Below are 143679 nucleotides of genomic sequence, written 5' to 3'. Positions count from 1 at the left end.
ATTGAACTTAACACTTTAGTGTACAAATAAAATTCAGTCTTCCAGGAGACAATGGATTTGATCCCTTGGGACTAGCAGAGGACCCAGAGAACTTGAGGTGGTTCGTGCAAGCCGAGTTAGTGAATGGGCGGTGGGCAATGCTTGGAGTTGCCGGTATGCTGCTACCAGAGGTGTTTACAAGTATTGGTATCATCAACGTACCAAAATGGTATGATGCAGGGAAGTCAGAGTACTTCGCCTCATCATCAACCTTGTTTGTGATCGAGTTCATCTTGTTCCACTATGTCGAGATTAGGAGATGGCAGGACATCAAGAACCCTGGATGTGTTAACCAAGACCCTATTTTCAAGCAATACAGCTTGCCTCCTAATGAATGTGGTTACCCTGGTGGTATATTCAACCCTCTTAACTTTGCACCTACTCTTGAGGCCAAGGAGAAGGAGCTTGCTAATGGTATCGCCTTTTTCCTCTTCTAATGCTTATAGTATGCAACTGTTTTTCATTCTCTTTTCAGTAAGTCGATTTGTGGAACCTAGACCAGTCTAAGATCACTATTTACATCTATACCTCCAAACGTTTTAGCTAAATATGCAGCTGCTTAGCGAAGTAGGACTAGAGTTTGAGGTAATCTGATGGAAATATTTGTCAAAATCGAGCTGATCTTTGTATGTTTCATTTTTGGCAGGGAGGTTGGCTATGTTGGCATTCTTAGGATTCATCGTGCAGCACAATGTGACCGGAAAGGGGCCTTTCGACAACCTTCTGCAGCATCTATCAGACCCATGGCACAACACCATTATCCAGACATTGTATGGTAACTAAGTCCAACTCGACTAGTAGATGGAAAGACCATGTTATCATAGTTCTTTTGTAACAATCAAATCTTTTGTGGACTATATGATATTGAGCTTCTCTGGTAATTATTGAAGGGTTTTCAATGTACAGGACAACTAAAGTTGGCACTTCTGTTTTTACTAATCTTAGCTTTCATAAAATGATTATCTTTACTACTCTTACTCTCAGACTCCTGAGCTACTTTCACTTCAGAATAATCATCTCGCATTGAGCATACCCAGTATCACTCAATTCAAACACGAACTATCTGAAAATATAAATGAATACAAAGATCGGATTTACCACTCCAAACTCTTTGAAAATCAATCATAATTCGACCTGATCCAAACATCTAATAATTCGCCACCCAAAGGTGAATGAAATTGAAAATACCCAAACTGACCCATTTGTCATCATTGTAGATGTGATTACCAGGTTACATCAATTTGTTGTAAGGTTACAAATCTAGTAGTTGCTGAGAGAAGACCAATTTCAATATCTTTTTAAGCAAAAAAATTGTAATGTATTATGTGATTCGGAGTATGTTTTAAGTTACAGTAAACTCTGCAGAGTGCAGAACTCTAATTTACAGGATCGGTCACTAGAAACCTCAGCAAAATTGCCCCAAAATGGGAGGAAAAACCAAAAAATGGGATAAAAAGAGTAAAAAGGCCCTATTCACAGTTGACATACTTCGTATTTTTTTTCAAGAATGTGCTACATGTATCCACCTATACTTTCTATACATAAATACTATACAGCAAGTGTTATGGTAAATCAGACAACCCACCAAATCAGACATCCTCAAATGTATCATCCAGAACATAAGATTTGATTAGTTGAACTTTTATGCTCCCATAATTGACATTCATCACGGATTTAAACTTCTGCTAACATGCACCCTATCCTCTTGGAAGCTATCGTGGATTAGCCAATACCTCAGTCACAAATTAGGCTGCAGCAAAATTAAAACAATTATTAGTTGAAGAGTATCATGTAGACACTAAGCACCTACATGCACAACAGAGACATTTTTAAACACATACAAGTACTAGATTAGAAAAGCGTGTCAGCATCCTGATTTTGCTGGCCTTTATAAAAAATATCTTTTCTGTGACATTGTATTCTCACATTAAGATGTTACCAAGCAATTATGGAGCTATTAACCAATATATAACAGAAAGAAATCATCAAAGAGTAAAACTAAACTTCGTAATATACAAAGGCTCATGCCAGAAAATTTTTCCTTTGCTTATGAAAGGATCAAAATAAACTCCAGGGATAACATCTTTCACAGGCAACCAACACACTTGACAGTAATTTAATTAGCCTAATTCAGGTGAACCATGTAAAATTAAAGAATTTGGATGATAGGGAAGTAGAGGTATCCATTTCCCCTTGTTTGAGAGGAAGGAAAAAAGAGGGGTGAGACAGCAGGATCAGTTCTACTCCCCTTTATATAAACCAGATCCTTCCAAATGTTGAAAAGATTTGGTAGGAAAATGCACTAATGCACGGGTACACATTCCCATGCCTTGCCCTGCCTTCCCTTCCCTTTCCTTACTCATCCCCTCCTTCCCTTCCCTCCCGTTTATTTCCTCTATAATATTTACGCTGTATGTTGATTTCTAGTCCAATTGAAGCTTGGGTTGTCAAGTCCATGAAAGAAATGGATACCTCTATCTGCTGAATTTTCCATCATAAAATAGAATTTTTTTTTTTTAACCATTGAACTTGTGGTAATTGGCAGCTAGAGAAAGATGTACAAGATATAAGGAGTAAGTGTAAGCCAAGACAGACCTAAAACCAAAAGGAGAATGCGAGTCATATGGTGGACAGGTGGCAGTTTAATTCCTGTGGTCTTTGGTGAATAACCAAATAACATGATTTTCACAGAATGGCTATTGGCGAGACAGAATTTCAGATTCTTGTGGCTTGGCAAATTGTTTAAATAGCTGTAACTTGTTCGAAGGAAGAAGGATAAAGAAAGAAAAATTCTGAAGACACACCAGAGCCATATGACAGCATTTGAGCTCCAAGAATATTCTTAAGACCGCATTATCATACACCATTAAAAGCATTAATGAAACTCTTTTAACAGGGAACCTAGAAAAGAATGGCAAAAATCAAGATATCGGACATGGAATTAACCAACAATATCAGATGCTATTGAGAACCAACCTGTGGGTATGAATTTTCATTGAACATAGGAATGGGACATTGCAAAGCAGCAGGAGCCCATGGTTGAGGCCTTGTATCATATATAGACCTAGGCATATCAAATTGACCAGGAATTCGGTAATCCATCGGATTGCCTTGAAAATTGATCCCATTATCTGGCATCACTTTCTTCTCCTCGGGCAGATTTATATTTCCATATGGGGAGTATGGATACTGCTCACCAATTTGAACTCCCATGCATGCATTTGCAGTCAGCTCATTTAAGCTACCACAATCTTGTCTCGCGTTCTCACATTGTCTGGCATTTTCCATTTCTAATTTGGCATCGCCGTAGTATCCAGAGTATCCAGATAGAGAAGCATCACTGGTGCACTTCATATCTCTGAAGAAAACATTGATAATATAGAACAGACATAAGTATATTGAAGAAAAGGCAGAAGAAAGATACTGCTGCTGTTGAAAGAATTAATGATGATATTGATTTTACAGAACAATACATAATGGAAATTTATTTACAAAATCCTGCAAAGTACTGCAGGACTATTTTATACAGTTTGGCAAAAGAAATTTTAAGGTAGTAAAGGAATAGGACTCACCTATGAGATAAAAAGTTTGGGTCTTCAGACAGCAGTAGATGTTGATTGTCATTATTCGAAAGCCATGATAACGGCTGACATTCTTGCATATTACCCATCATCAAAGGAATATGCATCCCATTCGGAAACTGCAATATGAAAAGTAATTGTATGATCTTCCAAAGACAATGAAAGTATGCCAGCCAGTAAAAGAATGATTTCCACCTCAATGGATGTGTAGGTACTTTACCTGGTTACTGCAATCTAGAGACATAAATTGGTGTTTTCCAATATTATCCTGTTAGGTGAAAATTGCATGCATTAGTTACAAATGAAGTTCAGCAGTTGGATTATAGGATAAGTTACGACTTATTGACAAGATTATAAGTTAACCAACAAAAAAATCATTTCCTCTAAAGTCTATAGTAAGGATGTTCTGCAACAATTTTCTAGCACAATGTACATATATACTATTACTGACATTAGGAAACCTTCACCATAACTTCACCCCACCCTCCACCAATTTTTTTGAAAAAGTCAAGGTAATGATAATGCTCCTTCCATCCCAAAGCTATGTTAACGTCTATCATTTAGGGATTTATAGCAATGTTGACGATTTGACATACTACTTTTGACCACTTTATTCTCTCTAATATATCTCTTAAGTTGGAACCACACCCACCCACCATCCGGCCCTACTTCTTCTCCCTCCTTAATCTATGTGCCCTAAAGCAATGTAAACTAGGCTCTAATATGGAACTAGTAGTAGAATTAAGCAATGATGAGGTAAAGTGAATAGAAAAATAAATAAATAAATAAATATTGCAGGTGCAACATATTTGTACCTTGTGTAAGCGGATTTGGTTAAGTGATTCCTTCAAGGAGTCTTCCATCTGCCGTAGATGCTCCACATTGTCAATCTTATCAGGATTACTCCAACAGCTGTTCAATAAAAGTACCGTGGAAAAAAATTATGGACTGAAATTATGCTCAACACACAACACCTTATTAATAGAAAGACAGCATGATACTATCATCCTGGTGTGCATCCAGACATGGTACAATTGAGGTTTACACTTTACAGACTCCCCTATATCATTTCCAAAATAGTAGGCCAAACAATGCATTACATCAAAAAGGATAACATATAAGAATTTCACGCAAGTTCGACACAGCTTCATTTGCCAGTACATTTGAAGAAAAGAAAGGTCTAGCATCAGCATTCACCATTTACATGAAATTACAGAAACTGCCGAGTTTCCTAGATAACAATAGAAACCTAAACAAGATTACTAAATACCTCTGAAAGCTAGAAACATGTAAAAGACACATTACGAATAGCAATCATCATATTAGATCAATTGCACAAGTAGATAAGACACAGAGCCTAATAGCCTATGCATGAAATATAGCAAATGCTTCGTATAATATTGGCAGGTTGAGCTAGAACTTTGAATACCCTTAATATCTCAGCAATAAATAAGAAAGGTAAATTTAAATACTTTCATGTACACTGCAATAAATTTGGAGCATAGTCTACATAAATATGTGAATGTTGCTGCCAGAAAATGCTTAGTCAAAAGCAATATTTGAATAGTTAAAAGTCAAAGGTGCACCTCAATCGCTTATGTGCTTCTGTAATCTGTGCTTGCAATAGCCCCACTTGGTTAGCCAGTTCCTATTCAAATCAGCAAATTAAGCACAAAGAAAGAGCTAGGTCTCATGTAAATCAGTCAAGTGAACGAGCAACCAATCATACCTCAGCCGTTTGACTACTGCAAAGCAAAATATAACATCAGATCCTTTCAAAGTTTGTCCTTTTAATGAAGATACAAAAAAAAACTTATAATTGCATACCTTGAAGCAACAAAGTCTTCTATATTTACATCATGGTCACACTTCTTAAAAGTTTTCTTTAGTGCCTATGTATAAAAGAAAGAGAAATAATCAGAATACATAAATTCAATATAAAAGACAGCTAAACCATTGTAACATGATGAAAGGAAATTCTTACTTCAAGACTCTCCAATTTCCTGTTGCAACAAAAACACAAACATTCAGACACAATTTTCAAATCAAAATCTCAAAACTGGTGATAATAATGCAAAAGTTAATTCAAACCTTTTTGCCCTTTCTTGTGGAGTTAATTGAGCAAACTTGGTGATGACTTGTTCAAGGTTGCTGAAAACGCATACAGGTACAAAACTTCAAATTTTCAAAAATGTAATGATAGACTACGCTTTTGATAATGTTTTAGTAGTTTAAATCAAGTAAGCACTTTTATACACCCTTCACAACTCAAAGTGGCTTCATACCAATTTAAGAGAAACCTTCCTAACATACATAGTTAATAGTTTCCCAAACTCTTATAGTTAACCAACCAACAAGTATTTCTTACTTTCATTTTAATCCTTCCTAATCAAACATGATTAGATACAATCTCACTTTCTCCCCTCTTTGAAATCATAACATTATACGGTTTCAAGTCCTACATACATACATACATACATACATTGATGTAACATTCACAAATAAGAAAAACCAAGCAAATCAATAGTTCTTAACAATAAAATTATACCTACGCTCTCCAAGGAATAATGTTGGCTTCCCTGTGGGAGAGAACATGAGCAAAACAATGTCAATGTCACATAAGATAGCCAACTCCCTAGCTTTCTTAATGATTCCGGTACGCCGTTTCGAATAGGTTACTTGACGGTTGCTACTGCTTTCCAATCTTTTAATCTTTAGTTTAACCCTTCCCATTCTTCAAGATTATTAGCAAATGCTCTCCGGCCAAACAACCGCCAATCACCTTTGCAACTTCTTTTCTTATGCATCCTTAACAACACAAACTTGTCAAAATTAGCACATTATTCATCAACATAAAGTACCACAATATAGCAAACAACCCGAGCTTTAATCCCGGGGTGAGATCAAACCCCGTCTACATTGCATAGGTTAATAATTTGAATTTCGATTATAAACAATAAAGGGTATGTATCAATATCATTATTATGATGATTAAAATGATGAAAAATTGAAAACCCAGATGCAAAAAACAAAGAAAGACAAAAATTGCTTAAGTTAAAAAAAGAAACAAGGAAAAATAGGACATACCATGCAAGATAGATATCCAAAAAAAGAGAAAAACCCAGAAAAAGGGGAAAAGAATGAAAAAATTAGAAATCCAAAAATGGTATTGATAGATAGAAGAATCAAGATGATGAATATGGAAGAAAATTATGAGTGAAGAGAGAGAAAAAGGGAAGTTGGAAAAAAAAGGGGTTGACAGGTAGAGCTGTGATTACGGGGGGATTGAGGCTGGAGAATCGGGCGGTGTTAGAAAGTTCAATGCGTTGGGTTTGCGAGTGAAATAGGGAGATTGGAGATTCACAAGGAGAGGAAGAGAGAGAAACAGATTTGAAATTGTGTTGTTTTTGTTTGTTTGTTTGTTTGCAAATTGCAATTGCAGAGGAGCTAAGCTTTGATTTATGACCCTTTTTTGGTTCATTTCTAGGCACCCATTTCTTGTTCCAATTTCCCCATTTTCCCGGGAAAAACACTCGCTAGTGTAAATGTGTAATGCGTGATTTGTATACTTATCCGCTAGTCCAATTGTATTTATAATTAATTGGATTTAATATCATCTTTATATGCTTTTGGTTTGTCAACTTTATGATTACTGATAATCGACTTTTATAAAGCGTTTACATAATGATCTTTACAACCCACAAAAACTTTAGTGTAAATCCGATTTTCATTAATATATATCAAAGAGTTTTAAGGTAACTTAGCATTAGTTAAAACCATTTTTTTTTTTAATAATGTATGGACGCTTTCTCCATTTAATACATCCTTTTTCTTTTTTTCTTTTTTCTTTTTTTTTAATTTTATACTTTTAGTTGGACTTTTGACACTATATATTTAACTTATGGCACTTTCACCATGAAAAACATAATCATGTAGTTGGATCATTTTATAGAGAATATTATTGTTATAGCTTAGATTTGAAATATATATTGCGTAAATAACGAATTTTCAAGCTCAAATACGTATTGATTTTATACCGTAAAAGAAGTGTATTGTTTGTGATATTTCAATTCCAAATGCATTGCATATATCTATTATTTCTGAAATAAATAAAAATAAGGTGAACTAAACAAGGCTTATATGGTTTGTGATATTTCAATTCCAAATGCATTATATCTATTATTAACAATAATTTTACATTATAAAATCATTATTTTTTTTTTCTCTTGTTATGTTAAAGTTTGAACAAACTTTCATATATAAGAACAATTGACTGCAAAATGATGTTTTCAACTTGTTGAATCTTTTCATCTTATTTGGAATGATATGAATTTTTAGTGTTGGTGTAACATTAAAAATAAAATACGAATCATACAATATTTTTAAAGTGATAACAATTTTAGATAACGATTTGTATGATTTAGTAAGGAATTATTGACGCTTCATTAAGATACAATATTAATTTTTAATTTGCTATTTTTAATTATGAAATGTAACCTTTTTTTTTTTTCAGTTGAAATTTTTCCTTATTTTATTTCATACGATTTTATAAAGTGTTTTGTTATAAAAATTGTATGCATTGATAAGATGAAACCATTTTATTTGACGGTAAAGACTACATAATTTTAAAACTCTCAAAAAAAAAAAAAAAAAGCTGTGACATTGACTCCTTTAATTCCAGCTTAAATCTCACTCATTTTAAGTATTTGAGGGATTAAATCTCACTCATTTTAAGTATTTGAGGGATTAATCTCACTCATTTTAAGTATTGAGTTAAGTAAAGAAAGGTGAAAGAGAGATCACAAGTGTTTAAAAATATCTCGCATTCAAATATATACCACTACAAATGACTCTCGTTGCATATTTATAAGCAAAACAATCCTCCAACGAAGGCCCTGTTCATATTTACTGAATTGAACTGAATAAAGTTGAAATGAATATTTTATTAGAGAAGGAAATTAGGAGGTGAATTAAACTAAACTGAAATAAAATTAAGCTGAAGTGAACAGACCCTAGTTTTCATGTTATAGAGCCTTCCCACTTCTTTACGGAATTCTTCTAGATATACAAGGTTCTAAATATGAATACGTGTCTCACAATTGTGAACAAGCACATTCTAGACCACTCATTTGAAGAACATTTCACATGTCCAATCGGACTACACCAAAGGGAGGGGGGGGGGGGGGGGGGGGAATTGTGTTATGTACATGGTGGTGAACGAGTGATGTTAACTAAATTCACCAAAATTGGCCAAAGAACTATTGTAATGTTGTACCAATGAGGTATTATTGCCGCATTGTCATTGTGGTTCATTCGGACCCAAAAAAATAAAACTAGTGTAGTATTGTGCCAAACTAGTTGGAATTGTACTGTTGCACCTCCTAAAATGAAGTTGGATATTATCATTATAAGAAACTAATTTTCCTAGCTGTTTGCCTATTTTCATTTCTCTCTTTTTAAAACAAATATTTTGGTGTATCTGTCTCATAGTTTGTTTTGATAGTATACCGGATTTTTTGGATCATATAAGTCAACTATCCTTTAAAATCCTAGGTTCGTTTAAGATAAATTCTTTGGTCATAAAAACACAACATTTATCTTTTACCCTTCCTCCACCATTGCTCTTCTCTTGCTCCCCCTCCTCCTCCTCCTCTCATCATTTTTAACATCTCCATTATAATGGGGAGTGAAGGGAGAGATGAGGAAAATCTTACTCAAAATTCTTCGATTATTTATAGTAAGACGAAGAAGAAAGGAGGTTGGAGGGCCGTCAAATATATCTTAGGTAATGCCTATTCATGTTACTTTGTTTTTAAAATCCGATATATTCTTGGATTTTCTCAATTTAATGCACGTACTATTTAACAACATATATGCATTACTCTACTATTACATATTAGAATGTGCTAGGTCCAATTTACACTACAGGTCGGAATGTGGGACCTATCTTCTCTTTGTTGCTATCATGTCAAAATTAGGGCATGTAATGTTAATATAATGTTGTTACTAATATAGTTTTTGTTAAATTTTTGTTTTGCAGCAAATGAAACGTTTGAGAAGCTGGCGTCAATGAGCTTGATCTCAAATATAACAGTATTTTTGCGCACAAAATACAATATAGATGGAATATTATTGGTAAATGTAGTTAATATATGGTCAGGATGTTGCAATTTTTTGACGATGCCTGGTGCTTTGCTTTCTGATGCCTACCTTGGTAGATTCTGGACTTTGCTTATTGGTTCTGTCATTTCTATGCTGGTAAGATTTTTTGCCATTTTCCTCGCATTTTAAATTGACTTTTTCCATTTTTATTACAAAAGAAAATTTTATTTGGTCAAAATTATTATTTTTAATTTTAAAGAAAAAAAAAGGAGGGGGGGAGTTTGAACTGTTCAACACTTGATCCACTAATGAAGTAGTGAAGTACTAGTATTTTTTTTTTTTTTTTTTTGACTAGTAGGTTAGAATTTAGAAATGATTAATTATTTTTTATAATATAATGATAAATAATAACATTAAAATTAGTTAATACAGTAGCTTGGGATAAAATATAATGTATCTAGTAGTATAAATGTATAATCTAATAGAAATGGGATTTAATTTGTATTTAATAATTGAGACGTTCTAATCAACATATAAACGAAAGGAAAACATAAAATAAAGATGATATAATGTCCATTAAACATTGTTGTAGTATACCATGCACACGAATCCGCCAATGCAAATAAGCAATTAATAAAGTAGGTGTACAATACTCCCATGTATAATGGAAATGTTTGCGCGATGCGACATTCTATCATTAATAGAAAGAAATTTCAAATTGTATCTTGAATGGGGGTACTATCAACAAGTAAACTTCTTTGTTATCAAGAAACCAAAGCAATTGTTTGCATTTTTGAGTATGTGTAAATGTTATACACAAGAGTGATTCAATAGTGTATTCATAGTACAAATTACTTTAACATAGTGAAAAGTAACAATGTAGTTTATAATAAATGGATTGATTCTAACCAGCATTTGAAATTACAGGGGATGGGAATCTTGACTCTAGGATCAGGAATATCAAAATTAAGGCCACCACCTTGTACACCACCAGCAGATTGTATCCCACCAACATCTTGGCAACTCGCGATTCTGTTATTAGCTCTAATGATGCTAGCCATAGGAGCCGGGTGCATAAGACCGTGCAACATTGCCTTTGGTGCTGATCAATTTGACATAAGAACAGAAAAAGGAAGGGCCTCATATTCGCGCTTCTACAACTGGTGGTACTTCTCCTTCACACTTTCCCTCTTGGTAGCACTCACCTTAGTAGTCTATGTACAAACCAACATTAGTTGGACTATCGGGTTTGCTATCCCAACCGTGTGCTTTGCATTCTCTAGCTCGATTTTCTTGATTGGTTGCCCTACTTACATATACAAGAAGCCTCAAGGGAGCATCTTTATTGACATGGCTAGAGTGGTTGTTGCAGCCTTTAGAAAAAGGAAGTTGACCCTTGAAGAAAATGATGAATGTCATCAAAATTTTTATGATCCTCCTAGTAGTATTAGTGATGATCGGTTAGAATCAATGGTGCCTAAACTTACTAGAACGAATCGACTAATGTTCTTAGACAAAGCTGCTTTGATTAATCAGCCTGATGAGCTGAATCGTGTAGGACTAGCTAAGAACAATTGGCGCCTTTGCAGTGTCCAACAAGTTGAGCAACTAAAATGCCTAATAGGAATTTTGCCTGTTTGGTTGGCTGGCATTCTGTCTTTTGTGTCAATGGATCAACAGAACACTTTCGGTATCCTTCAAGCACTTCAAATGAATCGAAAGCTTGGGTCACATTTCACCATTCCCCCTGCTTGGATAGGTTTCGCGGCTATGGCTGCTCTTACCCTGTGGATTCTATCATATGAGCGCATTTTTCTACCCTTAGCCAGAGTACTACTGAAGAAGGATGATGTGAGGTTGTCAGTCAAAGTGAGGATCAAGATAGGAATAGTTATGTCAATACTATGTATGGTTATAAGCGCGGTGGTTGAGTCCAAGAGACGTGAGATGGCCTTAAAAAATCACTCTTATGTTTCTCCTCTTAGTGTGGCATATCTAGCACCACAACAGATACTGTCTGGCTTAACTGAGGCCTTTGCCGCGGTTACCATCATGGAGTTCTTCACCACACAGATGCCCGAAAGTACGAGATCATTGGCTGGCTCGATCTTCTTTATTAGCCTGTCCATGGCCAGTTACTTTGCCACGGCTATTGTTAACATCATATACCGGGTTACTCGAAACGGCCAAGGAGTGGCATGGTTGGGTGGACATAATCTTAACCAGAACAGGCTTGACTACTTTTATGGCATTATTGCTTGCGTAGGAGTCATGAACTACTTCTATTTTACCTTCTTTGCTAGCAAATATGTGTTCATTGATAAGAACAACACCAAGACTGTTGAAGCAGCAAATTCGAGTATAGACGCGCATACAAGGGTGGAATGAAGGTTTATTTCAAGGGCAACAATGTTGCATTTTATTGTGTTAGTCTTAGCAACCTTGTCATCCATGATCTTTCTTCTTGTACTTTCATGGTTATATTTGAACAAGATAGTTCTCCATTTTATTATTTGTACTAGCAGACCCGACCTCATTAATTACATTATCAATGAATGTCATGTCATTTGTGGTCGCGAAAATATAATTAGGATGATTAGGCCTTGGCAGATTGTAATCAAGTGTTTTTAGTTTAATTGTCATTAGTGGGAATTCTAGATTTGCTTAGTGTTTTTCAAAAGAGTAATTGTTATTGTTATTAGTTGTACTGAATGGACTTTGAACTACTCCGTAATTGTTAGATGTGACTACTTTTTAAAAGTTATTTTCAGCATTATTCTTACTCCGTCCAATAAAACTAGCAATATCATTTGGAGAGACAGAACAAAGTACCTCCATGGCTCCATAAATTATGATTTTTAATATTTTTCGCAAAACTAAATCAGATGCTAAAATCTATACCTTCAACCACTATTTCATCGAACACTATTCGCCTATAATAGTGAAACTCCGAAAATTACATAAAAAGTTGCCAAGTTGAGCCTTATTACCAAGCACTACAAAATGCAAATAATCACTTCACAACAAGATGTAATGGTGCTATTGTGCTACACTATGGAGATGATAGATTTAACATGAACATTTGCGATTTTTTTTATTATTTTTTTTATTTATTTTTGATTCGCATGAGGCAGAGCCAAGAACTAGAATGAACATAAACATAATAATTACAGAGTATTCTAATTAACTTAAGCCAGCTTTGAAATGAGCAAGTGAAAAAGTTGAACTCTATCGCTTAACAGTCTGCTTGCACAACTATGAACCAAGATTGTTACAGTCAAAGAGTCTCAAAGACTCAAACCTCATCACTTTTTGAACACCCTTTACAACACTTAGAGATCTATTAACAACTACTTCAGATGCTTATAAATTGTACAATTGAAAAAAATTCTCCAACACCGAACCCACTTACAAGTTACAACTGTGAGCATTCATAAACAGAGCTTATACACGTCTATTCTACTTTGTTCAGTCTCAAAGTTGTGATCACCATGTCATGAGTGGAAGAGTTTGCAAGTAAAGTATGTTTGACCAAACTCTTTCACACAAAGCAAAGATCATTCCACGAACAGCTATTCAACTTCGAGACTAGATTCTAATTGGTTGATGATTAGCTCACTGTTACCCTTACTTCAGAAGAGGACCAGCATAGATTCCAGGACGCATTTGGACATTTGGTGCTTCTATCTCCGCAAGCCATGCATATTCCTCCTCTTTGCCATCATCTATAGCTTCTTTTGTAGCTAAAATAACAATAGTAGAAGGTCAGGGGATTGCAAATAACTCAGGCCTGTTCGTTATCGGTTGTTCTTTTTTTTTTTTTTTTTTAAGTAATTATTTGTTTAAGTTTTCTATAAAATCATGATTTCAATCAATTTGACTAATATCTTTATTCTTTATATGACATGTATCATATGACTTTCAAAAACAAAAAAAAAAAAAAAAAAAAAAAATCAAAAAACTGAAAACTATAGCGATACAGTACAAGCCTTGTAGTTTAGAGACAAATTCAACCTTTTTTCTGCAACTTGCCACCACAGATTGTATATAATAATAAGATGGACAAAAGTGAGAAACTTACGAAAACTTGAATATGGATAGTCATGATAATATGTGCATTTTCTGCCTGCATCCTCCAAATATGGAGGTGTGAGAATATCAAGCACGGCACAAGGGGTGACTGCTGTGAAACAATGTAGATTTCCCCCACTTTTGGGATATAGAACTCTGGTCTCACAAGGTGCTGTTAGAACTTTGTCAATCACCAACTTTGCTAACCTCACTGAAAAAACAAGAATCTTAATAAGAAAGAGTTACAATGTTCTTGAGGATAACTTTTATGTGCCATAGCAGTTATGAAAAAATAGAAAAAGAAAAGGGCAAATTAGTTGTTACAAACTTGTACAACCATTGAAAATTAAAGTAATTACAAGAGGTAAAGAGGGTAACACTGTTAACAAGGGTTCCAATGAAAATAATACCCAAAACCAATGCCCCCAGTATCGAAAGGAAAAAATAAACATCCCAACTGCACCCCACTTTAACATTTCCCCTGCAGGGGAAAACAAGAACATGCGTAATCGTCAAAACTCAACCTTCTATTTATACCTCGAAGACATCTGGACACTCTAATGTGAGTGAAGGGCATTCACATTTCTGTCTATTGTCTTTAAGAGAATGAAACCTATAGTAACCTCACACTGGGGAAAAGTTTTCTCATTGCTTAAATTATAATGAAAACACTAACACTTTGTTTGGATAGGAAGAAATGGATGGAAAAGAAGAGAAGGGAAATGGAGGGGGAAAAATTCTCTTGTTTGGGTAAAGGATTGGAGGAAGGAAGGGGAAGGAGAGGGAGGGATCCATTTTCCCTCTCTCTTTAATAAGCATAATCTCTCCAAAATTGGAGTGATTTGGAGGGAAAATGAAGCTCATCACTCCCCTCCCTTTCTTTTCCCTTCCCTTCCTCCATTTCCCCTTCCCTTCCTTTCCCTCCTTTGCTATCCAAACAAAGCATCAGAAGCAACCAGTTGAAAAATCTTGATTGCATCTTCTCATGCTAGGGTCACAATGCTGGTGCTAGAGGAAGAAATCTTCACAGAAAGAAAAGAAAAAGAAAAAAAAAAGGGTGAGATATTGAACTTGAACGAGAGATTATTCCAACTTCAAGAATTTAGTCCGATAGCTCAGATGGTAAATTATGCAAGCCAGCTGATTAAACCTACTGTAATAGGAAATCCACCTATCTAGATACTCTTTCGTCAAATCATTGAAGCTATTAACATTCGCATGCATTACAAAATTGATGTGGGATGTAATAAAATCACAGAAAAAGAAACTAATCTGAGGCTATTATTTGGTGTTATGATTAATTTTCAGTCCCGAAAAAGTGAACTTAGAGTAGAAACTCCTACGACTTTACAAGTCCATAAACAGGCATTTGCTACAAACTCATCTGCATAGACTGCATCATAGCATGGAGATTATACTTCGGAAGATTAAACTGTAAGGTAAATCAACATTCAGGAAAAAGAGGTTGTAAAATCCCTTCAACCTGAGGTGGTCAACAATCGTGCTTTTCAAGAAACAGAGTTCTACTAACAGTATATGGGGGCTGAAGTAATAACATCTTAGCATGATACACCTTAATCTAGGACAGATAAATTCCATTCATAATTTTCAGAATAGCAATAATTAAAATCAAGATATGAAAATATTCTCTTATATTTGCAATATTTAAATTAACTCATAAATACTCCAACCTGCAGATTCTTGGATGGGTTTTTCCCTTATCCCCTTCCCTCCCCAACTCCGAGGAGTCCAAGAGCCTGGCCCACAAAGACTGAATTGTGTTGGCCGTGCAGACGGTGCAGTGTTAGGTCCAGAATTAAATAAATAAATATATAAAACAATTTTTGACTGTACCTTGAGGGTACTCAGAGCCATTGCTCTGAACAACTTGCGGAGGTTCAACCCAGTCATAGGCCTTCACATGCAAGGATCCATACAGAATTTTGCTGAAGACTGTCATTCCAGGATGATCATGCAGAGGAATGACTGCAGATGTGGGAAAACAGAATATGCACATCTGCATAATCATACCTGGATGTCAGCGCTTAGTGGAGACTGGACTGTCAGTACTAACACATTCATGCTAATGCAATGAATCCTGCATAATTAAGTTGAAGCAATACGACATAATGACAACACAAAACTAGTCTGCAATGATTGGTAACTAGTAACATGAATTCAAGACTAAACCTTTAAACAAATGAAGCACCACCTCAAATAATCTACAGTAATAAGTTTTATGCGTTGAACAGATGTAATGAATTACAGGAAAGAAGAGTAAACTAGACGGGTACAATAATTACATGTGAAGTTTAACGCTTTAAAGAGATGAACAAATTAACTATGATTACAACTTAATGTATTTGAACAAATGAACAAATATAATTACATTTGAAGTTTTGTGCATTTGAACTGTGAACTGCAACTTGAATGGAGTTCCAGGTTAAAGATGCATGAATAAGTTAATCACACATGAGTCAGTGAAAGTAATACAGAAAAGGAGATATGGTCTTACTGTAAAGGTGTCAGACTCATGGATATCCAGATATGTTATAGGTTGAGCCCATCTAGGAGCTCGGTTGAATGGGTTCAGCAAAGAAAGACCATATCCTCGGTCATCATCTACATTCTCCTCTTTCAGACCAACATCAGCGGGAGTTACAGTGTCTGCAAAGGAGAATATTATCACAGATCACAATTTTTAAAGCTAGATATCTTGTATTGTCTTCATGCTGCGAAAAAGAAGCCATCTGGCACACAATTAGTTTTACAAACATTTCTATAGCCTATTTGTTCACAAATAGATAGATGAGAAGAAATTTATGTGAGTATAGCTAAACTAATTATTAGCATTGAAATATTAAGAAACATGGCATTCAATCCAGGCCCCATTATGTGGCCTGATTCTAGCTTAATGCTCAGTGTTCTGATATTAAAAAATGGGTCAACCCTGGTGATGTTCACCAAACTTTCCAATAAAACTTTTTGCAAGTGGAAATTTAGATTAATGATAACCTGTCATATTTACACCTTTCTTCAAAAAAAAATTAAAGTTCTATATGAGGCATTATTCTTTTTAGTGACAGAGATTGCAACGATGAATTGCTAGAACAAATAGCATTCTTACAATTGAAGAAGTTAGGCATACATTCTAAGAGATCAATAATACAGGCTGCTTGGCATTTTAGTGAAATTTTGTGCGTTGGAGAGCTACATTTGTCAAGAGACATTAACTTTAAATACAAAGAGCAGAGAGCCTAACGAAAATGCATAGCATATATTCTAAGAGATTTGTAATACATATTGGTTGGTATTTTTAGTGAAATCTTGTGCATTGGAAACCCAGGTTTGCCAAGAGCTGTCAGCATAAAACTGAAGTACCAACAGTACTACAGCAGAGTGGCTAAGAAATGTTGAAAACTGCATAGATTAAATTTGATTTTCCTAAATTTTGCAGTGGTGCATAGTGGTATAGTCGAACTAGACGATAACTTGAAACAAGGATCTCAGCTTTTGAAGTGGCCTTTTCCTTTTCTGTTGAGTGTAAAGTGGCGTTTACTTGAATGATTTCAGTAAGGAAGTGTATACTTACATGTTACATCTTACATCCAATACATCAATCAATTAATTTAAAGACAAAAGAAACATGTAGGTATCAAATCCTTGTGCAAGCCAGCAATCTTCAAACTAAGACAAGTACCAAATGATGATTCTAGGTCCATAACATGTTATTCCACTACATAAACAATTAAACTGTTCTTTTTACAATTCATCTGAGCATCTAAAGAGATCGTAAGTGCAAGAGCAAAAGGGATGCACAAGTTATTTCAGCTGAGAAATGCAAGTGACTCGGTAGTCAGAAGAGAAGTTGAATTTCAGTAGCAGCATAAATGGAAGAAAAGAACCAGTAAATTTTGCATTCACACTTCATTTATTACTTATTAGTTGATGTGAAGCTCTAATGTCAAATATTCATACTTTATAGTACTAGCAACATTCTTTCCTTGATTTCAGGGAAAATCAAAGTAATTTGTTCTTTTGAGGCCAATAAGCATCTCCTTCTATTCTCCAAGATAAGCAACTGCAAGCACTTCTTTGGACAAGTTGCTCGATACAAAATTAATCATAACTAATTTAAGAATTATACTTGTATGATATTCTGCAGTTAAAAACCCAATCAACCTAAGCCAGATCATGGCTTCTGCATAATCTATAATATCTAGGTACCTTTGAATTTGCTTCTATGAAGGGAATTAGGAAAAACAAAGAGGGGAGGAAAGGGAGAAAGCAGAGACTATAAAATATCTTACAGTCAGAGGACTACCCTCAAACGCCCAAAATACTCTCCTTCACATCAAATAATGAGAGACCATATAGCTCTTGATGACTAAAAAACTTGATTTACACTTTCCCTTAAAATTCAGAGTATACGTTTTATTTTTATTTTTTTTAAAAAAAAAAAAAAAAAAAAAGGGATATAGGAATACATATAAACACCAAATGAATTTTCTAAAATAGTATACAGTTGAGAATTCAAGACAAAAACACGTGTGGATCGGTGTTATTGAGGTTTATTTATTCTTAATATTACCTTTTACAGCTTATATGTAACCCTTGGGCTATGTTTATCATTTTCCATATAAAAATAAATATACAGAAAAATGTTGATTTACATCCTATATGGCAATTAGTAACTGCAATGATACAGCTGATTCTAATAGCAAACTTCACTAGTGGTTTGAAAATTGAATCTTTAATTTTGTTCAAAAATTTTAAAGATGAGAAAAATGGCACACCAAAGCATGAGCATTTTCAAACTCATTTTTTCCCATTTAAATTATATAGTAAGCCTATCAATTTTCTAAGATCTTGAAATGATACTCACCCATCAACAAAAAGTATCCCTAATTTAAAAAACAGGAATGAAAGAAATAAAAACTCATCCAAAAAAATCTTGATTATCTAACTCATTCAAGTGTTAGTAATCTTAGTATAGAATAGATTAGATAGACAAAGTAAACTTAAGCATTATTAATACAACAAAAACACTCAAGAGTTAGTATAAAAACTCTCTTGAAAAAAATAGAGAACAGAACTGCCAGAAAAAAATCCAACGCTTGCACACCCACGATTTCAACCCCATCCTTTGTTCCCCACCAGCTTCTGGGTTCTCCTTTTGGCATTTCCCCGCCATTTCCATATCTTCCAACTCCAACAGTCTAATAACCCCTCGAGACTCCAACCTCCTTAAGGTGTCTAATACCCAATTGCTCATAAATCTGGCAATAATCTGCTGGAAACAACACAAGTGCTTCCAGTTCTTATGTCTTTCTTTCACTTCTTCTTTTTATTGATCACAATCAGTTATTATAAATAGCATCAGCAATCTGCCCTTAAGTCCGAGTGGTAAACAATAATAATTCTCTTATACAAAACAAGTTTCTCCAACTTGATGGTTCAATTCTTTTTCCAAAGAAAATTGTGAGCAGACAGCAGAGTGTATTTGAATATTAAACTAATATAGTAGCTTCAGTTTCTTCCAAGTCTGGGGCATGTACATTGGTTTCCAGAAAATTCTCCAAAATGTGAAAATGAGGTGGAAAAAACTTCAAAATGTGAAAATGAGGAAAAGAGTTGCATGGACATGAGCATGGGCATGGGAATCTAACTTTGAGATCCAACAAAATCACTTTCATGATGAGCGTATCCCCTTTATGAGTGATGATAACAAAAAGTAAAGTATCGATTTCAGATCTGGATAGGAAGATATAGAAAGATATAGCTGTATAGCACTTGATTAGTCACTATTCCACTCTATTCCTCAAGTCTCAGTAAAATTGTCCTACCCAATACCCATAGTCTTATTCAAAAAAATGAGTATAAGCCTTCTCACGTGATGGAGACAAAGAGAATAACACCTATATAGTTGCTTTCCAAACACTATAAATACATAATGAAGGAATGCAAAGGATAGAATTGAAGGATTCTTCTCCAATATCTTTATTAATGTACGTCTCTAAAGAACCGTTAGTTCTAGGTGGTGGATTGAACCACCTATCTTTCACATAGAGCAGAAACTTGCAGCTTAGATGTGACATGTTTGAATATCCTCAAATTACACTAAGATGTACAACACCTCCTTATTGGTACAACCATCACTTAAGAAATAAATGCACTATACCGATATTTCCAAAAGCACATGATCACTTAAACATCTGTCACAAAAGAGTTGATATCTAGTCCTTTCCATCCAAAATGCCAATCCATTTTAACTTCAAAGTTGGGAAGAATGGCAAGGAACATAATCTTGAAGGAGAATTTCCTCTTGTAGCAACTTTAATTTTCTTTCACAAACAAGAGCAAATCATACACAAATACACAATAAAATTTTCTTTTATCATACAGTTATCTACCTCCCAATCCCTTCCCTTCCCCTTCCTAATTTTCGGAACGTAAAATAGACTGCAAAAAAGTAACAATTTGTAGCCTTCCATGCTACCCTCATCTCCATTCACAAATCAAGAGACCTTATCACCATGCTGTATGTATTTATTTAACAACATACCATCAAATTTTCCACACATCAACTACAAATTCCTAAATAATCAGCAATAACCACATGCAGAAACGAACATTTCACTGAACATTACATCCAATAAACATCCAATTCTAAAAATAATGAACTATTTCCAACAAACATCCAATTCTTGAAAAATAAAATGAGTTTTATATCCAATAAACATCTAATCCTAAAAAATTCACAACAATAATCAACATACTGCAAACAAAACAGCAGATTCTCACATAATTAGATATACCCACATGCAAAAGCTAGAATTCATCAATAAAACAACCCATAAACATCCAATTCTCAAAAAATCAAAACAAGAATTCAGCATATTACACTACCTCCAATGTAATTATTGAAAAGACTGAAAACCCATTTGCAAAATCAATCTAAAATTGATTTTTGAAACATAAAAAGCAAAAATCAAAATGTAAAAAGAAAGGGAAAATGGAAAAATACCCAGAAGAGAAGAGAGCTTCTGGATGACATGAGAAGAAGGTGGAGGAGGAATTGTAGTCAGAGAAAACGTCTTCTTGCAAAAATCGTAAATTGTTTGAATTTTGGAGGTTTTGTTAGCCATATCCACCCTTGTTTATTGGAGATCCTTAATGAAGAAAATTGTATGAAATGTGTTTATTGTTCTTCTTCCTCTATCATTCTTACAAGTAAAATTAGGAGCTTTTTCTATTCTATTTTTCGACTTTTATTGGCTGAGTTGCGCAAATTCTGTGGGCTCTATTTGTGTTTGGTTGAGTGCAACAGATTTTTTAGCATTAATTTACTCAAAAAATATCAATTTTAGATTTCGACCTGTAAGAACACATTAATTTAACATGACTCGAGTTTGAAATTAAACCCGACTTGACCTCGTTGAATCCAACCCAGACTGTACTTAACGAATCACTACTCACTAGTAAGAGTCAAGAGGAGTTGTAGGCTATTACAAGGCTCAATATATATTGAAGTAGATACCTAATGGCCTACATTTGCTATCTAATCTGTCGTCTTATTAGCTTCTCTGTGTATGTGGTGAATTTTCCATTTGTCAAAGTTGCGGAGAGTACTTAAAATAACATTATGCTCATATGCTGTATTTTACACGTTATCCTAATATTATAGACTGAGGAAAATCACTACACGTTATCCTAATATTATAAACTGAGAAAATCACCATGAGGTTATCTCCCTCGATATGAATACGGCTGATTTCTTATTGCACTGCAATAAGGAGCCCTAGCTTCCAAAAAAAAAAGTTTATTGGTGTAGTACCAAGGTTGAAAGTACGAGAGGAAATGACTTGAGATTGAAAGGCACAGAGAATGATGTCAGTTGTTACAGAGTTCCCTTTTTAGAGCCATTACAGTTGAGTTTAATGGTTCCATGATAAGGGGGGGCTCAATTAGCAAGATTAGGAGGATGTTGAGGTGATGTATGATCATGAAGGGAAAGAGGGGTACCTGTAAGTTGACATGAGTCTACCATTGCCTGTCGGAATTCTCATTCTATTTGGGAAAATGTGGCTTTGTGGTAGACTTTCTCTGGGGTGAAATATACATTATTGAAAATATAGTCATTTAATTTCCTTTTTTCTTAATACTTTAGACGAGAAATATTAAATGAATGCAACAGATTGACATGTGCAATTATCAAATTAGTATATAACAAAATACGGAGTAGTTGAGATTACGAGGTTCAAGTAAAGGTTTAAGGTAAATCTGTAAACTGCAAAGTAATTAATAAGTTCATCTCAATCTTATAATAAGCTATCATGAGTGTGTCTTGTATTGAAGTTTGCTATAGAAAAAATGATTTTGTTTGAGATACTTCATATACTTTCGTACATAATAGTGTTGGCAATAATACACCTAAATATTATCTACCAAATTTAGTATGCGCATATTACACAAACCTAATTTGCAAATTCCAACTAACGAATAATGTATTTTCACGACGTCAAATACACAAAATCAATACATCCACAAATTTAGAGGTGCGATCTTGTCGGACTTTATGATTTTGATGATGACACAACCTAACTTATTTACAAACTAATAAGAGCTTGATTGTTTGAGTGTGTGATCAGTTGCAATTACTAGGAAAATTGAGTGTCTTGCAAGATCCCATGGAACAAGATAGCCAGGAACAAAAACAATCCAAAAGAGAAGAGTTCCCTTCAGGAACTGGTGCTTCAGAAATGAAGACTTGAGAAGAGAAGTTTCCCCTCAGGGAACTGAAGCTTCAGAGTGGAAATTTCACTAGAGAAGAGAAGTTCTTTCCAAAGAACATAAACCTCGGAGTAGAAGGTTCATCAGAAATACATGAAGATTAATTTATTTTTATATTTTAGGATTCATGTAAGTATAAGAAATAGATTACGCTCATAATTAACTATGTGGAATTGGTCTAAAGGATAGAATTGTGCTATGCATGTTTTTAGAAAAGCAGTTGGTGTTTAAAAAATTATCTTTTCATAAAAAGGATTTTATTTCTTTTTAATTTCAAAATATCCAGTTTGCAAAATAAAATATGATTTTAGTTTTTCAAAACTTGTGGCCTACTCCCCATGATTTTTCTCATATCATGGGGTCTTGCACATTAAGGAGTTCATGTCCTTAATTTTAGGACATGTTCTTGTTAGTGGGTTGGAGTAGTGGCATCATGGACAAGCTGTACAAAGAAGTTTTTCCAAAACGAATTTTGGTCTATAAATAGTCAGATGATTTCACTTGGAAAAATTCACCCTTGCTCAAATAGATTTCAGTTTTTGTTTCCTTTAAATTGAATCAAGAGTCCAATTCTACATTAGGGAAAAAGTGTGTTCTATGTTCTTATATTAGAGTTTATTCTTTCGAGTTGTAATTTGGGGAATTGGGAAGTTTGAGTGAACTTCTGTTTAGGAGAAAGAGAAGTGAGAAAGAGAAGATAGGAACTCAAAGTTGGGTGACTTGTTCCTTGGGGCTTTGGGTTCGTTGAGGAACTCAAAGTTAGAGTCTTTAGTTTGTAATAGATCCTTTTGCCTTATTTTAGTGAAGTTCCTTTTCCTAAAATCCTAAGTGGTCGTGGTTTTTCTCCTTTTTTAGGGCTAAGGAGTTTTCCACATAAAATCTCTCTTGCACTTTCAGTTCCTTTAACTTACTTGTTTTTATTTCTACAAAAAGTTTGACAAATCTGTCATACTACAATTCAACCCCCCTTCTTGTAGTATTCATTGAAACAACATATCTCAAAAAGGTAGTCTGAAGTTTCCACATTTGTGCAAACTCTCCACTTTCTTGGTGCAACTGTGCAAACTCTCACTATTTTTTTTAGGTAAGGAGAAAGACTCTAACCGTACCTCAACCCTTATGGAGTTTTGGGTCAGGTAGTATGATGTTTCCACATTGGTGCGAACTCTCCACTTTGTTAGTGCAACTATACAATCTCTTACTATTTTTTTAAGATAAGGAGAAATACTTTGACCGTACCTTAATCCTAACGGTTTTTGGTCCACACTTTGAGAATGAGAGGGAAGGGTAAGAGATCTCCACCCTCAAAATGTCTCTAGTAGTGATTGAATCCCCAACCTCAAGGTTGGAAAATGTAATCCTTATAATTAGACCAAGTTTGGCTTGGTATGCAACCTCTCACTATGATTGGAGAGTTCTTGCCCCAAAGACTCAAAGTAGTATATAAATTTTACTCCATATCCGTTGAAAACCCTCTCCACATGCTTGAAGCAATCTCTCTAATTTTACGGTGAGTTTAACTCACATACTTTTTCTAAACATAAATTTATAAATTAAACATACATAACCAAGGAACCAACTAATCCTGTCAAAAAAAAAAAAGGAACCAACTAATCAATAATCAAATTCCATTTCAATATTTTGATGTTCATTAAATAATTTTATCGAAGCCAAAAAAATCCAATAATTTTCACAACAAAAATGAGACCAAAAAGAGAGGACAAAAGAGCCCAATCCTCTCCACCAAGAAACAGAGGACGCACCACCACCACCTCACCGTCGCGCGCCTCCAAAATATCCCCTCCATCAGCTTCACTCTCCGACCAAACCACCACCGAGCTATTCACTGAGTTCGAAGAACTCCGAGTCACTGAAAATTCCGAGTACAACCCACGAAGCTTCCCGTACAGTGTGAAGCAACAATGCTGGGAAAAGGCAGAGAAAATCAAGGGTCGAGACCCAAGTCGTTGGAGAAGGGACCCACTTGGGAACATCGTCTTCCGTAAGCTTGTTGGTTGCCCTGGTTGCTTGTGCCATGATTACGACCACATTCTTCCTTATTCCAAGGTATGATTTTAAGAACAATTTTTATGAACAATTTCCCTTTCAATTAGTTATTTAGCTTTGTTTGTTGCTCTAATTTGATGGGTTTTCTTGAATTTTTAATCTTTACTATTGTTGGTTGATCTTATTGTATTTGAGATGTTATATATCAATGTACTCTAATTTAGGTATGTGAGGGAATTGATGTGAATTTGATTACTATGTGACTGTTGCTTAACTGCTGTATTTGTGTCTGTGCTCTTGCAATCTTGTTTCATTATCTGAAATCGAAATTGGCTTTGCCCCATTTTCACAAGTGCAAGTTATCTAGCATAATTATGAGTTGGTTGAAGTCCATTGCCTAATTTGCTCAATTTCTGAATGGAATTCAATTGAGTAGAGATTACGTACCAAGGTATTGTATCGAGCAATGACACAACTTACACAAGGTATAGTGTAGGTCTAGGTGTGGTAAAAAGGTCACATTACTTTGTATATGTTTGATTGGCAACAGATGATGGTGCATGAGGTTATTCAAGAAATTTGTGCTAAGAAATACAATTGCTCTGTGTAAATGTTTCACGACTTTCAATTCAAACCTAATTAATGAAGATGTAGAGGCTTTTGAAATTATCGTAACTCTAGATATGGTGAGAGAATTTGCAAATCAAGAAATGCAATATTAGGTGGATATGATTGATTGGTAACATCTCAACTTTTGCCCTACCTTAACAAACTTACGGAGCCGAACCTAGTAGGTGTCAGTCTGAGTGAGTTACATCCAAACTTAGAAGAGTTTGGAGATGGAGATGGATGACAACAAAGATGATGAGTTTGATGATTTAGAAAAAACTGTTAGTGGTATTCCTCATAGTTAGAGTGTTTGACAATCCTAATCATTTTTGTACTTATTATACATTGAAATGGCTAGGTTTAGTGAATAGTTACAATTTAGACATACGAATTATTCACTACACCTATCCCTTCACTGACAACTTTTTATTTGTCTTCTCTTTTATCATTTTGTTTCTACTCATCACCAAGTCATCTCTAAGTTTGGATCTATCCTCATCTGTATTTCATACAAATGATATCATGTTTATCCAATATTGCAATTCTCAATGTTGCTTCTCTCTTATCATCTTTGGGGTCTACAACAATGTCAATAACACTTTCATTGAAAGGGATTGAGTTGGGTGGTTTATCATTGTCTTTGTTCTGTGTGCGAATTCATGAATATAAAATTGAAACATATAAAATTGCCTCTATCCTCAACTTGCACTGCTACACCTTGGTACATAATTTCTTAAAAATCCCATCCATGAAATTTAGCAAATTAGACAATGAACCTTAATTGACTATTAACTGTTGGATAACCCTATTCTTTTGAATTGTTACATGATCCTTCATTTCAATATTCATTTTTGCAAATGACCTTCCATGTCTCCCTCAAAATTCTATCATGTTCATATATCTCTTTAGAATCAACTGGAGAGGAGGGATTGGTTGAATAGACTCTTTAGGCATTTATATGTATCAAAATAATAAATGACACAGCAAACATCTTTACTGCCAGCCCGCTACCCATGATTTTTCTCCAAATACCACTCTGATCCCGTTTTGCCTCTAGCGTCTTTACTCTTTACTATTATCTTTGCTAGTCACAGGTGCATTAGACTTGATAGTAGAAATTTCGACATTTTCTGTAAGCCACTTTGAATCCCACAGTAAAATCTTATTCTGGTTTGCTAGACAATGACTTGACTAAACCCATTCTAGCATTAATGATTATTGTTTGATTTGAAGTTGTATTTTCTCTTTAATAAGATTGGCCTTAAATGTAATCACAATAGGAAAAATGCTACTAGTTCAGGAATAAATAAGGATGTCAAATTCTATAATGTACTGACTATTGAAAGTAAACAGTAGAGAGTAGATTTAGAAAGCCTATGTGTAAGGCTCTAAGCTCCCATATTCGGCCAATTGTACTGGAAAAATGTTTGCGAACACATCCTCCATTGTTGGAGAGATTTGAAAGGAAAATAGGTCACCTTCTCCCTCCCCTCACCAACGTTTCCTTTCCCCTTTTTTCTTCCCTTCCCTTGCACTTCACTATTCTTATCCAAACATAGTGTTAGCATATGACCATTTTTGTCTGTTTGTGTTTTTCTTTCCTTGCCATAGTGCTTTTTGAAAATCAAGTGTGTAGAGGATGGAGAGTAAAATAGTCTTATACATGTCAAATTTTTAACAAAGATCATTGTGAGCTATTGTTACGTGCTCTAACAACACAGACTCACCGAGTTATTTCAAATACAACCCAATTACAAATATTTCTTTTAAATTTCTATCAACTTGGCAGTTATTTTGTTTGCGAAATTATAAGTGTGGCAGGGTTTGCACAGAATTGATTGCACACTTTGTAAAGAGATTCCAGTGACTAAATCCAAGTTTTTAATTTTCAACAATATTGTTCAAGATCGTTGCTTGAAACTTAAATCTTAAAAAGTGCACCTGTGGAATCCCCTTCATTGCACGTGTTAGGGTTCCACTATAGGGAAGAAGGGAGAACATAACCACTTTATAACTATTATAAGCTTGAGGATTTATTCATATCACTAATGGGTTTTAGATGGGACCTCCTTTGATCTTGTAGATGTCCAAACTCTCCTTCTTACGGGTGGTTGGGTTTTCTTGAACCTGTTTTATTTTCTCTAAAATTTTAACAATATCCCTCTCTGATAAGTGTTTGTGCATATGGTGTACCTAATTTAGTGCTGTAGATCAGAATTTTTAGCAAGTTGGCTAGTCTATGTAATTGCAGGTTTATAATCTCTCACTTTGCTTACCTTATCTGGGCCCCTCTTGTCTCTATAATTGATCTTTGTTATCCAGTTGGGAGATATCTTTAGGTATTGGTTTGGCAACAGAGTGCTTTGTTGTGAACCTTCTATAAGCTTAGTTTTATTTTTCATTGTTCGTATTTGATAATGATATTCTTCTTATCAGATGCTTTTATTTTCAGGGGGGAAAAAGTACACTGGAGAATTGTCAGGTTTTACAGGTACTCTAATCTTGTGCATATGAATTATCCTCACATTGATTTTTCTTATTTTTTATTTTCTTCCAACCATGAGTTGCACATAGAGTGTGCATGCATTTGTTTCCCCAACCCCGACCCCCTCTTACAAAGCTACACTTCTTAACATTTTGTGTGATTAGCTGGTTACCCTATGAATTTGATGAGCAATATGTAATTTGAGTACGAAGTTATCTGGGGACTGACCAGACAATCAGACAGAAGATTTGAAAAGGCTAAAATAGTGGGAATGACACCAATGAAGCACAAAGGGGACTTGAAACTATGTTTCTCAGATCTAGTTTTAACCAAGGATACAAGGAACGAAATTCGATACGAAACGTGGGACGGAAACGGAAACGGGAAACGCTACCTTGAGTGAATCGGGAACGTTTGGTGTTTAGTTTAATATATATTTTTAAAATAAAAAAATGAAAAAACAAAGATAAATTGTATTTAAATAAAATTAAAATATTAATAACCATTAATGCATTTCGATCTCAAAATCTGATTACATAAAAACTGAAAAAACAAAGCTAAAAATGCTTAACACATGCTTAACTCTCAAGTCTCAACTCTAACTTACATCATCAAAATATTTTTAGGTTTCAATCTCCATATCTTTGCCTCTTACATGCAAATGTCATAGGTGTGGCATTAGCTTCCTGTAAATCATCTCTCCATCTCATATCCTCAAGTGCAAGTGGTGAACTCTCTATGAATGAATCCTCTGGATTAATATCCCATTTTCTATAAGGGCCTTCTTTATAGCTGCTTGTGAAACGGGAAATTAATCTAACATTACAATGAATAAAAACCAACTTGTCAGCTCGAACGGAATTCAACCGATTTCTCTTTGTATTGTGAATGAACGCATAAGTGCTCCACACCCTCTCCGCAGACGAGCTACTAATGGGCTGTGACAGAACTTTGATTGCAATCTCAGCTAATTCAGGAGTCTCCGCTCCATAAGTGGACCACCAAGAAACAGGAGACATTGTTACCGCATCTATTTTTGCAGCAAGTGACCCAAATATACCTTCTTTGGCTTGGAACTTAGCTAGTTGTTGGCGTAACATTCTTTTTTCTTCTTCAGTTTCCCCTATTTTATCAAATGCTGTTAAAACTCCATCAACAACTTCCTTATCAAAATTCGGTGCTCGCCTAGCCTCCCCTCCCGGAGCCGGAGTTTGCAAATAGTTTGAGTCATAAAAAAAAGGGTTTAATGCAAATCCTAAACAATGCATGGGAATGTTCATTTTTTCCCAACGTGATACCAAGATTTCATTCATTTTGTTCATATCATCTCTATGTTTATTATCTTTCATTACGTCTCCAACATCTCCAATCATACAATCCATTTTTTCATACACCTCTCCCATTTTTTGTCCTTCACCATCAGCAAATTTAATCATCAAGTAAATTGGCTTAGTGATAGCCAGAATATTTTCAACCTCATCCCAAAAGTCTTCGTCCCCTACAGTGGCAGCAATTTCTTTTCCCATTTCTCTTGTTTTCTCATCCCCTGAATTGACCCAATCTTTCCAAGCCCTCATAGCTACTGTAGCAGCTAATGATTCCCTACATTGGGATATTCTTTTCAACAACAAATAATGAGATGCGAACCTTGTTTTTGCTACTTTCAATAACCCAAGTCCAGATTGTGATTTAAAGATAGCATGAGCATGAGTATGATTCAAAAAATACTTCACAATGTTTTTCCCTTTAATGTACGTGTTACTAACCCATGGAAAAGCAGTAGCAATATCCTTACAGATTAGATTAAGTGTATGCACGACACAAGGGGACCAAAAAATGTGCTTGTGTACCTTTTCTATTTCTCTTCCAGCAGCCTTGCAGTTTGCAGCATTGTCAGTTACTACTTGCAGAACATTTGACGGCCCGACTTCTTCTATTGCATCAAGTAAGTAATCTGCTATAGCCTTCCCCGTTTTCTCCACCCCTGTGAAGTCATCCGCATATAGAAACATAGAACCGCGGCTATTGGATGCAACCACGTTGATTAGTGGTTCACGCTTCACATTCGTCCATCCATCGGAAACGATTGAAGTTCCTTGTGTGGTCCAAGTGTCTTTAATTGGGGCCAATTCTTTCTCGACATCTCGCTTAACTTCGTCTAGTAAGGATGTCCTTGCTCTGTCAGCCGATGGAGGCTTGTAGTCCTTTGGAGCATGGATCAAGGCCTTTACCATAGTAGAAAATTCTGGACTTCTTAATACATTGAATGGAATCCCATTAGCACAAAGAAAACGAACAATCGATTTGTCGACATCATTACGCTCAACAATACCAAATGCATCTGCTATAGGAGTGTTACTAGTTCCTGGAAGTTTATTTTTTATACTCGATTTGGATACTGATGGGGAAATACCTGCTTGCTCAGCCTCCTCAACTTTCTTTCGTATGCTTTGAAGCAATTCTCTATTCGCCATCACCACAGTACATCGAGCAATCTCTGCTTTTTTCCCAACACTACCAAAAAAATGTTGATGTATTCTTGTGTATGAGCTGCTGTATGATTTTTTGCAATGCTTGCAAGACCATTTCTTCGTTCCTCCTGCATTTTTCCCTTTCTCTCCTCCCACTATTGGAATAATTTCATCTAATAGAGGTTTTTGCTTATTGTCAGTAGTGGGCACTCCATGATTTGGTTCAGCTTCTGTAGGTTGATTTTCATTTTCCAAATCATCGAACTCTTCTGTTGAAGGTTGATTTTGTGTTTGGTTTCTTTGTGAAGTTTCAGTGGGCTTTCTTTGCTTGGATTTGTTTTTGCCAAAAGGCATTTTTGGGTGCTTGAATTTGTTTTGATTAATGGAGATGTGTTTTGTATTTTTGTATACTGAAACAGAGTAATAGACATTGAATATATAGATGATAGACTTGTAGAGTAGTTGAATGGGCATGTCGTTTGAGCTTCAAGCTTTCTGTAAATTGAAAATTGAAAATTGAAATAATGAATACGTCTCTTCATTACCTCCTTTATTTCCTTTTGATCCTTTTTCCCACTAATATTATAAACTGATATTATAAAATAATACTCCGTATAATACAATACTCCGTATATATAACCACGTATACTTTTTATAGATCAATCGTAGTATGATCAATTCCTTTTTATCGATCATTTATAGTACTCCGTATCGATCAATTCCTTTTTATCGATCAATTCCTTTTTAGACGATCAATTCCTTTTTATACGATTATACATACTTTTTATCGATCAATCGTAGTATGATCAATTCCTTTTTATCGATCATTCATAGTACTCCATATCGATCAATTCCTTTTTATCGATCAATTCCTTTTTATACGATTACATACTTTTTATCGATCAATCGTAGTATGATCAATTCCATTTTACCGATCATTCATAGTATATATAACAATATAACCCTAAAATGTATGTGACATACTATGTATGTTCATATATCCTTTTTGATCGACCACTCATAGTATATACGATCATATGCCTTTTATCGATCTGTCGTAGTATGATCAATTCCTTTTTACCGATCATTCATAGTATATATATCAATATAACCCTAATATGTATGTTCATATATCTTTTTTGATCGACCACTCATAGTATATACGATCATATGCCTTTTATCGATCTGTCGTAGTAATGATCAATTCTTTTTACCGATCATTCATAGTATATATATCAATATAACCCTAATATGTATGTTCATATATACTTTTTGATCGACCACTCATAGTATATACGATCATATACCTTTTATCGATTTGTCGTAGTATGATCAATTTGTTTTTACCGATCATTCATAGTATATATATCAATATAACCCTAAAATGTATGTGACATACTATGTATGTTCATATATCCTTTTTGATCGACCACTCATAGTATATACGATCATATACCTTTTATCGATCTGTCGTAGTATGATCAATTTGTTTTTACCGATCATTCATAGTATATATATCAATATAACCCTAAAATGTATGTTCATATATCCTTTTTGATCGACCACTCATAGTATATACGATCATATACCTTTTATCGATCTGTCGTAGTATGATCAATTTGTTTTTACCGATCATTCATAGTATATATATCAATATAACCCTAAAATGTATGTTCATATATCCTTTTTGATCGACCACTCATAGTATATACGATTATATACCTTTTATCGATCTGTCGTAGTATGATCAATTTCTTTTTACCAAACACTCATAGTATATATATCAATATAACCCTAATATGTATGTGACATACTATGCATGTTCATATATCCTTTTTGATCGACCACTCATACTATATACGATAATATACCTTTTATCGATGTTTCGTAATACGATGAATTCCTTTTTATCGATCATTCATTGTATAACACTATACTTTCTACGATCATATACTTTTTATCGATTAGTCATAGTACGAACTACGATCAATTCTTTTATTTTTAACGATCATTCATAGTATATGATACTATTATGTAGGTGTCATTCTATGTATAGTCATATATCTTTTTGATCAAATGTCGATATTATATATGATCATATCCTTTTTCGATCGATCAATCATAGTATAATTAGTTCATTTTTATCAACCACGCATAGTACGATCATATCCTTTTTATCGATTAGTCATAGTACAATCAATTCTTTTTTATCGATCATTCATAGTTTGATACTATTATATAGGTGTCATTCCATGTGTAGTCATTTATCTTTTTGATCAAATGTTGATAGTATATATGATCATATCCTTTTTCGATCGATCATTCATAGTATGATTAATTAGTTCATTTTAATCACGCATAGTACGATCATATATATCCTTTTTATCGATCATTCATAGTATAATTATTATTTAGTTATAGGTTAGTATTTTAAAATTTTAGTTATTTTTTAAAATTTTTATTTTGATGAGAAGTATTTTAATCATCCTTTGTTATTATTATTTTTGACGAGAATCATCCTTTGTTATAGACCCTCGTATAAATTATGCAAGTAATACACTTAGGAGGGCTGCACCAACACATTTAAAATTTAATTTCTTGTAATCAAAATACAAGTAATACTTTAATACGAAGTACTTTATTCTAGTAACTTGTAAAACCAGTGCACTGATACTAAAAAAAATTCAATATTGGTTGAAAATTTCAATCTTTGCTAGTTTCCCATGTGCAACCAGCCAACCACACCACACACCTTTTAAAAAAATATATATAAATGAAAAATAAATTAATAAAAAATAGATGATGGCCCCCACTCCAATAAAGAGTACTGCAACAGTTGTGCGTTTTGTACTGTAAACCGTCTTCAACCTTTGAACTCCCCGACCAATTCCTTTTCATACCTTCCTTGAATCTGAAAATTTGAAAAATATAACAAAAATCAAAATCAAGCACAGCAGAACACTCGATTTCATCATTCAAATAAAAGCCCTAACTTATTTTGATGAAAAACCTGTGACAAGTGCCTTAATTTTGCAACACTTGAAGAAGAAAAAGGAAACGCCATGACCACCGATCTGAGACGCGAACCGCTGCGATTTGGGACGCGATCGTTCCGCGATTCGGAACGAACGACTCAGGACGGGATTCGCCCTAACGTCCCACGTTCCTCGTATCACTGGTTTTAACTAGAAACTATGTTACTCAGATCTAGTTTTAGGTGTTTGGGTGTAGATTGAGGCGTCTTACATTTTAATAATTAAATTTAATGATTTGAGAACTTGCACAAAGATCTCCTAACTCTGGGTAAAAGTGTAGAGTTAATAAATATTACTAGACCTCAATTAACCTTTCATATTTGGCAATATTACTGAAAGAATTGTTATAATTGCAAATTTGCAATCATCCTTCCCACTTCCATTATAAATTATTCCCTCAGTTCCTAATAGTCTGTTCCGTGTTCATATTTGAGGGACACCCTTTTATGGAAAATGGGGTAAACTAATATGGACAAAGGGAATAGTAAGTTTATTTTAAGTAATATAATTTCAACCATTACTGATTTAGACTATGTGGCCTTTTTTCCCTAACACCCTAAATTAGTACTACCCCCGATTCCGAAAGTTCTTACTGATTTCTGTTTCTTCAGTCTCAGAAAGTTATTACTTCGTAACACTTTCACTTTATCCCAGTTTTGGCAACCCCTTTTACTACTTACCCCTCTTACCCCACAATATTTGCATCTTTCCACTTACTCTCTCTTACTATATCCACCTTTTTTCTCACACCTAGCCACCTTTTACACTTTCTCTCTTACTTAATTCACCTTGTTCTTACACCCATTTACCGCATCATCACTCTCATCGATTGATTTTTGTTTTTGGAAACAGTGGTAGCATATGTGATTGTTATTTTTATAATGTGAACAGAGGGAGTATGTATCCTTCGATCAAGGAACAAAGCCTTTAAATGTTGCCTTTTGTTCTTAACCCTCATCTATGATGTTGAAATTAAGCCTGGACTCTTTGCATTGTGGCCAACTTGCATGGATTCGGAAAGGAATAAATATCAAACGATCATACTTCTTAGTGCTTCCAAGAGCAAGTCACACATAATTTTGGGTGTTAAAATGAGCTGTCAAGCCTGTCATGTCAATATGAGTGTATTAGGCCAAATGAAGAGTTAGAATATAACCAGGAGAGATGCCTAAGATTTTGACATTTTACCAAAGTGTGATAGCAACAACGTTTGGCATTTCCCTTTTATAATATTAGGCTTTGGAGACATAGCCCTTAATCAACTTAATTGGTGCCTTGGTGGCAATAGATTCATTGCAGGCAGGCTATCAATGGTAAGTCCTAGTTTGTTTTGTGTGCTTTTTTGTTAATGTTAATGAAAATTTTAAATGTTGTGGTGGCTGCACATCACGTCACTTTCACTTTGTCATTTCATATTTTCATGCAACCTTCCACAACTTTGTTTTATTGTCTTCCTCATGTTGGAAGTTGAAATGTAACTCTTAAGAATTTTAGTTCTCAGAATCTTCTCATTATCTCGAACCACATTGATCATGTATGTGCTATTCATCATATCAGGCTACTGTTAATCGCTCAAAAGGGAATCGAACTGACATATCCAGAGCAGATCTGATACAAAAGAGTTCCTATTGTCGAGTTTCAGGTATATAGCTATCTGCATTCTGCACTCGCTTTATTAGACGCATAAATCAATCTGGTATTCTGGTCATATTTTGTGGCATTTGTGCATTTCACTTGCATGATCTTAGGTGCTACAAAGTACATTGTAATGAAATGTAATCTGAATCATGAATGTGTTAGTTGTCAATATTTGTGTAGATAGATTTTCTTTTTTCTATCCTAATCCATGCTTTATAAATTGGATTTCTGCTGATCTTTTGTGTAACAGCCCCTGTAGCTTCCTCATTATTGTTACTATTCTGGAACAAATTTGCAGGCCGTGACATGGACCTCCTTGAGTTGTCGGCATTTGGTAATGTTCGTCGAGGAGAAGATTCAGGTGGATGTAGAATTCAGTAACAACACTGAATGATAGCAAATAGGTCCTCATGTTATATGCTCATAAAACATTCTTAGTTCCTCCTAGATGCTCATGGAGTCATAGTTCATCGAGGAGCAGAATCAGGTGTATGTAGAATTCAGTAACAACGCAGAATTGATGTTGTTCTTGCGTTTTATGTTCACAAAACAATCTTAGTTCCACCTTAATGCTCATGGTTTTTGTTAGTTGTTCATTAAGAGATGATCATTACCTAGCATTTAGCAAAAGCTGTCGTAACTTGTATACTCTGATAGATTTTTTCGGATGTCTGATGTATGATGATGCAATTGTTTATAGGTTTAGAATAACACTGTAATTACTGTTAATAATTAGAAAGAAAAAAAAAAAAAGGTTTTACATATATCTGTTTCTACCTCATCTTTTATTCCAATCTTTTAATATAAGTTGTCCCATTAATTTTTCAGTTGAGCAAAATAACCCTTAAACTTTAAAAGTTGTGCAATTAACAACGGTTCGAGTACCCGATAACCAAAATCCCTAAAAGTGATATCCATAACCCGAACCGATAAGTTCGGGTACCCGGACTTTGGGTACCCGTATTTTCGGATTGGTTATCGGGTACCCAATAATATATCCAATAATGATAATTAAACTTAAATATATAGTTATTATGATATAGTTTACCACTAATTAACAACAATACCATATTAATTTGACTAAATTATTATTAATATTACTAATTATTGATATTATAAAGTAATTATGATGTAAAGTAAGAGTTTAGATTTAAAAAAAAAAAAAATTAAGTTGGAAAAAAAGCAAAAAAATGCTTATTGGATCGGATCGGGTAGCCATTAATTTTAATTTGATACCCAATAACCATACTCGATAACAAATTATCGAAACGGGTACCTGAACCGTCATGGTTATCGGATCGGGTACCCTAATTTTCGGAACGGTTACGGATCGATTTTTCGGATTTTCGGTTTTTCGGATAGTTTTACTCAGCCTTACAATTAACCCCTCAACTCTTTTATTTTTGCCCAATTTTTACTAAAATGATGGCGTGACTGGAACTTTTTAGCTTTCACACATACTTACATGACGGAGACTAGGAGAAGCATGATGATATGGAAAGAACCATGAAAATTCAAAAGAAAAACTCAAAAAAGTGATTTAACTTTGACCAGGAAAAACAAAAACTTAGAGTTAACTCTAAAGTATAAATTGAAATTCCAATAAGAGGAAAAAAGTTACATTACTATGAACGAAGTAAAAGATAAGATTAGAAAGGTTGACTTATATGAATGTTCTTTGTTAGGACCTGTTCACATTTATTGAGCTGAGCTGAACTGAACTGAAGTGATTGGAGTTGAACTGAACTGAAATGAGCTGAAATGAATATTTTATGAGAGAGGGAAATTAAAAGCTGAACTGAACTAAATTGAAATTAAGTAAATGTGAACAGGCCCTTAGTGGATTTCTATTGAGAAGTGTTTGACCATCTTTGTTGTATACTTTTTTTTTTATTTTATTTTTTTTATTCTTATTGTTTTTAAGATAAATGTTGACAAAATAGACAAACAACTATAGCAATTACCAATGAGGTCTTCGCTTAATATCTGAGGGAATGTGTTCGATAGGCCAAAGGTTCGAATCCACTCTATCTTGTAATTTGTAACAAGATAATTAAGGAATGGTAGATCATGTATGGATGTAGTTTGGAAGGTGTAGTGTATACTCTAGAAGAGTATTAACTATCACAAGACATATATAGTCATTTAATATCCATGTTGATTTAATAAATGTTTGTTTTATTTATACAGAGTATTGAGAATTTGAAAGTGATCCTTGAAATTGAATTCGACTACATTATTTTTCAATTATGACTCTCTCAACTAAAAATTGTGGGAATTGAAACTTACTAGGATAATCTTTCTTTAGAATGCAAATGATTATAATTTGAATTTATCTTTATGATCTCTTATCAAATTCATTGGTTTCTTTACTGTCTGGAACAATTTTGATCAACTATTGATTATGATAAGCCTTCCCACAAGTGAGATTTAAACTCTAGTGCATAATTAAATAAGATTAATTTCATTATAGGTATCATTATTTAGGTTCTTGTCAAATCTAAAAATGTTAAATTAGATAGGGTAGTTTCATGCCAACTCAACCAAATCTTAACACTTAAACAATTCCAGTCCAAATACAATCAATGTACCCCATTATACTAACAATTAAGGATTTTTAAAGCATAGAAGACGCACTAATAAATATTGCTAAATGCTTTAAAAAGCTGCTTAATCATTACATTAGCAAGTGTGCATTTGGAGTTTGGACACCAACGTGGCTTCTACTTCTAGTATTCTAGTATGCATTAGAAAACTAGAAACCCTAATTTTACCAATGAAGTTAATTGTAAGCTTATTTTCAAAGTCATAAGATCAAATTCTCTTAGGGATCGGATCAGACACGAAGAGATCCTTGTATCTCTCAAGTCTCAACTACATCGTATACATAGTTTCACTCAAATTCACATCATTATTTGATATAAAATATAAATAATTAAATAAAAAAATAAATAAAAACATCAATATTATATTGTTAAGATTTGGAAAAAAATAGAATTAATACTTTTGAAGCTTTGCCTATAACTTACTAAAGTGAGTTGACTTATGGCATTTTTCTAATGTAGATAAACCGAAACATGGTCAAAATATATATTTTTTAAATATTAAATTTATATTTACCTCTATGCTAATTTATAATTTTTTTTTTTAATCTTGCATAACAAGTGTGATAAGTACAATTAAAGAGGGCTTTTAACTTTTTTAGTGGCTAAAACCTTTTTTCACTTTTGATTTTGAAGAGTGGAGCATTTTTCCTCATTTTCATAGGCCATGGATGTGTTAATGCTATCATCTCTTGTGAAAGTTTTTTTATTTGACTAATTGTCAAAATTCACTAATACAATCTCTATATAAGTTACTTGGTGGATATTACATCACTTCTCAGCCTCTAGTTTTTGACTTTATTTTTGGGATCTTTTCCTTACACGGTATCGTTTAAATTTTTCGTGCTTTCCTTTTGGAGGTAAAGGAGGATAATGTTAAAGTTTGATCAATGTAATTGTTGGCCTACCAAAAGGCACAAGCTAAGCATGAAGAGAGCTTAAGGGTGAGTAATAATAAGTTTAGCGCGATTCTATCCTAAAATTATTGTAATATGGACGTGGTCACTTAATGACTTAAGTTCAAATGACTACTAAATGAGACATCATCCTAAGATTGTAATATAGACATATAGTAATAGGAGATGTAACCATCAAGCTTATAGAGTATATATTTCTCTCTTATTCAATTCCTCTTACATGGAACAACGAATACACTTATGAGATTTCAACATGACAAATTTTATATGTAGCTGGCCACACTATGTGGTAGGGGTTACTCAAGTTACTCAGTCAGGAGGATACTTAAGGGGTTCGATCAGGGATTACTCGGTTAGACCGCCATCACTAAGACCATATCAAGTTCATCAATTGTCGAATTCATCAATTGTCAAATAAGGCTAATTTGGCACTTATGAGAACAATATGCCAAGAGGAATTTGTCAATTCTATAAAGTTTTTTTTTTTTTTTAATTAAATCAAAAAGATTCTATAAAGTAATTTATGTCTTCTATTGTTCTTCAATATGGGACAACTTTTGTGGATTTTTCATGTGATCTCAATAACGTTTACTCGCTTAACAGTTTCAATCCTTTAGGGTATTGTTTTTGGGATTATTTTTGGGTATTTATATTATCTTCTACATGCATTCATCCCTTGAGTTTTTGAGTAATTTTTGTATACATTCGGTGTACAGTAATTTACTGTATATTGGGATCACTTTTACAATTTTGACCCGTAACTTTTATTAATAAAGTATAAATAATTCGTAACTTTTATTTATATCATGGTAACTTTTATTTATATTAGAGTAACTTTTATTCATTTTAAGGTAACTTTATAACAAATGTACAATATTTTATTGTACATTCGATTTTTTTAAAAGTTTGTTTGAATTTTGTATGTTTATCATTAGCACAATTTTTAAATTTTTAAAGGGGCAAGTCTACCTCGATTTTTTATACTACCTTCATCCTCAACTGATTTTCTTAAAAATTCAAATTAGCTTTCTTTTTGTTGGAGTGTTGTAATCTTCATAAGATCACTTAGGAATTTTATTTTTAGGCTATGTTCATTTCAAGTTATTTAAGACTTTAAGTTGCTATCAACTTAATTAAGAAATAATTGTCACATCAATTCTTTTTTATTTGTGTTATTTATCGTTGAATATCTTTAATTTTGTGATTTAAAATACTATAAAAAAAAGTTTATATTGGAATATATATTGATACAAAACTAATTAATGAGCTCTCATTTGATAATTTATTATCTTATGCATTAATGCACAAATTAGTTCAAAGTTTGGTCAAATTTACCAAATTAGAAAACTTCAGATGAGTTCATTTGAATTGAACATAGCCTTATGTGAATATGTAGTTGTTTAATTTCTTATGCATGCTGGAGTTACAAATAGTGACATTATTGCAATTTGCAAAGCTAAAAGTAAAATTTAAGGCATGTTCATTTACTGAAATGAAGTGAAATGAGCTGAAGTGAAGTGAAATTAACTGAACTGAACTGAACTGATTGTAGCTGAACTGATTGTAGCTGAACTGAAATGAATTGAGCTGAAATGAATATTTTATGACAGAGGAAATTAGGAGTTGAACTAAACTAAACTGATTGGAGCTGAAGTGAACTGAACTGAAATTAAGCTGAAGTGAACAGGCCCTTAGGGCCTGTTTTCTTCAGCTTAATTTCAATTCAGTTCAGTTCAGTTAGTTCATCAGCTCTAATAATCAGTTCAGTTCCTAATTTCCTTCTCTCATAAACAATTCAGTTCAACTCAATTTAGTTCAGTTCAGTTCAACTTCAATCAGTTCAGTTCAGTGCAGCTCAATTCAGTAAATCAGAACAGACTCATAAACATCATCCAAGCTAAGATGGTACGAAAGATTGGTCTGCTCCGAAAAGCGGAGCTTTTGGTTAATATGAAGTACTGGTACTATATTGAGGATCTATTTGTTTCATCTTATCTTATCCCTACCTTATAAAAAGTATGAGTAAACTCTTATAAATAGTGTCCGTAAAAAAAAAATCTTTTGAATAGTGTTGAGACTATTAAGCCCCTAAAAGCGCTTATTTATGTATTTACTCCTTTTAAAATTATGGCCACACTTTATGAATAGTGTTAAAGACGATTATGTCTCTAAGATGTTTATTTACATATTTTCCCTCATTAATGTTAATTGTTTTATTTTTTAAAAAAAAAACTCTTAATAAGAATAGCTTGTGGACATTTATACCCCTAAAAATATTTGTTTACATATTTTTCCTAATTTACGCTACTATTAACGTCAAGCCGAAAGAACTTTCGGACATAACTAACTATGATGCGCACATTAACCGTCCTAATTATAATAATAATAATAATAATAATAATAATAATAATAATAATTTCACATAAAATAAGTTTACATTAAATAATATCAGATAAAATAAATTTATAAAATACAAAATAAAATGAGTTTAGATAAAGTAATATAAGCTCAAATAATTAATAAATTCAAATTAAATGAAATAAATTTAAATTAAATAATTTTAGACAAAATCAAATGAACTACCATAATGTAAGTTGTAGGATAACAATTAAGAAGAGAAGCTTGACTATTTATTTTAGGGCATTCACGTGACATTTGTCGGCTCGATCATAAAGTCATATGTGGAGTTATGGCATGCAATGAAAATATGAAATAAGGCCTTTTCCATTTGACTTTGTAGGATGATTATTTTAATTAATACTTCTACACCCCGGCACGCATGTTAAAGAACATATTAAACTAGGTAAACGAATAAATTAATTTACAAAATTTTAACACTTATAAGAAGAAAGGGATAAATTGTTATGGTTTAAAATTATAGCTTAATTCATTCATTTACCTAGTTTAATCACCTCGTCAATAAGCGTGATAAAAGGTGTGTTGCAAGTATAAAAAAAAAAAAAACAAAGGAAGTAATACTTATCAAGAAATTTTTGGTAAACAAATTGTGTGCTACATACTTAGGGTATGTTCACTTCAGTTTAGTTTAATTCCGTTCCTAACCTCCTCTCATAAACAATTCAATTCAATTCAGTTCAATAAATCAGAATAGGCCATTAGTATAGAGTTATATTGTAGTTTCTATCACATATATATTTAGGGTGAATCTCACATTCTCCGGGGCCAAGAAACACTAGGGGGTCTAGGGTCACGGGTAATCAATGACGGATCATATTTACGACAGTAGAGATTAACCTTTAAGGGTCTGTTCTCTTCAGCTTATTTTCAGTTCAGTTCAGTTCCTAATTTCCTTCTCTCATAAAATATTCAATTCAGATCAGTTCAGTTCAGTAAATGAGAACAGACCCTTAGATTATTTAAATATAATAACAAATTTGTTTCCTAAATTTAAATATAATAACAGATATGTTTCCTAAAATGTGCATGAAAAGGTGTTACGACGTGGTTAGGTGATCAAAGATTATAATTGAGGTTAAGGGGATCAAATTGTTTAACTTCCTTTCATTTTTGGTCTAAGATAGGTCATTATACATGATTGGGATGTGAGAGGGAAAATTATACATAACACGGCATAAAATGGTAACCTTAAAATTTCACGTGTACGGTCATTCATAATTTTTATTGTAAATCTTAAGTGCAAGTAAATTCCAATAATTATAATTGAGTTTTCTAATTAATTTTACATAATATACTTATACCATATATCAAAATAAATAAAATTCATATAGAGTAAGATAATTATAAAGGTAAAAAGAAAACAAATTTTTTTTCAAAAAAAAGTCTCAAAGTAGATATTTTCTTTGAAAGTTTTTTGAACTTTCTTTCATAATCTTAAGCATTAAGCAAACTTCCAAGCAAAAATGCACAAAAAGAAAGGGAAAAAAAACTGTACATAAATAAAATAATATAATAAAAAAATTTAAAAAAGAAAAGTGAGTGGACATTTGATATATCCATGATAGTGAAAGAGCACATTTTCTATATAAAAAGGTAAATAAAAAGGCAAGAGAAAAAGAAGAAAGGGAAAGAAAGCAAAAGAAAAGCCAAAGCACTTATGAATAAGTTATGTGCTTGGGACCCATTTACACTAATTTTTTTAATACAAGTTGTGGCTTACATTTGCTTATACTTTGAAAAAATATCTGAGTGTTTTTTAGTTGATGAGAAATCTGGGTCACATACCCCCTTAGTTCACCACTATGATTTGGCATATCATATTTTTGCCTCACAGTTTTTCTACTCCTTGATTAGGAATATTCATCATTTTCTTGGTTGAATGAATAATAATCTTAATCTTTTGGCTTCAATGAAGACACAAGGGATGGGAATATGACATTTCATTATTTGATTATTTTAGTCGAGTTAAAGGATGATACTCCGATCTCAAGTATTGGAGTATTTCCGGATTGTATACGCTATCTATCAATTCATGGACTAGATTTGCTCCTAAGGTTTTTCTTAGTTAGCATTCCTATTTTGTAGCTTAATAAATTAGATAAATTAGTGTAAACATGATTACAATACACGTATTAATGTTACAAAGTTTTTTTAAATGATTGTCTTTTCTCTTTTGCATTTCTTTTTGTTTCTATCATTGTCTTCACTATTTTCCTAGAAAATGGGAGTATACCATTGTTGTCTAAATTTTAAGCTTATCCGAAAGTAGTAGAACAAATTTAAATTAAAAGAAAAACTTGAAAAGGCTAACATATAATCAGTTACCTAATTAACTATCAAATCGACGAAATACTCCGTGATCATCATTAGATAACTAACAGTTAGCCTTTTCGCCTGATTTTTAGCAATATTACCCAAGCTCAAACTTTTCTCCAGGAGATGGATATAAGACTGCAAACATGGACCATCAATTATCTTGTTGTCAGATAGCTAACAAAACACAGCAAAAAGGTCTTAAACAGTTATCATCCTATTTGATTTGGCAGCTATCAACAGACTGTTCAACATCTTTCCACAACTGTCACTCATACCCCTCCAGTACTTCCTGCTAGTCATTATTGGCTGCTTAAAATCTCTTTAGATATTCACTAAAAAAATTTTCTTTTCTGGTAACATTATCTTTCTCTGGATAACAATTAATTATATCTAGGCAAAAAAGCTCTGAAATTCATCAAATTTTCAACCTAACACTTGTAAATTGCATAGATATTTTCTGATTTTCTGTCTTCCTAAAAAAAGGATTCAACAATTTTGGCACTAACTTAAATTGCATAAACATGCAGAGTCTGAAGAAGTGGCACTTCAGAAACATCTAAAAAGGGAGTGAAACAAAGGCAATTTTCATTATTGGATAGAATATATTACAACAAGAAGCTAAGTATAGCTAAATGTATCTGTCACACCCACTCTATTTATACCTCAAAACACTTCAAAAAGAGGTTTATGTACAAGATCACAAACAAGAAAAATTTGAGAAAAAGAAGAAAAAAAAAAACTTTGCATAATTCTACAAGATGATGACATGCTTCTGGTTGCTGCTTCTGCTCCAACCCTACCCTAATCAGAAACTTGTTGCCTGCTTCCACTTCCCTGGTTAACGATCACTAATAATCTATAATAGGCTCATCAACTAATATTCTGAGCCATACATGGAGGTGAAGTTTCCGAAAACTCATCCTTTGTTAAGTTTCGGTTTCACCTTCAAGCACTCTCTTGGAAGTTCATTGACCGACATAAAGCTGCAGGGTTAGCCTGTAATGCAGGTGGAGCGTCTATATTGTGTAAATCATCGTCTTTCTTCTTTGACTGTAAGGTATTGAAGAAACCTCCTCCTTTACTTACAGAGTCACCCTTCTTAATCCCAAGAGTACTCCATATAGAACTCTTGGCAGCCTCATCCGGATCATCAATTCTCAATGTCTTTGGTACTAAAACAGTGGGCGTTCCTATGCTCTTTTCATTCTCACTTTGGTTAAGCATTTCTCCATCCCTTGAATGCTTCCCTAGAGTTGGGGAATTAGGGTTGGATCCCGGGCTTTTTTGGCCAGGGGGACATGGAGACACCCAAGGAAAGTTCCAAGGCATTGCACCATTCCAATAAGGAGGAGGGGGGTAAAATGACATAGGGAAAGCTGAAGGGCAAAATGGTGGTACAGGAACTGCCGGATTCCACATGTAAGGCCATTGATAGCAGGGCATTTGATTGGTGAAACCATTTAAGTTTGGCTTGATTTGCCCTTGTTGGCCTGCCGTTGCCTTCTCATCCATTGAACTCGTTGTGGTGACTGTTGATCCACTAGATCGATCATCCCCGCTTTCCTTGCTCCTACAAACAACCTGGTCCATGTTATGGAACCCATTCCTAGGAGTGGCAGTGGTGCCATTCAAGACTTTCTTATCTGCAATGTTAAGCATTGATTCACAAAGGGGATTGTCTGGTCCAAAGGTCAAGACCGTTCCATTGGTTTTCAAGCCCGGGTGATGAACTCCATTTGGAACATCAAGACGAGCTGCTTGAAGAGCCTCAGAAACCGTGATGTGGCAATATCGGGATGCAGAGCTTTTATTCTTTCGTCTTCCTGCTCCTACAGGAACATTCCTCATAGTACCACCAGCAGTCCAGTACCTCTGACAGCTCTTACAAAAGTGTCGAGGTTGGTTGACATTATAGTTATTGTAGTAGCAGAACTTCGTGTCCATGCTATTGCACCTAGGACATGGGAGTATCTTATCCGGTTTCTTCAACGTTTTCTGCTGCGAACTCTTCTGATCATCTGACTCCTTCTCATCCATCTCTTCAGATTCCTTCTCAGAATCTGGTGCTTTCTCATTGTCATTAGTATCTGACATTATTGGTGGATTTGTGGAGTCTTCCTCAGGTGGTGGTGCAGGATCGTCAGACTGTTCGATCTCCATTGCATCTTCAGTGGATTCCTGAAATTCAGAAAGCTCTTCCTGTCAATCATTGTTTTAGTACAAAATACCAACTACTGTATTTACAGTAAACACACTCCCCATCCCCTACAAAAATGATGAAAGAACATTTGTTAAGAGATTTGATTATCAAATCACATGTTGAGAGGATCAATTTTTAGGTGATGCCATCTTACAGTACCTTATTTGGTGACATTAAAAGTTACCTCTTAACAAACAAAAAAAGTAAAAAGTCAACCCCGACTTACAACAAGTTACCGTGAGACCATCTCATATAAGACTTCACTAACTCAGTATGTCAGAAAAGAGATTTGTTAATAGCAAAAATGAAGATGTTCATCAAACTACGCCCTTAATTATTGATGATTCAAGCTGTTTATTGGAACAAATCGTACAAGTATTGTTCTTTTTGCTACTATTCAAGGTGGACTTGTGAATTTCTATGACTAGTAAAAAAAAAATAGCTTTTTAAAAGACCAAAAAAAATGGGGATGAACAATTAATGATTATACACTCCATAATTGAGATGATATAAATCAAGGGGAAACCTAAGTAGGTGAGAAGATATGTAATGTGAAAAGAGAAAAAAGAGTAAAAATTGATGAAAATTTGACAATGTCAAAAGATTCAACCAAACAATAGATTTTTAAAAGCTAACTTTATCACATTAATGAAACTTCTGGAAATTCAAGCATAAATTCCATCTTCGTTACAGAGCAAAGATCCTCCACTTACCCAAAAAAACCATAATAATTCATCAAAATAAATTAAATTAAATTGAATAAAATTCCAATTTATTTTTCCCTGTTTATAGTTTCTTCAAAGGAAAAACAATAATTGAGTGTGCAAATAATACTAAGGTATTAATTAAATTATTACACTTTCCATTTTTTTTTTTTTTTTTTTTTGAAAGAACACTTTCCATTTTATTATTACTAATAGATAGACCAATTTTATTTCTCAATAATAATTGAGGAACTAATAATTTAAAAAAAAAAGGTACTATTGTAAATTAAATTTTCTTTCTCTTTAAAAATTCCTAAATTACTCAATAATTAGTGAAACAAAACCTCAAAAATCAAAATTAAAATTCATTGATTGACTAATTGATTAGTAAAGCCAGTACCAACTACTAAAGAAGCAAGTAAAATCTACCCACTAAACAAATCCAAAAAATGGGTAAAAATCAAAACAAAGAAAAAAACAATCCCAGATCCATTATTAAAAATTTTATAACAAAAATTAACCCCTTCATTATTTTTTATCCTTAATCAAAAACCCGACCACAAAAATCGTAGCCGACCCCATCTTTTCGGAAGAAATTAACTATAATCATAATCAATCAAACATACAATTAAAAATAACAAATTGAAACCAAAATATGTATATAAAAAATATACCTTATCATCAACATCATGAAGGTCAGAATTAGAACTCTCATTAGAATCATAACGAGGTGATTCATCATCTCCAATAACAGGTATAGTTTTCCCAAACAATTTAATCGCTGGATCCATCATTTTTATCTAATTTTTTTTATTTAATTTTCCTCCTAACCAAACACGGCCTTATTCTCTCTCCTAAAAAATCGCGGTTTAGAAGGAAGGAAGGAAGGAAGTCGTTTAGTGAGTAATAGATTGTCGTTTCAGAGGAGGGGGTATTATTATTTTTAGAGAGAGAAAGAGAAGAAAGAGAAAAGAAAGATGGTGGTGCAAACTTGGCATTCTCAGGTTTTGGGTTTTTGATCCGTTTAAAATCAAATTGGATGCCATGTCAGCATCTTTAGTATTTCTCAGCCACATATATTTTTCCTAGTCCCCCACTTACTTTTTTATTTATTTATAACATAAAGTATTTTTTAATATTTATATTAATAATTATATACTCTGTATTTATTTTTATATAAAAAAAATCTTTTATTGTAGCATTAAATAGATGGCCCCTTGAAGTAGACGTGGCACCATCTAATTGGCCCCATCAAGATGAAATTGACCTTTTTGGTTTCAATTTGATTCTTTTTCTTATTTTCATAATTATTTTTCACATGGATTATTTATTTTTATTTTTGTAAGATTTTATGTTTTTGCTTTTTGGATTGGTTGGAAGGTCAGTCTTATATGTGAAGCAAAACCATGGTTAACAACATAGTACGTATACATAAGTTGGGAAATAGTTATAATATAAAGTATTATTAATAATATATGTTACACTAATAATAGATAGTATAAGTGTATAACAAGAGCACATGACAAAAAGATACCCAAAATTAGTAATATTAAATATTATGTACTACATGCTTTCTTTCTGTTTCTTTTTCTGAATTGTCTCTGACTGTTTAGATATTTATTTAAATTGATGGATATGAATAAATTAATCATAAGTTATCTCTTTTTCAGGAAATAAGAGCTATTTTTTATGTTAGTAATGGATATATATCTCACCTAACATTGTTTAGTCTTGAGTAGCATGTTAGCAAACAGGGTGAAAACTATGGGATTGCATTTTTTTTATGGGACTGTATTGATTATATGTTCAGCGATCTTCACGGCGGCCACATATATACATATAAATCTTTTAATTCATTTTCTCTTACCATACTTTATACTTCGTATCTATTTTTATCTAATATCCATTTGTTTTTTCAAAATTTTCATAAATCGAAAGTTTACTGGAGTCAACTTGTGAGAATTAAGGAAATATTTACAAGATAACACTGTTAAAACATGCATTAAAAATGATTTAAGAAGACAAATGAGAGTAACTTTTATAAATGGATGGATCGAATTGGAGTATGATATATGATGGCACTAAACCTTAACATCAAATATTCACTTATATACTCTGTATAATAACTCTCTTTTACTGATATTTATATCTTTCTTACATTCTGTCAAATTTCATAAGCTTTTTAAAAACATGATTTTGCTCAAAAAGAGCAATATAGAAATGTGCAAGAAGGCCCCTTCAAAAAAAAAAAAAAAAAAAAAAAAAAAAAAAAAAAAAAAAAATGTGCAAGAAGGCAACTAGCTACGAACATATTTTTAGAGAAATATTATTGGTTGAAAATAAAAAACTGGTGGAAGAAATTCTTGTGATGATTTATAATTAAAAAAAAAAAAAATGTATGTCATCTTCATGACATACGATTGTCGATTAAAGTTTTAAAAAGAATTTATACAAACTCTAGAGAAACAAAATAAATGCATCTATAGTTCAAAAATACCATAAACATGTACTTCCTCATCTCCATTTTTTTGTTCCATTGTAAATAAAAGGGTTAGATTTCAAAAAGTTAACTATAAATTCTCATTAATCAATAGGAGATAATATACCAAGCAAAGCTTGATGGAATTGGTGGGGAACTCACCTTGTGACTTTGAGGTCACAAGTTCAAGCCCCACCAACTACAAAATGCTTGGGAGTAGGGGGATTCCCTTACTTCCCCCCTCTATTCTCAAGCGATGACCTGCAGAGTTGGGCTGGCTAAACCTGTGAGAGGTGTCGGCTCAGTAGGGTCCATCTTCTTACATTGAAAAAAAAAATTAAAAAATAAGAGATAATATAATCATGTGGGGCTTATTAGATTCATCTAATCATCTCATTATACTTCCTCCATTTTTCTTTTATTGCACCATAAGGACTTTTACACGATTCACTTAATCTTGTTTGACCATTGTGATTTATCTATTAGGAAAAACATAGTCATGTGGGATCTAGTTAGATTCGTCTTGAAACAATTTGGTTCTTTTTCGGTTTAGTTTTATTTTAGTTCGGTTTTTTAACGGATTCGATTCTTATACAGTTTAACATTATTCGGATCGGTTTAATTTCGGGTTTACTAAAATACGGTTCGGGTAGGTTTTTGGTTTTCAATCGGTTCGGTTCTCATTTGGGTCGGTTGGGCAGTTAAACGGCTTCGGTTTGAAATTTGACAATGCTATATTTTATTAATATATATCAAGTTTTATAATTTTTGCACATATAAAAATAAAATTATATACTCCGTACTTTTTAAGACACGTCTTGAAAATCGTAAAAAGTCAAATAGAGCAATAAAATGGGGACATCAGAGAGAGTATATGAAATAAAGAAACTAAGGGTTCGTTTGGCATCATTGTGGTTTTCTGTTTTTTGGTTTTTTGTTTTTTAAAATCATATGATATATGTCACATAATGAATCAAAAAGTAGTCAAACTTATTAAAACCATGATAATTATGAAAACTGACAACAGAAAAGTGGAAACACCTTTTTCTTGTTTCCTGTTTTTGGTTTTTTGTTTTAAAAAAAACTGGAAACTGAAAACAAAAAACAATGTCAAACAAGCCCTAAGTTTGTTATTTTATTTTTTATATACTGCTCAACACTTTCGCAAATTGTGTCTTCACTTCTTCACATAATAGTTTGATACTCGTACTCCATGTATAATATACTCCCTCAATCTGTTTCAATTTGTTTGCTTCATTTTTTATGGAGGAGATCAAGTTGAGCCCGGCACCCCCGTTGGCCTGACCCGATTTTGGGCGGGCAACAGCCTTTTCCAGTCCAAAATCAGGTCGGATCTAGCCCGATCCGATTTTTAAAAAATTTGGGCGGATTTGGAAAATCAATTTTATGCAATTTTTTTTTATTTTTTTTGGCCCGGCCCGAAAAGCCGGTTTCGGCGGGTTTGGGCACACATTTTTCAGCCTGAAGTTTGCCCGACCCGGCCTACCCAATAGATGGGCATATTTTTTGACCTTAGCTTGACCCGGCCCGGCCTACCCATTGATCACCTCTAATTTTTTATATAAGGGCATCCCTAAAAAGATTAATCCATACTATATATGGTTATGGGGACTACAACTTTACTCTCACACAATTAATTTAGGTCCTACTACTTTTATATCACATCAATTTTTAATTTATTTTTTTGAAAACTTTATCTCTCGTCATTTCAATTAAAACTAAAAAAAGTAATATATGGGTATGTGGCAAACAATCAAAGAGAATACAAAACATAAGAAAAGGACTTATACAAGAAGTGGATTGGTAAAACTGGACTATTTGTCAAATAATCTAAGAGCATGTTTGGTTAGTGTATTTTTAAGGATGGAAACGAATCCGGTTAAACCATTACCATTATTAAATGTTTGGTTTAGAGACTCGGTAACAATTACCTTTACCTGAGGGTAAGGGATTCCACTCATTTGTTACAACTCTAAAATCTAAAGTAACAAATACCTTACCCTCTATAAACAAAAATGAATTTCTTTCTATAGTTCAACCTAACAAATGAAAAGGTAATAGTTATATGGTTGCTTTCCCTTTTTTTATTTGTCTCCTTTCCACTTTGTTTCCATTGTTCTAACCAAACACCCCTTAAGTGAATAGGGTTAACTATATATGAAGTTCACCCACCCCGATTTTCCTTTTAAAATTCAATGGTTGTAAATTTGTAATAGACAAAATGGATACAACAATAAATGTCCTCATAAATGACAATGGTTTAATTATTGTTTGAAAAATGTCAATTATATATTTACTTTTTTTTTTTTTTTGAGGCAATTATTATATATTTACTTAGTATTTTAATTTGTGCTTGAAAAAACAAAGGATAATTGTCAGTTTACTAGGATAAATTCAAGTATGTGCCAATAGACAAGGCCTCCTATATACGAAATACGGAGTATATCATTGGATAACTTAGCCAATTAGCCTATCGCCCTATCATAAGATTCATAACAACCCTTTCCAATAGAGTGAAGGAGCCAACTTTACGAAATAATTATCTTATATGCATGTTCCTTTCAACTTATATTTTTTTTTTTTACAAATTCTTATCTTTAATTATTGTACGTAATATTAAGACCAATATTATCTTTGATTTATTACTCCCTCCGTTTCATAATATAATTCCTGTTTTCCTATTTTGGAGATCCAAAATGTTGTTTCTACATCTATTTTTGGTTAGTATGTAAAGACCATTATACCCTCACTTTTTTAACTTTATTCATTGCACTTCTTAATTTACCCTTTAATTTTGCACATGTCATGTACTTTTTTCCATTTTTTCTCTCTTTAACTATTGTCTATGATTGTAGTTTTCACTTTTATTAATGTATTTTATCCACTTTTTCCTCATATTTCTTAAATACCGTGAAAAAACACAAACAGAAATTATATTATAGGACGAGGGAGTACTAAATATCTTTAATTATATATTAATAAAAATTATAAAAGTTATCTATTTGAAAAGTACACATTGAAAAAAGTCTTAACATTAAATCAGACTAGCTAGACTAGAAAAATTAAGATCAAGCCTTAATAAAATAATAATTAACCCTCTTATTTTATGCCAAAATAAGTATTCTAACATGAATTCTGGCCAAAGCCAAAAATACTACCCAAACTCGCCAATATTTATAGGTAATAAAATGATACTATAATGTAGGTTTAAATAAAATTAAAAGGTTAGATAAAATATAAAAACCAAAGAGTAAAAAAAAAAAAAAAAAAAAAAAGTCCTTGCAATAAAAAAAGATGGCCCTTTTACTAAATTTGCCGGATTGCCACCTAAGCATCTAACCTAATTTTAATAGTTAAAAAAACAAAGGCCCTTTTTTTCCTTTTCCTTTCAAAAAGAAACTACTCTTCTATCCTTTTTAATTACATCGTTCACTTTTTCACTATCAAAAGTTCATCAAATTTAAACTACTGCGTATGGCTTTATTTGGAACTACAAGTGAAAAAAATGTACTCAATAGTCAATATGATCTTGTTCAATGTATTTCAATGTGCAATTTTTTTTATTATTTTTTTTTTTTGACAAAAGAGCTATCAAATAAAAGGAAAAACAACAAAAAAAAACTACAACTGTCAACCCAAAAAATTAAAACAGAAAATACTACAATTGACGACGCCGGGCACAACCAGCCAATCAGTGAGCATGATTGACCCACAAACGAGGAACCTTTTGAACCTGGCAAACCAAAAGAGACTGAACTGAAGCCCGCAACTCCTGAATGAGCCACCAAGCAGAGATTTCCATTGAACCAGAAGGAGGAAGAAGAGCAAGGAGGGCAGCACAATCTGTATAAATCCGGATTTTCAAAAAACCTTTACGAATAGCAAACTCCAAACTCCATATACAAGCCTGAAGCTCATATTGCAACGCTGAACTTGCCATAAAGCCCGACAACCACCTCCCATGACCTCAAAAGAATCAAGATCACGGAGTGTAAGTAGAACAATCCCAGGCCCCGTCTATAATCAAACAAGCCGTTGGACAATGTGTAATTTTTAAACATTATATTTTGTAAATTTTATTTCCTATTAATTTCATACAATAGAAATCCAAAATCAAGTAATCATGCATTAATGCGATTCTAATAACAAGGTATGGAGTAAATATTTTTTCCATTTTAAAACATTAACTTACAACAGTTTGGATATGACATTATTAAATTTTGACCATAACTTTTTAAACTAAACATAAAAATCAATTTTTTATTTTTATTTTATTTTTAAGGAGAGTGAACTCATAATTTTATGTAGAGGAGTTTTAATTAAGTACCTTCACCATTATTTCTTACTCCCTCCGTCCCTAAATTACATTCATACTTTTAGCATTTATTCCTCACATAATATAGAGAAGTAGGAAGATGTTTATAAAAACGTATAAGAGGATTCGAACCCCAAACCACTTACAGCAAAATTGACTATTTAGACATCTAAGCTAATTATCAAACATGTTATAAATATAAAAAAGAAATATATATAAATATAAGTATAAACCACATGGTTTAATTTTTATTTAAAAAAACACATATTCATTCAAAGAAAATTAAATCATGAATTACAATGTATATTAATGATCAATTAGTTTCATGTAATAATTTGGGGCATCGTTCGGGCCAAAAAACTAGTTAAGTACTTAAATGGAGTGGTAATACCTCAATAGTTTTTTTTTTTTGTTTTTTTTTTTTTTTTTTTTTTTTTTTTTTTTTTAAAAAAAAAAATTTTTTTTAAAAGAAATATTAAGTGCTACACTACTACACTTCCTTAAATCATAATTTTCTACATATTTTTTTTATAAGATCTTCCTATAGTCCACACTCTTATTATGATTAGACGCTAGCTATCAAATCCATCAATACTTCATATATTGTGCTTTTATTTGTTAAATTTTTGTTATTATTTAACCTCTTAAAATTCTATACCAATCAAAATGTTGCTCTTAAAATGGGTAATTATAATTTCAATATTTATATTTAGCTATTATTGTCAAATACATCTTACTGAATAATTACATCGATTTTTATGAAACTGAAGGAATTTTTAATTAATTTGAGTTGAGTACTCCGGAGTAATTTTAAAGAACATAAGGACGACCTCGGGGTCTAATTAAATTATCTTGGATATTGGGGTATATTTCACAATCACCTTCCACGTGTCCACATCAAAGCCAAGTGTTTAAAATCTAACAAAGAACAAGTCACTGCCAGTGTACATGACATTCCATTGGCACACGTGTCCCTTTTGAAAAAAATACACTAAAAAAATAAATTAATCAATAAATTGTTTACAGTATATTGACAAAGTGTCGCCATAATCTTTATCTCTTTCGGTGTTAAAAAGGGCGCATGACGTGGCAAAATCATCAATATTTTAATAATAAAACATAAATAATGGGGTTATAAATCAAGTATTATCAAGATATTATTAAAATGAAAATAGTAACTCCAAAGTTCAAAAGTGATTTCCACATCAGCACAGTAAAAGATACCACTTTTAATTTAATACTATGATTAATCTAATGAAAAAGATTATATTTATAAGTCATAATAACATAGATTAACATTATGATTATAAGAGAAGGCCGCGTGTATTATTAGAGACCCATTTTATAAGCTTGTTTAGTTGGGTGTATAAAAGGTAAAGTTGACATTGACATATTATTTGCTTTAGGTCAAAATCCCATGAACAGGGTTATTTTAAACTTGGAATTTATGTGAGCCAAGTATTTTTTTCATACTTGTTAGATCTCATTTATGAAAATTTTATTCAGTGGATTGAGATTGGGAAATCTTGCTATATACTTGCGGCTGTTTATGGCTCTTACAAAAGTGAAAAGTATGATCAATAAAGTGTTTTGTTAGCTTATTAGGTATGGTTTTGGGGAGCCATACGTTCTTATTAATTTTTTTTTGTTGAATAAGGCTATCTAGAAATTTGTTTGATGGTGAATTTGACCGTTTGTGTAAAAAAAAAATTATTCACGAAAGAAATTTTGGGTGGATAAAAAAAAAATGCGGATATACATATATTAAACTTGTTCGGATCCTTAAAAGGGTTCGATAAATATCATCCATTGATTAAAAAATCAACGGATGATATAATTTCACCCAAGTAGAGAGATTACAAGTTGATATTCTATATTAACAAAACTTTTTAATAAGGGTTTATTCGTCATTTTTGGTTGTAAGCTAGGGGTATCACTGTAACTTCAACAATAAAGCTTGTAAATGGTAGAATAACTTGGAAACGGAGTTAACTCTTGTGGTTGTCATACAATGGAGAATGAAAAGCTTATCTTCAATGAAGAAGAAGTAAAAGCTCCATTTTAATGGAGAAAGTAATGGAGTGAAACACTTACTTTTTGGGGTTAACCATACCTTTAATTTCTCCATTTTTCTTAGGGTTTTCGTTTAATTTGGCTGCTTAAGGCTGCTTAATGGTAGTGTTAGAGACTACCATCGTCTTGTTGTTTGAGTATGAGGGCGGGTTGGGCTAATGGGCTTATGGGCGTGATGGTGGAAGTTAATGAGGCAAAGGAGAGAGAATGCTTTTGAAGGAAAGTGATGGGTCTTCTTTGGCTTCGGGCCTATTCACTTCACCTTAATTTCAGTTCAATTCAGCTCCAATCAGTTCAGTTCAGCTTAGCTTCTAATTTCCTTCTCTCGTAAAATATTCATTTCAGCTCAGCTCAGTTCAGTTCAGTTCAGCTCCAATCAGTTCAGTTCAGTTCGGCTCAGTTTGGTAAATGTGAACAGACCCTTCGTTCCTCCATTGTCAAAGGTTCCGAATCTTCATCTCTTCATGGCTTCGTCCCTCCATTGTCAAAGGGAGAAGGTGGGTCTACTCTTTGAAGTATTTATAGATGTTATTTGGCGAAGTAATAATGGTAATGTAAGTCAACGTAATCACCAAAGGAAAATTGTAATATTTAAGAATACTTGCTCGTTCTACGTTAGAAATAAGAGGATATAAACACAATTTTGTTAATATAGGATATAAATGGGGGTCGACTCACCCAAATACACTCCTACTTTTCCCTAAAAATCCAACTCTTGTTTTCACATTACCACCAATTTTAAGCCTTTGAAGTCAAAATGTGTGGTTAGGATTCAACTCTACCTCAGTATTTTGTATATGTAAGAAATTTTAATCTTATGCGGCTCTCTATTATTTGTGGAGTGTTCACTAATTAGAAAATGTCATTTCATAATAATTCCTTTTCAAAGTAATATGATCAAAAAAGGGAAAAAAAACATAGTTGTGGAAAGAAAATTATGTAATTGCCCTTAGCTTCTTACTAAAGACTATAAAAAAAAAAATTGTATTATTTGGCTAATAGTTTCTATGAATTCATATAATGGGGCCTAATTATCCATATTTATATTTGTATCTATATCAATAGTAAAATAATACAAAGTACGTAATATAAAATAAGAACTTTTGTTATTATGCTATGACTTTTCCTTCCTACTTTTCATATTACCATATTTTTATTAATCACAGTGTAATTTACTAATCATATGTCTTTTCATTTTTATTACTTCGGGCCTGTTCTGATTGACTGAACTAGCTGAATTTATTGGAGCTGAACTAAATATTTTATAAGAGAAGGAAATTAAGATAAGAACTGAACTGAACTGATTGGAGCTAAACTGAATTGAAAATAAGCTGAAGAGAACAGACCCTTCGTCTAATATCCCAATTTCAAGAACCCCAAATTCATCATATTCCATGCATTGTTTCACACCTTCCATGATTGAGCTCTTTTTTTTTTCCTTTCAAATACTTACTTTCACATGTCCTACACAAAATTTTCAGTAGTTTTTATCTTTTAAGGTTGCATTAACCCTTTTTAAATGTTTGATTTAATTACATTCATTAAGACAAAATGTAAGTTTGATTAGTTTTATCTTATCTTATGATAAGCAGTTAAGCACATATAGATTAGTTTTATGAGTTTATCACAAGTGCATTTTAAGATGCAGTTTGGGCATAATATAGGCCAAAAAACTAGTTAAGGTCATTTATTATGAATGGACATCCGAGGTTATGTGTTCAGTCCAACAGATATAAAAATGTAAGATTGATCTTTCTCATTCGGTATTATCTGGCCCATAACCCAAAATACAGCATGTCTCTGCTGGACTCGGCCCAATTTATACCTTAATGTTCAACAAACTCATCTATCTTTTACCATTTCTCTAAAATTTTCTTCATGTTTTTAGAATTCGCTTTGATCTTTAATGTCTTTTTTCTATCTTGATTGTGCACCTTCGTCATTGCATTATTTTGATAATAAATATTTGTAGATGCATATTTGCAAAACATAATTAACGGTTGTATATTAATAAACTACACATTGAATCATTAAGACGAATTAAATAAAACCCAACAAATACAATTTGGTTTTTGGGCAAAAAATTAGATGGGGTCGAATAATTAGTTAACCTTCAATTATAATTAGATGAATCTATCAAACATGAATCTTTACAGATGCAACAATTCGATACACCTCATTGAAGAATACTGTACAACATGTTGATAGAAAAGAGCTGGTTGAAGAATACTTGATATGCATCAATGATCGTAACTTTGTTAAAAGGAAAGTTCACCTTATTTTTACATAATTCAGATCAGATCAAATAAAAAATAAGTTTAGATATTCTTTATTTTTTTATGTGTGGTTTTTTATATTGCTTAATATTTTCAATTTCGTGATTAAAAAACTTAAGAAATTACATATTGATAAAATACGGGATTAGAATTTTGTTAAAATAGGATTGGAATTTTGGGTCTGTTAATTTTTGGGCCTTAGAAGGAGTTGGGCCTTATATGAAGGTTAGTCATATTATGTGGCCAACTACGTACAACAAAATTTCTAACAAAACCCAACTTGATATATTTTTCTTTATAAATTATAGTATCCATAAGGTTAAACTTTGGTCAAATCAGACAGTCATATCATGTCGATCAAACCAGATTTGTTCGGACCATATGAAATAAGCAAAAATATACTCAATTGAACAAAACCTTAAGGACTATATGGAAAGGGTTATGGTTTAAAAGGCTTCACCACTTAGAAATTTGTTTACATGGCGACATGTCATAGATGGGTCCGAATCCTCTATCCCACTCTTGTGTCCCATTCTAGAGAAAGTATTAATGCAGTGTTGTTATGCATTTGCAAATGCATAACAAATATAAAAATATTAAATAGTACATGGAAGAGAGAAAAAGGAGGAGAGAGATAGGTATATGGGACCACTTTTAAATATATCTCTAAAAGTTTATATAATACCATTAGTTATTTAGTGATACTATATATGCACTTAGTTAGTACCGCCGAATGCATACGTAGTACCACTAAAATATTCAATGGTACTATTTGATCACCCAATGATACTATTGATCACTTAATGGTACTACTCTAAAATCAAAATATACATTACATGCAATTACACTCTTACCCCTCGTAATGCATTTGTTCTTGCATAACGGGACTCCCTTTAAACAAGCTCCCCATTCCATGTCCCATTTCTTTTTATTGGTCCACGTCACTTTACATATCAATATTAATGTTAAAAAAATTTAATAGCAAATTAAATTAAAAATTTTACACACACACACACACACACATATATATATATATGTATGTATTTTTTTTTCCTTTGAAACATACATAATTTATATTCTAGTCCTTATCTATTTTTTTTTCTTTATACAATTACGTTTAATTCAATCTCATCATTTTTTTCATTATAATACCTCTATAACTCTAGAAGAACCCTAATTTTTTTTTGTTTTTAAGTTACCTCAATTCTCTAATTGCATCCATAAATATTAAAGCACTACAATTCACTTTAATGGATACTCCACGAGAAATATTGACGAGCAATTTCGACAATTTACCATACGAGGTATGAATTTTTTTTAATTGAGTTTAATTTTTATTGAATTACGTATCTATGAAATACTATAGCATATTTTTTGTTTGTTTTTGGTCATTAGGGAAGCTATTAGAGTATATTTTGATAATTACTTTTAGTATAAGCCATAACATTGTCAAAATTATATTGTGTATATGCTTAGGTTTTGGATACATACTTTTTTTTTTTTTTGAACCAAAGTATATGACATACTTAGCTTGTAAAATTTGATAATACTTTATTTAATTTTTTATATTTTAAATAGTTGGTTGGCTTGATACTTTGTAACTTTGATCTCATGTGTTGTTGGCATGTTGCAGGATAATGAATCGCATGTTCCATGACTAGAGGGATAGATCTTATGGAAATTATGGCTTAGTTTTTTCGTTTGTGCTCACATCTTTTCATAAACTAAGCTAATCTAGTTCCCAGCTTGCTTTTATTTTTGTGTGTATGTTTTTTGCATTTTTAATTTCCTAAAGGTTTTGAATTTACAATGAACGAAGTTGTATCTTTACTCAATTATGAATTATTATAATAATGATTGATATGCTCGGATTGTTTTATCATGTCTATCAAGGGGTTCTTCTACAGTTATGGAGGTAGTATAAAGAAGAAAAAAAATGATGAGATTCAATTAAACTTAATTGTATAAAGGGAAAAAAAAATAGATAAGGACTAGAATATAAATTATGTAATATTTATTTAATTTAATTTGCTATGAAATTTTTTTAACATTAATATTGATATTTAAAGTGATGTGGACCAATCAAAAAAAATGGGACATGAAATGGGACACAAGAGTGGGATAGAAGATTCGGACCCGTCATAGATTAAGCATGCTTTGACATAGATTTTATCCATATTTAAAAAATAATAGTGAAAGGAAACTTTAAGAATTGTTTGAATCCAATATTTATTTACATTATCTATCTGTTGATAAAATTTTTTTATGTGAGTTTGGACTAGTTATCCTTCATGAAAAAAGAAGAAGGATAAAGAGGAGAAGAAGAATGTCTAACATAATAAGTTAATATAGTATTATACGGTTACACTTATCACCAATTGATTTTAGATGAAACACTATATATTGAACTTAGCTTAAATGGTTTGGACTTTTATTTGGCATGGACTTGTGTTTCACCCTGTGATGATTTATTAGATTATTACAATCAATTACATGCATAACACAACTTCTCTTATCAGCTCTTTTCTATAACTATATGATGATATCTAACCTTCATTTCCCTAAGCTACAAATCCATTTGCCTACGTATTAGCCCTTAACTATTTGAAAAAATACCTTTGTGCTCTGTATTAAACCTCATTTTATAAGTTTACAACATAATACTATAATCTTAAATAATTTATTGTTATTATTTTATCATTTATTACTCCATTTATTCTTTTCATTCTTTATACGGAGTACTTTAAATTTTACGGTCTCAATTCAATGCACATTTTTTACCACGTACGTATACATTAAATACTTGTATAATATGAGTAAAATTCTTAAAAAAAAAAATTTAGCCAATACATGTCATGCTGAATCTAATAAAATCCAAGTTGATCATTGTAGGGAATATTTCAAGCATCCCACACCTGAGCCCCACTGTGATCATACACTTAAGCATGGTGGCGTCCAAAGGGAAGGAAACGAGAGCAAAAGAGTCGCCAACAAGTTTTAGGAACTTGTAAACCATTCAAAGGGTGAAGGTTACACCCCTTAACGATCCATGAGATCGTCAACTCCAATAGGTCTGGAACCATGACTGGTGTTCGGGGATGAGGGTACGAATCCAATCTAAAAGAGAAAGAACTCGCCCTATAAAATAAGCCTCTACTTTATTCTACTCGTATTCATGTGCGCTTTCTGATTAACATGCAATCATTAGGTTAACCCTAAACCTGTTTAACTATGTTGGTTGAATATTAATGCACAAACAAAATTATTATTGACGATCACTTGAATTATAATCATATTATCCCTAAACAAGATTATTAATTATCTTATTAAGCGTGATTACAAGTACAAATTCCCTTTAAACATGCATAAAAGGGGTGATCTAGCAATAACAATAATAAACGTCAAACAACATAATAATCAATCATAAATCATAATTAACAATCATAATCATAACCATAATCATATTAACGCTAAAGCATAATAATAGCAAGATCCTAGGCATGATACTAACAAGATTAATAACAAACCCTAGCATGTCACTAAGTAATAAAGATCAAAGCTTTAGCTCTAACATGATACTAACATGATATTGATATGATATTAGAAAGCATAGGAAGCACCCTAAACATGATACTAGAAAGCAATAATAACATCCTAACATGATGCTAGGAATTAATAAATAATATAAATGCTTTCTACAAGAATAGAGCAATAAGACTACATACTTTGACGCCTCGTGCCTCTTTCTAATAACAAAATACACGCGTTAGTAAACTTCAATAATAAATCAAAGAATGGAATTAAATAAAAAGAAAGAGTTAAAAAGTTTAGACTGGATTTGGGACCAAACCCTCAGAAATTATCAACCTTTCACGTCTAGGGCGAAGGCAACCTCGAACTTGGCTAGGTGTGTGTAACACACCCAATCTCCGTCTACGGAAATACTAGTATAATACATATAATTATACCGTAGAGATAGACTTAGACGTATTACCGCCGCGTGATTACGCAAGGCTACTCAACTTACTAACAAAACCATACTTTGCAGCGGAAACTTCAAAACTCTCCTTTATTAATAATAACTATGAATAGAAACCAATGTTATGAGTACTCAAAAATAGATACAAAGACCAAAATTCCTAATTTAGTGAAACCAAATCCCGGGACTCCAATGCATCAATTTATTCACTCCACCTGAAATAACACTGCTTACCATTACGGTAAACAGGGCGAACCAAAACAAATAAGAAGTATGGGTTAGCAAATATGCTAAGTACGGTAAGTGCAAGATAATTAAATTCAATTTATTTGCAAACATGCTTTTGAAATCAATTCCAATAATTATTCCAATAATTCCAAACTCATGATTCAAAACCAATTCTCAATATTCAAATCCCAATAATCAATAAAACCAATTCCAATTATTTTAAAACCAATTAAACCAATTTAACCAATTCCTCTCCCAAGTGTGCACACCCCCCAAGCTAGTCTCCTTATGTTACAAGGCTATTCTTGAGGAAAGACCCGGTCATACAAAGTCCAAGGCCTTATCAATAAACCAAATCCGCATAGTGGGATTACTAACATGCTTATAAAGCATAAATAATAAATTTAATTCAATGATTAAATAAATCCTCTTTAAATCCAATAATTCCAACCTTTAATAATAACAATTCAAACTCCCTCTTTTTTTTTTTTTTTTTTTTTTTTTTTTTTTTTTTTTTTATAAATCCAACAAGCTTTCAAAACCAATCCTTTTTAAACATGAATAATAAATTAATTAATCAAAACATGTTATAAAAATCAATACTCCAATTTAATTATTAAAACCAATCTTTTAAACATATTTTTATTTCATAAACCATAATTCAAGTCAATTTAATTCAATCACCATAAAATCATTCAAACATGTTCATTCAAATCGATTACTTTCAAGGTATCTAGTCACCTAACGTATCTTGATCCTTGCTTAGCCAAAAACACTTCAAAAGAACTCTCAAGTAGCTTGATAAAAAAACATCCTACTGTAGACACCCATTTGTGTCTCCCCAAAACCAAACCCAGTGATGAATGCCTTGCACGTTGTGTTGTTATCGAATTAGGTGAAAGTGATTCGAGAGCCAAGTGTTGCGGTTTAGTTTTAATTAAATTCTTTTCTCTCTGTTTTTGAAAATGACTTATTTTATTTGAAAACGTCCATTCCAGTTTATTTTGGTCCATGATAAGGGTCCAATAATGGTGTAGATGGATGGGGTTCGAAGAGACCTTTCCAACGATATATTATAAGCCCGATTCCGATGAATATTGAGGAAGTTATGGCCAAAATACTAAACTGGGCCCAGTTATTTATTTTAATACGGCCCAATGATCTAGAGGAGGGCCCAATATTAATTATTATTCCTAAAATTATTAGGATTAATTATAGTTTTCTGGAAGTTTTTAGAAAGTTCCTTTTAGTTCTAATATTGTTAGATTTAATAATTAATTATCTTTAAAAGATTTTTATTTGGAATAAAATATTGTTTTGTTATCTTAAAAGTATGTATTTTATCTTCTGTACGGATTCCGTAGATCAAGTTGATTAAAGATCGGATTCCGCGTGAAGAAAAACGCGCTAATACAGGCTGTCGCCTCGCGACGGACCCTGTCGCCGCGCGACGGACCCTGTCGCCTCGCGACGGACCCTGTCGCCTCGCGACAGACATTGTCGCGACAGAGTTAGTTCCTGGCGACAGCGTGGAGTTTTATTCCTTATCAAATTCTATGTTTTTCCGGATTATTTTCATTATAAATAGCGTCCGAATCTTTGTTTTCAAAATCATCTACAAACAATTCTCTTTCAACTTTCATCAATTTTCATCAACTCTCATCCTCAATTTTCTCTATTCTCTCTAAGCAATATAGCTTTTTCTTTCTCTCTTTCTAAACAACCTTTTTACAAACAATATTCCGCATTCACAAGACTTAGAGTCTCCTAGCCAAGTTCGAAGTTGCCTTCGCCCTAGACGTGTAAGGTTGATAATTTCTGAGGGTTTGGTCCAAATCTAGTCTTAACTTTGTTTAATTTGATTTTAATTTGATTCTTTAATTATTGTTTATTATTTTCATTGAAGTTTACTAACTTGTGTATTTTGTTATTAGAAAGAGGTACGAGGCTTCAAAGTATGTAATCTTATTACTCTCTTTCAATGTAGAAAGCATGCTTGTTATTGTTATATTCCTAGTATCATGTTAGGATGTATTTAATTCCTAGTATCATGTTAGGATGTTATTTAATGCTTCCTAGTATCATGTTAGGATGTTATTTTATGCTTTCTAATATCATGTTAGTACCATGTTAGGTTTGAAGCTTTGATCTTTATTGCTTAGTGACATGCTAGGGTTTGTTATTAATCTTGTTAGTATCATGCCTAGGATCTTGCTATTATATTTAAGCTTTATTATATCATGTTATTATCATCGTTGTTATTGTTTATTGGTTATTATGCTTATGTTGCTTGATATATTTTATTGTTATTGCTTGATCACACCTTTTATGATTGTTAAAGGGAATTTGTACTTGAAATCACGCTTAATAAGATAATTAATAATTTGGTTTAGGCTAATGTGATTTTAACTCAAGTGATCGCCAATAATAGTTTATTTGTGCATTAATTTCAACCAACATAGATAAACAGGGTAGGTTTAATATAATGTTTGTATGTTATTCGAAAAGCGCGCATGAATACGAGTAGAACAAAGAAGAGGCCTATTTTATAGGGCGAGTCCTTTCTTTTGTAGATTGGATTCGTACCCTCATCCCCGGACCCTGTTTGGTTCAAGACCTTATGGAGTAGTTGATGGTCCTTTTGGATTGTCTTTTGGGTTTACAAGTTCCTAAAACTTGTTGGCGACTCTTTTTGCTCTTTGTCTTTCCCTTTGGAACGCCACCGTACTTTAGTGTATGATCACAGTGGGGTTCAAGTTTGGGGTTATCATAGTGCTTAAATATTCCCTACACCTACAAATAAATATAACCTTAATTAATATAAGGTTAACAAATAATCACAACAATAAAATTAAAAACCCCCAACTATATGTACATGAACCTTTTAAATTAATTTTCATAAACATCATTAAAAATCTAATTTATATAATTAAAACTACTCATAATAATTTTTATAAATCCCCCATAATAATAATAATAATAATAATTGAATAAGAGAAGAGAAAGAGAAAAGATAAGAAACCAAGAAAAAGAGAAGAATTGGATTTTCGTTGGAAAGAATAGGCAGAACTTGCAGAGGCTATAACTCCTTCGATATAACTCCTAATTGGGTGATTCTTGAGTCTAACCTCAAGGATTTTTCGAGAGGAACAATCTTCTGTGAAACAGCAATACCCCAAAAACTGACCAGAAGTGCCCGAAAATTGGCTTCAAAGATAAACGGGATGATTTGTGTAAAAAGAGGAGAAGAAAAGAAGAGAATTGGTGTGAAGAATGTGAGAGGTATGGAGGGGTATTTATAGGCTAGCTCATGCAAGAATTATGGTAAGAGAATTTGGGAAGAATTATGGTAAGTAGGGTTTAAGGGATTACTTGGAGAAGTGAGTAAAGATTTAAGGAAAGTTTTGATATTGAAGAGATTGTGTATAATTGAATATGGAAGGTATGATTGTCATGAAAAATATTAAGGAAATTGGAATTACTTGGGGAATAATTAAGAAAAATAGATGGCAAGAAAATATAATGATTGGATACTAAAAAGATGGAGAATTAGATTTAAGGAAAGTAGGAGATTTTAAGGAGATAATTAAAAATACAATTTACCACAAATATTTTTCCCAAAATCTACATGGGATGGCCGAAATTTTTGAGCTTTCCTAAGCTCATATTTTCGGCCCTCCTATTTAGTACTTTAGGAAATTATTTTTCTAGTTTTAAGGAATTAAAATAATTGTGTAAATAATATTTATTGTAATAAATAATTAAATAATAAAATACCAAATATTCACCAAATAATTTAACTAATAAAATCAGATTTTCTCTTAGGAAAATCCGAAATTTATTAGCCAAATAAATGGGATTTTCGGACTTATTAAAATAATAATAAAATATAGCTTTTGCCTTAATTAAAATATCCAAAATATATAAATAATCCGGTTTTTAAAATAGGATAAATGGATAATAAATCTTATCCAAAATAATAATTTGTTTTTAAAATACTTTTGGCGCCAAAATTCAAATATCGTTTTGGCTCCAAGATTTAAATAGTAAGTTAAATTACTAAAATACCCTTTTAAGAAAATAATAATTAATTAATTAATTAGAAAAATACGTATAAACATACGGGGTATTACAGTGTGTCTAGTGCTAATGTATGAGGAATTGTGTTTGTAAAAGGCTAGGCTAGAAAGAGGGAGAGTGAGAATAAGCTTTAACTTAGAGAGAGAGAAGAATTAGAGGATTCTGGTTATTGAAAAACGGAGGTCCAGAGACCCTATTTATAAGAAAATAGTCCGAAATCGATAGAAATCAGAGTTCGAAAAGGAATAAAACACCTCTCCTGTCGCCAGCGACAAGGCTCGTCGCCAGGCGCTGCAGTCAGGCGACGAACCTGTCGTTTGGCGATGCAGGAGGTTTTCAACGCGGAATCCACTTCTTGATAAATTCGAGACGTAAAATTCGTGTTAGGGGTAAAATTGTATTTTCATATAAAACACTTCTTTTATTCCAAATAAAACTCATAAAACATAATTATCAATCCTAATCCTATTAGGATTAAAAGAACCTTCTAGAAGATTCTAGAAGACCATAATCAATCCTAATTAATAATAGGCCCTCCTCTAGATCATTGGGCCGCATATAAGAACCAAACCGGGCCTAGTTTAGCATTTTGGCCATAACTTCCTCATTATTCATCGGAATTAGGCTTATAATATATCGTTGGAAAGCTCTTTTCGAGCCCCATCCAACTACACCATTATTGGACCCTTGTCATGGATTAAACTAAACTGGATGGACTATTTTCATAAAATAAAGCAGGTTTTCGAAAACAGTAAGAAATGTTTTTATAAAAATTAACCACAACATTAGACTTTCCACACTTTCACTTCATTCGATTATAATTCGACGCGAAAGATATTCATCATTGGGTTTGGTTTTGGGGAGACACAAATGGGTGTCTACAATCATAAAAGTCAAAATGCAAGGAATTAAAAAGATCGAAGGAGGTTTTTTTTTTTTTATTTTTTTTTTATTTTTTTATTTTTAGAGTGAGTACGTAGATTTTAAAGATCGGGACAAGAAGAGCCACAGTATATACTTTGTGGATTACCGCTAATCCCTGATATGATCATGATTAATTAAATCTAATATCCACAAATATATAGTATGTGATGATCCAAATTAATTAAGCGTGCCATAGATAGAGGTGATGAAGGGTGTGGACAACTTAATTGCTTGCTTTGCTAACATCCATCATCATCATCATGCTCTTGTCACCTTCCACTTTTATACCTTTTTACATCTTGCCTGCTCCATCACCATCTTCACCCATGATCATCATTGTCTTTTTTTTTTTTTTAATTAAGACCATTAAATCTAATTTATAATAATCTTTTTTTTTATTGACTTAACACCCATCTTTGACCTTTTTAGTGCTTAACATATGATATAGACAATGCCCAAAAAAGCTAGATTTGGCATAAGATTATATAACAATATGACATAACTGATGAAAAATAATAAATAGTATAATTAATGTTTGTGATATTTTTTAAGACAATCTTTTTATTTGACTTTTTTGATATTGATTGCTTACCCCAACCTCACATACACATACACACTACACGTACACTACACCTTCCTTTTATCCCTTTTGAAGAATGTATATAAATTGCACCACTTTGCCTTAAAAAATGACCAAACCCAAAAGCTAAACTGCTTGCTTAGCTTACTCTTACAATATGGCATTGCCTAAAACTCTTCTTAGCTTGCTTGTGTTTGTTGTTCTAGGATTGTCTAGCATCATTGGCTGCTCGAATGCTGTCCCTATTACAAGTAAGATTTATTCATTTATTCGCGATACTTATTGCTAATTATGTTGCTTATCTTTGTGTTTTTCAAGGTGGTTGTTTATTGTTAATGATAAACCATTAATTATTATTCATGTAATTTTGTAGGAACAAAGAGTCTAATGCATGAAAGTTTTGCAAGTATCCAAGCTTCAATGAACTCTCATCTGGTTAGTTTCCTTTCTTTGTATCATTAAGCTAGGCATAATTAGTTGGATTATTCAAATTTCAAGATCCAAATTACAATACTTTTGTTGATAATCTAGATTTATTATATATTGTCTGTTTCACGTTAGGGCTTGTTCATCATCGTTGTTTTTTTCAAAATAAACATGACTAATATAAATTTAGTGTCATGATACATCTTATATTATATTGTTTCAAAATGAGAAATAGGCAATAATAATGAACAAGCCATTAGTTTGAATTAAAAACAAGAAACTAAACTTGACATATGTGATCACAAATTTAAAATCTAGTGTGTTTAAAGATGTTACTCTTCCAAATCATACAGAATGGTGTAGAGGCAATGCCAAAGAAAACTTTCATGGAACGACGAAAGCTAGCCGATTTCGAGCTCGAAGACTATCCAGGTTCAGGAGCAAACAATCGCCACACACCAAGGCCTCAGTTTAAAGAGTGTGCTGATTGTTAGAGAGATGCATCCCCTTAAAGGCCAAAGGCAAAGTGAGAAGAATCTAATTAAGGGAATATTATTAATAATTTGTACTATGCGATCTATATTAAGAGAATATTGTACTTGGTAGTGAATTTTGTTACCACTAGTATTATGTATGGTATGATCTTAGATCGATACTAGCTAGTATATATGTGTATATATATTTATATAAGTGATATTAGGGAAAAATCAGCATATTTAATTAATAATTGCTGGTTATTGAGTCTAGAATAAATCTGTAATAGCTAGAGTACGTACTCATTGTTATCAGGTTAATGTATGTTAATTTGGTATGAGAAGTTATGTTCAATTCAATATGGATGTTCTTACAAAATTTAATCTCGTCTTTCGATTAGTTGCTAAACTACATATACTTCTTGATTTGTAAGATCTTCACCATACAACTGGTTATTTCTACATTGCACTGTACAAACACATGGTCAAAGAAATAACATTGCTTATACTAATCGGTTGTACATAAAAAATTACTCTTGAGATAATTATGATCTTTAATAGAAATTTACTTAATTATTCATTTTAAGGATCGATTTTATAGATGTAAAAGCAAACTTAATCTCATTCTTCATATTTCAAACCTAAATTATATGCATCCCATTGTTAATTGGGCATCATTTTTAAGGATTTGAGTTACATATATCAACATAATGTCCAATCGTCGATAATTAGCTAATCGCTTTTCATTATTTACCTTAACGTTATCACATATAATAATGTGGGGGTTTTGTCATTTGTTTGAATTTCTAGATTTTTTTTTTTTTTTTTTTGTAAAAATGATATTAACCAGAATATGCACTTAGAAAATCATGGATGTAATATATACCCAAATGCATATTAGAGTTGATAAAATTATTGAGTAAAAAGTAGTTTAAAACAAAAAGCAAGTACGAGTAGTCGGGAGTCGGTCCTCATTATTTAATTATAGCTATTTTCAGATATTGTAAAATTAACTTATGCAATCTATATATGCTCTTGTCGACCTCAAATAAAATTCTCCATGACTTTTTGCTAACTTCCAAGCTTTAACAAAAAATTGATAACCAAAAAAAAAGGTGCAATGCATTTACTTGACAAACTAACTGATCATGACTTCAAGAAGCTAGACCCTTTACACCTTTTCTCCATTAGAAAGTTCCAAATCCTTTCCCACACATTAGAGCTTGCTTGTGACGAAGTTATATATATAACTACAATTTTTCCCACAATCTAAGTAAAATAACGTAAATGAATTTTTTCTTAGCTTAAGCATTGTGAAATGGTTAATAATTAGCTAGGTACATTAAAGTATCTTGTCGAACCTAGTGATGAATTGCAGCAATCTAGGAGCACAAGGTACACAAAGGTATTTTGTAGTACTTGGTTATGAATTGCAACAATTTAGGATTAACTCCGAGTTTGACAAAAAGTATTAGGTATGTATTAAACTATATATATTTCCATTTCAGCGTGTGCACATCATGTACACACCGTGAAGAGGCTTGTATAACCCATAAACTAAGAATCTTGATACGAAGTGCGACGCGTAAAGATCTAAAAGCAGAGAAATAGGATAATCAAGATCCATAATCAAGCAAATGATGTAAAAAAAAAAATATCTAGAAAGAGCATCTTGTGTAGTTTATGTAGTAAGTGGAGAGGTGGAATTTGAGTATTAATCCACTTTGTCACCACTATCAAATTTTTGAGTTGCTTCTTTTGTCTCAAGGCTTTTTATGCCACTCACATGGCAAAGTTGCATAATACGTAAAAAGATCAAATTCTTCTTTTTGTTTAGTGGGTCTCAACGGTTCATCTTTTGACAGCAAATTAATGCTCAAGAAAATGACAATTTCAGGAATTTGATCATATTTTAGAAGGGCCATAGTTTGTTGGGCATGCTCTAAAAAAGTTGCATTTTCATATGCTTATGTTTTAATTTGGTTCATTTCCTCTATTTTGATTCATCATTTCCACCCACTTCTTTTGAGTACTTATTTTGACCACATGTCAATATAAATTCATATAACTTACCTTAATGATTATAATTTTGGGTATTATTGTAATAATGTAATATTCTTGCCTCATATTTTTGTAACCATGACTATTTTTATGATGATGATGATTGACTTTTTCTTCACTCTACCTATAAAGTAGTTGACTTAACAACTCAAGGTTGTCTTAAACTTTCTTTAGATGGTCAACTAGAAACCTATTAATTAAAAGTGATTCTTACTTTCAGCAATAACAAAACTTTTAACTTCTGTTTTTCTTTGAAGAAATATACACGAGTAGATTAGGTTCGTTTCATTTCAATACTAAGATCTAACTTCTCAAATAGAAGGGAAAAAAAAAATCTATTTGTTGTCAATAATAGGATCAATTTCTTGATGACTATCACTTAAATAAAATTTTCATTTTCCCCAAATGGGCATAATTGTGACAAAGAAAACAAATTACGTAATGCCATCGATCATCACCATGTGACATCTCACACTAACGAATGTAAAAGTAGGGGGGAGTTTTGGGATATCCAGATATGTATCTCACATTGAAGAATAAAAGCTAAGGGGTTATCTTGTTATATGATTGTGAGGTGAAACCTTATTAGACTTATAAAGTGGACTTTTGTGGCGGGTGTGTCCCAAGCTGTTTAACAACTTATAACCCAAGTGGGAGCATTAGAGAGTGGAATATTTGAAAGTTACGTAACACTTGTGTTATCCATGTAGTTTTATCAAATAGACCAGAACACAATATCTTTCCATATAACAAAAAATTAGTGACTTTATTTAAGCAACGATCTGTGCTACTTCATATGGAAAAAGTTGATTCATTGTTCAAACCCTCGTAAATGGTTTTAATCCAACTTCCCCTCTATGTGATGAAATGTTAGAACGATTTTAGTAAAATCTTAAATTAAAGTGTGTGACTATAAAGCTTTAACTTACTGTGTTTACAATTTGAAAAATGAGCTACATAGCCTACAATAGTACAATGGTACCATAACCATTAGCAAGTGGTAAGTCTGGTAACACTGGGTGGACCTAACTATGTACTCTATTCTTATCCATAGAATGCCCATTATTAGATGGATTAGATGTCAAAAATGACCTGGCCCGAAACACTTTACTACTGCATGAGCTATAAACCCAAAAAAAAGAAATTAATGTTGGCAGTTTTATACAAATTTTAATCATGAGCAAGCCATGGTTCATATAGCACCCCTGGATGACAGCGAGGGATAGCTCATGTGGATAGAGATTTTCTCCCAATTTCTGGAGATCTTAGGATCAATTCTCATCTCCTGTCCTTGTGGCTCACGAAACACCAAAAAAAATATATATATAAATATATAGCACCCTTGAATCCCCCATTGTTGCAATGACAATTACTCTTCTATCTTAACTTTATCAATCGTGCATGTTATTACTTACTCATACGAAGTATTATGTAGCCTTCACATATATTCTGATTTTCGAATCCAACTATAATGAGGCATTTGATATGCTATGAGATAACCCTTCATAATTGATGATTGGTTATCTGCTTTTGGATCTTAGCTTAAGAGGGTAATATTAGTAGTATACTTTTTTTTTTTGAATAGCTATTAGTAGTATACTTTGTAATACACAAATTAAATGTTTTTTTTTTTTTTTGGATGGACAAATTAAATGTTAACAATGAAATAATTTTGAAATATGCAAGTTATATACTTGTATATCATAGTTAATTTTCATTTCCTAGATATTTGTGGAAAGAACAAACAGTAAAGACCTAAAGTTCAACCAAATGTGTACAAAATGAATACCTCAACTTATGGACCTTTTTTTGTTTTGTTTTGTTTTTTTTTTTTTTTTTTGGTTGACCTACCAATAACAAACCACATCAATAATAATCATAATATACTTAAACTTAAAAATGCACTCCATTACTAGGAGAACTGATTAGCTACTAGCAGAGGGAGCATTAGCACCAGAGGGACCGTCAGCGGCCGAGGGAGCACCAGCAGCACCCGAGGGAGCATCAGCAGCAGGGACTAATGCTGGTGCAGGGGAAGGAGAGGCGTTGCCATTGTCATCTTCATTAACCCTCGTAAACTTGAACTTCTTGATGAGTTCCTTAGCAATGATCATGTTTGCACTATCACTTGGATGATACTCGTCCCAAAACACATATTTGCTCCTATCCTTGCACAATATTGATGCTGGAACACATGTCAATGCTGGCCTAATTCGTCCAAATGAACAACACGGCGAGTCTGAGTTTGTAAACCCTACAATTTACAAGTAAACGTCTGAAATGACATAAAAGGGTAACTTCGCATTTGCTCAAATTGTACATGCCTTATTAGCGTAAGATGATGCTGATAGAGTATTAAATATATTTCTGGGCTTTAACCATCAGCTTAAACTTTTGGTTGAGTTGATCCTTTAAGATGATGTAATAATAATAATTATTAATGTTAACAACATTTAGTTATAACTGGACGAGTAGAGTTAAGTTATATACTATCTCCATCTCTAAATGAGTAAATGATCTCTAATTAACAAATGTCGCCTATTTGATAGAGACGGAGGGAGTTTAGTTATGATTCTACTTACCATATCTGTTAGGATTTTTGATGACATCGTCGACAACATCAAAGGCGTCACCAAATTTGTAGGTAGCATCAGTCAGACTTGTTGAGAGTTCTTGCATCATCTTGTCTGTTGCTTCATTGAATTGTTTGGCTAGCTTGTTTGTTTTATCTTGGCATTCTCCTGATGTGCTGAGCACCCTTTGAAGTGGGATGCAGCCCATGGGCCCAAGCCCAAATACCATCAACTTTCTCGCTCCTAGACCGTGCAATATCTACACAAATAATAACGTAGCATTAAATTTGGTTTAAATCGGATTGGGTCCAGTCATGTTCAAGTCTATTGTTACTCCGTAATTCATTTTTCAGTTCATTTAAAATTTATCCATGAATAAGAGTTATAACATACCTTGAGTTGATCTCTTAAGGTTCCAACTAAGTAGTCCATGAAGGAGTTGTCATTATACTTCCAAGAATCACTATAGACCGGCATTAGGTAGTTGTTAATGAAATCATTACTTCCTAATGCAACCACATAACGAGCTTCTTCGAAAAAATTTCGTGACTCATTTTTGCCAATTTTTCGAGCAATCAACTCTTGGGTTCCTTGGAACAACTCGATTTGCTTGTACATACATAGCCTTTGAATCTACAAATGCAAGCATTAATTAGATTGATAAAAAACTACCACACATTTATAAGTTGTGTTAGTATGTACGTAAAAGTTGTTAATACTTACAAAATATCCACCAGTTTCATTCAAGATGCCACCACCACCAGATGCATAATTAACACCATTGTTTAAAATTGTATCTTCATCCAAATTCGGATCCAAAAAAGCTGGTGGTCTGGGTAGACCCATATCATCCCCTGCATATAGCGCGTTAACATTTTTTTTTAAAACGAGTATACTAGTTGATGATGTACACGAAATGAAATTGTTCAAGACATTAAGAAATACGTAGCACATACCTATAATATCGGACACGGTACGACCATTAGTGAACCTTCCATTAGGCAATCCGTTACCAAAATCGATACCATACCAAGGAAGATTGGCTTTTGCTAGACTTTTAGGGAGTTGCTCATTATTGCCCACATCCGAGAGCGAATCTCCAAAGATAAATTGTACAATTCTACAATTGTACCCGTCGATGACACAAGCTAAAAGCGTTACAATCACCAACGTAAATGTCACCACAAACTTCATACTTATTCCAATTTCTAGCTCGTAAATGAAATGAAACTTGGTATGATTATTGTGGCTGTTTGGAGGAAATCGCGGTCTAATATAAACATGTAAGGGTGCAAGAAGTCATTGCTAACCGAGATTAAAATGGGCAAGAATAATTGAGCTAGGAAAATCATGATAAGTAAGAGTGTTTTAAAGAGAAGGGAATGAAAAAGAGTTGGATGAACAAACAGGTAAAGATTTCAAACCTACTGCAACTAACTAAAAATGTTGTTCATGAGATGGGTTATGGTAGTTTGGGTAAAATTTGTAACAAAATCTTGAATTTAATATTAGGGAGAATGGCGTGTTTAGCTTAAGATGTAAATAATTTAAGGAGTAGAAATAAGTTGGCGTCATTATAAGTCAAAGAAATTAATTTTTTTGTCATACTAGTGTAAATACTTGATTTTTGAGGAAATGCTTTGTTTAGTAATGCCTTAATTGCGACATATCATTTGATATGATCTAAGATTAATTTGGGTGGGTTGGTCCATGAAGTAAGAGTTGACCAACCAATTATTCAGCTATGCTTACATAACTTGTACAATTCTAGAATTAAAAGAGGGTAGATATTGAGAATACGAGTAATATATAGTGTAAATGATGGGTTGAAGGGTGTAAATTAAAAACTCGAGCCAATGAACAAGTAAACGTAACATGACACATAACTAGCCACTTTGAGCTGACTCATGTACGCATACTCTTTGACGATACTTTCCAAAATTTTGTTACATTTTGCATACATGTCAATTTTTTTCACAAAGCTTTTCAGATCCTGATTGTAAAGCACATTTTTCACAACTCTTTGCATGAACAAGCTACTCCATTGAGCGAATTAGCTCCAAAAACATAACTATATGTACTTTATATACATACGACTATATATATAAGATAAAAATTACAAAGTACTTACTTAAGAGTTCCAAAAATAGTCACATTTACTAATGGCTTGATAGAGAAATTATGGGATAATATTATGCGTTTTTGAGTAAAATTACTAATACCTTTTCTTTTTTTTTTTTTTTTTTTTTTGGTGTTTAGAGAGCCACAAGGGCGGGGGTGAAAATCAATCCCAGGATCTCCTGAAATCGGGAGGGAAGCTCTAACCACTTGAACTATCCCTCACTCTCCAAAATTACTAGTATGTTGTACATAATTGTATGATACATTATAATATTCACATAATTAACAAGCTAGGTGTTTGTAGTCTCTTTGTTCTATTGTATGGCTTTCAAATAATTCGTGGTTAAATCGATTATATATTTCGGCCATTGAGCAAGAAATTAATTTAAAGATAATTCCCTTTGTCTTAATTAAACTAGGGCTTATAAGTAACAAAGAAAGCAATAATCAGTAAATTGCTAGTTCAAAGAAAGACTACTATATCCCGTCAAAAAAAAAAAAAAAAAAAAAAAAAAAAAAAAGTAAGACTACTATATATATTGTATTGTAACTTAATTAATTAGCAATGTCCAACTTTTTAATGTCCAAGACTCCAAGAGCAGTACCAATTAATGTAGAAATGAGGAGACTAATGGCTAATTTGTCAAAAGCTAATCAGGCAATTGGCTTGAAAAAAAAATCTTGTCTAATGAAGCAGGTTTTACCTTTGTTTTTGGAATTATAGATAGGAAACCCAGTGATAGACACTAGTACTAGTCATTGCCCAATATGCCAACTATCTTGTTAGATTACATGCGTAAAGACTGGAACAAGAGTTTGGTTGATCTTTTAATTAGTGCTAACTTCCCAATTTTACTTGCACTTTTTTTTTTTTTTTTTTTTTGACAAAAATGCTTATCAAAGAAATTTCGCATGGTTATTAAATTAAAGCAACTAACACATGGTGATTATTGCACCTTTTGCAATGTTAATTGTGCATGTTGGAGTAGTGACAATAGTAATGCAAATCGGAGGAAGTTCTTATCGAGCTATCTAGGAAGTTGTCGTTCTCTAGGTGATGACATGGAAAAACAAGGCCGAGCTATAGCTCACAGGTGATCGAGTGATAGCTCAATTGCACACGTGGTTGCGGACTTGTTGCAAGGTCGAGCTATAGCTTGCACACGAGTGAGCGATAGCTTGAATGCATGCAGGTCCTCCAATTTAAAGAAGGCTCAATTTTATATTAATTTTCTATTCTTATTGTTTTTTTTAAATGTTACAAAGAGCCTTCTTGTTTCTAATGCTCAACATATTACTCTCAATTACCAATTCTGTAACAATGCCGTCGATTTAAAAATAAAAAACGATTACCAATTCTCATGCTCATTTTCCTCTTTTAATTTAAGCTTCTATATTAATTTCTACAGTTTTCCATATTCTTCTATCAATTCAAATTAGTAATTTCATAATTATACCAATTCAATCCATGAAAAATTGTATTGCCTAATTCCCCACTCAAGAATTTTCAACGGAAAAAAGTTATTTTCAACCAAATTCCACTTCAACATCCCTCATAATATATGTGTTCTACGCCAACGAACGAAATTGTTCATGTTTCTTTCATTTTTCTTCACTCGACAAATTCCACCATTTTCCTGACTTGAATCTTATTCAATGGGGGCTCGAGTGGGGAAGGGACCAAAATACTAGATAAATGAGGCTTTCCCCACAATCAATGGGAAGAATTTTTGACAGCAATGCACTCGAACTAAAAATTTCTGGAAGGGTACTAGCCTGAATTCAAGATTTAAAAAAAAAAAAAAGTTATTTATCTTTAGGGATAAACCTGGGGCCAAAAAAAAAAAAAAACGATTCTTCTTATGTAACAATGGCAATAAATTTTATTATACTTATCAAACGACTAAGGGCCTATTTATTATTAAGAACGGGGCCCCGACCCCAAAATAACTTCAACGACCTTGAGTACATTCTTATGTGCAGCAGGAGCACAGAGTCCAGATATACGTCGCAAGCAAGGGAGCGATAGCTCGGCTATTCGTGTGTGCGTGGAGTGGAAGGCAAGATGTTTTTTTTTAAAAAAAAAATTTCCTTGTCTTGTCTACTCGTATACCAATTCCATCCTTCGAGTTTGCGTGTACAAATTATGAGGGAAGTTGCTGATGTGAATCAAGAGGCTAATTCTTTTGAAGGATCTAATGAACATTTAGAAGGTCCAATTAACTTCATTATAGGCCACCCAAACAAGGAAAGAAGCAAGGAAAGATTCAATAGCTTAATTTGGAAAGAAAGGAGATTGATTTTTAAAGAAGAAGAAATGACACATTCGGCTTCCGACGACAATTGCGACGGCCACACGCCACAACAAGGGCCACGCACCACCTCTGAGCAACCACCTTGAACCTAGAAACACCGTGGGCTGGCGCGTGAAGATTATCTCGGCGCGTTTGATGGTTTGTCGATGGCAAGTGGAAATTGATGGTTTTTCTTACTTAGTTTTTTTTTCTAGAGTTTTACTTTCAGGTTTTTACCTTTCACTTGAGAGGGTTTTTCTTGGTTTAAGCACTTAGGATAAGTTTTAATTTCTATTATTTAGTTGCTATAAACTTCCTAAATAAATTAGGAAAGTTTTTTAGTTAATTAGAGTTTGTTTAGGATTAGTTTTCCTATTCTAATTAGAAGTAGTTTTCTATTCCAGTTAGGATATTTGGGGGGCAAGGTTAGGGGTTTGTCCTAATACGTGTAGGGATGGAATTAGTTTATTTTTAGTCTATAAATAAAGGATTTTCGTGGCATTTAGAGTCATAGAAAATCAGATTAATTTCAATAAAAATTGTTTTGCTTTGTTTAAATGTTTTCTTGCTAGTTTTCAATTCAAGGAATTGTTTTGATAATTAGAACGTGCAATTCTTAGTTCTAGGAGTAGTCTAAGATTTGTTTATCAAAATACTTAGTTCTAGGAGTAGGCTAAGTAGTTTGATTAGGCATTGAATTCATTCCAGGAGTGGTCGTTTTCAAGGTTATATCCGGTTACTTTCAATCGTTTTTGGTTCGAATTTCTGATCAAGAACAAAGCTTTATTCTAAGAGTGTGATTTTAGATCTTTTAATAGGTTAAAGGGCGTTAATCGACATCAATTGCGTTAAATTTGGGGGCGTGTGTCACTAGGAAACTTGTACTATTAGTGGCGTATTTCGCTTCTAAGGTACTTTATAGGATTATGTTCCTTAGCACACAAGTACAATTCTATGGCACTATAATTATGTACCATCATAAATTAAAAATCTAATACGGGTTAAAAGGAATACCAAAATAAGTTTGTTTGCAAATTTCGTTTGTAAAATTGTTTGCCGGAGGTGTAGCTGTTTCTATGGCACAAAAGAAAAATACCTTTTTGTACCGAGTACTTTTTAGTGTGTACTCCCTCCGTTTTTAAATACTTGTTTCGCTTTTCTTTTTCGGTCGTTTTTAAATACTTGCTCCATTTCCTTATTTGGAAAACTTTTACAATATTTAATTAATTTCTCTCATCAAGTGGACCCAACAATATTAATTTCATATTCCCTCTCCTTCAATTCTCTCGCTACTTTTGGTATTTCACAATTTTTTTTTATTCTTCCACTAACTCCACTACCTCCATATTTTATTCTTTTCTCCTAAAATTCCGTACATAGAAAAATTGAGCAAGTATTTAAAAACGGAGAGAGTATTCATGACATTAATTAAATATATTATTTATGTGATATTATTGTAACATCATCCCTTTACAATCACCACATTTATCAACTCTAATAATCAACACTAAAAACCAATAACAAACTCTTTGACTTTATAATTGTGATTACTATTGAAAGTAATGACAACAAACTATTTGAATTTTTAGACTTTATTTTAATTGTTGCTATAAACTCTCAATGATGTAGGTTTCCTTAGTAATTGTGTTATTTTATTAACTAATTGATTTGTGGCTCAGACGATGTTTTTGTTATTTTAAAAAACACATCATTTTCTTTACACATGTTAGATACGAGTTAGTTACATATGTTAATGTTAAATAAAAGGGTCCTACACCTATGCGAAATGGTGGGGCGGGTGGAATAGAGTGGTTATGGCTCCTATTAGGGTTATGTTAGTCCGTTTGATCATCAAAGTGATAAAATAGATGAATGGAGGTACTGTAATTCAATAGATCTTTGACGAGTGAAAAAGGATTAGATTTATCTTTTTAACATTATTTTTCCCTCTTTCTTAATAAAACGTGTATTAATTAAAATGATGTAATTAGTATGAAAGGGATTAAGTAGTTGTATGATTGTGTATTCAAACGGAATTCTAGTAAAGAATTGCTACTCTTATTTATTTATTCTTTGAAGGGGAAATATTGAATTTTATTTTTGGTGAAAATAAGCAAGAGAAGAATGTCACCTAACACGTGGCAATCATGCATTGGTGAATACACATATGTTAACAAGAGGGTGTTAACAATGGACAAATTGCAGAGCTCATACAGTACCTCTACTAACGTGGCCAAATATCAACCATCCCAAACTAAGGAAATCTAGCAACGTACACTTTTCTACAACCCATCACCAAAATCTCCCAAATCAATCCTCACCCTCCATTTCCCTCAATCCAACGGTCCTCTACCCCACTTATATCCCCAACCATATCCTAATCACAAAAATATCACTAGTAATACAAACTAACTTAAAATTAAAAAAAACTTCAAGTTTGTTTGATCTCTCACTCTCTCTCTAACTCAAACTTCCAATGGCTTCCTCTATGGCTTTCAAGCCCTTCACCGGCCTCCGCCAATCAACACCTTCCACCACCCATGAAACCACCTCCTTCAAATCCATCAAGATTTCCCCTAAAATCAAGGCTAGCATCACTAGCCCCAAGGTAATCTTGTTATTTCTCTTACTCCTTTCCGTCGATAATTAATAGTCACGTATACTGTTTTAGAATGTTCCGCATAATTTGTCACATTTTCGTAGTAGAAATAGACTATGCATTTCCATCTAGCAAATTAATTTATCCACTAATAAAATATATAAGCAGATAGTAGAAGCCCATGATTGATTTATTTTAATCCAAATGAACATAACATATGCTCTCAGTCTTTGCCAATGTGTCGTCTAGACATTATTGGTTAATTATTGTAAAGATTGATAAAATATAAAATATATTCTTGGACCTCAACCAACGGCCTCAGTTTAAGCTTTTGGTTGAGATGGTCTTTTGACTAATGGGTTAGCACTAAAACAGCTGACAGGGCGCAACCTGCGAGTGGCGGTGATAGGTGGTGGACCAGCCGGAGGGTGTGCAGCAGAGACACTAGCAAAAGGAGGGATCGAGACGTTCTTAATCGAGCGAAAGATGGACAACTGCAAGCCATGTGGTGGAGCAATACCATTATGTATGGTTGGAGAATTCGACCTACCATTAGACATAATAGACAGAAAAGTGACAAAAATGAAGATGATTTCACCCTCAAATGTGGCAGTTGACATTGGTCGTACCCTTAAGCCGCACGAGTACATTGGTATGGTGCGGCGAGAGGTTCTTGATGCTTACCTTCGAGAGAGGGCGACCGAGTCCGGTGCCACGGTTATCAATGGGTTGTTCTTGAAAATGGATATGCCAGAATCGTCTGATGCTCCTTACCAGTTGCATTACACGGCTTATGATGGTAAGACGGGCGGAGCTGGTGAGAAGCGGACTTTGGAAGTGGATGCTGTGATTGGTGCTGATGGGGCTAATTCCAGGGTTGCTAAGTCTATTTCTGCTGGTGATTACGAATATGCTATTGCCTTTCAGGTAGTATTCTATTTGATTCAATTCTTATCGTATTCAGTTATATTGGTTTGCTCCAATTGGATTACCTCGGATTTCACCTGAAATCAATTGACCTGATATGGGAATGACATGAAAAATAACTACTTGTGTTTGTTAGTTGTTAGCATTATTGTTGATAATGTTTGTTGCTACTTACTAAGGCCTAACCGCGTAAGTTGGTTTAATATGTGTTATAAAATTACAAAGTACATAATTAGTTGTTGGTGGATGGTAATTATGGATAATCTACCCTTGATAATATGGGAAGGTAACGGTAAGTATCATGTTGTCGTGATCAATTTGCGTAACCAATTGCATTTGATGTCCATTTATTGAACAAGAAAATGTGATTAGTTATTGACTAAAATGATGTTCTTTCAGGATTTTCACATCATAGAAACAATTATCTGAGCTAAATAGCTTAGATTGATTAAAGAAAGTAGTAATTTACGAATTTGATGGAGTAATGATGATCTTGAACTCATTACAAGAAGAGATGTCTTGAACCCTGAACTTAAATTTCTTATGATATAAATGTTCTGTTTGGACAGCTTGCTGATACATCTAATTGATTACAAAATGATGATTCAATAGCATGTATAAACTTTCTAAGAAAAACTTGACTTATATACGATTTCATCATTCACAGGAACGTATCAGGATACCCGACTCAAAGATGACCTATTATGAGGACCTAGCTGAAATGTATGTAGGGGATGATGTCTCACCAGACTTCTATGGTTGGGTATTCCCCAAGTGTGACCACGTAGCAGTTGGCACAGGGACTGTGACCCACAAGTCAGACATCAAGAAGTTCCAATCAGCAACAAGAACACGAGCCATGGACAAGATTGAGGGGGGCAAGATCATCCGAGTGGAAGCTCACCCCATCCCTGAGCACCCTCGCCCAAAACGTGTTCAAGGGCGAGTAGCATTGGTTGGGGATGCTGCAGGGTATGTGACAAAATGCTCAGGTGAGGGGATATACTTTGCAGCCAAGAGCGGAAGGATGTGTGCAGAGGCGATTGTGGAGGGTTCTGAGAATGGAAAGAGATTGGTTGATGAAGGAGACTTGAGAAAGTACTTGCAGAAGTGGGACAAGAAGTACTGGCCTACATACAAGGTGTTGGATGTGCTGCAGAAGGTGTTTTACCGCTCGAATCCCGCTAGGGAAGCGTTTGTGGAGATGTGTGCGGATGAATATGTCCAGAAGATGACTTTTGACAGTTACTTGTATAAGACTGTGGTTCCTGGGAATCCATTGGATGACTTGAAGCTTGCAGTGAGGACAGTAGGGAGTTTGGTGAGAGCGTATGGTTTGAGAAGAGAGATGGAGAAGATTGATGCTTGAGAGCCGTGATATTCTTCTGATATCAACTGCACTCTTGATAATTTCAGTCTGGGGTGCTTTAAACTTGTAATGTAAGTAGCGAAATCTGGTTTAATAGGATATTCGAGGCTGAATCTGTAATGAATTATGTATATTTTGCATTTTCAACTTTTGATATTGCTTTACTTCAACTGTAAAACTGTCACTGTGACATTCAAAACCCACTGTATCCCTCTGTTGGGCCAAATCTTTGTAGGGAATTGAATAATGCAGGAGATTATCATTCATGGCATCTATCGATATAAGTTGCTTTGACATCCAAGCACAGGCTGGTTTTGTTACTGAAGTAATTATGTCAGATGAAAATGATCCTCAGAAGTCAGATCAGTATGAAACATGTAACATTATGTAATTGTCTGGATCATCGTATGATGGATCCCTCTTCGATTCCATTTAAATATATGGTATGTATAAGAGCAATGCTCGTGAAAATTGGTCTCACTTAGAACACAAACTTTCTTTAGCTAACAGTAGGAAGGTGAACAAGGATACTTTACTCTCATTACCATGTAGGAAGGTGTTGCCTCCACACGTCGTGACTCACAAGTCTTAACCATTATGTGTATTTAATGAACATATTTACAATGTACGATGGTTACATAAGAAAAACACCAAGGATGTGCTCAACAGGAGATATAACCAGCGGCTACATACAGAATAGGATTCAGCGCAGAGGGTTGCTCAGTGTTTGTGGAGGCAGAGGTCACACAGTGGTTAGTTACTAGATAGTTGTAGCCTTGTACAAAGTTAGTTAGCTATCAAAACACTTTGTATTAATAAGTTTTAATTAGAAGGATTTAGTATAGAGTTAGATATGATTGTACATCACTTTGTTGTCAATTTTCGACTTGAAATTAATTTCGAAAATATATTTACTTACATCATTAATAAATTCTTAGGCCTATGGCTAGTAAATTACCATGTAAATTTTTTGATCAATTAATTGATAAATTTCTATTTTTTGTGGTCAACGGACAATGAGATAAGATAAGATGGTGTGGATAAGTACTTTTTAATACTCCTTAGTCCTTACATACATAGCTGGCTAACAAGAGAGGTGAGGCTAGCTTAATTAAAAATCCGAGTGAAGGAGTTTGTGTTGTATGTTTTAAAAATATATAATTTAGCTATTTGTATTAAGAGATATAAAGCGTTAAAATTATGCACTAATTAGTAAGTAAGTCTAAATGTTACAGCTAAAAGTGAGCAGAAGAAGTATGAGTTATCTTGTTTGATCCCATATCAACCCGACCTCTTCATCCACTTTGAATGGGGGCAAATATATGTTGGGCGAGCTCTACCCAATATATTGGCCCAATAGGCTGTATAACAACGTTGAAGACATTTAACTTGTTATTATTGAAAGAGACTTAATAGGCTCAAGCTAACAAAGTAACAATATATGGTTATGGTCTATGTTAATCATTGCTATATCATGATATCAACAAACAGAGGATTCCCTTCACATATCAAAATAATAATCATATAAAAAAATATATGATAAAGTTAAGAAACTAGTAGATGTAGATAGCTGAAAAAGGCCAAAAAAAGAGAGGTGTGTAGTTGCTCATCTTGCTGCCTGTTTGTTGCTCCAATTCCAACCGGTCGAATACTAAGGACTTGCATACAGTTTGCCTTTACCAGGTTTCTCTCTCTCTTTTCTTTTAACTTCATTATCGGTCGATTTTCGTGAGCTGTAATTTGCATAAAATGGTACTGCAATTTTTATTCAGAAAAGATACTAGTATTTAGACTAGTTAGTTACAAGTTACTGTATTGATATGGGAAACTAACAAGTTTATTGCTTAAGAAGTTTAAAGTGACTTATAATAATACCTTGTTGTATTAATAGATGATACAAAATGAGGAAGTTCGAGGTAGTACAATACCAATAGCAACCAAGTAATCAATTTGCTGTCATAAACAGTTTTTCACAGTTTCTAAGATAATATGATCAATACTGCTTCTAAAATTGTGCCAATATGTGGGTTTTATTGGTTCTGTAGGACTCCAGAATGGCAGCAAGAGCAGCAGCGACCTATTCGATTGCATCCCCGTATGTCAATCCTAAACCCTACCTTCCTCATCAGATAAAGCCGGCAACTATAACTGTAAATTCCCAGTACCCTCTCAGAGGTTTCAGTGGCCTAAAGGCTGCTACTGATGTAACTTGTGAATCAGAAACTTCTTTCTTAGGAAGGGAAAGTAATGCAGCTCTAGTACGAACTTTTTCTCCAAGATCTCAAAAGTACTGTAAGAATTACCAACATCACTTAAACCCTCAAGCATCGTATTACAAAGTGGCTATCCTAGGTGCTGCAGGAGGAATTGGACAGCCTCTCTCGCTTCTGGTCAAAATGTCTCCCTTAGTTTCGGACATAAATCTTTATGATATAGCCAATGTGAAAGGAATTACAGCAGATGTTGCTCACTGCAACACACCAGCTAAAGTGATCGGTTTTACTGGGACTTCTGAGCTTGCTGACTCTTTGAAGGGTGTGGATGTTGTAGTCATCCCTGCAGGAGTCCCACGGAAACCTGGTATGACTCGGGATGACCTCTTCAACACAAATGCCAGTATTGTCAAGAGTTTGATCGAGGCTGTTGCTGATAACTGCCCTCAAGCATTCATCCACATAATAACTAACCCAGTGAACTCCATGGTTCCCATAGCTGCAGAAGTACTGAAGCAGAAGGGAGTTTATGACCCGAAGAAGCTCTTTGGAGTTACCACATTAGATGTTGTTAGATCAAACACATTTGTTGCTAAGAAGAAAAACTTGAAGCTGATTGATGTTGATGTTCCCGTGGTGGGAGGGCATGCCGGGATTACTATTTTGCCCCTCCTGTCAAAAACAAGGCCATCAGTGAGTTTCACCGATGAAGAAGTGCAAGAATTGACTCTGAGAATCCAAAATGCGGGGACAGAAGTGGTGGAGGCGAAGGCTGGAGAAGGTTCTGCTACACTGTCAATGGCATATGCTGCTGCGAGATTTGTGGAGTCATCTCTGAGGGCTTTGGATGGAGATGCAGATGTTTATGAGTGTGCTTACGTAGAGTCAAATTTGACTGAGCTTCCATTCTTTGCCTCACGGATTAAGCTTGGGAGGAAAGGTGTTGAGGCTTTTATTCCCTCAGAGTTGCAGGGCTTGACTGAGTTTGAAGCCAAGGCGTTAGAGGCTCTAAAGCCTGAACTCAAGGCAAGTATTGATAAAGGGGTGGCTTTTGTCCACAAGCAACCTGTAGCTGCATAAACTTGAGGAGATTGACACAATAATTCATGTTTGTAATTCTGACTCTTACAATTGTGTATGCTTATCAGTCTGCAGTTCACACAGTCCATCTAACTAATTTTCAAGAGAAGTAATTAAAACATGCAGCATTTGATACTTGTGCAAGGCTAAGTTCAGCAAGAGGCTTCATTTGGTTTAAAAAATTCTCATTTTTAAGAATGAACTGTTTGATTTTCTGGTTTTTATTTGATAAATATTTTCCTGTAAATAGAAGTTGTTCCTGCAATTAACAGACTAGTTCCCCATAAATAGAAACGGCACATATGAGGTATCGAACATATAGATAAAACTATAAAAGTCAAGAAAGTGCACAAACAGCTGCAATTCATATAGTTTCTCTTCTGGAATATGTGCTTCTCAAATTCATAAGAATCATAAGAATATCATAGGATTGAAAAATACTCCATGACAGCACACAGCCACCAATTATACATCAACCCAGGAAAAGTTGTTTCTGTCAGCAAGTTGGCTATAATTTGAAGTGTTAATTTACTAGTATGTTTCAAGTATTATACTCAATCTGGACGTAGATCATATAACTGCTCCATTACATCATAATTCATAAACATTTTTTTTTTTTTTTTTTTTTTTTTTTTTTTTTTTTTTTTTTTAAATCGAAACCTATCATACAGCTCAATTCCAACTTCATACATCAAGGATCAAGCTCTTGAATTATGATTGACCAAAGACCTGAAGCTGATATATATATATATATATATATGCACTTGGAAAAGTTTTTTAGTCTTAAATCTCACATCTACCATCTTCAGCATAACCCTTTAGTGTGCCTTGTGCACTAAAAACTGGTTCAACCTGAAGCAAAAGCCTCTCCATCAAAAGAAACCCAATTAAACAGCTATTACTATCTTCCCTGGTCCAAAAGGTGACAGACAAAAAGGCTTGCAGTCATTAATCTAAGTGACTGTATTATCAGTCATAACATTGATGGCGATGTTCCTCAGACTCTTCAAATTCACCACAATTTCTAGACAGACCTTTCGACATGTATATGGACCAGGGAAGATAGTAATAGCTTTCACTAAATATCCAAGCCAGCCACTTGGACACGTATCTGCGTCCAAGAAGAGTCCTTGAGTCCGAGTAACATGGTGTACTACTACTTGCCTAGCATACCTTACCAGAAGTCATCACAGGAGCATTTTCCTTCTCTAAAATGATGAATCCTGTTTGGATCACTGATTATCACTTTTCGATTATAAACAGCAGAAAAAACCTTAGCAAAGTTGTGGCAATCATCACAAATCTGAGCACTGTTGGCAACTCTAATTGTTGTGCTAGGGGGAGTAGAGAGGACTCCAAAAGCAATAGCTAGTTTTTCACTATGAGAAGAGACTGCAGTTTGCTTCTCAATCAAATCTAAGTCATGTAATTCTGATGATGCTTCTGGTACATATCCAGCAATCTTCAATTGTTGCAAGATTTCATTGAGCATTTTATATATTTCATCCTTGCGTGGATGTGAAACATTGCCAACAACAAATTTATGCACCATTCCCTTTACTTCAATAGTACTACACCCCGCTGTAAAGATTCCTTGTTCTTCCATAAATTTCCTTAGTTCTCTCACTTTATCCCATTTGCCATTTGAAGAATAAGTATTCAACAGCAGAATATGATCCCCTGCCTCTTGGGCCTTAAGTTCCGTTATATGCTCAATCACTCTTTCTGCCAAGCCAAAATTCTTGTGCATTCTACAAGCCATGAGCAAGGTCCTCCAAACTTTAATGTCCGGTTTATCTTCCATGGACATAACTAGATCATATGCTTGGTCAAGTGAGCCAGCACGACCTAATATATCAACAACACACCCATAATGATGGATATTCGGATGTATCCCAAACTCCTGAGTCATCTTCTCAAAAATCAGCAAACCCTCATCCAGCAACCCTCTATGACTGCAGGCATATAATACCGTGGTAATAGCCTTAGCATCAGGGGCAATGCCCATCCTATGCATCTCCCAAAACAGTTCAATGGCATGTTTCCCATACCCATTGATCCCAAAGCCTGATATCATGGAACTCCACGAGACCAAGTTCTTTGTAGGCATTCTTTCAAAGATACAATATGCATTGTCCACACACCCACACTTCGAATACATGGTAATAAGAGCATTACTTAGCCTCATTGACATACCATAACCATTTTTCTCCATGTAATTCACAACACTCCTACCAAAATCTAGCGCGCCTAAATCACCACAAGCTTGAATCAATAGCAAGCAAGTAACTTCATCAGGTCTACAATCTCTTTCCAGGGTCAGCATTGATTTATACACAGACAAAGCATCTCTAGTCCTCTTATTATTCACAAAACAAGAAATCAACGCGTTATAAGCAACCGTATCTCTGTGAAGCATATCATCAAACACCTTACACGCATCATCAAACCGCCCACAGCCCGAATACAACTCCATCAAAGAAGTCATCAAAACACAATCTCTCTCATACCCATCAACCAAAACACTCTTATGAATCTGCATTCCTTCAATCAAAGCAGAATTCCTAGTACAACAATCAAGACAAAACGAAAGGGTAAGCTGATTCGATTTGACAACTTCCCGCTTCATCATCCGATAAAACCTAACCCCATCAGAAGGGATTTCACTACAAGAAAAGGCCCTAATCATGGTATTATAATGCAACGAAGTAGGCATAAAAATCTGGTTGAAAATTCGAAAAAGGTACCCAACATTCTGAGGGCAAATTCTGACAGCTCGAGCAAGGAACTTGAGAGAAAGACGAGGATGTTGAATAAGATCAGTGCAGATGAATTGGGTATGGAGTTGAAGGAAATGGGTATAAGTAGAACAAGATTGTATGAGAGAGAACAAGTGTTCTCTTCTTTGGAGGTGGGATTCTAGGGTTTGCCGCCATTGATGATGTTTCTGAAATCTGGGCTTTTCAGGAATAAAGTTCGGAAGAGTTGCAGAGTGGTCTTCTTCAAGAAGAGAGAGAGAAGAGGAAGAAGATGAAGAGAAGAGACGAAGGAAGAAAATGGAGGTGACGGAAGGACGAAGAAGGGAAGTTGGGGTCATAGGCATAGGTGCTGGACTTGGCGCCTAAACTTGGTGAATTTGCAACTTTACACAAATGTTTGTCATTTTATTCAACCCCATATTCAATATTCTAAACAATGTCACATTTTTAATTTACGAGTATTTTTTTATTAATCAGACTCTTACAATATTTAAACTTGTGTTGCGTATAAATAGACGGGAATATTCATAGATTATTCATATTAGTAAAGGGAAATTGATTTTAGATTTTAATTATCAATTCTAAAATTTTAACCAACTAAGGTAGTTGACATCTACGCTATATATAAAAAAAAAAAAAAAAAAAAGGCCTTTTTGATTTATGTTTTCTTTTAGCACCAAAAACTTTATGCTTTGAAAGTCATGAGCATGGTAGTTTATTCAAAACCTAGCTTAAGACTTTATCCTATCAAAGACTCTTCCAAATTAGGGATAAAATCAACCTAAACCTAGAGATAGCAGCTAAAGTGTTTGTATCAACACCTAGTAGAAATTGTACTTGTATGTATGTGTTAGAGATATGAGATATAGGAAAATATATGTGTGATATATTTTCCGTAAATATCATTAAGAGAATAATATATTTAGGTTTTTTATGTTAACATATTATTTTGAGAATATATCTTTAGGGTTTATGGTTAGACTAGTATATCTTTTAGGAAGAATAATGATCAAGCAATACAAGCCATTCTATTCTCTCTTCTCTCTAATTTGTTAGTATGCCATTCTTTTTGTTCTTAAATATTGCAAATGAAATATTAAGTTAAAATAGCTTCTTATTGAAATCTTAAGAATTCTATAATATTTTCAAAAAATTTCCATTGGATTCTTAAAGATAAGAAAAATAATCATGTGAATAATTAGTTATTGGTAAGATAAAAATAGTATCAGTAGAATATTATTCAGTAAATAGTTAAATGGTTAGATATATTAAATGTCATTTTATATGGAGATTTCCCTATGTATATACATTGTCGTTATTTTTGATAAATTATTTGCCTTGTATTTCTTCTAGAGTAGAATACGTACATGTGCAGGTTCTTATTGCTAGTAATAATAATAAGAAAAACGTCTAAACAAAAATTACATCAGTTAAACCATTCTTCTTCTCTTCCATCTAGATTAAGGTAACTAAAGAAAAGTTGCAACAGAGTTGCAAGATGTAACTCTGATTAATTATTTTCCCCTCTAAATCTAAACTTATATCACCATGAACAAATTGATCATGAGCAAAAGTAAGAAAAGTTCACGTCATCCATAGCATCCACAACATCTCCATATTGATCATCACCCTTGCTAGTCCCAAAATTCGCGTAATCGGTTGAGTTGCTAGCACAAGAAGAAGAAGATTGGGAGCTTACATCGTAATTCAAGTTGTTGATCATCTTTCTTTTCTTGTAATTTGCCTTAAAGCAAGCTTGCCTAAGTCTCTTTGTTCTGGTTTCAAGTTGTAGGTCAGGCATTTTTTCCATCAATTTCTTTTCTTGCTCTAGAATTTGGATGGCTTCTCTTAGCTTTGCTTCATTTTTATCTCCTCCCTCCTTTCCCATCTCCTGCACATATATATTCGTGGCACAATTGAATCAATAAAACTTACCGTGACAATACACATTATATTAGACTAATATAAATCAATAATGTGACATCTAAATTCAAATAGAGACGGTAAAAGTTACAAAGTTTGTTCGATTAAGAAAAATGTCTTTATATATAATTTAAAATTCCCTTTTTTATCGTCATCTTTTAACATGTACTTGATCATCAATACCTATATCGGTATAGTATTTTAGTGTAAGAGTATACCCAGCCATTGGTTATTGAGGTTGGTTATTGAGTGAGAGAAAGTGGAATAATAATAAAATAATGAAGAGAGAGAAATTTTTGGGGAAAATTTTCAATAACCTGGTTAGTAGAATAACCGGTTATTGTAGCTTGGTCATGGAATATTTTATTGTTTTTGATAGTGACACATAATGACAAGGCTTCTTGAGATTGTGACACCTATTCATTTAATCAATGGCTGAGATTTGCTCTGATTTTATTACCGTTGTAATTTTGTAACGGCCATAATTTTTAAAATACAATTCTAAAAAAAAAAAAAAAAAAAAAAACACCAACGGCTCTGTTTTATTTTTCTCTATAAAATGAGCCCAATATTGAGGTATTTTGAAACAATTTTTTTTAGTGAATATTACTCTCTTTATTATCAAATTGTGTAGAGATGAATATTCCAAAATCTAATAGGAAAAAAAAACCCACAAAATCTCAGAACTCATCACAACCCCAAAATAATCCAAATCTTCAACCTTACTATTCTAACATTCCAATTGATCTCAACTCAGATTTAGATACAAATTTTCAACAATTTTCGAATTATGGTTCACAAAATCTCAATTTCTCAAATCCAAGTACTTTTACTCCTTTCCCTTTTCAACCACCAAAAAATCCTAATTATTCATATTCTCAAAATGTTATCCCATCTTTTGAGAATATTCAAATCTCTCAAGGTGATCCAACATTTCCTATGTCCCAATTTCCTATGTCACAAGGTGATGATAGTGCACTTCCGAGTTTCAATTGCTCATACACTTCGAATGGATCAGATGACGACAATGAACCAGAAGTTGAAGAAGTTGAAGTCAATGAAAGAGGTCATGAAGGAGGCCATCAAGATGGAAAAACAAAGTTTTGGTCAAAAGCTGAAGAAGTGGTTCTTGTGAAGGCTTGGCTTGAGGTTAGTCAAAATAAAAAAACTAACACTAACCAAAAGGGGGATGTTTTTTGGAGGAAAATTGAGGAAATGTATAATAATGTTAGACTATACAAACAAAGGTGTTTCGAAGAAGGTACTGACGGGGTAATACGAGAAGATTTGTTGAAAATGAGGGGTTCGGAGCAACTTAGAAACCGTTGGAGAAGGATCAATGCTTCATGTTCTAAATTTTGTGGTTCACATGCTCATGCTGAATCAAGAAGGGGAAGTGGTCACAATGATGAAGATGTTATGAATGCAGCATATAGTATATATGCTGCTGACAAAACAAAGACATCATTGATGTCTAAAACCTTTCAAGACAAGCATGTTTGGGACATTTTGATACAACATGATGCGTGGAAACCAAGTGAAGATATTGTTCAAAAATGCAAGCAAAAAACATCTACTCAAGGAAGTGACTCAAAGAGATCACGTATCAATGAAGCTGGCAACTACTCATCTTCATCAAACCCAGAAACACCAACCAGTGGTGATATTGGGTATTCAGGCTTGCCTACCAGCAACGAATCTAGCAAAAATAAAGGAAAGAGCAAGATGGCAAATATGCCAGTTGGAGCATGGCAACAATGGTTGGACACGGCCCAGGACATGAACCTTATAAGGCAATCAGAAAATCAAGTGGAACTTACAAGGTTGCAACTAGAAAGGGAGAAAGAAGCAAGGAAGCAAAGAAAGATTAATATGGAGTTATTTAAGCACCTCGATTCAAAGCCAAACCTATCTTCGGAAGATCAAGAACTGAGGAACAATTTATTGAAGAAGTTGTTCCCCTCAGACTAATGTACTAAGTTTATGGTTAATCATAGTTTACATGTTGCTTAATTTCAAATAATTTGTTTTTTAGTTTTATGTTTTATGTACTAAGGTTCGATTTTTATTTTGGCAATTTTTAATGTGTTGTTGATTTAGGAAATAAATGAATGTTATATTGTGATGTTATTATTAATAATAAAAAAAAAACAAGTTATATGCTTTATATGTACATATAATTATATTGATCTGACTAAACCCATCAATTAGCTTTGATATTTCACTGCAAAAGATGTACATTGATTTACATTACATTGAAAAATAATTGATGTACCCAACACTGAAAAGCAAATATTAGATACTGGACATTGATGTACTTAACACTGAAAAGGTAATAGTGATAAACACTGTACACTGATATACTTGACACTGCAAAGATAATAGTAGCATAACATTGCTTTTACGTACATAACAATGCTAAGTTGATATTGACAATACAAATGCATGCATCTACATTACTGAAAAGGTAATAGTAATTTTTTCTGAATCAATGCATGCATGCAAGACTTCAAATTTATCATATAAGACAATAAAGATGGCTACATACCAAACACATTTGTTCTATAAATGGATGAGATACATTTCACTTGATTAACCATCCATCTTTTCTCCTAAAAAACTTCTACCTTCCATTCTCATATCAACTTGGTTTTAATAACATGTCATCCGACGAAAGCTCCAACTCTTCTAATTCTTCATCCAATTCAAAAAATAGCCAAACACAACGATATGAAAGACGAAGGCAAGCCAATCGTCTTGTTAATCGAATGATGGATGAAGTTTTTATGTCCAATCCAAGACGAAGGCTAGCTCGTGACTCATCAATGTTAGGAAAAATAATGATAGCATGTATCATTATGCACAATATGATCGTTGAGGATGAAAGAGATACATATAAAACGTATTACGATCCAAATGAATATGATCAAGCTACAAATGCGTCTTCAAGTAATAGAAATACTGAAGAGCCTTTTCAGTTCGAAAATAGCAACAACCAAATTGCAAGTTTGGAAACTTATATGTCTAATAGAGCTCGTGTTCGTGATGAAGCTATGCATAAAGCCTTGAAGAAAGACTTAGTTGAACATATGTGGCTCAAATTCGGTGTAAACCATAGGCAAAATAATTTGCGTTAAAAGTTGTATAATCGTAACATTAAATTATTGTATTTGTACTCAATCACAGTTCGTTGTTATCTTTTCAAGATTGTTGTCATTTGATAGAATATGTATTATTTATTATTATCGAATTTAGTAAAGTTGCAATTATTGTGTATTTCTTAATTATTGTGTATTTCTTAATTAACGACTAATTACTTATTGATTAAATAATATAATGCATAAATTTGAAAACATAAGTCATTTTATTTAATTAATGTATGCTAATAATAATTATTAATTTTAATTGATTATTACCAAGTGCATTATTTATATATGATAGGATTTAAGAGAGATATTGTGTGGTGGGGTTGGGTAAAAGTAGGAGAGAGAAAATGTATAACCAAAAAGTTATGGTTAACTATTGGGAGGCATTGGTTATTAAATGGGTATAAGAGTGGTTATAGGTGAGGTGGAAGATGTAGAAATTATTAAAATAAGCAATAACCACAGTGGTTGTGGGCAACCATTGTGTTTGCTCTAACCTACCTAAACTCCTAAAGCACTTACTCACTTAGTGTCACAAGTTGCATTATGGTCACATAGCTCTTTCTTGTTAATGGACCTTGTTAATATTCACGAGATATAAGGAAATTGTACATAAAATTAATGTGATAATTAATAAAATGATAAACATGATTAAATTACCTAGCAACAAATTAGAATAAAATTAATTACCTGAACATTCCTGATTAATGTTTGGAGGCTCATGAGCTTCCTATGAGGCCATCTTTGAATGCCCAACTCTCTGCATCTTTTCTTGAGCAAAGTTAAGCCAACGTTAAGTTCTTTAGCTGCCATAGTTATTGGCATGTAAAAATACTGGCTAATTATCTCCTTTGAAAGTGCCTTAGACGAACAATTATTATTATTGTTGTTAGTTTCTTGTTCTTCAGATGATCTTAACTGATTAATCTTGTTTTCATGGAGAATATCCTTTCTATAATCAGATTCATCATTGCACAACGCCAATGGCGGCGGCACGTTGTCCAACTCTAAGTCTTGCAACCCCTCAAATCCATGTCCATAGTCATTGTACATGGTGCTGTTGTCTGCATGAATATTTTGCTTAATAAGCACATTGATCAAGTAATAGTTACGTACGTAGTATTACATACTAGGATCCTTATTTGTGATTTGTGTCAAAAATAAAAATTTTGTGCTTGTATATATATAAATTTACTAGCGAGTTTATTTACTTTACAAACGAATATGGAAACTACTCCGTAGTACAATACTAATAGTAATATGATAATCAAGCAAAGCAAATAGACTTTATGGTTGACTGAAACGTATATAATTTAAACAAAACGCGATTAATAGTTAGAAAAGATTTTTTTTTTTCATGATTAGGGTGAAGGAAACTCGCGCATTTAAAACATGAATTCGTTGCCTAATCCATCAAAAACAAAATTTCCATCTTATAGACCTTTTTATTAATGATCAACTGGTCAAGTAGGAGTACATAAGAGTATAATGTACATGTACGTTTTCATACAGAATTCAGACAACTCTTCCACAAATCTTGGATACTACTCAAATATAGATACAATTGCTGAATTGCATAAGTATATGCCAAATTATAATTTTTTTTTTTTTTTTTAAAAAAAAAAAAAAACATTGTAAATTACTATACACGTAAATAAATAAGAAGATTACCTTCAATAACGTGTGGAATAGTGAAGTTTGACACAATATCAAGGGATGTAAAGAAAGGATAAGTAGGATCATTTGGAAAGCATTCTATCAACGGCGTTGCATCCATCATCCTCACATCCAAGGGAAGCTCGTATTGCCAATCACATGGAATATTATATCCACTTTACCCAAAAAAGAAGAAAATAAAAATTATTATCCAAATGCGATTGAAAAAAAATGAATTAAGAACCTCCGAGTTTATAATAGTAATACGGAACATATAAAATAAAAACCCCAAATTACGAAAAGTATAATCGTGTTCAACGTACTTAGTCACGTATATAGGAAAAAAAATAGAAAAATCCCCAATCGTTGAATCTTGTGTTCTAAGCATATTACAATTATAAGTTGCGCGACTTACTATGGATGACAGTGGCGGATCCAGGATTTGGGGAATGGGGGTACGAAATTACGTTTAATAAAAAAACAAATTACAAAATAAAAAGTAATATGTGGAGCGTAATAATTTTTTCCTAACTAATAAATTTTGAGTTAATAAATAATTTTACTATTGTATATTTGTATTAATATTTGTGTGTACTATACACCCTATCTTCCGACACTAAGGCTTAAAATTAAGTAATAAAATTGTGAGGAGAATTTTTTTATCTAAGAGACCTGTTATTTGTAACAGTAGGTCTCTTTGATAAAAAGTACAAATCTTTTTGTGGAAAAATAAACAATATCACTTAAGAGACCTGTTTTTGTAACAGTAGCTCTCTTTGATCAAAAGTACTATTCTGAAACTCCTAGGCTTCTAGCATGGAAGGTATAAAAAAAAATAACCTAAGAGACCAAATTTTTACATAGGCGGTCTCTTTAAATTAAACATGAAAGGCGGGGCTGATTCAGTGATGCGGTGTAGTACATAACAGTACCTAAGAGACCGCCTATTACATAAATGCGGTCTCTAATCTTAACAATATATTTTTTTTTTTTGGCGGAATGGGGGTACAGCTGTAACTCTATGTACCCCCTAGATCCGCCAATGATGGATGACATATTTACATGTTAAATACTTAGACAAAAGAAAAATCAAGTAATCCTTACTTATTGGGATCAAGATATTGATGAGATCGAATAGAGTGAAGTTCGTCATTCTTTGAAAGAGACCAACGAGCAAGATTATTATTGCTCCACATAAGGAAAAGGGAGAGAAGTATAATGTAATGTTAAAAAAAAATGGCTTTGAAGGGTCGTAAAACACAAGTTTGATCAATTTAGAAATATATATATTTATACTAGTGTTCATATACGACAGAAATACTAAATGAAGAGGGAATATAAAGAGATTTTTGCTAATTGTTACATTTAATTTATGTGACGGCATATGATGGTTTTTAATTACCACGTTAAGTTATGGAATTATTAGTGAGTGGTGTTACTCATTATTGGATCGTACCAAGTGTGATTAATTAATTATTAGTGTACATAAATTACATACTCCATATACTCCCGTACTTAGCTTCTTTATCTCTACGTATTAGGCTCTCACAATTTTGGAGCTTGAACTTTGATTTAATTCTCTCCGAATAAATTTATTCTATGAATGAGCATTTTCTTAAAAAATTACTCCAAGTATTTTGTTAGTAGTACAATTCTAACATGGATGCCTTCTAACATTTAGGTATACGATATATCCGCCCATTGTTTAGCAGTAGAGACACGGAGTACATTATTTATAGAAATACATAGTTCAAAAATTCAATCTATATACAAGCAACTCGTACGTATATTGATAAACTATATTCTGTGTTGAGAGTGATGGATAGCTCAAGTGATTAGAACTCCTCTCTCGATTCCAAGAGATCTTGGGATCAATTCTCATTACTTGTCCTTGTGGCTCTCTAAACACCAGAAATATTATATTTTGTGTTAGCATATGTTCCAAAGCTTACATTTTACAAGAGTATACAATTGTTGATCTAAAAATACTGAGTTCTAAATTACAACTATACTTATACCCTAGGATAAGAGTATATATATACGTACTTTTTAGTTTAGTGATGGATTAGATTTGATATTTACAAGAGTAAAGTTGGAAAAAGATACTTATTTCTTGAAAATGTAAAATGATACTCTAATTATTATGAAAGGCTAAAAAGATACACCGGTAATTGTATAAAGGGTACTCCAAATCGGAAAAGATTACTTGGCTATTTTGGCTAAGTAGTGAAATAAATAATTTAACCGTTTTGGCTTGTAAATTAAAATGTGTTATTAATAACAAAAATCAATGTCACACTCATGCAAATAATGGAATTTATGTACAATTTATTTTGATTGATCATTTATGTACATTCACTGTTCCATCATTATCTTAACGGAATAATGAAGATGATTGTATTTGTGGAAAAAAATAATTCTGCATTCATTTACATTTACTGGTTAAAATTACTTTAAATCCCAAGAAAGTTGGTGGATGACTTTGGTCATAACATGACACATTGAGCAACAGTTTTGTGATTGTGGTCATAACACTTATAAATGGCTGGTTTTTGTAGCCAAACGATATATAGTAAAAGTAAGAAATTTGAGACTTCACAATCCGTGGATCATATGGACTTGATTATAAGTTACAACTATGGAGTAACAATATTAGGGATGGCTAAAATTTGTAGAAGTCCAATTCGCACTCTAGCCTACTCGAGACCTCTCTCCTCTTCATCTTAATTCTTTCTCTACATACCTGAATTTTATTTGGGTTATTTGAAAACCTACTCGACACTGCAGAATACTTCTTGAGAAAATTTTTGCAACAATCAAAATCATTCATTGTCATAGAATGTTGCATTGGCTACATACTTGTAAGATTTTGTCCATGCCAAAATAGTTGGTCGTTCCCCTATAAGGCTATATTCCTGACTTCCTGTAATACCTGCTGACAAAGGCAGAATGTAATCTACACACTTCCTGAAACTAAAGTCTTCTACATATGTTTCTACTGTGTCATTTTTCAAAAAATGACACTATAACATGATGATGTGTCATATGTTATGATTGGTCCATTTTTTATTTATTTTTAAAAGCCTAAATGTACTATACATGTATGTATAATTAGAAATACATGTATTTTTTTTAAGAATACATAATTTTTTTTTAAAATCTATTTTTATCTTTTTAAAATCATTTTCGAAAATTAAATCATAATTAAAATTTGGAAAATAAAAAAATCATCTTTGTTCTTCATTCATGATCTTAATTAACCACCCCAAAATCTTGTATAATCTATCCAGAACTCAAACCAAAATTCCATCCAATGATCGGATTTATTTGGTTTTGAATTGAATCTGCTTCATTGATTCGTATACAAATTTCGTTGGTCGATTGATAATTTTGATTTATGTAAAAATAATATTGTTTGATAGTTTTGAGGATGAAAATGGCCTTAGAAGCGTGTATTATGATGATCTAAAATAATATCTTTCAATTATTTTGACAATCAATGGATAATGAGGCTATTGAGTTTATAAAACTTATCCTTCATTCAACATTTCCTAGAGCCATTTGTGACTAGTCGGGTTTGAAAAAATATACACTTACTTTCAATGAATAAATACATAGTAGTCCATAAGACCCTCACAATTAGCTGCTATGAGAAATTTGGCACAGGTTGACTATTCTTTAGCAACTTATCACTAGATGTTTCTTTTGTTCTCACTATTATTTCCTGCCAAACAATCAAACCCTAGGACTGAAGCCTCTTGACCACATAAAACATATTCATGACCCTTTCAAACTAGATTGACAAAATGAAGATAAATGGAGAATCAATTTAAGTCGTTTAAAAGATTTAAGGTAGTATTTAATCTAAAGACAATAATAATCAGATTAATTAATCACAGCTGTTTTATGAAGAGTTGTTATCACAAAGCTCTCACGTAACTACAGCACAAACCCTCAACCTTGGCAATGTCACTTAAAAAGAAAGATCACTCAAAAAGAAAGAAAGATCACTTAAGAAAAGAAAGATCACATAAGAAAATCAAGAGACTAGTTAAGAAATCAATTAAGATAATCCGGGCAATTAGCTTCATCTTTGTATTTGATCAGTAGTGTGGCTGCTTGTGCAGATGATGAGGCCGTTGAGCCATTTAGCAACCCATTATCAGCAGGTGGAGACGACACTCCCCACTTGCCTTCTGACTCGGCAGGCTCTATCACTTTAACAGTTCCATCACTCAACCCTACAGCAATTTGAAAGGGTTCTTGTGGGTGTGCAGCTACCACTAGCGCATAAACAGCTTGGCTCCTAAAACAAGGTAGAGACAGATTAGATGATGAGACTAATATACTGTAAGTATAGAATCTACATCACCCACATAACCCTTGTGTTCAGCAACTCAAAACAAAGCAGCATTGCATATGTCAATGTCTCAGGTACTTGGTATTTCTTCACTGTATAATTTAGAAAAATTACACATGCATGCCCAAGAAACAGAATAAACTCTGAAGATGTTACAAACAATGAAGTTAAGTTACTAATTAAGAAAATTGTGAAAGGCGCAATTTGACTATAAAAATAATACATTCATCGATCGTATCAATATAACTAAATATAATACGAGTATTCAACATCACATATTGTACTCACCCATTCAATTGAGCCTGAGAAAGGTATGCTGAAGGGCCCAAACGGCATCGAAGTTTCAAAGTGTCCGCATCAAATACTCCAATGTTGCCATCACAAAAGGAAGCATAAACTATCATACTATTGCAAGAGTATGCTGCATAGGATATTGGTGCAGACAATGCAACATGGGGGACCCACTGCAATTTAAGAAGAATCACAACTGATCTTCCATAATCCCAACCTCAAAGCAAAATAAAGTTAAGCCATCATTTTGTTATACCTGTCTAATGCATTCCATTTTAGAGGCATCAGATATTGCTAGCTGGGTTTCATGGAACACTAGCAAACGGGTGTGGTCATAGTGAAACTGGACTCGTGTATCACCAGTAGCAGCCTTACCAGCTGGAAGTTGTATTGTAACAATCTTCATCTACTCCCAGGTATCAATTTCCCAGACACAGCTGAGCATCAGCACCAGATGTTACCGGGATACCAAGATTGGTTGAAAATCCTAAACCACTTATGCGCTTCACATGACCTTTCAATATTGATCTAACCTGAAATTAAGGGGAAATTCCCTGTTTCTCATATTGAGAAACAAAATTTGTTTCTCATAGGGCATTTTCGTGAATAAATCAACAACTTTTTTTTTATTATTGTAGGCTCCACAATTAAATAAAGTTGTTGGTTTATTTAAGAAAATGCCATGTGATTTTGTTTCTCACTATGAGAAATTGGGGCATTCCCGATATTAAGAGGTTTAAAAAACCGAAAATAGATGGCATACTAATGTAAGAAAACGCAAGGAAGAAGTAACTGTGTATTTGAAAATAATTACTTTATCAACTCTAAAATTGTAAATGTGAATGGTCCTTTCCAATTGCTATGAGGTTGTAGTGACGGGGATGGAATGCCAAGAAGGTTGAGGCAGGCGGAGGAGGCATAAATGTCGTCATGACCTGAAATTGCAAAATGATCAGTTGTCCATAATAAAGCTGAACTATAGATAGAACAACAGGCATACTTTACCTTGAATGCCATCATGTTAAACAATGTCACCTTTCCACCAGCAGCCGACAATCCGTATGAATTATATATCGAAAGTGCTAAACATGGTACAACTTCTTCAGCATTGATAACTGGGAGATCATTAGTCATAAGAAGACAGCTGCTTGGTTCCTATTGAAAATTGAAACTCAAAATTTTAGCAACAGTTGATTCACAAACATATTTGATGAAAACAGAAACTTCTACTAATAAATCCATTACCTTCCCGCTATTTTTTTTTTTTTTTTTTTTTTTGAGGAAAATTGTTATATTAATGTAATAAAAATATACAATGTAGATGTCGTATGACTTTAGTCTCAATTGCATCTTCGGCCATCCTACCCTTTTCCGTGTTTCCATTCTGAAGAAAAAGGGAATCCAAAACTAAGTTAAATACAATAATGCAAAGGTACATGTATGTATAGAAAAGATAGTCCAAGTACGATGAAATCGAAGGGCTTTCTTTACAAAAGAAAGTACAATGGTTCATTTTTTTGTCCAAGGTTTCTCAGACACAATTATGCTCAGTAGCACATGCCACATCAAAAAACCAACAATTCCAAATAAGCCCTCACCAGTCACCACTATTGAACAGAATGTCCATGGATGGATCATTGCAGAGAGTTTAGACAAGCACATATGAGAGTTAGGAACACAAGCACAAAAACAAACATAGCTAATCTAATATGCTTGAATTGGCAAGTTTAATAAATTTGAATCATTGAAAGGTACCTTGATAGCAAGCATTAGTAATAAGAAAGAGTATAAAAACATTTGAACCAGAATATTAAAAACCTACTCTATTCTTACTTTAATAAGTTTATCATCTCCACATGTTAGGACACAAATCGAGTTCAGCTTCAACAAGCAAGATAGATAATACTGATCACTCTTGGGAGGTCATCCACAGACCAACAAGCTTGTTGGCGATACGTAACCTCAAATGTAAAACCATTAGTAAGTGCACTGTCGATTAACATCAAAAATTAAGCCAACAACACATACATTAGAGTTGTAGTTGTTACCTCCTCCACAGATTGTTTCATCACCGGTTCGCGATCAGGATTCTCATAACCAACCATGCCAAGTGTCGTTGTAGCTACTTTGTTGTGTGGTTTTTTAGTTTTAAAATTTTTACCCTTTTTTGGTTTGGGCTTCAGTTTTTTAGGAGACCTAACAATACAAAAGAAAGAAACAGGGGAGTGTTTGGAAAATATAAATTCACATAAATAAATTAAATCTAAGCATGGTAAAGTGTTTGTTAATTCTCTTGCGTTTATCTTCATAGTCGTCATATTTTAGTTCAAATGTGTTAATAAAAAAAGAGTAATTATTAATTTAAAAGAAACATTAATTAATTAATTACAAATAGTGTTAGGTCCGGACAATGCCCTGAGTAACTGCATTATTTCCATGACAAAAATATTTGTTAATATTTAATTTTTATTGAATGACATGTAATATGGCAATTTATACAACCACACACAATGCTCAAGCTTCTTACTCTCGTTCTTGTATCAAGTTTGGCATGTTTTATCTGGTTAAGAGGAAAACATTGACTATATACACAGTCATACACTAACCTTGTTGAGTAACAAATATAGCAATATTAGAGCACTCACGATAATGAGCAAAAAAATGCTGAGCAAAAAACATAAAATTGTCTATCCCCATCAATGAGCAAAAGCTAATTGCTCATCATATGAGCAAAATTGTAGATGAATAGTCAGCAGTGGGCCTAGGTTGAAATTGCAACTATATCTATTAAATTGTAAGAGAGAGAAATGTTGATGGGTATTAAAATAGGTAGGAAAGAGAATGGTGAACAGATTTTTTTTTTTTTTTTTTTTATCATTGATGGGATAAAATATGACCACCAAAAATGCTCATGAGAAAAATAAGATTGGAAGAGAGAGAATGAGGAAACAAAAAAACGCTCATTGTTGTGAGTGCTAGTGACGGCTAAAATTTGGTATGGTCCAATTTGCACTTTAGCCTTCTCAAGAGTACCTCTACATGCCCAAACTTTGAGTTATTTGAAAACCTACTCAACATAGCAGAATACTTCTTCAGAGAAAAAATACAGCAATTGAAATAATTTATCTGTCATATAATGCTGCATTGCCTATAAATGCTTAATGTCGGAATGTAGAGTTAAACTAAAATACAGTCCCTCAACTTTAATATTTGTAGCATTTTGGTCCCTCATCTTTCAAACGAAACAAATTGGTCCCACAACCACCCATAACTTACTTTTCTGATGGAAAAAAGATGAGTCACTAAAGTTTAAGGACCAAAGTGCCCGTGTGGCAAAACATAAAATAATATTTCAAAAAAAGATTAGGGACCTATCCTAGTTAGCAAAAGTTTAGGGACCATGATTCATTATTTTTTTTTTTTTTTGTCAGTTTTTTATTTAAAAAAGAGTCTTTTAATTCACATTAATTTTTTTTTCATCAACATTAATATTTTGGTTATGATTTGCATTAATAAAACTACAGAATTTCCAAAAAAAAAAAGGAAAAAAACTATAGGATTTTCCACCTTTTCTCACCCCACATCACCAACAACAACCTGTCGCAAACACACAACCCCATCTCCACCAGTTTGCAGCCTCACCACCGTCATTAATCAACCACGCAACCCAAACCTACGGTTCGGATGAACTATATTGCGCATGAGCTTGTATAGAATTAATAAAATCAAATATGGTGATTGCTGATGATCGTTAATGAGGTGCAAAGTAAGGGATTGTTTCCCCCATTAGAGCCGCCAAACCGAAAGAGAAGAAGAGAGGGCTGACCCTTTGTTTTTTTTTTTTTTCCCTTTTCCTATTCCCTTCTTTCTTTATTTTTCCTTTTTCTTTTTCTTTAAGTCGAAGTATTTAATTTTTTAAGTCATATTTAATTTTCTTCTTTAATTCTTTAAGTCATATTTTAAAAAAAAAAAAAAAAAAAAAAAAAAAAGTAATTTAATTTTTTAAAAAAGCAAAAATTTTGGTTTTCTTTCATTTTAATCAAAGTTTGTACATAATAAATAATAAATATTAGTAGCTGACAAAAAAAAAAAAAAAAAAAAAAAAATAAAAAATTAATGATTTATAATCCCTAAACAAATGCTAGCTAAGATAACTCCCTTAACTTTTGCTTAGTTGGCAACACTCATCCCTAAACTTTGCTGACTCATAAGTTCCTCCACCAGAAATGGTGAGGCAAGGGTAGTAGAGGGACCAATTTGCCTCATTTGAAAGATGAGAGACCAAATGTGCAACTAATATCATAGTTCAGGGACCGTATTTTAGCTTATCTCTCGGAGTGCATAATCTACCCACTTATAAGCAAAATATAGGAAGTACTTGGATGGCAGATTGCGCCTTGACAATTAAAGTGATTTGGCCTTGCCAAAATAATATTCGGCCGTTTCCCTTTAATACTTGTTGACAGTGACACCAACTGCAATCCTTCCAAAAATCAATGGAGAAATATAGCAAGTAAAAAAAAATCCACACACACAAGTTAATTAATAACCTAAAAGGAAGAAGTCATTCATAAAATTGTCGCCAAAACTTGAGATTACATAGATTTGGTGCAACAAAATAGGCATAGTAGCACCTGCATATCTGGCATTAATACTCTTACAAGCTCTAAGTTAACTTAGGTCAGCTTTCACCTTCTAAACTTGCCGCCCCCTCTTCCCCCACCTCTTCCCCTACCACGACCACGCCCACCCCCTCTTCCCCCACCACCACTACCTTTACCACCACCCAATGCTTTGTTCACATCAGTTTTAATCTTCATATTTTCTGGCAAAGGCAGAATGTGATCTACACACTTCCTGAAACTAAAGTCTTCTACAGATTCATCAGCTCTTATGACAAAGAAACAGCGACTTTTCCACTCTGGATGTTGGCGAATTTCAAAAGCATTAATTCCTGAGCCAATCTTCTTCACCGGCTGTGGATGGCCCTTGTTTATCAGCTCCTGCAGCACCAAATGCTCATACTGGAAAAGAATAATACAAGGAATTTGACAACATTAGTATAATCTACACAAAGTAAAATTTGGCAAACAGGAAAATTGAATTAGGAGCATATGTCTTCTGAGTTCTAAACAGGGTCAAATATCAGGACAAAAAAATAAAATACAGTTGAAATTCCTTGAAAATCAATCATATGACCAAAAAGAAGAAACGATAAAAACAACTGCACAATCACCACCTAACAATTGAGATTAGATTGCTTTAGTATACTTCAAATATAAAGCTATCATTTTTCAAAATGATTACATTGCATATAGCATGAACCAAACAAAGGAGTGACCAGAGCCACTTCAATAATAATCAAGGGCTCAAGGCATGTACAGGGGCATTAAAGAATTCCTCTAATAAACAAGGGGGCACTTTTGGAAATAAAACTAAAAGAGGGGGCACTTTATTCGTACGGTTCCTCGTAACGATTCATGTTAGCCGACCCAAATCATTTTTGGCAACACTAAGGCTTTGTTGTTGACTTGTTGTTGTTGGCTATTTGGTACTGTGGTTTCAAGAAAGGGAAAGGTGAATAAGACTCCTGCTTCCCTTATATAGTGTTTGGTAGACGTTTCTTGGAATTCCCTTCCCCTTTTCTCAATATTCAGCTCCCTAATCTCTACTCTGGTTTCCACCACCATCAAGGGCTTCACAAAACCACCAGAATCCCCTATACTATGACCACCTTCCTCCACCACCCTCCTCAGCCAACCCAATTCCACCACAAACACCACCAGCAGCCTCCAACACCCACATGACCACCCCCCCAACCCCCCCTTCTCACTTGACCAACCACAGCCTAGCTACATCTGAAAAGCCCCCGAGCCTGAAGTCTGAATCCCCTCCTCAAGTGCCCAACAACAACCTTCATAATCGAACCACCATCAAAGCCACCCTTCCCATTACACTGCAATGTTGTTATACACTTACACCCAAAATAACACAAGGAACTACCGCAAAACCTTCACCATGCTGTTGTCCCATTTACAAAATTGATGTTTTTCAAGGAAATCTCTGTATATGAATATAAAAAACTGAAAGATGTCTTAAAAAAGTTATTCATACAATTCTTTTCCGCCCTAATTGGGTTCAAAACAGTAGTACTGACCTTTGTTCATGAAGACCAAAACAAATGGAAATCAAATTGCATCTCTTACAAAAAGAGAAGAGAAAAAAAAACTGAGTCTTTGATCAACTTAGAAAATATATTTAAACTTTAAGATCTTGTGAAATAGCTCAAAATTGATAATATTTAGGAAAAGGTTTTGAAGCTGGTAAAAATAGATACTCCCTCCGTCTATTTATTAAAGACCTATTTGGATTTTTTCACGGAAATTAAGAAAGTCGGTGGAAATACATAAGTGCATGTAGGGTTAGAGAGATAGAGAGGGAAAAAAAAGTAGTTGGGAATAATTAAAGAGAGGGAGAGAAAAAGTGTTAGAAATTATGTAAAAAGTCATTATAAGTAAAAAAAAAAAAAAGTGATGACAACTCATAAAAAGTGAGAGAATATTCTCAAATAAATAGTACAACCTCAAATTGCATCTCTTAAAAATTAGTCTTTGATCAACTTAGAAAACACATTTAAACTTCAAGATCTTGTGAAATAGTCTTGTGAAATAGCTCAAAATTGATACAAGTAATATTTAGGAAAAGATTTTGAAGCTGGTAAAAATAGATACGGAGTAATAAACTTAAAAAAGAACCAATTACAAGTTTACAACCCTCTTTACACTTCAATTTTTTGTTTAAAACGGTTAATTAATTTTGTTATATAAAAAAGAAGAATCTTTTTTAAAATTCCATTATTCAAGAGCTAATCGTAGACTATTATCACTTCTTCTCAAGCCTCCTACAATCATGAGGTAGCCTATGTATACACTGTAAATTCTAGGCAAAATACACAAAACTTTTACACCATGTCCACAAGGCAAACTTTCATACATGAAGCAAAGTTTAAGCAACAATGCGAGGAATTCACAAACATTGTCTCATGAAACCTCACCAAAATGCAGTGTACAAGAGTGTTTTTTTAGTATATTGTCCATTGATGTCAAACAAAGGAAAATAGAACCATACAATTTCTTTGTTGATTGATTCATAATTCCTTCAATATCTCCTTCTAATCATTAATAAGTAGACCTCATTGCAGCTGTTTTCGACCGACTCCCTCGCCTTACACTACCTCATTAGCTCAGTTTCAATTAATTCTTTCAAACAATCCTCTTCGTTTTCTGAGATAAATCTTACAAATATACTCTTTTAACTTCCCTGTTCTACCTTAAACACAAATCAAATTTCCCAAACTTTACAAAAATCAAAGTCTAATCCATATATAAACGGCATTGATCAATAAAAATTAAAAAATCAACTCACACTAACACCAAACAGAAATCAATCAAACAATTTTAAAAAATTAAAAAATAAATAAATAAATAAACAAAGGCAAAAGAAACAAAATTGACAAAACCTTGTTAAAATTGATATTAGTAGGCCAATGATGAAGCAACTTATAAAAGTAATCAAACATCTCAACAGACGACCCGAATGTTTTGGGCCCGAGAACAACCGGGCCTTCGGGTTCGGGTTTCCCATCTCCATCCTCTTCCAACTTCTCCATTCTCGATTCTTCTACAGACTTCTCCTCCTCAACCTTCTGCTTCTTCGCATTCACCTCGGCATCATCCACCTCTTCCCTCTCTCTCTTCGCATCATCCTTCGGGCCGGGTTGCGGGTTCTCGAGTTCCATGTCTTCCGTCGTTGCAGTGGTGGTTTCGGGTTCAGTGATTGCCTCGGACGCCATTGATGGAAGAAAGTGCGGAGATTTTCTCTCTCCTAGGGTTTTGCAGAGGTTTTGTAGATGGTGGCTGGTATAATGGAGGAGAGGAGTGAAAGAGGGGTTTAACAGGGATTTTGGAATTTTAATGTTGTTTGTTTTTCGTTTAATTATTATTTTTATTTATTTATTGGAGGATAGAAAAACAAATAGAGTACTCCGTAACCTAGATGGCTTAGAAGTCTAGAACAAAGTTGAAGAAGTATAAGCAGTAAGCCCAAGTTTAGGAAACAAGTTAACAAAAAATGTACGAAGAGCTTTGTGTGTTCGAACTCAACTCTAAAATCTTGTTTTGGTAAAGATAGTTTTATAATTTAGAAAATGATTTTAATAAGGAAAATTTGTCAGAAATAACACCACATTTCAGCGAAGAATAAAACCACCTTTGATACACATTTGCCAAAAATAGAACATGACTGGTTGGTAACCTATTTAAAAGTTACCTGTGACACGTGTCACACTATCATTGGTCAATTTTTTTTAACAATATTTAAAAAAAAAATTAAAATTGAAAAAAAAAAAGGAAAATCCCTCCTACCACCGCCACCTATCAAGGCTGCCACCACCGCCGGCGCCTGAAACCCCTCCCCCACGTTGGCTTAACCATTTTGTCGGTCGTCTACACCCCCTTCCCCCCTTACCCACCACCAAAAATTCGGCAACCCTATAACCCTAAAACCACTTGATTTTGGGGTTTTAGGGTTTTTGGATGGTGGTTCAAAGGGGGAAGGAGGTGGAGACGGTCGATGGAGGGGCAAAATGGATTCGCCGACACAGGGGAGGGGGTTTGGCCGGCGGCCGGTGAGGGGAGGGGGGTTTTCGAGGGGAGGGAGAAGGGTTTTAGGGTGGAGGAAGGTAGTTCAGGGGAAGGGGAGGGGTTGGGTGGTCGAGCACTCGGGTTGGGTGGTTGCGCTGGTACCGCCGAGTAAGGATCTCTGGTCGCCGCCAGTGGTGGCAGGCAGGTGGTTGTGAAGGGGGAGTGGTTTTCCTTTTTTTTTTCATTTTTTTTATTATTATTATTATTTTAGATTTTTTTAAAAGTTTTTTTAATTTAAGTTTAGTTTTGTTTTGTTTTTTTTTTTTTTTAAAATCATTATTATTAAAAAAAATGTTAAAATAAAAAATTATTTTAACCAATCACACATGTGACATGTGTCAAATGTAACCTGTAAAACAGATTACAGGTTTTTTGTTCTGTTTTTGGCAGATGCGTATCAAAGGTCGTTCTATTTTGAAATAATCCAAAGGTCGTTTTATCCTTAAAAGATCGCTGAAATGTGGTGTTATTTTTGGCAAATTTTCCTTTTAATAATCTAATTTGAGCGCTTTTTTTTTTTTTGTTTATAAATAATCTCAACGGAGTATGTATTATTCTTAATCACAAATTTGTATATGTGTGTTGATCACGACGTGTAGTATTCCGAGATTATCTATTTAGGGGATACTTTGTTGGTCAGGAGTTACTCAGTCAGTTAGCGTTTTTTTGTGTGAGAGCAATCTTAACCGAACGAGTAACCCATGAATAACTAACTCCGCCCACACAGAAAAAACACCGATTCTTAAATAATTTCAACGTTAGGGATATTTATTTTTATTAGGCCCACATGACCGGCAACCTAATGAATTGATTTTTTTTTTCAAAAAATGCCACATGTCAATTTGTCTATATCTTTTTCTCTCTCCTCCTTTTACAAACTAATAAAACATGAAAATATAAAAATTAAAAAATGTTATTTTTTTATCGGAACAATTAGAAATGTTCCCCTAAATAATGTAAAAACATAAACTAATTTCTTATATGCATAGGTTTAAAAATTATTTCTCACAATGTTGTCCACGCATGCTCAGTGTAAAATTTCGGTATTTGCCAATATAGAACCGCTAACATTGTTAGTGGTTCTATTTATTATAGAATATAGAACAACTAATACCATTAGAGCCAAGTCTGTGTGAACAATATTGTGAATAATAATTTGTAAACCGGCTTATATAAGAAATTAGTTTGCATTTTATCATTATTTAGGGAAAATTGCTCATGAATGTTGCAATATTAATCATAAGTCAATAATTAAAAACACGAAATGATATTAACAAGAAGTCAAGAAGTGTTTATACGTATTGGAAACTTGAGAGTTGAGACTTTGAAAGTAAGACCCAAAGACAAACCACAGAAATTGAAGAAGAAGCAATCAAAGCAAAATCGGTGTATAAGGCGGTAATGAATGACGACGTCCAAGTCGTGGTCCCAATTATTAAGCTCTTTCCAACTTCCAAGCGTAGCATTTAAGCCATTAAGCTACATATAACTACAAGTTCTGATTTACTGAAATGAACTGTATTAAATTTATTGGAGTTGAACTGAAGTGAACTTAACTTATTAAAGCTGAGCTGAACTAAAAATAAATTGAAAAGAACATACCCTAAAATATTAATAGTGGTTAGACCTAGGCAATTTGGTGGAAATTTCCCAAGATCCAGATTCTTTTCAACCATTTTTAGTAGCCAAGGGTACATCTACTTTTTGTCTTTAAAGAATCGAGGGAAGATGTGGGTTGATACACATATTGGCACACTTACAAAATTTTCTTGTTGTTGAATCACGGGAGTAGAACATTTGATGAATGCATAAAATAAAAGTAATAAAAAAAACTTTATGGTTTCAACATTTACGTCTCTAAGTAACCATGAGCTCTTAAAATATTTACGAGTTAGACACATGAGTGTATGGGAAAAAAGTAAGGTTCACCCTCAAGCACCATCACATAAACAAGATTTAAACACCAAAATGAAGTGAGTTAGACTGTCATTGACATAATGTATATTCATATATTTGTATAATATTACAAATTTACAAAAACACAAGTCATCATATACATTGAAAAAAAATTTAAATACTAACACCTAAATGCGTACATATAAGAATTTAAATCATTTGTCAATTTCAAATCAAGTCTATAATCAAATTTTAAACTGAATTATTTTTAAATAAGTCAAATTATTTCAAGTCAGATAAGTTTTTAAACATACGTTTCGGAGATCCGGATGCAACGGGTCTCAAATAATTGAACCTAATTTCTTTATCGTGAATGTAGGTTCCATATAATTTTGCAAGTATCTAACACCTCTCCAAGAAATTAGAATTCCAAATTTGTGGGTGACCACTCTATATTAGATTCCATAAAAATCATCATCTCTTTACATTCTAACGTCCTCTAACGTTCGTTATGTCTCAAAAACCACGCTAACCTATTCCATTTAACAGACGTTAACAAACCCTCCAAGAATTAAATTCCAAGAAAGCCACCTCCTTTTGGCTTTGTTTCAGTCAAATAACTCAAACCAACCAAACCCTGTTTATATAAATATAGAAGAATACCCCATTTTCTTTATTTTCCAGAATTTTCTTACATAAAATCCCATCTCATTTCATCATCATAACCCTTTTTCACAAAGTTACCCCTTTTATTAGAAAGTGTGTATTCGTTGTTAATTCATTTCCCAGAAAATAGTTCTGAATCAAAAGGTAATTTCTTCCTATTCTTTTTCAAGTTGTAATTTTTTGATTAAATTGTTCTTATTTGAAGGAAACAGTGTTTGTTAATTTTGATTGTGGTTGATTTTAGGGGTTTTGATTGTTTTTTGATTGATTCATTTTGACGGGAATTTGTAATTCAATATTTAGAATTTATGGGTTTGATGAATTTGGGAATTTTTTGTGTGTAGATGTAAAATGTGCCTTTTCTGGGAATATGGGTCGTTTGCATATATGTTCATCTTTAAGGGGTTTTGAATTTTTGTCTGAATTTGTTATAGTATGTAATTTTGATTGATAATTGAAGAACATTAGGTTATCTTGATTATAATTTTTCTACATTTTTTCTAATTTATACTGATTTTTTGGATATTTTTCTAGGTTAAAGTTTGAGCCTTTTTTTTTTTTTTTTTCCTTAGCTGGAATTAATTGGGGAAAACTTATGAACATTTATCTTGTTTCATGGATTATTTGAAGTGTAGCTATTTACGGGTAGTTACTTTGTGAATTTTGTAATGGGTGTTGTTGGGCTTATTGTCTGATTGTTCAGATAGTTCTGTATGCTTAGGTTTTATGTTTATATGTCAGTTCTTTCTCAAAGTCTGAAGATTTTTAGGCTGATGAAAAACTGTGGCTTGCATCATCATTTACTGTATTACTGAATTATTTGGTTATTCATCAGTTTGATCCAGAAGACAAATGAGTGATCACCATGTTGTGTGTGTGGACCGTCTGATTACATCGGACACTTTGCAACCGGGTAAAGGGGTTGAGGTTTCAGAATCGTCTGTTGATAGTCATAATCATGTTGCTGAATCGTCTACTTCTTATGAACCCGGGGAGGTGAGAGATGATGTGCCTGATGAAGAACAGCCTCTCATTCAGGGAGTTGAGTGCAGGATATGTCAGGAGGAGGATAGTGTAAAGAATTTGGAGGTCCCTTGCTCTTGCAGTGGCAGTTTGAAGGTAACTTCTTTACCTTTGTTTTAGAGTTTTAGCTTGTCTGGTTCTTTTGGTTCAAGGCCATAAAATGAGTAAATAGTGGTCAGCTTATGTGTGTTATTGTAACCTAAACATGTGGGTACAATTGGTAACAAAGCTATTGAATAAAGTTGAATACTTGGTAGTTGATATGAGGGATGTTCTATTGTAAGACTGCAAACAAACTCATTAATTATCTTAGGTTGTGGCATTATATCAAACATACTTTTTGATATTGGAAGTTCCATAAGTCTTCCAATTGTGCTGTTTTGGGCTTATAATCAACAATGAAACTGTTTGGAATTGATGGCAAAGTCTTATACACACTTATTATTTCTGTGGTCAGTCACTTCGTCTGATGAGGATTGTGCATGCTGCGTTCTGTGTTCCTAGGATTTTGTGGTTCTCACAGCTAGTATTGTTTGATTCTTTGGTTTCCAGGAGGATTGATGTTGCCTCAAAAACTTTTTTTCTTTTTGATTTTTGGAGCTTGCGATAGGCATAGAAAAGAGAGCTGAAATTCAGTGTGTTTTGTCTAAGATTGGAGCTCGAAGTTGTTTCATTAGTTATATGAGTATGTTTTTACTACTTTTGTCCCTTCATAGTTTTCTTTTAGAATGATTGATGGGCTCAAATAAAAACTTTAAACTTTTTGCATAACATTTGATAACTTTTTTATTTTTTATTTTTTTATCTTACTGTACCATTATTTATCTTGTCAAGAATACCAACTCACATTCATATTTTTAAAGTTGCATTAGTGCCGTGTAGAACAGAGGCACCTTTGTCACTTCATAAACCCACCGTTTTTCCTGTTTAAATGTTCTCTATTGTATATATAGCTTAAAAAAGGATGGAGGGAGCATCTAATTGTTTGCTGGTGCATATTGAAATTGACGCTGGTACTTATCTTATGTTAGATCACTAGTATGTCTCTTAAACAAGTTTTTGGTTGTGATGCAGTATGCTCATAGAAAATGTGTTCAAAGGTGGTGCAATGAGAAAGGAGACATCATATGTGAGATCTGTCATCAGGTATGTGTTGTTTCTTGATCTCCATTGTTGGATGATGCTGTTGTTTTTATTTTGTACAGTTGTTCGTTTCGAATTATGTTGTCTTCTTGAGCCCATTTATTGTGCCGGTTGGTTGTTGCTGTGTAAAGTCTTTATTTTCTGGCCTACAGGCATAGATTTTCCCAAGTTTATTTTGGAAAATTGAAAGTGAAATTATTTGTGAATGAATGTAGTTTTTACTGCATTTGGCATTTAACTGGTCTTCTTCCTTTCTTTATTCTAATCATAGAAATTTCCTGGAATGCTATCAGTTTGAGACTTTGAGTAGAGAATTGTAAAAGGGAATTGATTGGCTGATTCTTTTATTTGTCCTTGGTCTTGAGATGTATAGCCTATTTGTAATCCATTTTTTAGAATTGAGGATGGAGTGATTGGGAGTCAACATCTTCTTATAAGTCAACTCTGAAATTATTTTCTTTAGAAGTAGCTTTCAATAATTGGTGTTGGTGGGTGTAGCTCCTGTTCGATAGATTGACTTCTTATACCCTTAAAAATTAGGCTGCATTTGGTTAAAGGTCAATTTCAATGAATTGAGTTCAAATTTCTGAGATAAATTACTATTTTCATGTTTATTTTTGACATTCACTATGCCACTGTATAAGCCTTTCCTTGAGGTTATCTGTCTTTATTGCCCGTCACTGAACTAGTATTAATTTGTTGTCTTCACAACCGAAGGTCTGATGTACTTTGGGCTACTGTTGTTTTGACTTCATATTGTTGGTTTGGATCTTCTGCAAATGATGTACCGCTAAACTCAAACTTTACCTTTATTTCTCATTTGCCAATTGTGTTTATAGGATTCACTTTATATAGGATAAAGTTGGTGTCTTGCAAGTTTTGAGATTTGAACCAAAACCTTCTTTACATTATAATTATTATTTGGGTAATACTGAAAGTAAAGGATCAGTTTTTGAATCAAATGAACATAGCATGGTTGATCAGAAATATGCTAAAAATCGACTCATATAATATGCTTGATGATTTTGCTTAACTTTGATGCACTTATGTGTGGATCTCCCACCTATGATTCTTGTTTTTTTTTGGTGGCGTATTTTATTTGTCATTATGGGTATTGAGCCATCATTAAGTAATCTTTCTTTCTTGGTTTATAGCCTTATCAACCAGGTTATACTGCACCACCACCTCCACCTGCTGATGATACCGCTATTGACATCAGGTAATTTTTAGTGGTCTGCTCTTTTCGTGCTTTTTACCTACTGTATTTTCATCTAATGGTGTATGTTGTATGAATTTGTTCCCTTATTTTCATGCATGCACATATTAGGCCAAAATGTTCCTGTTGAGTGGTGGAATAATGAATGGAAATCTAATATGCAGCAGTTTAAGATCCAATTTAATACTTCTTTTTGCTTACAGTGCTCAATGGACCGTGTCTGGTGCACCATTGGACTTGAATGACCCACGGCTTTTGGCAATGGCAGCTGCTGAAAGACGTCTACTGGAAGCTGAGTATGACGAGTATGCTGATACAAATGCCAATGGAGCAGCATTTTGTCGCTCTGCTGCACTCATTGTAAGTTGGCATTATTGTTTTAAATGAACACCAATATGATAATAACTATTTTTAGGGCAAGAGACGCACCAACTGTGATTATGAGCGGTGGGATTCTATCTTGATAAATTGATGATAAAGGTGTCAGTGCTTTAATGTTTACCCCACTTAACATAACACGTTAACATGTTTACAGTCGACAAGCTGTATATTAGGCCTTATATAAGCCTCTTCTATCAGTTATAAACTTCTTTATATCTTGATTTGATATCAACATGCAAATTTGGGTTGAACTTGTTTGGGTTTACTAAGAATGCTGGTATTTCTTGGCTAATTTTTGAGAATTCGGAAACACATATTTTTAAAATGCAGTTGCAGAAAATTTCTTTTAGATAATTTAGGAAAGATCAGTTAATATAACTTTCATATGCTCTAGAATCAAAGTAAAGAAAAAAAGCCTCATACTGTAAATGAGTTTGATTACCCGTCACAACACATTCGAAGTCTGGAAGCATCAGAATTCAAGATTTTGGTTGGAGTTCACTTTGCTCTAATGGCCTCCGTTAATATTAAGTTTGGCCTTACAGTTTGACTAGTTAGATGAGAAAGTTGCCTTAGCCAGTAAACTGGTTGGTTTGGTTTGTGCTATTAGCCAGTAAACTGGTTGGTTAGGTTTGTGCTATTAGCCAGTAAACTGGATCTAAACTTGCTAGATTTGTCACTATGTTGCAATTTAAAAAAGGGCGCTTACTGCTTAGTGACACTCTTTGTACCATGCAAACGCTTATTTAATGATGATATAATTTCCCTTTTTGTTTCTTGTCCTTCTATATCTCAGCCTACTATTACTGGTTATTTTGGTTTTGCTGAATCTTCTCTCTTGTGGCAGTTGATGGCTCTATTACTCTTGAGGCATGCTCTCTATGTGACAAGTCCTGATGGCGAGGATGATGATGTTTCCACATTCTTTTCTGTGAGTAACGCAAAAATCTTGTGAATTGTTGCCTTCTGTTTGCTATACATTATGTTGACTAGTTTCTTTTTTACAGCTTTTCTTGCTGCGAGCTGCTGGTTTTCTTCTTCCATGCTACATAATGGCTTGGGCTATTAGTATATTGCAACGGAGAAGGCAACGACAGGTTGGTTTCCATACTTATGTTTCATTTTCCAAAACTTGTGTATTACATTTGTCTCAGATATGTCTTGGCACACCTTTCACTCTCTTTAAATTCAATCTTTGATCATTATCAACTATAACTATTATTTGGACCCATGCAGCACATAAGATGTATCGTATACAGTGTTTGATAAAAATTAATCAAATGGTACTAAAAAGAATCACCAATAAGGTTGCTTAAAAAGTGATTTTAAAATCTTATATTGTAATAAAATGCTGATATATGATTGTTCGATATGGGACATAGAAGCACTGTATCTTCACTCTCCAGTTCCAATTTTCCAATTAGTATTGTGATATCAAATCAACCGAATTATTATAGCTAATCAACAATAAATAATATATAATGACTCGTGTAATGACTATGTGAGACAGAGTAATATTTCTCGTTCTTGTTATTGATAAGTTTCGTTCATTCTATAAACTCAAAATTCAATTGTTATTGTCACCTCCTCTAATTTTTTTTTTTTTTTTTTTTTTTGACGGGATGAGGTCACCTCCTCTAATTAAAGAATACAAATTTGAGCACTCCCACCACAACCACCACATTCATCTAAATTTATGCCACGCCTGAGATATACACTGCAGTTTACAATTTTACATGTTCCAAATATGGTAGCTCACATCATATTACTTGGTTAAATTGAACTCCATGTAAATGAAGAAAAATAATAACAATGAAAAGATAGCAAGATTACCGGCTTTTTTTGTTCTTGGGGTTAAATATTAGGGCTAAATCTTTTCAGGTTGCATCCCTTCCAAGGGTTATTTTTTCCCCCTCTTCATGTGGTGTCCTTGAAAGCATTTTTTTATTGACTGGCATAAACTTAAATAAAAAGCAGAGGGAGAAAAAAAAAAATTTGTTTGAATATCTTAAACCATTTATGGAAAACAATAGTTGCTTGAGATGGAATTGATGAAATTTAAAGCATTAGCTTTAGAGTGATAATTGGATATTTGTTACTCTGTGTAGTTGTACCCTTAGGACCAAATTTTTTCCCTCATATTCATCATGTAAAGAGCCAAAGAGACATGTCAAGTTTTGGGGTATAGATAAATCACAAGTTTTTAACGACTACCCCCTATGTAACTTTATTGTTACGGATAAGGATTAGATTAGGTGGGAGAGATACCGATACATTCTTTTGAGACAGTAATCATCTTGCTTTCTGTCAAGGATTTTCCAAGATAGCTTTCATTTTAGTACAATTTGGAAGGCTCAATCTTCAACTCCCATGTATTACCTGGAGAAAACATTGTTTTAATTAGCGTTAATATAGGTAAGAATGAGTATTTGAGTGATCTAGGTAGACTCTATATTTTGTGAACCAAATTATGGAAGATGTGATGTGGAACCTATAATGGAAGCTGTTTTGTTTATCTTATTAGGTTGGTTACAAATTCTTAAGGGGAACTTTCCTTAACTTATTGTAAAACAGGTTAAAGTTACCCTAAAAGTATTTAAAGTTACCCTTGAAGTTACCATTTTTTTAACCATAAATTTTACCCTTAAAAAATACTTATACTGTATTATATTAAGCATATTAGCCTTAATAACATGTATCAATTAAAAAATACACAATTAAAATACAATAAGACTCATTACAAATTAAAAGTTACCCTTGAATGAGTAAAAGTAACCATAAAAATTGTTAGAATTGCCCTCAGATTGAAGTCTTCCAATCAAACTAACAAAAGTCCGCCTTGTACAAGACTTACTGTGAGTTGGTAAATAGACGATAGGTGGGAAATAGCTGCTATATTGGAGGTGGAAAGGAGACGAAAGATGGAGGAAGTGGATGAGAACTAGAGTTGGAAAGTCACCTCTAAAGTAAGAGTTATGAGCGTTAAGATGTGTTTCCCGACACTTGACTCTGACACCTCTCTCGCATTCTCTTATGGTACCTACTAATTCCATGAGACCGAGCTTGTCTAGTAACTGAAACCTTGTACTGCAAAAGCATTTGGACTGCTTTCCTAAGTGTGTCACTGCAAAAAGAAACTTGTGAAACAATAATTGTCTCTGGTCAGCAAATACTGAGTCTCTCCAATGGAGAGTCTAGTTTAAATTCAATGTTTATTTTCTTTTGGACCAATAGGGGTTATGAAGCAAAAGGAAATGATAATTTTCATAATCAATAGATGCCTTTACATTTCGTCCTGTTTCTTTGTAAATGAATTATCAATTGGCTTATCAATATATCTGTATGTTGCCAAAAAAAAAAAAAAAAAAAAAAAAACACATATTGGCATAAATTTTTTTTATTCACCATATACCCATGAAAATTCTCAAATTCACCATATACACTTGAATTTCACAAAAATGTCACCAAATGCCCTTAATGACTAACGGCAGATAATTCCGTTTGTCATTAGAGTTAATTATGACACATGGCAGTATGTTATTGGTTATTGTTTAAATTAATTAATTAGTTATAAAAAAATGGTAAAATTTTTTTTAAAAAAATAAAACACCACCACTAACCCCCCACCAGCGAGCCACCACCGCCCCACAACCGCCACCCAGCCACCTACTGTCGCCGGCGCCTAGACCCCCTCCTCACCTTGCCGGCGCCGGCGGTGCCATTCCTCTCAACCCTGAACCAATGCCCGCCCATTTCCCTGAACCACCATATCCCCTCCCTCCTCTTAAACCGTAAAAACCCCTCCCAACCTTTCCGACAAAGTCGAACCGTCAGGCAACCACCACAATACCCCTTCGCCGGCAGTCCAAGTACCCTCCCCCACGTCGCTGCTGCCCACCTTAGCCAAAAACCACCACCCCGAAACCCTAAAACCCCAAATTCAAAACCCTTAAAATCAAAATATAGGGTTTCGAATTTGGGGTTTTTTTATTTTGGGCTTTCTAGTGGTGGTTCACGGGTTGAGATAGTGGTGGTTCAGGGATAGGGATAGGGATAGCAGGGGGAGCGGCGGTTTTGGCTCGCCGGCACGGGGATGAGAGTTTAGACGTCGGCGGTGGGGAGGGGAGGGTGGGGTTTTTGAGGGAGAGGTTTAGGATTAGGGAGTGGGTGGTTCAGGGGATGCAACGGGGCACCGGCAGGTGGGGTGTCGGGTTTGGGCTAGCGCCGACGCGGGGGTTAAGGCGGGATCCGCGCCAGCGGGGCGGACTGGCGGGGCTGGGTGGTGGCGGTGCTCGGCTGTGGTGGGTGGGGTTTTTTTTTTATTTATTTTTTGATAATTAATAAAATAATTATATTAAAATTTAATGAATATAAATGTTAGGCAATCACAGGTTGACACGTGGCAAATTTATCCCTTAATGACTAACGGAGTTAACGTCCGTTAGTCATTTGGGCATTTTGTGACATTTTTGTGTAACTCAAGTGTATATGGTGAATTTAAAAATTTTCATGGGTGTATGGTGAATAAAAAAATAACTCAGGGGCATTTGGTGAAATAACCGTAGAAAATAAGCCATCACATCTTGACATTTGACACTCAGTTTGATTCTAGTTTTTGTTATTATGAAGGTTATTACTTCATTTTGTGAAATACAAAGTACTTGTATGAAAAACTTGCTACATGGATTGTTTCAAAATAATTAAAGCATACCATTTCGTTCTTGCTATATAGATTGTTTCAAAATAACCTTTGACTCCTCCCTTTCATTCTTCTCATCTGACTAGCTCTTTCTGTCTCTTCATACTTTGAAACAGAGAAAGTGCTTTTATTTTTTGGACGTGCAATGACATTCATTTTTTACATATGTTTGATTTCAACAGGAAGCAGCAGCATTGGCGGCAGGTGAAGTTGCATATGTGATACAGGCAGGACAGCATGGAGGCGTACATTTCACCATAGCTCCTGGGCCTGCAGCTTCTCCACAGCCCGAACAACATCAATAACGTGTTAAGTAACTTGCTTAAATGTATCTGATCAAAATGAAATTCCAAGTTTCTTGTTGAGCTCCTGGTTCACAAAATTTGCCAATTTATTCTGGCATAAACCTGCCCACCATGTTGTAACCTTTTCAGAGTATAAATTACACGGGAGTATCGCTAAAGAAATTCTGATGAAAGGGTCATGAAACTCTGTAGCTCTAGCTCTCATTTGCTTGTACATAAACTCCATTATCGTTTCAGACGTAATTGTATCCTTTGTAGCACCTGAGAGCCCATTACAAGCAACAAATTATTGTCTTTTGACATCATTTTTCTGAATCTGTATGATTTTGTTACTCCATATTCCATTATCTGTATGATTTTTCTGAATCTGTATGTAACAGGAATTTCTGCAAGGAAACAAAAAGTATTGAATACTTGGCTTACTTCCCAAGTGCTCGTTAGGAGGAACTAGTTTAAGCCACTTATTCCATTCGTTATAGTATAATTGAGCATTCATATGTCAACCAAACGACCACTAATATTTGATATGAAGATAAAGACCGATGAATATAGGTAAATCCAAAGTAACAAAGTGATTTCTTTGGGTATAAGCTAATAAAGACAAAAACTTTGGTCAGTATGGCGTGCTAAGTTTTTGTAGGTACAATGTTAAGCTTTTAGATGACAAATGGTGAGTTTTGAGTCTTAGCATGTCTAACTAAAACCGAACTCTAACTTCTTGAGTGGTCATTTTACCTCGTTGGTAACAAACTTCACATTTACATATTGGCCCAAATTCTTATTCTTTTGTTGCTATATCTAGCTTTCTAGCCAATAGTACATGATTTTTTTGGGCATTAAGATTTGGTTATGAATGAAAAATATGAGTTAAATCATAGAATTGGTCCTTTTTTTTTTTTTTTTTTTTTTTTTTTTTTTTTTTTATTTTTATTGTCCCTCCTATATTAATAAATTAGTGTTTAAAAGTTCAAATTTGATGGCTAAGAGTGATTTTTGTGAAAGCAACAAGTCATGGCTTTGATTTTTTTTGTTTTTTTGCCTTCACTTTAACTTACTATGCTAAAGCAAAGAGAGGGACTAAAGACCCACAATATTAGAAGCATATTATTTTATTTTATTTTTATTCTTTTTCCGTTGGACCATACCCATCTTTATTTAATAAATCTAAGCTGTAGTTAGGTTTTATACTTCTTGAACTTTTGTTTTACAAGTGTGACTAAGAATTTCATAATGTGTCAAAATTGTTAGTTTAAGAAAGTGTAAACCCTAGACAGTTTGCGAGTTCAAGAATTGCTAGAGATTAGAGACTGTCATTTCTTTCTAATTCTATCTAAGGAAATGCCCAATTTATCTCTACCTACAATGCTAGTATTTTTTTATTTTATTTTTTTTATTTTTATTTTTTATAAGGACTAGATATATATGTCATGTTGAATGTGTTTTATTCTTCACATGTGCAAATTCATCTACGGTATGTAAGTTTGAACCATCTAAGCGAAGGACATTAATATTACTAGTGGATGTAGTGTTGGTCAAATTCGAGCAATTGTAACTCACCACATGTCTAACCATCTTAATCAACATTATTTTTTCTTATATATATATGCTAAATAATTATGTACTCTATAGCTAGCTGATAACCTTAAAGTGAGATCAAATCAGTACTATATTTGTGAAAATTGCGAGATCAAATCCTTGAATGCCCTCCGTTGGCATTCAACTCTATTGATTATCTCAATATGGGATCTATTAGGGGTCCATTGTATGCCTGTCTAAAAATTAGAGTGATACTAAATTTTATAGAAACATAAAGAGCTAAAGTACTTGATGTTTAATCTAATAAATACTAATACATGATAATGATCATATAAGAAGAAATGTGTACACGTCAGTCACACAATCCACTTGTTTTAGCGTGTGATAATGGGTTACTTATTAGACATTTACAAGGACTGAAAGAGGATATAACAAACATGTGCAATGAACATCCAATTCAATAGGTCAATACTAAATTTGTTAACCAAGAAGATCATAACAAGTACTTCGTACATTACAACTTGCAAGAAAAAAGCAACTAATAATTAGGAACTCCTAATTACATGGTCCCCGTGAGTTACAAAATTTCTATGGATTATAAATGAGTTAATATCCGTTAAGTTTACTTGCGAGGCCTAGTATACATATAGAGAATTGTAAAATGAAATGCTTTCCAACAGAAAAAGGCATATAAATAACGCTACCTCATATAAAATAAATAAATAAATAAAAAAAGATGTATACTATGGATTGATATTAAGTTGTTATAAAGGTGTCTTATATTTCTTAGTACATATTAATTATTCTAAACAAGCTCCAAGGAGGGAAAATTAGAGTCTTGTGGGACATATTCAAACAAAGTATAATCACTACGTAGCTGTATTCACTTTTTCCTTTAGGGGCTAATTGTATGAGATATTACACTGACATGAACGACCCACCAAGGTCTATATGTGGACACTCACCTTGATCCACTTGACAAGAGTGCTAGCCCACATGCCACATGGCAGACCCCTTGAACACCCTATATAAAGTATAAATACTCCATTATTAAGGATAATGGAATGACGTATCCTTAAAACTTTAATCTATATTAAATCTATGTTACTACTTTTTATTTTATTTAAGTATTCTTGTCACATTTCCAAGGACCCCAACATTCAGGCAATGATAGAACACATCAACACATATACTTATTATTTTGGACTAAAATATTGATTATTTTTGTAAACAATATTAGCCAAAGCAAATATTTGAACATGTACTTGTGTCAAACTCGATATCGCTCCTTAAGCAACATAGCTTTGAACATAAATTGTACCCGTAGGGCTTAAGGATGGAAAATCCAAAGAAGTGGGAAGGAAAAGCATAAAGAGAAATCCAATGGGCACAAGAAACCAAGACTTCAATTTTGATGCATAGAGAGAAGAGCTTAGAATTTCTAAAGTAGAATTAGGATGAAAGCAATCAATTGGGGCTTTCTCAAGAGGTTTTTATTCCTCCTAAAATCTTGTTTCTCAGTGTTGTTCTACTTTAAAGGGTTTCTTGCAACTATAGAGAATGTTTCATGACTTTGCTTCCTTAAGATTTGAACAGAACATCCAACATTTTTATTTTTTTTTCATTCTCATTTTGCATCTTTAGTAGTGGTAGTATCTTTGATGCTGATCCCTATGCACTATAGTAGTAGACTAGTAGTATCTTTACTTGGATAATTAGACTTTCAAGAGAAAATACTACATACAACCCTTTGATAAACAAACTAAAATGTCATGCTGATTAGATACTTTTTTTTGGTTTTATCTATAATCTTACCACTAGATAAGGATAAAGAAGGGTTTCCTCTCTTGAAGGTCATCGAAATTTTTAATAAATGTTTATTGACCAATTGAATTTCATTTAGATATAGAGACATGCAAATACAGATGAGATAATTGATACTTTGTATTAATTCAGACTCTTTTTACTTCGCTATAATCGTCTCAATTAATTAAATGCTTATTTAAAATTGCTACCATCAAAGGCTACTTAATAGCTATATATTGCAATAGAGCTTTTAAGTTGTCATAATAACATAATAGCATTCTTTTGATACTGGATAATATTTGTTTGATAAATAATTTATTTCTTTATTTTATTGAGATTAGGAGATTTATGGTAGGCATAGCTATTGTAAAGACATCCTAGTCGTTGCTATCACTAACCCTACTATTACTTTGGATCATGGAATATGTGATTTTGATCATTTGAAGTGGGTAGCTGCTTTTGTTTTTGAGAGACTATTCTTTTTCCTTTTACTTAAGATCTGACTAATCTATGATTTTGACATGCATATCGTGTTATGGTGACATATTCAGAAATTTGGAGGCCATAGAGATGTATCCCATATTCAAGCAACACACAACAACTTTGAAAAAGAGGAATACAAGTTAAAATTAACCTAGTACATAAAAATGAATTTTGTAAATATCCTCAAACCATACATAATCATTATCTTCCATCATAGTGTAATGACAACTAGGTCCTGTTCTTTTGAGCTTATGGGCAGAGTATAGCAGGGTTAGCAGAATAGAGCAGATTTCAACAGAGCATAGCAGAGCTTCCAACACCGTAGAGCAAAGTAGAGCAGATTTCAATAGAACAAAGCAGAGCATAGCAAAAGAATAGCTAGGGCCTAAACTAGATAGAGGGATCTAGTACATATTCGATCGAAAGTACGATAATTTAGAGCTTCGTACCCATTAAATGATAGATCTATACAAACTAGCTAAGGTAAAATAGATTAAAGAGAAATGTTGGACAGTCTTTGGTTGGTCTAAAAGAGCAAAAATGCAAATGATAGGAATGTAGGGAACCATTGAAAAGATACTTAACTTCCCAAGAATGGTGTTCCAACTTGTCCTTTTTGTTCAAACTTCACTGAACTCCCTTCCCAAAAAGAACACTATCCCTTCTATTCTTCTGCTACACATTTTGCCATACACTATATATACTCCCTTCTTTCCTCATCATTGGCTAATTAACTCAATCTTATTTACCTTCTTTGGATTTGTTCTGGGTCCCCATTTCCTTCTCTTCTCTTTGCTTTTTTCTTTTTTAATCTTCTTCTTCACTTAACATTTTTGAACAATTTTCATCTTTGAGTATATAAAGTATTCTTCATTCTCTCATCATTCTTTTGTATTGTGTCAAATCAATTCTCTTCTTACTACAAACAATTCAGAGAAATAATGGGCTGTTTTGGCCATAAATTATTCATCTTTCTATCATGTTTGATACTTCTAGTTGCTAGCCAACCACACACTGTGTCCGGGTTAAACAGCATAGACCTTGCACTAAAAGGGTACTCCTTGTTTCCAAGGAGATCACGAAGTCTACAGCGAATTGCTGTGACTGATTTGGTACATCCTCCGAGTCAAGCTCCAGCTCCATCAGTAGTTTTCCATCCAGATCAATCGAGCAAACGAAGGGTCAGAAGGGGATCAGACCCAATTCATAATAGATGTTGAAGCGTGCCAAAACTCTCTCCTCGGGTAGTAGGAGAAGATACAATTTTTTTGGCAAAAGAGAGGTAGGTCTATGTAAACATATTTTATGCTACTGTAGGTGCAGAGTTTCATCTAGGGCAAGCTTTGGAATGGAAACTTCAATTATTCTGCTGAGAAATTGGAGCTATTAAATTCTTATACTGTAGTAAGTAGATCAGACAGATCATCTCCATTTTGTAAAACCATATAGCAATGTTATAGAATATATAGAATCTCTACAGTTGAATTCGAGGCCGAAATTATCATGATGTTTACCTGCACAACTATACTAGTTCACAGCTATATGTATATCAGTTGAAGAACATTCTTTTTTTTTTCCCCGGCTTTTAGTTTACAGATATATCATGCATTACATGGGTGCCATGAGCCAAAGAAGATTCATAAAGAAAGACATCATCCGTTTCATATTTTCTAGAAGAACCATTAAGATCAAGGTCTCTTCAAAGGGAAGATCAGGGGGAATAAATTACGAAAGGAATCACATAAATTACTAAATTTAAGCAAAGTATTTCTACACAGGTAAAAAGAAAATCTATAAGCAAAATTTGAATAATTCTTCTATTATGGAAGGCTTAACTTCCAATTCTTCTGACTAAAATCAAGCATTTTATCCATCATTTCCATACCTTGAAGCTATGGCATTCGATATCTTCGCTCCGTACGTTTCATCTTTACAGCAGATTTTTTTCGTGCTAATGCCTGCCAAATCATATCTACAGCATCCCCTGGCTGAGATGGGTATTGATACTCAAAATGTAGGGCAACTTCCTTGAGTCTCTCCCACATCTTTGTCCACTCTTCTTTCCCAATTCCCCTAAGAAGATGTACCAGGAACCCTGGTTTTACAGCATATGATGACCAGACAAACACGCTGAACTCTGAGTAATCCAAGACATCCTCATATGGAAGCTCAATGTTATCACTAATAATGACGGGGACACAATGGCTGACAATCGCATCAAAAAGGCGATTGGATGAAGGAGTATCTCCCGCTATGTTCAAGCAAAATTTGGAAGATCCCATCCCATGACTTGCTTGACGGACTCCACTCCTTTGAGCACTTCCAAATGTGAAGTGTACATCCTTCTCGTCTTTGAGGAGATAAAAAAGTTCTTGGCGAATAGCTCCTCCCTGCAAACATAACCAGGCAGAATTAGTCAAAGTAGCATGACACCAAATAAATAACTAGAGAGGCCGAACAACAATAGTGATGTTAATTGATCAAACAGGACATTATGATTAAGTATTTACATTTGTAAAGTTTTTTTTGACAAGGTTGAAAAGAGGGGATATTAAATTTAGCCGTCATAACTTATCACAACTCCACTCTTAAGTCGTTCTTCCACCTCTTTTTGAAAAAATTGTGCTGAATTCCATCAGAAAACAGCAATTTTAATAAAATTCCTTAATCTATAGCAGATTTTCATATACTCTATACTATCAGACAACAAATTTCAGTATAAAAGTTATAGGTCATCTCAGTACTAAAACTACTAACATAGTAGCTTCTTTGCTCCATGGGTGATAATGTAAGGAGAACAAAAAATACTTTATACTTCATGATATATATGTTAGACTGGCCTTATCTGCAATAGAGAAAACTAGAATGAGCAGCAAAATATTAAGAAGACCGCCTGATTAAAGATGGCTAAGCTTATATTTCATTCATTCTGCTGAATAAAATTTTTGAACAGCTAGACTGCTAGATACACATTAATGATACTATATCTTCTCAAAAATTTTGCTAATACAGATGTTCTTTGCTGCCCTATAACCAGAATAGAAAAAAGTGCCTTGTACTAATTGTGTGTTGTAACTATACCAATATTCCTGATCTAATATGGAAAGTGAAAGCATCTGTTCTGTTCCTCAACTTATTCTGGCTCGAAAAAGAGGTCTATTAACCTATTCTATAGAAAGAAAGAAAAAAATACCTTGAATCTACAAACCACCACTTCTCAATGAGGAAACAATTTCAAAAAAGGAAATATATTATCAAGCAAGAAGACATGAATATTGCACATATAGAAACTTATAAAGCTTTAATTTTGGTGCAAATAGATGAGATTACTCACATCCTTCCTATAAATTGCTCCTTGGAAATATGCTAATGTAGGACGCTGCTCAAATGGGGCTGAGCTGTTCTTGCTGATGCTAGAAACAATATGCTGGTAAGGAGCAATGACATCCTTGTCCAAATTAGCAGTCTTAGCAACATATCTACCAAAATCTGCTAGTATAAATCTAGCAGAACCCAGCTTCTTTCTCACATACAACAAACTATTTGGATGATGAGCGACAATAATGTGGTCCTTCCCACCAGACTTAATCCATTCTGACCGATTTATCAGGAACTCCACTAATTGATCTTGTAATTTCCTGTTGAGGCTGACTTTTTCTCTTCCCAAAATTTTAGAATGCCGGTTGTAACTTAGGGAAGCAAAAAATGGTACGAAAATAAAATCTGCCTGACTGGGATTTCCTACTCTAATAACACTACAAGGTCTAACTATATTCTTAACATTAGATGACAGAAGATCAAGAGTGAGCCAATACTCCATACTGTGTTGCAAATTTAAGCCACCGGGATATCGTGGAACATGCTTTGGATCACTAACATCAGGCCATATTTGGTTTGGACCTCCCTTCCAATCTAACAACCCGAAATGGAATTCAGGAGGCATATCATACATATACACCCTTAGGGGAGCTTTATCTAGACTACGTTCCTCCTTTCCGAACAATACATCAATTTTCTTATTTGAACTCGTATCTTCATGAGGATCCACTTGGATTTCCTCTGCCTTTTGGGTGTCTATTATTGAAGAAGGTGGTAGTGGTACAACAAGAAGCTGTTCAGGTGGTTGTTCATTATTGATTTCAGGTTTATAATCAAAAGGTTCATTTTCAACAACAAATTGCTTGAAAACCGAAGACGGTATAAACGGATTAATCACTGAATGAAATAGAAAAAATGATGATATTATTAGGAAAAACATGGAAAAGGCTGTTATGCTCAGAAGCAACCTTGGAGATGGCAAGGTTTTCTCTGGCATAGCTATTTATTTTGTATACACAAAACATTTATTCCAAAAAAATTCAAGGTCTAATTGATGAGATCAACCCAAAGGGATCAAATCTCTCAAAATGACATATAATTACAGGTTTCCCAACTCTATATTCTCTAAATATTTCATATCTTACCCACTAAATTGGGTCATTATCCATAAAAATCACATTATATAAATAACCCCAGATTCAGAATTTATACCCAGATTATTATTTTTCCCAATATCACCCATCAACCAGCACTCTCCAACAATTTCAAGTTTCAATTCCCAGATCATAACATGCAGATCCTCAAATAATAATCACCAATTTCTCTTGAAAAATGACTGAAATATAAAAATGTCTCCAAATCAAACCCAGAACTTACTAAATCAGCCACAATCATGAACATAAATGCAACCTGCAACCAAAAAGAAAGATAATTTATTTGTTTGTTAATTAATTTCTTAGCTCATGTGAACATCATTTTGAGAATAAAAATTAGGAAATTTCATACAATATAATATACAATTAATGAATATTTTCCCATCAATAATGTTGGAAAAATAAGAAAAATCGAAAAGGGTAATCAAGAAATCAAATTAAATGAAGTGGGTCGATGAGAACTTACAAGAAAAGCAGCTGATCTGAGCTACCTAATTGGAGAATCCATGGCTTCCCACACTCTAAATAGTAAATAAAAAAATAAAGATAAGAAAAAAAAAAAAAAAAAAAAAAAAGATAAGCCCTTTTTATATTTAATTTTGATTGTTTAGAAGCTTTTAAAGGACTGAAAATGGAGGAATTAAGGCAGGTGCAAAGTCTCTCTTTTAATCAACCTATCAGAAAAAAGGAGACAAACAAGGCATGTTGCCTTTATTCAATTATTATTATACTCCTGTGCATTCCATGTGTCTTTTTAGTTTAGCTAACACAATTTTTTTGGGATGTTTTATAGTACAAGTATTATTGTTTGAAAAGTATTACTGGGGCTTCCTCGAAAAATATTTACCATACGATTTCTTGTAATACTGAGAGTAATTTGTTGTTGATTTAGGTGTAACAATTTGACCGACATACGAATGTACGAGGGAAATTCCTCTTCAAATGAGTTTTATGAGATTCAACTCCGTTTTAAAAGTCAGGGAGTTAGACGACGCCTCTTAAGTGGAGAATTGTCATTGCCTTCTAAGTGGAGAATTGTCAATTTAATACAATACCTTTTTGTCATTTATAGATGCAAATTTTCTATAGAATATTAGAATGTAATCAATTTGATATTATGTTAAGCTTGTGACTTAACAACTATACGATATATCAACATCAAAAATAAATAAATAAATAAGAAATAAAAATTCTACGCTATTTTAACCTTAAGTATAAGCAATTACTATATTTAAAATTTTTAAAAACACTTTGTAATTGATATTATAAAAATTTACTCTGTAATTGATAACATTTGTTTTTAATACGTTAATAAATAAATTATAGTGTAGTCAAACTTAATTTGTAAATAGTAAAAAAAATTAGTGTGTTAATTATTTTAAAACGGATGAATTTAATAATTTTAATGAAACAACATTCGGTTATATTATGAATAATTCTTAATTACAGTTCTTTGTAATGTTTGTATAGGTAGCAAAAAGTTACAATGTTAAGAGTTGAGCATTTGAGCTAATGAGCTATCAATATTATGCCACTATTAATTGCCCCCCCAAAAAAAAATATTATGCTAATCAATATCCTTCTGTTGAATTTGGTCGAACAATTGAATAAAAGATGGGTTTTAACAAAGTATTCTTGTAACACAACTATATATTGATAATTTAAGTCATATTCTCAACGTCTTTAGTTTCTACTCCCTCCGTCCCTAAATTACATTCCTACTTCTCTCTATCATGCGAGGAATAAATGCTAGAAATATGAATGTAATTTAGGGATAGAGGAGTATCTAATACCGTAGAAATGTATACGAGTGTATTCTATGCAGAGCTGTAACTAAAATAATGACTGACAATTCTGTGATTAACTTCAAATTAAAGCTTAACCTAAAAATTAAGAATATTAAAAAAAAAAATTAAACTACTCACAATTCGATGTAAGTCATTATTTTAATCCACAAAGGGTAATCTTCACAACAAGAGCATTGATTGGAAGAAAGATAACTAATTAAATTAATTAATGAAAGTGGAAAAAATTGAGCAAAAGAGAATCGATTCAGATGACTTTTCCACGCAAATGGGTCACTTTCCGCAAGCAGCTGGCATCTTTTACTCTTTTACGTGTAAAATTTAATAAGATTAAAAAATAAAAAAATAAAAAAAAAACAACTTAATAAATTACTGATAAACGGGTCTGGGCCACACACGTCATAACTGTCTACTTTATACGACCAAGGGGGTTCCAACTCAAAACCATATGGCTATGAGGGGAGTAGCCCCTTAGCCTTATATAGTGGTGGTAACTCTTGAATTCTTTCAATGAGAGATTCCATTACCACTATACTCCCCTTTAGTGTTTTAGTGTGAGACAAAATAATGCTCGCATTTGGGTTATTCATAGGCTCAACACTCCCCCTCACATGTGAGCTGTCCATAATTTTATTTTTATTTTTTTTTGCCCAGTATACTTTAGCCATTAAGGCCCCAATCATGAGATCGTGGGGCTGACTCTGATACCATATTAAATACGATTGATCCTGCCAGTAGTCATTTGCTTGGGCTCAACAATTACAGTTGTTACTTTTTTTTTTTTGGACAAAAGAACTATCAAAGAAAAACACACTGCAACAGAAAGAAACAAACAACGTTATAATAAAATTAGAAATGTATTGTTACTTGTTAGTTCAAGTGTGGTGATGAACATCAAACAACATGATCGTTAATAAAATTAGAAATGTATTGTTCATATGAGTATTAGGGCATCATATTTATTGAATTGAGCTGAATTGAACAGATTGAAGTTAAACTGAATTGATTGGAGTTGAACTGAACTGAGCTGAAATAAATATTTTATGAGAGAAGGAAATTAGGAGTTGAACTGAATTGATTGAAACTGAATTGATATGAGCTGCATTGAACTGATTGGAGCTGAACTGAACTGAAATTAAGTTGAAGTGAACAGACTCTTACTGTTACTAACAAGTTTTTAGTGTAAAATAATCATCACTAGGTAAGAGTTCGTTAAAGAAAAAGACGAAGCGAAACTTCACATAAAACTGCTTAAGTACAGATTTGAACTACATTGATTATTAAAAAATAAAGCTTTTTTTACCTTAAACCTTACCATAATGAGATAAATAAATATAATTATATTTTAGATAACAAACAACTATTAAGGATTTTTATTTTTTTATTTTTTATTTTTTTATTTTTTTTTTAAGTAAGGAAAATAATATTAGGAAGTCCTCCGCACGAGGGGAATTTGCTAGATTATAAAACATATTCCTGAGCCTCAACCATCAGCATAAACTTTTGGTTGAGATGGTTCTCTAACAGAATTGCTAACGTATCAAAAGAAAGAATAGGGAATAAGGTAGAGGTATTACAAACATCAATATTCATATTATCAGACGTTATATTCTCGATCCAATCTGCTGCTTTATTTATCTCTCGATAAATGTGTTGAATACTCCAATTATGGATTTATGGGTGAGGAGACCGAAACAAACAACGATCAAAGTGAAGCTCGTGATTAGGATTAAAATTCAAAATACAAGCGAATTAAAAAATTTTGCTTGTAGACAAATGAATATGTCATGGGCCATGAGAACAGTGCAGTATAAAGTATCAACGAATCACGAGGAAGTCTCATGAATTGATCATTCAGTTTGCTCATGCAAATTAGTTGACGTGCCAACGTAAGGCGTGAAAGTTTTAATTTTTAATTACCATGATTTTGGAGTTGGGGAGGTAGTATCCACTAACTAAACTAACTACTATAGCACCTAATTTAAAACATCTACCTATTCTTTTTGTTTTGTATAGAAAAAATGATCAATGTAATCCTAAGATTTATCTGTAAATTAGAAGCTAAAGCATTATAGGTAATTACGTGGTGTATGTACTAAGTAGTACTTGCTTTACTAGTTAGATTGTACTTCATGTCTCATAATGAGGATGTAGATCAGATTTTGAGGTAATTACTTAGGCTAGGAATTCCTTGAACTTTCCCCCTGCTCTCACAAAGCTCTGTCGCTATTGACCTGTGAGAAAGTGCAATTTTTTATTTGAATTGGAGGATAATTTTTTTTTTTTTTTTTTTGTTTTTAACTTTATTAATGAGTTCTTTGTTATTGTTTGAGGAAAAGATCTGAACAATAAGTAAAAAAGTATTGCATGCTCGACCTACTTTATATGATTTCAATCACTAATGAGCCCATAATAGCGTTAACATTGCTTGAATAACCTTAAATTAAACCCAGTATCAAATTGAGTACAATATATAAAGTATTTCGTATTATTTTTCTTTTTGTTTCTTTTCTCTTTCTGTCCCTAAGTTTTCTTCAATAACCTTCAAAATTGAGGAAAAATGGTTGTGGCCCTTGTGAGATAAAAAGTGTTAATGAGTGAGATATATATGCTCACCTTAAAGCAATGTAAGGGATTTTAATTTCATAATTATATAGTCCAATAGTCCATCATTTTCTTTCCCATAGGTCTACTTCATCTCCATGTGATAAATTGTAACTAGCTAGGGATGAAAAACATGTGAGGTGGGTCTATAAATTTTACACCCAATATTCATGCCTGGTATATATACAATAATACAATATTCATATTTGCTCAAGTATTTATAAAATTAAATACTACGTATACATTTTCTTTACCAATATAATGAAATGAAAATCAGGAAAAGCTTGGTCTAGTGGTAACTGATAAGGTTTGTCACTTTACAATCAAAAGATTATAGGATCAAACCCTACTGTAAGGGTAATTTGGAATGGGATTCTCCTACCCTTCCCTCCTCCCCCCCCCCCCCACCCCCCCCCCCCCCCCTCCCCCTCTAAATTGTCTATTTTGATTAACCTGAGTTAGATTAGACCTGTAAGAGATTCCGATTGATAAGATTCATCTCCTTATTATTACAAAAAAATACTTCGTAATAATTAATAAAAAATAATGAAATGAATATCTATGTACTACCTGCAGACCGCAGTGCCTAGCTATAGAGTCGTACCAACATTTTTTTACTTGCTTAAGCCCACTTATTATCCACTTGTGCCCGATTGGGAGTGTTTGTTTTTACAAAAGAAACTTGTGAAATTGTTGCGGATATAAGTTGGGATCATGTAGGCGGGTGGATGTGTTTTTTTTTTTTTTTTTTTTTTTTTTTTTTTCCCGAATAAATCCATTACCAGATTACCTACTACTTTTCGTCAATATGAGTTATTTTAATATTCATGTCACATTGCTACTCAGTACCCATTAAGTTATACTCATACCTTCACCAATTGAACGAATGCCGTACTAATCCACAAAATCTTTCTCACTTGTCATTGCCATGTGGCATATTGATCACTATCTAAATCACTATCTTAGCTAACACTCTTATTTTTTCCAAGTAATATTTTGATCTAGTCAAAATGTTAACCACTATCTTAAACGCTTACCAAGTTAAACACTTACTAAGTTATCGGTACTTCGGAATGTTTGAAACTTTAAATTGTTATTATACTCTGCATTGGGTTTTCGCCTTTGTCATGATTTGCGCATTCTCTGGGCTTAAATTTTGGTATCGACCGAGTTAGATGCAAACAAAAACTATTTCCTCCGCTTTTATTTAGTTGCAACACACCCTTTTGACACGCATGTTAAGAAAGATATTAGACTAGGTAAACGGATAAATTAATTTACGAAATTTTAATACCTATAAGAAGAAAGAGATAACTTGCTACACTTTAAATTTCATAGCTTAATTCATTCGTTAACCTTATTTAATCACCTTATCGATAAACGTGATAAAAGGTGTATTGCAAGTTTAAAAAACAAAGAAAATCGCAAAGTGAAAATATTGTGGGCCTGTGGGCCTTGCAGCTTTACTTTGCCTTTTACCACGATATTTATTGTTCTACGAGTAGTAATACATTTATTGGCAGCTTGCAGCCCAGCCTCAACTCAAAATTCAAACCTTTTGTATCCTTTTAAGACTTCAAATATTTATCCTCATATTTCAATTTTAAGTACGACATATACTGATATACTTGTATAGTTTTATTAGTTGTATAAACCAATGTTACTAGAGTTTGACATACCACTCAAACCCTCAGCACATAACGTTAGGAGGATTATTTGGTGCATATTATGACATTTAACTATAGTAGGGCAGCTAACGCGCGTGATGCGCGCGTCAAAGCTAGCCATATCTTGAAGGTTTTTTTGGTTTGGCTTTTAAATCACAAAATTAGTTAAATTAACAAGAGAAATTTTTCCTAAAACAATAAGAGAAATATATGTAATCAACTATATTTAGGTGGTATAAATGTTCAAGACAACTAACATTTATGAAAGCATAAAAGTACATAAATATTTTAGAGGGTATAGTTGTCTAAACACTATTCATTAAAATAGCATCTACATATTAATGAGGATATGTATGTAAATACACATTTTGAAGGGTATAATTGGTATTACACTATTCATAAGAGTATGTTTCTACTTTTTATAAGGTAGGGATTTCATAAGTTACTCTAGTAACATCAAGTAGCCAAAAACCTCTGGTAGTTTAAATAGTTCAATTATGCAGACTCGGGCTCTTGGGACCGTAGAGGGGGAAGATAAGGGAATTACACCACCCATAGCAACTAGTTTAGGATCAAAAACAAAATCTCAAAGTGATATCAATTAAAATTTATGAGAGAGTTAATAGAAGTATAAGAGCTTTGCTAAGCACAATCTATGATAACGGTTTATCTTATGAGCCAATTGATACTTTTTTACTAAGTAGATGTTTAGGATATTGGATTGGGCTTCCTTAAGGTACACTTTTATTTCAAGTAATAAAGCTCAGAGAGACACTTGGGCTTGATGGATTATCAGTGTAGCACATCGCGTGTGGGTTCTCAATTACTTCTCTTTACTTTCTTATTTTATGAGCTATTACGTATTAAACATGATAAGGACATTCGAACAGTCAACCTTTATAAGATTAATCATCTAAGACTTTAAGCCAATAATCAACAATACAAGATTTTATTCATCTCTCGCGATTTCACTTCATTCCCTTTTCCATGGTAGTCTTCCTTCATCATGCATCATTCTTTTGGTAAACGCAAAAAGGCCTTAGTTTGATAAGGACATTCGAACACTCAACCTTTATAAGATTAATCATCTAAGACTTTAAGCCAATAATCAACAATACAAGATTTTATTCATCTCTCGCGATTTCACTTCATTCCCTTTTCCATGGTAGTCTTCCTTCATCATGCATCATTCTTTTGGTAAACGCAAAAAGGCCTTAGTTACAGAAATTTTCCTACCAATTTTGAGGAAGTAGATCACTTATATAAAAAAAAATACTACAAGCCTTTCTGATTTACTGAATTGAGCTGAACTGAACTGATTGGAGCTAAATTGAACTGAACTGAACCGAATTGAGCTGAAATAAATTATTTATGAGAGAAGAAAATTAGGAACTGAACTGAACTGAACTGATTGGAGCTGAATTGAACTGCTCTACCTTTAATTTTTATTATTTATAAAAAAAAATATTGTTTATGAGATATAAAAAATCATTTGTTGCAAATAATAAGAAATAAAAGTAATATATGAATATTTGGTAATATTTATTTCTCCGTTTAATAAATACTTGAAACATAAATCTTCATCATTCACAATATTTGACGAAAAGATTAGAAACAATAGACGAACAGTTTAATATAAGTTGCTCAAACTAAATATTGAAAAGGAATTAATGTGTTGGTTATTAAAAATATAAGCTCAAACTAAGGCCTTGTTTAGTTCACCTTATTTTTAAAAAATAAGTTTAGACCAGATCAGATCAGAAAAAATAAGTTCAGATCAGATCATCGTTTTATTTGCAGTTTTTTTATCGCTAATTATCTTTCATTCCGTAATGAAAAAAATTATGAAAATTACATATTAATAAAATACACATTATTACGAATCTAACAAGACGCCACTTGATATATTTTTTCCCTATAAATTATCATACACTTAAGGTTAAAATTTGGTCAAATCAGACAATCAAATCAGATCATATCAGACCAGACCAGATCAGATAAGTTCAAATAAGTAAAAATAAGGTAAACCAAACAAGGCCTAAATCAAATTGTTAGGTTACGTTTCCTAATTTCTTACCTTGTACTTTAAAACACATTTTAACTTTTAAGGGACTATTTTGAAGTAAAAGAATCAAAAGAATACTCCATATGTTTGAACAAGCCAAATAAGCAAGTACAAATCTAAACCTAAAGCTCATATACTATGTTAGATTTTGGGAAAACTCCTCAATTTAAAGTGTGTATCATTGATCAATATATATTAAGGGTCCGTTCTGATTTACTGAACTGAACTGATTAGAGCTGAATTAAACTGAACTGAACTGATTGAAGCTGAACTGAACTGAACTGAACTAAAATAAGCTGAAGAGAACAGCCATAAGTTTTACAAATTCATAATATTAGTACGATAAAGATATAGAAAATATACAAATATTATCCTAATTTACGACAAATATTATCATAACTATAATATCTATCAAAAGCAAATCATGCTATTGAATCAATCAATCTCAAATTCAAATTAAAAACCAAATAAACACCTCAACAAATACTAAAACCAACAAATCAGTGAATAAATTCAACTTGATACTCGTTAAAGCAGAGTAACATTTTGATATTTACCATTCCTCGCTGTTTACCCTAGTTGGCTGTTTACCCCACATTTGTTATTGCAGTACTGTGAACCAAACATGGTTTACTACCTGTTGGTAGTTATTAGTACTCCGGTATTAGCTTGGCAATTTGGCATTCATTTTTTATTCAGACTTTCACGTGTCATGGCAGATCACCGCCCTCACACAGTTCACGGTAACAAATGCATGATTAAAAAGACAACGGTCAAAGATTATAAAATGAGTAAAAAGCTGAAAATATTCTTTAACTTTTTCATTCAATAAAATAATTATAATAATGTTAGACAACATTTAGTAGCTGTGTCTAACAGATAAATGGCCAAAATTATCAGCCATTTTACGCTCTCAATTGGAGGGATACGTAACGTAACCCATCACCCCCAATGGATCGTTACATATATTTAATTATATAAAAAAACTTAGGTATAATAATAACGTACACAACCATAAATAATTAAGAAAATTACATATATTTAGTACTAATGAGATATTAATACTTAGCCTCAAGAATTAAGTAGTAGTACCCTTCTGTCCCAATTTAGTACATACGTTGTTGTTGTCACATGACTCATACTACATGTAACGATTTAATTTGGGACGGAGAGAGTAAGTAGTACTCGTAAAAGAAATTAAGGGCACTTGGGGCCACCCTGTTGGGTCTTCCAGTTGTTGTAGCAAGGGCAAACTTGCTTGTTGCCGTAGAAGCCTGGTGGAACACAAAGGCACTTCCTGCAGCATTTGTTGCAGAAAAACAAGCATGGTTTGCGGTATTGAGTGTTCGAGCACCTCCTTGTACATTGTGGACTGCATTCTGTTTTCAAAATCCAACCAACAAATAAATTATAAACAAATGTGTATTAATTCTGTTTTCGACTAAACTTGTAACGATTATCTACTGAACAAGTCTTATATGAGACGGTCTTATATGTTACAATAGAGTAATACAGTAATTGATTTATCCGATCTTGTTCAACTCAGCATTCTAAGACACCAGTCAATCTAAATTTAATGTTTAAATACTTTGCCAGAGCATTATTCTGTCGTTATGAATTGATTAGCAGTTGTTTATGTTGATATCGAATTTTTTTTAATACTCGTGATTCTGAAAATATACTGACAAAATAATAAAATATAGTACTATCATTCGATTTTTATTAATTATGTGAGTACTACGTTAGATTGTTAGCATTATTGGCAAAAGGACTAGTGTACTAAAAATTAGATTTGGTAATATTGTGTGACAGTGACCAAAGTCTTATATGAATTGACCGTAACAATATTAGAATATCACTAAGAAAGCCGTGATAAATCAAAATATATCAACTCAAAAATTGTCAATGTCTTTAAGACCAAAATAACACTGACAGTTAGCCATTTAGCCTTCGTTCTAAAGCGAAATAACATGACACGAAAAGAACACGAGTATAAATGGTTACTTACGGTTAATCGTCAAACTTCCGGGTCCATAAGGATTGTTGGCCAAGGCCACAGTAGCAAGCATGGAAAAGGCAATGAGAGCCAAAAGAAGGAGAGGAAGAGCCTTAAAATTGGCCATATTTGAACAAAAAGATGAGATTTTAAAGGGTAGTATACTATTGAATGAAAAAACAAGAAATGAAATGAAGTTGGAATGAGTAAGATATTGTGAGTAAAAGGGTATTTATAGATAGAATAGGTACACCCAAGTTGAGTTGCCCCATAAGGACCTTTTTCTTTGTGGCCCTACTTTTTATAAAATTGTCTAAATTATCATCTTTTCCCACCATTTGCTCTATGTTTTTTTCTTTTATTTATTTTTATTTTTTATTTTTTTTGTACTTAATATTTTTTGTTAATGTTAATGAAGGGTGGTAACTATCGAGTTGTTGTAGTTATTTAGTGTTCGAACGTGGCTTGGTAAATACTAACCGCACCGTGTTTGAGTAGGGATGTTCGTTTTGTATACTGTACTTTGATTTGTTTGAGCAGGTTGCAATTTGTGAGATCATGAACCGTAGCTTGCTAGGTTGTAAACTCACTTTATTTTTTGGTGAGAAGGCTAAAAATTAGCTCAAAAATAGTTATAAACATGAACCTTAGCTTGCTAGTTTGTAAACTCACTTTATTTTATAAAACTACTCTATACTCCCTCCGTCCTTTTATTACATGCCTATTTTCTATTTTGCACGGGAATTAAAAAAGTTAAAGATTCCTAGAAATTAATAACTGGGAGTACAAATATACATGTGGGATTATAGAGAGAAAGAAAAAAGTGGTTGAGAATTAGGAGAGAGAAAATATTGGGAATTGATTCAAAATACAAAAAAGAAAAAGGATGACAAATCATCAAAAAGAGAATAAAGTACAATCTATAAATAGAAATAGACACTTAAATCATTAAAAAAAGAATAAAGTACAATCTATAAATAGAAACAGACACTTAATTTTGAAAACCCAAAAAAGGAATACAGACATATAATAAAAGGACCGAGGGAGTACTATATATTATACGAGTACATGATGTTCTTAGTGAGGAGGCTAAAAATTAGCTCAAAATGTTGAGTTTTAAGTGCAAGATTATTGCTAGTGAACTAGGTTGAACATCTTATGAGGTTGCAAAACTAATTGAAGAAGATCATATACTACTCCTATTTCATATTAATTGCAACAAAAGGATATTATTTGTGAGAGATAAACTGATAAAATATTCCTTTGTTTCAATTAATATGAAATGAAGGTTGTATTTATTGTACAAATTGTGGTTTGGATTTGGTATTTGATACTGTACTAAATATTCAGCAATTTTGTTTACATCAACTATTGGAAACAAGTACTCTGTCAAAAAAAGATAATTTTGTATTTTGTTTATTTGTTTATCTCCATGTGTATAGTCAATTTGCTGAAAGTGATTTTGGCAATCTAAAAGTTTAACACTTCCACTATGAGACCAAAATATTTTGTGCTTTAGTTAAATAGCTAGGAGGAGTGTCAATTTTCCAAGATCGTATCAATCAAACCTAGTGTCCTCAATCTACCACACATATGCATGCTGATGTCAAAAAAAAAAAAAAATTATATATATATTGCCTTTTAGAGGGATTTTAATTTGGTAATTTGAGTGATTGTTGAGTTGTAAAAACTAACTAAAGAAGGTTCTTGGGAATTACTATTTGTTGGTTATATTTAGAACTTTTTTTTTTTTTTTTTTTGGTAAGGGAAAAGGCGTAGTAACCAGCAAAATAGAACGGATCAAGTACTTTTTAATGATCGTTTATTGAGATATATTATATAACTAGGTTAGTTCTCGTGTCATGCACGGTAATTTTCAAATTATTATTGGTGTAACACTATAATTTTATTTATCATTAGTGCTTGTAACATAATAATTCGTATTTAATATCAAAAATAAAATTGTCAAAAAGTAATATAAATCACATGAAAAATTTAACTATGATATATTTATCTTCTTATTATTTCTAATATTTACTAAAATAAAACACGAAAAATCAAACGAAGTATAAAGAGCTTATTAACAAAATGGGTTTTATAAAAATACTCCTTTGACTATGAGTGTTTTTTTTCTTCTTCTTCCATATAATATTGACCACTTTTAAAATTTGAAAATATAATTTAAAAAAGGACATATTATCGCATAGATAATATATCACAATAGGATTTACAGTAGTAATAATTTGGGCATGTGGTGTAACATAAAACCCGTGGTGTATTGATACAAAAATATTATATAAAAAAAAAACTTTTAACCCATATAATTCCTATTTTAAATACTTAAAATGTTATGATAATATGTTTAAAATAGGATTTACAGTAGTAATAATTTGGGCATGTTCACTTTAGCTTAATTTTAGTTCAGTTCAGTTCAATTAAGCTCCAATCAGCTCAGTTCAGCTCCTAATTTCCTTCTCTCATAAAATACTCATTTCAACTCTATTCAGTTTAGTTCAGTTCAGCTCCAATCAGTTCAGTTCAGTTTAGTTCAGCTTCAATTAGTTTAGTTTAGTTCAGTTCAACTCAATTCAGTAAATGTGAACAGACCCTTAATCTATGTAGTATGTAATTATTAGATAAAGATAAGAAACCAAAATTATACATATATGAAATAATTAAAGATACTTAACATAACAAATAATGAAATAATTAATATTTGAGTATAATATATAAGGATATCAAATAATGAAATAATGAAATAATTAATATTTAAGTATAATATATAAAGAAGAAACATAATGATTATTTTGGAAGGAAAAAGTATTTATTATACTTTGTATAATGTATATTAAATATTCTCTAAGAAGATTTTTTGACAAAAAACGAAAAGGCAAAAAAATAAAATAAAAATGAAAAAAACACTTTTGGTGGGAAAATTTTTAACCAAAAGATAACACGTGTTATCTTTGGTTTCGCCTTAGTATATAGTTATTATTATAGATTTGTATTACGTATATTAAATATTCTCTAAGAAGATTTTTTGACAAAAAACAAAAAAGCAAAAAAAAAAAATATGAAAAAAAAAACACTTTTGGCGGGAAATTTTTTAACCAAAAGATGACACGTGTCATCTTTGGTTTCACCTTTAGTATATAGTTATAGAAGATATATTTAGGGAAGATATTGATCTCCTAATATTATTCTAGTTAACTTCCTAAGATTCTAGGATATCTTTTGGATTCTAGGCTAAGGAAGATTGTAATGCTTATATATTTGGTGCTACGATTAATGAGAAGTTTAGCAATTCAATTCCATTTCTCTCTAATTTAGCATGGTATCAAGAGCAAGTTATTTTTTTTTTCTAAAATAAATTGCCATGGCTGGCGATGATACACCACCATCGCCGCCACTAAAAATCGAATCAAACTTTCCTTATTTAGTCGCCCTCAAGATCGTCCTGGGGATTTTATAACCCCAACTCGTCTCAAAGAAGACAACTATGAAGAGTGGGCAACAGATATACAAACGGCACTTGAAGCAAGGCGAAAGTTTGAATTCTTGGACGGCACTATTATTGAGCCGCATCCTCCACGTACGAAGTCCGATTGGACAGCCATAAATGCCATGTTAATTTCATGGATTACAAATATTATTGATGCCGAAGTCAAGATCACTCTTTCTAAATTTCGAGAGGTGAAACCATTCTGGGATCACCTCAAGAAACGCTTTGCGCAAACAAATGGCCCTAGGGTTCAACAACTTCGTTCCTCACTACCTAAATGCGAACAAACCAAAACCATATCCGTCTCTGTTTATTATGGTAAATTACATGCCTTGACAAGAATTGGATCACCATGAGCCCTTAATCTCTTGTGATTGCTGCACTAAGTGTGCGGCAGGTTGTACTCATGAACAACGACGAGAACAAACAAAGTTGCATGATTTTTAATGGGTTTATATGCTGGTTATTACTCTTCCTTGAGAACTAACATTCTGTCACAGGATCCCTTGCCAAGTCTTGATAGAGCTTATCAATTAGTGACTCCAGAGGAGAGAGTACGTACTTCTAAGCAAGAAGCTGAGGACACACAGCCTGCTGAGGCTGTTGGGTTCGCAATTCGAGCTTCAGCTTCCACAGTCGTGGTGTTAAGACTTGTAGTCACTACAAGAAACAGTGTCACGAAGTCTCTAGTTGCTGGTTTCGGAGCCCCTGTCCTCACTGTAATAAGAAGGGTCATGACCCGACCCAATACTATGAAATAACAGGTTATCCGGAAGGCTGGACTCCTCGCAATCGTGAGGGGGCTCGTGCAAATGCAACTTCGGCAGATTCCCAATCATCTCCTTCGGGGGTCTTTTCCACCGAGCAATGGAAGGCTTTAGCCGATTTTATAGGTAATACAAAAATTGCTGAAAACCGTCTAAATGGTAAGTTTGATGACACTAGTTGGATTATTGATACCGAGGCTACTCATCATGTCACCGGAAATAAATCTTGGTTATTTGACACTTAAAACATTGACTGTCCGGTTGGATTTCCCAATGGTGACAGTGTCAGTGCAACTTTGGCCGGCTCTGTTTGTTTGTCTGATAAAATCACCATGTATGGGGTTCTCTTTGTCCCAAATTTAAATTGCAATTTAATTTCCGTATCTCAACTTAGTGATCATTTAAAAGTTGTTGTACAATTTAACTCACATATGTGTGCTATACAGGACCATTTGAATGAGCTGATTGGAACAGGTATTAGGCGAGACGGACTCTATTATCTTAGCAAACAGGATGTGGTGCACCGTGTGTCTATGGTTGAAGCGTCAATAGATTTGGAGCTCTGGCACAGAAGAATGGGGCATCCTTCGGAGAGAGTAGTTAAGTTACTCCTTCATCTTATCAATAATAAAAGTAGTTTAGCAAAAGGGTGTGAAGTGTGTTTTCGTGCTCAACATCTTAGAGACAAATTTCCATTAAGTGACAAAAAAGCTTCTAGAATTTGTTAAAAAAATACATTGTGATTTATGGGGTCCATATCGACATGTTTCGTCGTGTGGGGCTCGTTATTTTTTTAACTATTGTTCAAGATTATTCCCGGGCTGTTTGGATTTATTTGATGCTTGATAAGACAGAAGTTTTTCAGATGTTTATGGCGTTTGTTGCTATGGTCGATAGACAATTTAATCAAATAATTAAAATTGTGCAAAGTGATAATGGAACTGAATATAATTATTTGAGAGATTATTTTGTTGCAACTGGTATTCTCTTTCAAACCTCTTGTGTAGGGACTCCTCATCAAAACGGGAAGGCAGAGAGAAAACATAAACACATTTTAAATGTTAGTAGAGCCTTGCGATTCCAAGCCAAACTACCTATTTATTTATGGGGTGAGTGCGTTTTAGCCGCAACTCACTTGATTAATCGAACTCCTACTCCTATCCTACAAAATAAGACTCCTTTCGAAATACTCTTTAATAAAACTCCATCTTTTGATGCTATTCGCACTTTTGGTTGTTTGTGCTTTGCACACAATCAAAAGATGAGGGGGGATAAGTTTGCTAGTAGGAGTCATAAATGTGTTTTTGTGGGGTATCCATTCGGGAAAAAGGGATAGAAGCTATTTGATCTAGAAATAAAGGAATTTTGTGGCTCTCGTGATGTGAAATTTGTCGAAGGTATGTTCCCTTTTGGAAGTCCGGATGATGTAAATATTGATTCAAATTTTGGGAATACAGAGGATGATGTTCATGTGGACTTTGATGATCATGATTTGAGATATGATGACAATGATGCAACTGTACATGACACATCTAATAATATTGCTGGTCAACGTGCATTTACACATGAACAACAAGGGGAAACAGTTTCCTCCGCAACCCACCCGCGGCAAAATGGTGCTGACTGCAGGGCGGTGCGGACTCCCCTGCCAACGATACTGCTTAGCCATTTAATGAGCAGCTGCCCCAGGGGCGGAGCCACCGGGGGGGGGGGGGGGGCTGGTGGAGGCC

The 143679-nt window shown here is 33.3% G+C and overlaps 14 protein-coding genes, 2 long non-coding RNA genes and 1 pseudogene across 19 annotated transcripts in view; 7 read left to right on the top strand and 10 right to left on the bottom strand.

The window, feature by feature from the left end:
• The window catches only part of LOC145567317 (chlorophyll a-b binding protein 4, chloroplastic-like), a 1922-nt gene extending 906 nt beyond the window's left edge, over positions 1 to 1016 (top strand). The window contains exons 2-3 of the mRNA XM_081626575.1: positions 38 to 453; positions 686 to 1016. Of these exons, the coding sequence (XP_081482701.1) occupies positions 38 to 453; positions 686 to 822 (553 nt within the window). The 3' untranslated portion in view covers positions 823 to 1016. The remainder of the gene's footprint in view (positions 1 to 37; positions 454 to 685) is intronic.
• A 229-nt stretch (positions 1017 to 1245) lies between these two features.
• LOC145567316 (agamous-like MADS-box protein AGL65) lies at positions 1246 to 7140 on the bottom strand. Its single transcript, XM_081626574.1, has 12 exons — positions 6708 to 7140; positions 6169 to 6428; positions 5712 to 5771; positions 5605 to 5623; positions 5448 to 5512; positions 5350 to 5365; positions 5207 to 5268; positions 4436 to 4532; positions 3841 to 3888; positions 3612 to 3739; positions 3016 to 3397; positions 1246 to 1789 (listed from the first exon to the last, which is right to left on the bottom strand). The coding sequence occupies exons 2-12, from the start codon at positions 6351 to 6353 to the stop codon at positions 1778 to 1780; spliced, it is 1074 nt and encodes a 357-aa protein (XP_081482700.1). The 5' UTR covers positions 6354 to 6428; positions 6708 to 7140; the 3' UTR covers positions 1246 to 1777.
• Positions 7141 to 9299: 2159 nt separating this feature from the next.
• LOC145568452 (protein NRT1/ PTR FAMILY 2.8-like) lies at positions 9300 to 12110 on the top strand. Its single transcript, XM_081627872.1, has 3 exons — positions 9300 to 9405; positions 9661 to 9878; positions 10650 to 12110. Exons 1-3 carry the CDS (start codon positions 9300 to 9302, stop codon positions 12108 to 12110), a joined length of 1785 nt encoding a protein of 594 aa, XP_081483998.1.
• An 825-nt stretch (positions 12111 to 12935) lies between these two features.
• LOC145568451 (plant cysteine oxidase 3-like) lies at positions 12936 to 21018 on the bottom strand. Its single transcript, XM_081627871.1, has 5 exons — positions 20821 to 21018; positions 16309 to 16460; positions 15648 to 15810; positions 13804 to 14004; positions 12936 to 13465 (listed from the first exon to the last, which is right to left on the bottom strand). The coding sequence occupies exons 1-5, from the start codon at positions 20939 to 20941 to the stop codon at positions 13350 to 13352; spliced, it is 753 nt and encodes a 250-aa protein (XP_081483997.1). The 5' UTR covers positions 20942 to 21018; the 3' UTR covers positions 12936 to 13349.
• A 3177-nt stretch (positions 21019 to 24195) lies between these two features.
• LOC145567314 (uncharacterized) lies at positions 24196 to 35586 on the top strand. The gene is made up of 4 exons (XM_081626572.1): positions 24196 to 24653; positions 27655 to 27693; positions 34751 to 34835; positions 35130 to 35586. Exons 1-4 carry the CDS (start codon positions 24288 to 24290, stop codon positions 35210 to 35212), a joined length of 573 nt encoding a protein of 190 aa, XP_081482698.1. The 5' UTR covers positions 24196 to 24287; the 3' UTR covers positions 35213 to 35586.
• Positions 32726 to 34400, bottom strand: LOC145567315 (uncharacterized). The gene is made up of 2 exons (XR_014095550.1): positions 33169 to 34400; positions 32726 to 33069 (listed from the first exon to the last, which is right to left on the bottom strand). It is a non-coding gene; the product is annotated as an uncharacterized LOC145567315 (long non-coding RNA).
• An 8067-nt stretch (positions 35587 to 43653) lies between the features above and the next one.
• On the bottom strand, positions 43654 to 47004 carry LOC145567312 (cyclic dof factor 3-like). 3 transcript variants are annotated; one of them, XM_081626569.1, is made up of 2 exons: positions 46664 to 47004; positions 43654 to 45284 (listed from the first exon to the last, which is right to left on the bottom strand). In XM_081626569.1, exons 1-2 carry the CDS (start codon positions 46781 to 46783, stop codon positions 44031 to 44033), a joined length of 1374 nt encoding a protein of 457 aa, XP_081482695.1. In that variant the 5' UTR covers positions 46784 to 47004; the 3' UTR covers positions 43654 to 44030. The 3 variants fall into 3 exon arrangements, with proteins under 3 accessions (XP_081482695.1, XP_081482696.1, XP_081482697.1); XM_081626570.1 differs by having other exon boundaries at positions 43654 to 45263; positions 46664 to 47003; XM_081626571.1 differs by having other exon boundaries at positions 43654 to 45350; positions 46664 to 46785.
• A 20033-nt stretch (positions 47005 to 67037) lies between these two features.
• Positions 67038 to 68169, top strand: LOC145568450 (uncharacterized). Its single transcript, XR_014095833.1, has 3 exons — positions 67038 to 67195; positions 67318 to 67379; positions 67724 to 68169. It is a non-coding gene; the product is annotated as an uncharacterized LOC145568450 (long non-coding RNA).
• A 3660-nt stretch (positions 68170 to 71829) lies between these two features.
• On the bottom strand, positions 71830 to 73706 carry LOC145566208 (GDSL esterase/lipase At1g74460-like). Its single transcript, XM_081625699.1, has 5 exons — positions 73434 to 73706; positions 73201 to 73331; positions 72871 to 73110; positions 72487 to 72736; positions 71830 to 72158 (listed from the first exon to the last, which is right to left on the bottom strand). Exons 1-5 carry the CDS (start codon positions 73669 to 73671, stop codon positions 71830 to 71832), a joined length of 1188 nt encoding a protein of 395 aa, XP_081481825.1. The 5' UTR covers positions 73672 to 73706.
• A 5602-nt stretch (positions 73707 to 79308) lies between these two features.
• On the top strand, positions 79309 to 82081 carry LOC145567311 (geranylgeranyl diphosphate reductase, chloroplastic-like). The gene is made up of 3 exons (XM_081626568.1): positions 79309 to 79500; positions 79867 to 80418; positions 81086 to 82081. The coding sequence occupies exons 1-3, from the start codon at positions 79369 to 79371 to the stop codon at positions 81785 to 81787; spliced, it is 1386 nt and encodes a 461-aa protein (XP_081482694.1). The 5' UTR covers positions 79309 to 79368; the 3' UTR covers positions 81788 to 82081.
• Positions 82082 to 83302: 1221 nt separating this feature from the next.
• On the top strand, positions 83303 to 85304 carry LOC145567310 (malate dehydrogenase, chloroplastic pseudogene; annotated as a pseudogene). The gene is made up of 2 exons (XR_014095549.1): positions 83303 to 83470; positions 83833 to 85304. The product of XR_014095549.1 is annotated as a malate dehydrogenase, chloroplastic pseudogene (transcript).
• An 815-nt stretch (positions 85305 to 86119) lies between these two features.
• On the bottom strand, positions 86120 to 88196 carry LOC145568449 (pentatricopeptide repeat-containing protein At3g47530-like). The gene has a single exon (XM_081627870.1). It carries the CDS (start codon positions 88181 to 88183, stop codon positions 86255 to 86257), a length of 1929 nt encoding a protein of 642 aa, XP_081483996.1. The 5' UTR covers positions 88184 to 88196; the 3' UTR covers positions 86120 to 86254.
• Positions 88197 to 93476: 5280 nt separating this feature from the next.
• On the bottom strand, positions 93477 to 94685 carry LOC145566207 (uncharacterized). Its single transcript, XM_081625698.1, has 3 exons — positions 94580 to 94685; positions 93599 to 93972; positions 93477 to 93485 (listed from the first exon to the last, which is right to left on the bottom strand). The coding sequence occupies exons 1-3, from the start codon at positions 94683 to 94685 to the stop codon at positions 93477 to 93479; spliced, it is 489 nt and encodes a 162-aa protein (XP_081481824.1).
• Positions 94686 to 103761: 9076 nt separating this feature from the next.
• On the bottom strand, positions 103762 to 107159 carry LOC145567309 (protein EMBRYO DEFECTIVE 514-like). The gene is made up of 2 exons (XM_081626567.1): positions 106735 to 107159; positions 103762 to 104239 (listed from the first exon to the last, which is right to left on the bottom strand). The coding sequence occupies exons 1-2, from the start codon at positions 107065 to 107067 to the stop codon at positions 103904 to 103906; spliced, it is 669 nt and encodes a 222-aa protein (XP_081482693.1). The 5' UTR covers positions 107068 to 107159; the 3' UTR covers positions 103762 to 103903.
• Positions 107160 to 110464: 3305 nt separating this feature from the next.
• On the top strand, positions 110465 to 119561 carry LOC145568448 (uncharacterized). The gene is made up of 8 exons (XM_081627869.1): positions 110465 to 110623; positions 111315 to 111598; positions 112577 to 112648; positions 113800 to 113864; positions 114065 to 114221; positions 115090 to 115173; positions 115250 to 115339; positions 119124 to 119561. The coding sequence occupies exons 2-8, from the start codon at positions 111332 to 111334 to the stop codon at positions 119244 to 119246; spliced, it is 858 nt and encodes a 285-aa protein (XP_081483995.1). The 5' UTR covers positions 110465 to 110623; positions 111315 to 111331; the 3' UTR covers positions 119247 to 119561.
• Positions 119562 to 124693: 5132 nt separating this feature from the next.
• LOC145567308 (putative arabinosyltransferase ARAD1) lies at positions 124694 to 128136 on the bottom strand. The gene is made up of 3 exons (XM_081626566.1): positions 128010 to 128136; positions 126406 to 127799; positions 124694 to 125461 (listed from the first exon to the last, which is right to left on the bottom strand). The coding sequence occupies exons 2-3, from the start codon at positions 127384 to 127386 to the stop codon at positions 124964 to 124966; spliced, it is 1479 nt and encodes a 492-aa protein (XP_081482692.1). The 5' UTR covers positions 127387 to 127799; positions 128010 to 128136; the 3' UTR covers positions 124694 to 124963.
• An 8565-nt stretch (positions 128137 to 136701) lies between these two features.
• Positions 136702 to 137863, bottom strand: LOC145568447 (gibberellin-regulated protein 6-like). The gene is made up of 2 exons (XM_081627868.1): positions 137693 to 137863; positions 136702 to 137063 (listed from the first exon to the last, which is right to left on the bottom strand). The coding sequence occupies exons 1-2, from the start codon at positions 137805 to 137807 to the stop codon at positions 136882 to 136884; spliced, it is 297 nt and encodes a 98-aa protein (XP_081483994.1). The 5' UTR covers positions 137808 to 137863; the 3' UTR covers positions 136702 to 136881.
• Between the last annotated feature and the right edge of the window lie 5816 nt (positions 137864 to 143679).

This window comes from Chenopodium album, chromosome 11 (genome assembly GCF_948465745.1).
Source record: "Chenopodium album chromosome 11, dcCheAlbu1.1, whole genome shotgun sequence".
Taxonomy (NCBI): Eukaryota; Viridiplantae; Streptophyta; class Magnoliopsida; order Caryophyllales; family Amaranthaceae; genus Chenopodium; species Chenopodium album.
Note: the sequence above shows the minus strand (reverse complement) of the source record. Positions and strands in the feature narration are given on the sequence as shown.

What these genes read in the sequence shown, in the direction of transcription:
- LOC145567316 (XM_081626574.1), bottom strand. Translation starts at nt 6,353, where the DNA reads ATGGGAAGGGTTAAACTAAAGATTAAAAGATTGGAAAGCAGTAGCAAC. An exon ending in GAAGCACATAAGCGATTGAG is followed by an intron (nt 4,533 to 5,206) that starts GTGCACCTTTGA and finishes TTTATTGAACAG; the next exon opens with CTGTTGGAGTAATCCTGATA. An exon ending in CTCTAGATTGCAGTAACCAG is followed by an intron (nt 3,740 to 3,840) that starts GTAAAGTACCTA and finishes TTCATATTGCAG; the next exon opens with TTTCCGAATGGGATGCATAT.
- LOC145568452 (XM_081627872.1), top strand. Translation starts at nt 9,300, where the DNA reads ATGGGGAGTGAAGGGAGAGATGAGGAAAATCTTACTCAAAATTCTTCG. An exon ending in GGCCGTCAAATATATCTTAG is followed by an intron (nt 9,406 to 9,660) that starts GTAATGCCTATT and finishes TTTGTTTTGCAG; the next exon opens with CAAATGAAACGTTTGAGAAG. An exon ending in GTTCTGTCATTTCTATGCTG is followed by an intron (nt 9,879 to 10,649) that starts GTAAGATTTTTT and finishes TTGAAATTACAG; the next exon opens with GGGATGGGAATCTTGACTCT.
- LOC145568451 (XM_081627871.1), bottom strand. Translation starts at nt 20,941, where the DNA reads ATGGCTAACAAAACCTCCAAAATTCAAACAATTTACGATTTTTGCAAG. An exon ending in GAAGCTCTCTTCTCTTCTGG is followed by an intron (nt 16,461 to 20,820) that starts GTATTTTTCCAT and finishes TCTCCTTTGCAG; the next exon opens with ACACTGTAACTCCCGCTGAT. An exon ending in TGGCTCTGAGTACCCTCAAG is followed by an intron (nt 14,005 to 15,647) that starts GTACAGTCAAAA and finishes TTGTTTTTTCAG; the next exon opens with TGAGGTTAGCAAAGTTGGTG.
- LOC145567314 (XM_081626572.1), top strand. Translation starts at nt 24,288, where the DNA reads ATGAGACCAAAAAGAGAGGACAAAAGAGCCCAATCCTCTCCACCAAGA. An exon ending in AGAATTGTCAGGTTTTACAG is followed by an intron (nt 27,694 to 34,750) that starts GTACTCTAATCT and finishes TCATCATATCAG; the next exon opens with GCTACTGTTAATCGCTCAAA. An exon ending in TTCCTATTGTCGAGTTTCAG is followed by an intron (nt 34,836 to 35,129) that starts GTATATAGCTAT and finishes ACAAATTTGCAG; the next exon opens with GCCGTGACATGGACCTCCTT.
- LOC145567312 (XM_081626569.1), bottom strand. Translation starts at nt 46,783, where the DNA reads ATGATGGATCCAGCGATTAAATTGTTTGGGAAAACTATACCTGTTATT. An exon ending in TTCATGATGTTGATGATAAG is followed by an intron (nt 45,285 to 46,663) that starts GTATATTTTTTA and finishes AATGATTGACAG; the next exon opens with GAAGAGCTTTCTGAATTTCA.
- LOC145566208 (XM_081625699.1), bottom strand. Translation starts at nt 73,671, where the DNA reads ATGAAGTTTGTGGTGACATTTACGTTGGTGATTGTAACGCTTTTAGCT. An exon ending in CCTTAAGAGATCAACTCAAG is followed by an intron (nt 72,737 to 72,870) that starts GTATGTTATAAC and finishes TTATTTGTGTAG; the next exon opens with ATATTGCACGGTCTAGGAGC. An exon ending in CAAAAATCCTAACAGATATG is followed by an intron (nt 72,159 to 72,486) that starts GTAAGTAGAATC and finishes TGTAAATTGTAG; the next exon opens with GGTTTACAAACTCAGACTCG.
- LOC145567311 (XM_081626568.1), top strand. Translation starts at nt 79,369, where the DNA reads ATGGCTTCCTCTATGGCTTTCAAGCCCTTCACCGGCCTCCGCCAATCA. An exon ending in CTAGCATCACTAGCCCCAAG is followed by an intron (nt 79,501 to 79,866) that starts GTAATCTTGTTA and finishes GCACTAAAACAG; the next exon opens with CTGACAGGGCGCAACCTGCG. An exon ending in AATATGCTATTGCCTTTCAG is followed by an intron (nt 80,419 to 81,085) that starts GTAGTATTCTAT and finishes CATCATTCACAG; the next exon opens with GAACGTATCAGGATACCCGA.
- LOC145568449 (XM_081627870.1), bottom strand. Translation starts at nt 88,183, where the DNA reads ATGCCTATGACCCCAACTTCCCTTCTTCGTCCTTCCGTCACCTCCATT.
- LOC145566207 (XM_081625698.1), bottom strand. Translation starts at nt 94,685, where the DNA reads ATGGATGCAACGCCGTTGATAGAATGCTTTCCAAATGATCCTACTTAT. An exon ending in TATTCCACACGTTATTGAAG is followed by an intron (nt 93,973 to 94,579) that starts GTAATCTTCTTA and finishes ATATTCATGCAG; the next exon opens with ACAACAGCACCATGTACAAT.
- LOC145567309 (XM_081626567.1), bottom strand. Translation starts at nt 107,067, where the DNA reads ATGGCGTCCGAGGCAATCACTGAACCCGAAACCACCACTGCAACGACG. An exon ending in CTAATATCAATTTTAACAAG is followed by an intron (nt 104,240 to 106,734) that starts GTTTTGTCAATT and finishes ATTCTTTTCCAG; the next exon opens with TATGAGCATTTGGTGCTGCA.
- LOC145568448 (XM_081627869.1), top strand. Translation starts at nt 111,332, where the DNA reads ATGAGTGATCACCATGTTGTGTGTGTGGACCGTCTGATTACATCGGAC. An exon ending in CTTGCAGTGGCAGTTTGAAG is followed by an intron (nt 111,599 to 112,576) that starts GTAACTTCTTTA and finishes GTTGTGATGCAG; the next exon opens with TATGCTCATAGAAAATGTGT. An exon ending in GATACCGCTATTGACATCAG is followed by an intron (nt 113,865 to 114,064) that starts GTAATTTTTAGT and finishes TTTTGCTTACAG; the next exon opens with TGCTCAATGGACCGTGTCTG.
- LOC145567308 (XM_081626566.1), bottom strand. Translation starts at nt 127,386, where the DNA reads ATGCCAGAGAAAACCTTGCCATCTCCAAGGTTGCTTCTGAGCATAACA. An exon ending in GAGCAATTTATAGGAAGGAT is followed by an intron (nt 125,462 to 126,405) that starts GTGAGTAATCTC and finishes TTATGTTTGCAG; the next exon opens with GGAGGAGCTATTCGCCAAGA.
- LOC145568447 (XM_081627868.1), bottom strand. Translation starts at nt 137,807, where the DNA reads ATGGCCAATTTTAAGGCTCTTCCTCTCCTTCTTTTGGCTCTCATTGCC. An exon ending in CGGAAGTTTGACGATTAACC is followed by an intron (nt 137,064 to 137,692) that starts GTAAGTAACCAT and finishes TTTTGAAAACAG; the next exon opens with AATGCAGTCCACAATGTACA.